This window comes from Toxotes jaculatrix, chromosome 4, assembly GCF_017976425.1.
Source record: "Toxotes jaculatrix isolate fToxJac2 chromosome 4, fToxJac2.pri, whole genome shotgun sequence".
NCBI classification, from domain to species: Eukaryota; Metazoa; Chordata; class Actinopteri; family Toxotidae; genus Toxotes; species Toxotes jaculatrix.
Window position 1 is genome coordinate 15591544 of NC_054397.1, and position 141325 is coordinate 15732868.

Below are 141325 nucleotides of genomic sequence, written 5' to 3' on the forward strand. Positions count from 1 at the left end.
AAATTAGCTTCACTAAGCTACCAAGAGAGCTGTTTAAAGGAGAGGTAGATCATTGGAAACTACTGCTATAAGAGTCCGGACGTGTTGTGTATTTGTCTGTGTACAGTTGTGCACTGTCCCAGAGGAGACGTAACAAGAGAACACTCAAGGATGAAACACTGTTTTAATATCATTTCAACAGCATCAAAGTTTGTCTTCTCAAAATGTCAAATAAATGTGGAATTCTTGCTTGAACATCGGTCTGGTATCAAATACAGCAAAAGCCATTGAACCCACTTTCCATTTTTGTATACAAGTTGTAAATTACAGCTATAAAATACTTCTGTTTATGGCCAATCACAGAAGAACATTTCTTAGAACTCCGGAAGAATCGCTAAAGAAGAATCGACCTCAAACTTCAAAAACGTGCAATACTCTGATCAGAGACAGCACCAGGACCAAGAGGAACACCTGCTCCAAAATATGTGCTGGTTCTTCAACTGACAAACTCCTACAGAGGTGTGAAACATTGCTTGTTGTTATCTGAACTTAAAGGCCTCTATCTTGACTACCTGCACCTTACATATCTACTCCTAGGTGTCCAGTCTGAAGTAAAGTGTATTTGGAAGTGAATCTCTCCACACTCTCCCCCTCCAGAAACTTCATGGCTCTCCAGTGGATCTTGCCGCAGTTCTGTGGCTGTCCGTGGGGTCCCAGCTCCTCCTGGATGTACCGCAGCCACAGATCTTGGGAAAGAAAAAAAAAAAAGGCTAAATTAAAATGCGTAGGTGCACAAAGATGTTCAAGAATGTACTTTCACTCATCTTCTAAATACATCTGAGCTTTTATCTGCTCGAATAACGACTCAAGTATTTGACATTGATGAGTGTTTTTGTCTTTGAATCTGTTGTTCAGTTTTTGGGTTTTTTTTTTGGTGGAAACTTGGAATTTTATTTTCATACTTGAATAACAACATATTGTGATTAATGTTTTGTTGACTAACACTACTTCTCCTTTTGCCTCTTTTTCCTTTTAAGGCATTTAAACTCTACTCGCCTTCATCTGCTGTGCCGAACTCTTGCAGGACCCTCTCGTAGCAGTCTCTCAGATTGTTCATCTTTGGAGTCTCCTAGAATAACAAACAATGTTGTTGGCTTATCACATCAATTTTTTTTTTGTGGTAGAGTTAAAAGCCTGGTGAAACAGCTGTAACAATGTCAATCAAATTATCAGTGAAATCCTTACAAACAGATCCATGTAGTCAATGACAGATCAAACAGAGTTGAATCATGAGTATCGTAAAGCGTTCCAACTGTTGTGAGTCCGTTCTCTACTTAAGTTTTCAGACTGAGGTGTTGTTTACGTAAGCATTTCCACGTGTGACATACGGTATTTGGTGTATGTACCTGTTCCTTCTCGATCTGAATCATTCTGGTGAAAAAGCCTTTGGACAAGGGACGGTTATCCTGTAAACTACAGAAGAAGGAAAACATTTTCCTCAGCTTAAGAGGTACAGCTTCATCACAAGACATTTTATTTTATTTTATTTTATTCTATTTTTTGTATTTGCACCACAGTGTTTCTGTTTTCCAGACCAATTAAAATGTGTATTTCTTTTGAGCATTTTAATTGAGGACAACGTGAGCAGGCAAAGTGATTTGTTTTTACCTTGTAAAGGTCTTCCTAGCTTTCTTGTAGCCTCCAGTAGAGTAGGACCAATCAAGGTAGCTCTCTTTTATCTCCATAGCAACAGCCGCTACTGCAGACAGCAGACCTCTCTGGGAACAGACAAGAAAACAAACTCTGCATGGCATGGCCAAAACACTGATCAGACATAAAGGACTATTGATCTCTCCTGCTTCATCTCGTAAGTATTTAAGTATAATCAAGAACAGAACTCGCTTTTGCCTGATTTCAGTTTGTCTGTGTGCAGTACTTTACAGTTTTCCCACTTTAATGGATGGATTTAGGTGGGCTACCTTGAAGACGGCCTCTGTTTCCTCAGGACTCTGGTTGGCTGCGCTCCACTGGATCTGCAGCCGCCACAGAGGTAGGCTCTCCTGTCAGAACGAGACAGAGAAGATTGAGGTATTTGAATATTTTTAGCCAGTATCTCGCTCAGCGGGGCGTACGTTTGCTTCCTGCAGCGCTGAATGTTGATTTGAATGTTTGGGTCATCAGCGTCATACAATACCTCCATCACCTTTTCATCTTAAAAGATAACAGACCCATGTTTGCAGATGTTGCATTTTATGCAAAAAAAAAAAAAAAAGTGATGAGTCATTATCCTAGTGCAGCATGTGAGTAACAGATCACCTTAGTCTGCTCCCAGCCAGCAGTTTTCCAAGACGTCTACCTTTTTATAGAAAGTGCATGAGTACACAATATTAAACTGGATTAAGAGAGTACATACATTTGCTTCATTCATTTATCTGCATTTCTGTGCTGCGCAATATTGCAACATTGTATTGTTCGACATACCAGACGCAGACCCCTGGGGGTTTATACTAATTCCCAACACTTAAAGAGAGTGTTTATCTTGAGAGAAAAGACTTGCATAATGAGCAGCGTGTAGTAATCCTCCTCACGCAGCTACTTCTCAGTGCCGTAGTCTTGTGAAACCCCCACCACAACAATAACCACCTATTCTGCTCACAACTATAGAGGCCCGTGGCTGAGTCAAGGCATCTGTATTCACAGTCATACCTCATTACACTGTGATGTGCAACAATGACAGAGGTAAAATGTTAGGGCACCACAAAATTTAGAAAAAGAAACATCTGTTTGGTATTTATTTAATAGCAGCTGTATCTCCACCAAGTTAAATTTGTGATAACATGATTAAATCAATCATCAGTAAGGATTAGTTCACTAGTTCACATTTGCTTATGAGGTTAAATTAAGTCAACATGTGAGTCTGACTTAAAATAATTACACAAATGATTTATCTCAGGGTTTATGTGTTAGACCCAAAGGCTGCTTAAGTGCCTGAAGGTTTTCAGCTTCTCTCACATATAGAAGGGGGTGGAGGAAGCCATTTGAGGAAGTTAATACGATGGAATAGAGACTAATTGGGCCAAGGAGATGGCCCACTTATACAGCAGTGCTGCTGTGTGTGTGTCCATTCTCCAAGGACTATACTGGAGCACAATAAGAGCACAACTAATGTGGTGTATGTGCAGAGTGTAATCAAAGAAAATTACAAAAATTGATGTGACTGTAAACAAATTATGTGAAGTCAAACTGAGTGTGTATCTGTGTGTGTGTTTGTGTGTGTGTGTGTGTGTGTACCTTGGGATTAACGTGTGTGAGAGCATCCTGGAATAGCCTGCCCATGTCTCCGCTCCCCAGCTGCATTAGCGTCTGCAGACTCAGGCTCCACACTGACACCGACTGGCTGTAGCGCTGTGTGGCTGCCATGGCAACGCTGGTCAGTCCCTCGGCATCTCCAGATGAGAGCAGAATCTGCAGCTGGTCACATTTGAGAACATCATGTTGCTTGCTTCCATACATTAGTGCGCTGGACCTTTGCAACTCTGTTCCCTTTTTTAAGATGACTTTATTTTAAAAAAAAATCAAAGACAGTTAAATTAAGAAAGCGGCCTGATTTTCTCCTGTTTAAAACTTCTTTTCTTTATTATTTTAGTCCCACCTTTACATCTCTAAATTTGACTTGCTGAGGTTCACACTGCTAAGTTTAAAGTGAAATCGAGATTCAGTCACAGGGTCTCAAAAATAACTTGTTTACTTAACAGTGTCGGAGGTTTTTGGTGCCCAGGCATCCTCACAAGAGTTTCTGGCAGCAAGAGGGTGTAAAAAATGTGCTCTGTGCAAAATTCTTTTATAGACTTTTTGTCTTTAATTAAAAGGGCAACAGTGGAGGGTAACAGGCAATATGTGGTGGGGGTGGCATGCTCAAAAGGTCCTTGGCTTTGCCAAGACACCCACTTGTCTGCGTACTTCTTTCTAATTAACTGTCTCTAATCTTGCACATCACTGGAGACAACAGTTTGACATCATTTTACTAGCCGTGGCTTTAGTAACTACTGTCTGTCCGTAGTTACTGTTATCATTGTTGCCCTCGTTCTAATCACACCTTCTGTTTAAGTGCAGTAAAGTTACTTTCTCATTCCACTGTGTGAATCTGGAAGCATCACAAAGCCGAAGAAGCAAAAACTAATGTAATAAAACATGGTTTGTCATCATTCAAATGGGGGAACGACTGAAACATACAAGCTTAAGGGCCCCTATGATTCCAGTTACTCATTTAATGAAGACATTATCTTACCCAGTTCTTATAATAATCCTCCTTTAGCAGGGAGGAGTCGTGGGCGCGCTGCAGCACACCCAGCAGCCTCTCCTGCCTCTGTGAAACAAACACGTTAACACATGTCAGGATTTACCCTTTACACATCCACCTCCAAAAGCCACTGACATTTTCTTCTGTACATGTGCAAATTCTATCTTCAGGGGCAAATAAACTGTCACAGTGAGAACAAAGTAGATTTGTTTCAAGCTGAAAGATTATTCTTTACCTTTTCCTTTAGCTCTTGGACGTTGGTTTTTCTTTTCACCCTTTCCAAGCAAAAGGCCACATAGCAAGTCCACATGGGCTCTAGAGTGCACAGCACACAAGCAAAGCAACGGTCTGTTATACTGGCACATCATGTTGTCAGCAAATATGCCAGCAGTAAATTAATAACAGACACACACAGGCTTCAGGAAACCACATTTGAGATGTTTTAGAACTTTTTAGGCTACTTAGATGTGAGTTTTTGTCAAAAAGAGGAAAAAAAACCCAAAATGAAGTGGGTCTGGCAATACCAGACCCACTTCAAATTCAACCATGGAAATGACAGTGACAGTGTGTGCAAAATAAACGAAGGGAAGGGAATCAATAAGGAAAATGAAGTTACATCTTGTCTGGTAATATGGATACCACTACACTGTGAGGAAAATTATGTTTTTTGTATTTTAAAACTAATTCTATTCTTCTAATTCTGAAGCACAAGCAGCGGGAAGAAACCACAACTGTAAGTAAGAATTTTTATATGTTTTAGATTGTTTTCATACGTTACAAGAATCTGCAAAATGTCAAACAGCAAAGTTTTGAGTCTCACCAAGTAATTTTGCCTTTTGGAAAAACAGCCCAAATTACCACGTGCATGTGCTCTCTGTGTGTGTGTATGAGTTCCTACCAGTGTTGAGGCTCTTGACTCCCTCCTCATAGACCTGGCAGCAGCGCTGCTCTCTTCGGTTGATATCTGAGGCCCGGCCTTTGGCACTGTGCAGCTCCTCCCCTGCCCCAGGAGCCTCCAGCTCCCTCTTGGCCATGAAGTCCCACGTCAAGCTGTCCTCTGTGTAGTTAGTCTGTAAGCTGGAAACAAGGGGAGGGAAGAGGGTACATGCATGCTTAATGGTGAGACTCCATTTGAGTTCAAGAATGCAGTGTGTGTCAGACAGAGAGAAAAAGCAGCTGTGTTGTAAATAAATAAGAGCCTTACTCTTGCAGGATGGAGTCCTGGAGTTCTTTGGTGAAGTCAAAGATTACAGCGATGTTTAGAAGTGAGATGACAAACTCTGCCTCTGTGAGGGGAAAAAAAACATCAGCAACACAAAGGTAAAGTAACCAGATCTAGGAAATATCAAATAACAAGTAATCAAGATGAAAATCTGTCCCAAGCATGACTGGTGCCATCTTTGGTACTTTGGTTTTCAGTACTGTTTCAATTCATTTTAAAAAGACAGAGTTGGACACTAATTTTAAAGAGCCTACCTTTGATTTTCCCTGTCGCATCTCTGTACACAACCTCAGCCAGTTTACCGCTCAGGATCTCTGGAGAGAACTCGTATTCACCCTGGAAGATGTGAAGAGCAGGTATTCAGGCACTGGATACAAAGTGAGAGCTTGTGTGTGTGTGTGTGTGTGTGAGTGTGTGTGTGTATTGCCCTGTTTGCATTTCCCACTGTTTGTGTTTATGACATACTCACCAGATCAATCTCAGCCTTTTCCAGCTCTTGCTTCTGCTTCCTCAGTTTCTCACAATGCAGCAGCTCCATACGGAAGTACTAGCAAAAACCAGTTGGAAAAAATTAAAAGAATGTATTTGACGAACAGATCATCACACTTTTAACAGCAGCTACCACTGATTTTTCCGGGGTTTTTTTTGTTTGTTTTTTTTTTACCTCTACGCTCTTCATTTCACAGGAAAAACACTGAACCAAGTTTTTTTTACAGGTTTCATCATTTGAAAAAAAAATATGTATAGATATTGCTTCTTTTACCTCCTGGTAGACCTTCTTGTTGTTTGGGTGGAAGCGCAGAGCCCTCAGAAACAGGTGCCTGGCACTTTCAGAGGAATTTCTATCTTCCAGCTCACTCTTGGCAGCCAGAATCCACAGGGCTAAAGAGGCAAAAATATGTTTGCCTCTTTAGCAAAAACATTACTAATGTATATTTGTATAAGACATTGTCATCTGATCTGAGCATGCTTTTTTAAAATTGATGTCCAAGATTACACTTCCCCCACATGTGCAGTTATGTGTATTTAAAAATAATAAATTACAGTGCAGGTATAAACGAGAATTAAAACAGTTCAAAAAGCACAATCTTCTGTACCTGGTTTGTCGGGGTGGATAGAAAGCATGGCTGAGAACACCTTGCTGATCTGGCCTTTGGTGGCCTGATGAGTGAAACCCAGAAGAAATCATAATCAGAAGGAGAGGACACCATGTTTGACCTGGCTCTGTTGTTATTACAGCAAATGATGAGATGTTTACATACCCATTTCTTACAGAACGCAACATGTGAGAGCCAAAGCTGCACATCATCCTGTGGGAAACAAAACATGTGACTCTTTACTTTTTTTTCATTGCTTCATTCGTTAATGTGCTCAGTTTAGAGTAATTCTAAACCTTTACACAGAGTCATGTGCTATGAATCTGCCTTTTCACAGGGAAGCCAAAATACGGCCATATGTTCGGCAGCATTAAAATTTACAGGATCCCTTTCTTTACTGACCATATTTGTTTGTATAAAGCATAATCTGTCACATTACTTCCTGGTAATGATCCTCAGATGCATTTCGAAACATTAAAACATTATTTTTGAGGACAAACAGAGCTGAACCATCATTTATAAAACTGTAGTTTTATAAATGCTGTGTATACAGTACCTTCCACTTATTTGTTGCTCTTCTGAAGATACTATTTATTCTGTGGATGATGGGGAACTCAATCTCTTCCCTTTTGAACTGGTAGTGTATGTGCTGCAAATGAAAGATAAAGCACAGTTAAATATAATGCAACATTATAAGCACCAGTGAGAAGGCTGCCAGTGTCTGCTCAAGCTGATGGACTGTTACATACATGTTAGTAAGTACAGTTTACAAAAACATAATAATTATTTGTACGTTATGCACATTAAATTCATCCTAACTATGAATTTGAGATTAAGTGATACAATGAGTCCTTGTACAGTTTTACCAAAGGCCACTTACCGCTCTTCTCTTCTTGATCAGCTCTAAAACGTTGATTTCATACTGCAATTAAACAAGATTTTGGAATGAGGGTTTGGAAAATCATTCCGCGACTTAATTTGTTTAAAATCCAGGATGGACAGCTACCTGAATGTATGCAATGAAGTCCTCTTTGTTTATGATCAACCTGTGGAGCTTGTATTCAAGGGCCGTTGCTCTCTTGATCATGGATCTAAGATATTGAAAAGACACATAACTGACTTTGCAGCACATACTTTGGCACACACTGAAGTATGTGGGAGCAGAGCTTGCTAACTAACTTGGCCATTAGTTCTCAAGATTGTGTTTTAGAAAGAATGAAGAATTGGCCTTCACCCTAAAACAGAACGAACATTGTTGGTATTCTGTTAAAATTAAAATTGGATTTAAGTATCTATGAAAACAGACAAAGATGGAGACCAGTGATTTAAGACTTGAGTCAGCCTATTGACCCTGAATTACTGACTCTATAAAGTTTTCATGTACTTTTACATGAATAAAACGGAGCTGTGCAGTTCCATGAAAACGTTACACAGTGTATCTATAGCAGCGAGGTCATTGAGAGAATAACAAAATGGACAAAATGGATTTTTTTGGGTCGTTTCTTTCTGTCATCTCCCTGTTACTGCCCCACTTCTCTGATGACCAGCAACACAACATTATTGTCAGGTGGAAGGCCCTCCCTGTGACAACGTCCTATCAAATGGGGGGGTTTGTTGTCCACCGCTTTGATGTTCCGTTGAGGGACAGTGTGTGGACACCCTTGGATGTTGTCTTACTTGACTTCTTTCTTGGTGAACAGTCCCACTCTCTCCAGCTGCTCCAGCTCAGGGATCCTCTCCTCAATCCGGTGCTGAACGATTTCCGCCATCGTGTCCACGCAGCGGTAACTGGTTCAGGTTTGCCTTGATATTTAGTAACGTTAATGTTATTAACGTCTGCTTCACTTAAGGCGACGAGGCTGATTCTCGCCTCCACACATGTGTGGAAGTTGTGATTTGCGGCTCTTCCGGTTCCGTCTGCAAATAGTTCCGTCGGGCAACACGGTCCAAGTGTGAGTCCGTGTGTCCCAGGGAGGGGGTAAACTGTTCCTCCTGGCTTGCCCACTTATTTTCGAGTAACATAATCTGTGGTTTGGTTTGTCAATACACTATTATCTCCACTGTTTTTAAAAGGCATTAAATAATGGATGCCTTAGTTAAATACCTATATAAATACCTATAATACCTATATATTTAATAGCGATTAGAGGGCACGCTTTTCAGCAGTGAAAACAACCTGCTTAATGCTTCATACAATAAAGGTTATCCATGTCCAAACTAAGTGGCAACCCACCGTGACGTTCCGCTTTGGTTTGTGAGCTGCCAACTGTCCACAGATTCAGGCTGTCAATGCCAAATTTTGACCCAAACATTTTCTGAACTGCTGCTCACTGGGTGGTTTTTGTTTTTGACTCCACAGACTGTTGTGTGTGGAAATCCCAGGAGATCTGCAGTTTCATAAACACTCAAACCAACAATCAGTACACAGTCATTTCTTTTAAACTTTTTTTTTATTCTGATGTTTTTTTTTTTTTTTTGTTTTTTTTTTTTTTGGTGTGAACATTAACTGAAGATACCACATTATTAGCTGGTTGAATAACAGATGAAGAAGCAAGTGTAGGGGTGTTCCTAATAAAAAGCTTGGTAAGTGTATTTTATGTGCATGTTAGTGCACACTTATTTACAGTACATGTACTTATGCCAAAATATTTTTTCAAACTCTAGAGTCATTTCCTTCCACGTTCTGTGAAGTGTGCTTGTTTGCTGTCAAACAGACGATTTAGTTTTAATCATGTATGACCACAGCACAGATGGGTCAGATCTCTGACAATGCAATGCATTTACAAGGAAATTCAAAGTGAAATTCAGTTCACAAGCAGCACTGGCAGACAGACAGGAGGCTAAAGCTTGTATGCCCTTTCTAGTTGACTCAAGTATTGCGGTTCAATCACACAATGATTGAACCAAAAAAGAGTTAGAAGTGTGTTCTTATGTATGATAGACAATTTATATAATGCAGTAGTAGGATGCATTTCAGGCGGTGATGAGAGTGAGTACAGGACTGTGGTGGTCAACTGTGTCACATGGAGCAGAAGATCTTTTTACTTAAAGGGCCAGAGCTGTCTCTACTTTCTGAGAGGGCTAAGATGCCAGACAATGCTGCAGATGTTCTATGAGTCTGTGGTGGCCAGTGCCATCCTGTAGGCTGTTGTCTGCTAGAGCAGCAGTCTGAAGGTGAAGGACACTAACAGACTCAATAAGATCATCAAGAAGGCCAGCCATGTAAAATTTTATTTTACATTTTATTTTACATTAAATTTTATTTATAATTTTTTTTTATTAAATATTTATAAAAGGGGTGAGGTAAATAAATATAAATATAGGAATATGGTCCCTGAAAGAAAGTATTGCACATGTATGGATTAGCTGTACAGATAAGTATTACAAAATAAAAAAATGTAAAAAGGATTCCCAAGTGCTTCCCATTGCATTTAAGGCAGGGTTTTCTTAGGTTGCAGCGTACTGCCATATGAGATTGTCCACATCTCCAGTAACTTACTTGTTCTTTAAGCCATTTTGTCACCTCTTCTGTACTCAGGTCCTTCAGTTTTTGCAAAATGTCATGGAATGATCAGGGGACTGACAGTAGGAACATTTAAATTCAGGTGTGGAACCTATCTGAAGTCAACTGTGGGGGCTGGAGTATAATGCACAAGGGGTAAGGATGCTTGGCTCTGGAGTGCACAGGTTGGAGGCAGTGTGCTTGGGTACACATGGGATTGTGGCACTTGAATTTTCTGCTGTTGGGCTACAGACACCTGAGTAGAATATGGCAGGCTTAATAATGCTTGGGAAGAGGCTGAAAAACTGGGGGAGCGTGTGTCTGGGGCACTTGCCTGGAATATTTGCTGCCTGAGGTCCACTGGCTGGCCGTTGTGTAAGCTGAGGGCATCACACTGGCAGGTAAAGGAAGTTCAGGTAATGTAACCTGAGGTTCTTGACTAGCAGATCTGTAGTATGAACCCTAGGTATCAAATTGAGCTTCTGGCGTCATTAAACTAAGCCAGAATTCTGGCGTCATTAAACTAATGACGCCAGAATTCTGGCGTTCCTCGAGTGACGTCTTAATGACGTATTGTCAGAACCGCCGCCTGGGGATCCAATCATAGATCGTTTTTGGAGAAAGCCCCTAAAAATCTCCGGCTCCATAGACACCAATTGAAAAATCATATTAGACCTGTAAGAACGGTATATTTCGGTTAGCCGTTGTACTTTAATTCAAAAGGTTTCCACTCTGAAAACTGAACAACTAGTGCCAACAGAATGAAGACCTCATGTATGGAGCAGAGAATTTGGTGCCATTCATCTGACTGTGGAGAAGGGAGACTGCATGGATGGATGCCAGGACACCCACATCCAGTTCAGCTTCTTCTGATGAAAGGATGGGCCAGTTTTTCAGAAGTTTATTGTTCCCCGTCCTGTATTCACATTTTCAGTTTTATGCCTTGAACACCACTTCTGCTATTGTTGGAGGCAATAGTAGTAAACAAGATTGAAAAAATGTTAAACTGGAATTAAATGTTGAATCAGCTAGTAATGTGCCTTATTAATTTGTGATCACAGTTTTCTGTTTATACTGAATATTGAATTTCAAATAAACCTACTATTTAACCTACCTATTTTAATCATGTATGACCACAGCACAAATGGGTCACACTTCTTCCCTGTCTCTGTTATAAGCCAGGACAAAGATATTCCACGGCAAGACAAGGCAAACTTATTTATATAGCACATTTCAATTCAAAGTGCTTTACACAGTGCAAAAGAATATAAGAACAAGAACAGACAGAAACAATAAGTATTTCAAATATATAAATCAGATTTTTAAAACATTAAAAAGCATGACAAAGGCAGTTTACAGTGCCATGTGTAAATGATGAAGTGCAGCTCTACAGTTTCATTAAAAACCATTACAAACATTTTTTGGTTCACACATGTGAACAGCATATAAGCTAAAAGCATCTTAACCATTTTTAGTGGAGGAACCACTGGCTGTTCAGGGGAACCACCTGAGTATTTGAGGTTTTATCTTAGACCTCACCCCTTCATTGGACTTCATTGCACTTCACCAGCTCTTTCCCTCAGCTTGTCTGATACCTGGCCCCACCGGACTGGTAACCACTGTTAACCCAGGTTAATCAGTGTTAACTCATGCCTTAATGTAACAGACATTAACACATGAGTTAAACTGTTTGTTTTAGTTTATTGTGTTACTGTATAATGTGTTGCATCAATGTACATCAATAAAATTGTACAGGATTAAACAGGATTTCAAAAATATTAAACTGGCTGTGAAACCTTCACATGCAGTAGTATTTCCCAATTTGATATCTAGAACAACAATATGAGAAGTGGAATTGTATCTGAAGAATCCCTCAAGGACAATTTGCTTTCCGCTTGTGTTCAGAAACATTTCCATAATGTAAGTATTGTTTTCATCACCAGTGACGTTGCACAGTACAATATCCTTAATTCAGAGGTAAAAAGTACATTTATTCAGTAACTGTATTTAAGTGCACTTTTGGGGAACTTTACTTGAGTATTTCTATTTTATAACACTGCTATTAAACTACATTTCAGAGGGTAATACTGACTCTTTTTACTGCACTACTTTTCACTTTAATATTTTGAATAATCGTTTATAAATACGATACAGTATTAGAGACAGTATATAAAGTTGCTAATTATTGGTTGTATTTCGACAACATTAAAAATGATACGTTATTGTATCAATAATAATCCACGTCCAATAATACATATGATGAATAAAATACTACATAGTGATATGCATAGTGAGTATTTTTGATACTTATATTTTACAAATACAATGCAGTAAATACCACGCATTATGATGTTTAAAAACCAATTAATCCTATCAGATTATTTTTTTTAATTTATGGATAGCCAGCGACAATCGTTTGCGTTTTTGCTCTTGTTTTTTTCCATCAAATAAATTCCGATGACATCGTGAAATCAGATGGAGTATATTCACAACATTCATGTCGTTAAAGTGCTGTATGAATGAACAAGTTATATCTGTGATGTCCTGTTGATGTGAACGCTGATAAACTCGATTTCCCGCAAAATCGCAGAAAGCGAGAGCGGGTTGTATGTCATCTCCGGAGGGCAGCAGCCAATCACAGCGCCGGATTTTCTCACCGCGTCTCCCATTGGCCGACAACTGACTACTGCTCTGTTGTTCAGTACAAATTGAAGGAAACCACTCCGACAATAAATTACATCTAGATAATCAGCAATTTGATCAAAAACACCCAAGCGATCTCTGACATCAGACGATATCTGTGACAGTTGAATGCGGGGGGACCGCAGGCTTACGGAGGTTTGTTTTCTAGTAAACCATGCTAGCTCGGCTAGCTAACTAGCCAGCGTCTCGTCGCCTCCTCTTCATCTTCATGGGTTTCTGCTGTTGAGTCTGCCAGGCTTGTGCTGGGGGCAGCGAGGCAAACAAATTAATGCCATCAGCCAGGGTGGGTCGCCTTTATTTATATCCAGAATTTACTACATTTCTATTTTATGGTTTTCTTAAACACTGGTTAGAATTAACGAATGGATACTATTCTGAAATACCAGTCTAGCTAACATGGTAGCATTGTGCTTTTAGCTGAGCTAGCTAGCTCGACTGCTACCGCGAGTATTTGCTAAGCTAACTTGTTGTACTGCCACCGGTTGGTGTGTAATAATTCATGTGTTAACGTGTGTTGCTGTCTCCCTCGCAGAGCTCAGGTCATATTATGAGTGGGTCGAGTTGCAAAGCTAACGGCGCTGTGTACCCTGCCTCATCAGCAATGATGAACTCTGTGAAGAAGCCGAAGATGGAGCAGATTCAGGCCGACCGTGAGCTGTTCCTACAGGCCTTTGAAAGTGAGCGTTCACTCCTCGTCACTTTGTAATGTAGCTTTTCTGTGTTGGTAACATGAGAAGAACTTTTACATACTCGCACGGAACATTTAGTCAACCGCTTAACTTTACTGTTACTTATTTTGTGGTCAGTATTTGGTTTTGGCAGACAGGCCCTCGTAGTTTCACTCCCTCTCCAAAGGCAGCCCCAGATATTGTTTGTTAATAATAAAGCGTCTGTCATTGGCAGCTGTATTTAGGTAGCAATTATCAAACTGACTCGATAAAGACGCACGTATTGCTAATTATCTGCTTAGATTTTCTTTAGTTTGTGGGTTTTTGCCAGATCAGCTACCACCTGTTAACACCCCATATATTGGCATGTGTTTGTCATCAATTTTGCTTAGTTTCTCTGATCCTGACACAGAGAAATTGAATGAGAACAGACTGATGGAGGGTTGTGTCATTGTGTTTAAATCAAATATCAAAAAAGATGCCTTTTTTTGATTTCCAGAACCCACTCAGATATACAGATTTCTCCGCACAAGGAACTTGATTGCAGTAAGTGAAATGAACAACATATCTTTTCTTTGAGTCATTGTATTGATTAGCCTGCCCACTTCAAATGAGTGACTGAATAATACAAATGTCCCCCCCGCCTTTCTAGCCCATATTTTTGCACAGGACGCTCACCTTCATGTCTCACAGAAATGGCCGAACAAATGCCAGGAGGTAGGAAATATGGTGACATGTTTTCAGTTATGATTTGTGTACAGTGCTCTTTGTGTTACATATGAAGATGCCCCAACTGAGTTTTAAAAGATGATTCGTACCTGATATGTTTATAATTTGTCACATTATTAATGAATTCATTTGGAACCTGTGTGCCTGTTGACTCCTTCCTCCCAGGAAAACATTCAAAGTGGATGATATGTTGCAGACAGTGGAGAAGATGAAGGGAGAGCAGGATTCTCCAAGGTAACATAGCCTTACAAGAGCTGATGTGATGCCCCTTTATTGTGGTATAGTTTTCTTGATCAAAATACTATAGAAATCATACCAATACAATTAATGTCTCTTAGCTGCTTAAGTGATTATATTAATAGATGCTGTTCAGATTCAACCATTCGTATTAACAGCTGGAGCATTTGATATGACCCAGTGACACCTGTTCATTTTCTTTTGGCTCTTTAGCTTGTCTTCACATCTACAGTTAACCTTCACTGGGTTCTTCCATAAGGATGGTAAGCAGGCTTTATTCTTCACCAAGTGCTTGTGTTAAGTATAGCTGTGTAAAGAGAAATGCCCACAAATGTGTAGAAAACTGACTGAGCAAAGGACTTTTTTTACTCATAGTCATGCTCTGGCTATCATCGGGTCATTCGCGCAATAACAGGTTCAAAGTCCAAAGATACTCTTATACAGTCAGAAAAGTATTGGACACACTTTCCTCAGCACCGATGTGGATGCTGAACTTTTTTGTTTTGTTTTGTTATTTGTTCCAATACAGAAAAGCCATCTCAGATTTCAGAAAATGAACAAAATTCAGTGTCCTTAGAGGTGCTACTCGTCAAAGTCTGCCATAAAAAACGCAAGGTAAAGTAAAACATTACTGAGACAATCTCTCATTTGAGCAGTCATCTGCTGTTAGCCATCAGTCACCTGCTGTGTTTGTTAAATTTTGTTATATGTCTTTCAGGATGTCAGCTGCCCGATAAAGCAAGTGCCTACAGGTAAAAAGCAGGTGCCTTTGAATCCTGACAGTAACCAAACCAAGCCTGGCTCCTACCCTTCCTTACTGGTGTCCAGCAACGAGTTTGAGCCCAGCAACAGCCACATGGTGAAGTCCTATTCGCTCCTGTTCAGGGTGTCGCGCACAGGGAGGAGGGATACTAATGGTCTAGTCAACGGAGAAGCTAACGAAAACATTGGTAGGAAGTCCACTTCAAAGCCTTTTCTTTTTGTTTTTTGACAAAATACAGTTTGTACTGTGCACAGTGCATTTTGGGAGGAGCATATGGGATGCCACTGTAATCTGCTAGTTTGCTAGGAGCCAGTCTTTCTGTGAGCTCATTACCTAAAATAACATGTTCAATATAACTTTTTTTTTTGCTCTGTTTTCACTCTTGTTTTGTATTCTTATTTTTTGTGCACAGATGTAACAGATACTCCTACTAGAAAGAAGAGAAGTTCTTCCCATAGAGAGGAGGGAGAGACCACAGAGACATATGTTGCACAGATGACTGTCTTTGATAAGAATAGGTAAGATTTTGTGATTATAAGTTGTGGAATCTGTCCTTTTTTTGTGGTTCCTTTGACTCAGTCATGGGCTCTGATTTATTCTCTGAAGGAGATTGCAGCTGCTGGATGGGGAGTACGAGGTGTCGATGCAAGGAATGGAGGACAGCCCTGTGAGCAAGAAGCAAGCCACATGGGAAACCATTCTTGATGGGAAGGTAGGATGGGTTTGTACTTGTGCAGTGCATGACCTCCTTTGTCACATCTGACTTATGAGAACCTGTGATCTAAATACCAGATTTCTTATTTTACTTTTACTTGACCTTGTCGTCCTTTTCATACTGCCACGTCACTGACCACTGCACTGTATGACTGTCCCACAGAGACTGCCACCATTTGAGACATTTTCTCAGGGACCCACATTGCAGTTCACACTGCGTTGGACAGGTGATGCCAGCGGAAAGTCCACTGCCCCCGTCGCAAAACCCCTTGCCACCCGCAACTCAGACAGCTCCAGCCCCATGGAGACAAGGACCAGCAACCACCGAGCTGCCCTCATGAGTAAGTAAAGAGCACACCACAGGGTAGCTTGAACTTTGTTTTTAAGACCTGGCAGATTGAGAAATTCACCGTTACTTGGAGGATTTCTATCAGTATTCTTGAGTGGAACCATCAGTTTTTACAAAATCTTATTGTTACATCTCTGTTTACTTTTAATCCTATATTACATTTAAGAGCAGGAGGCAGAAAACATGAAAGATGGGAGGGGACATAAACAGTTTACCATTCCACCTTCTGCTTTGTTGAAAAGTACTGTAAAACTGTTCAGTGTGAACACCGGAAAAAGCTGCCAAATTCTCTGAGCAAAGCTGAATGGGTCATGGTTTTGGATTATTCACCCACTGTGATATTTGTGTGGGATGGTCTATTTGTAACTGAATCTGGCTAAATGCACTATGTGAGTCATTACTGTTGAGTCCCTTTCAGACATCTACTTCACTCTGTAAATGTATGAGTTTGAACAAGGCCCTGCATCATTTTTCTGTAGAAGTCACGATGGCAATATTACTAGAAAGTTCTGGTTTTTTTTTTTTGGTAATTTGAATTGGTATGTATGCTTATCCAGAAAAATGCCTCTCACTCTGTTCAGGGTGTATGAAATGGGCAGCTGAATTCTGTTATATCTAATAAATTATTAACTTTACAAGTGAGAAGTGGGGTCGAACTTACCTAAATGAGTTTGAAAATCCATCTCTGCTGCAATGTGTGAGAGCTGGAAACACTCTTCGTCCTTCTTATCATTACATTGCAACTTATCATAGTTCTAGTAGTTGTGGTGATGGGAAGGAAATGAGGTTTTTATGCTTCTCCTACCAAATGCTAAAGATTACTTGAGCATTACAGCTCCATCTATAATGGTCATGTTTGAGCAGAGCCTTCGCATAAAGTATGTTTTAAAGCCAAAATGCCATCGTTTTCACAGGTAGATGGAGCCAGGAGTTTTACAGACTCCATGTCTGAAAGGGACTTCGGAATTTCAAATTTTGATGTCATTGAAAAACAAATGCAGTTTCTACAATTTTTTTTTTTTCAAATACATGTTGAATTTATCAAATCCACAGAATTTGTTATTTGGTGATTCTCCAAGAATTAACTTCTCCATCTGTTCCCGTCAGCAGTGAAAGAGTCAGTCAGCACAGACATTCAGACGAGGAAAGAGCAGGTCCCGTGTGAGCCTCGGCAGAAGCTACGTATATTTTATCAGGTACACTACACCATAGTAAGGTATACATCTGGGCCTGGGACACTGATTTACAACAATCCTCTGGTGAGGTGACTGAATTACAAAATGTCTCTGCCTTTTTTTTTTTTTTTTTTTTGCAGCCATTTTTAAAAATAATTTGAATTACTGTCACATTTGAGACCTTAGAAAAATTGTACACTATAATACGGTAAAATAATCAAAGCTTACACAATGAGCTCCTCTGATCCTGATAGTTTGGTTATCAAATGTGACAGTAACTCTGAAAGTATGCAACACTGTGAGAGTCACCCATTTACATTTGCTGTGGGTTAATCTTCTCTGTTTTGCCTTGTAGTTACTAATGTGATCTATTCTTGCTCAGTTCTTGTACAACAATAACACGCGGCAGCAGACAGAGGCAAGAGATGATCTCCACTGTCCCTGGTGTACTCTCAACTGCAGCAAACTCTACAGCCTGCTCAAACACCTCAAACTCTCCCACTCCCGCTTCATCTTCAGCTATGTGGTAAGAGATGGTGTGTATATGTGTCTGTTAGTTTGTGTGGTTGAGCTTCTCATGCGCGGACGTCACCTGGCTTCAAGCAATTTTTAAGTCTGCGAATGTATCGTAACCAAAGATCCTGTACAGCAGCTCTCATCTGCAATGCTTGTGTGCCACAGCTCGGTAACAAACGTAAACAACTTGGTGGATTCAGGGTAAAAGAAATTAGGGGTCCTCAGAGCAGCCGCTGTTTAAGTCTTAAGTGTATTATTGTAAGTATTTTGTGAGGTTGTGAGTTATGTTGAAGACAGTTTGAGGGGGACAGTCATGGCCGAGTAGTGGCTCACTGTACAGACCATCTACAATGCAAATCTGTGGGTAAAGTTCCTCAGTCAAGAACCTGCTAACTTTATACTTGCACATGCAAGAAAAATTGGAGAGCTGGAAGAGTCAGCTAACTATTCACTGTGAGGGCCTTTCCACACAGATGTGTTGCTCAGAAACAGCTTTGAGCTCATATTTCAAAGGAAAGAAAGCAGCTTGTAGCTTTCAGGCCTGTTGGGGAGCAGCGTGGCCATGTTTTGTCACGCAGTGCAAAGAGAAAATGTTAAATAGTTCAGCTTTTTAGGCGATGAGGTTGAAATCATCTGTCAAACCACAAAGGGCAAGTCATGTTTAACAAGGGGTCTTAGAAAGCTTGTCTGTTCCCTCTTACTTTTTAATTGCGCAGCCAGTTTCTACTCGTTCTCTATTTGTCTCCGTCCCTCCCTACCCCTCTGACACTGCTTTTAGCTTCCTTTGAGCACCTTGCACTTGTCTGTCTGAACACTTTTATTCAAAGCATGTTATGGCTCACCCTTTTGAGAAGTCACGCTTTCAACCTTGACAGTTAGTGCCAGGTTGAGCAGACCCAGGCCCTCTGTGTTTTTGCTGAACACAATTTCCTGTAGAATTTCACTAATCCTTTTTTTTCCTCCTGCAGCCTGACCCCAAAGGAGCAAGGATAGACGTGTCCATCAATGAGTGCTACGACGGCTCATACGTTGGCAACCCTCAGGACATCCACAGCCAGCCGGGCTTTGCTTTCAGCCGCAACGGCCCGGTCAAGAGGACCGCTGTCACTCACATACTGGTTTGCAGGTAAACGTGTGACCTTTGCTTAACAGCAGCGTTCACGCTCAAAGTCAACGCATGTCAGAAAATCTAATTCACTTGTTTTAAATGAACATTTTAATTGGCTTTTCATTCACTCTAGCCAAGTCATAAATTAGTAATCAGTTGAATTAACTTTAATGAGCTTTTGATGAGCGATGAGGTGGGTTAAAATAAATGAGAACTGTTTGAGACATTTGGAAAGAAAGTGACCCTGAATAGTCTCAGCTTATTTTAGTCAGCAGGTTACTCATACTGGTGTGGTAATTAAAAATAAGTGTGGTAAGTAAATGCATGAAAACTCAAGCTGTGGTGTAATAAAGGTGTAATGGTATTTTTCTGTGCGACTTGAGTGAGTGATCTTTGAGGACAGTTTGTTGATGGTGCAGTGTCGGTTGCATTTTACAACAGCTTGTGACGTTACTCAGAATAGTTTTTAACTAAAAGTCATTGTATGCAGCGTATTCAGTTTATTTTCACTGAAAATAAATGTGAAGCATTTGAGAGTATATTAAAAAAATGAAAAGGCTGGTACGGAGGTAATTATGTACTAAAAAAAAAACCATGAGAATATGAAGATTTGAAATTCCAGTGTACATAGTTTATATGCTGGATTTCTTTCTCTCCCCCCTCCACCAGGCCCAAGAGGACCAAACCGAGTCTGTCAGAGTTCCTGGAGTCTGAGGACGGAGAGTTGGAGCAGCAGAGGACCTACGTCAGCGGACACAACCGCCTCTACTTCCACAGTGACAGCTGCATGCCCCTGCGGCCCCAGGAGATGGATGTGGACAGCGAGGATGAGAGAGATCCAGAGTGGCTCAGAGAGAAGACTGCCACAGTGAGTTGACATTACTTCACTCACTTTGGCTGGTTTCACTGTGGAATAAAAATGATGCCCCATTTATGGAGACAACCTTAAAGGTCCAGAAAGTTGCCAAAGAGGAAACTTCTCATGTTATTCCCACCTACTGAAGCAGCAGCTATTGATGGAAGTAACAAAGACCCCAGTAACTATGGCTATCTATTTGACTGTGTCTAGGAAACGTACACAACCAGACAGAATGAAAAATAGTTGTGTTTCTGAGGAGCTTTGATAAAATTTTAAGAGGAGGGGGAAAACATAAAAATAAAGCTTTGGAATACTGATTTTTGGTGTCGGATCACCATAGCAACAAAGAGTCAAAGCATTTGGGTCGTGCCTGTTCCCCATAAATAACTTAAAGGTGCTCCGAGCAAAAAGTGTTGCCAACACTGTACGCTTCTTCAGCTGGCTCCTACACCCATACACAGCATTTATACCTCTTCACTATTGATTTCCTGAACCTGCTAACATGACTTGCTGTAGGATAAGTCTCTGCCACTATTAGTGTCACTATTAAGACTAAGAGAAAATGTTTAAAATGAAATGATTACTAGCAAAATTGTTCTGGTTTTTTTAATATATATATACACACACACACAGTATGATGTTTGTTGTGTAGCTTATCATATAAATCCATCTTCTCTTTAGTGTGGTGTTGTCGCACCGGCTGAGACTTCATGTGTTCAAATTGCATCAAACAAATATCGTACTTGTACATTTTTGATTTTGATTTTTTTTTTCTTGTTTGTTTATTTATTTATATGTTTTTACTTCTTACAGCAACTGGATGAGTTCACAGATGTCAACGAGGGAGAGAAGGAGGTGATGAAGCTGTGGAACCTGCACGTCATGAAGCATGGGTATGTTTTGAATACTGAGAAGGGGGTAGACATTAGTGGTAGTTTTACTTTTAAGCAGTGTAATGATTGTGTAATGTGTATATTCAGGTTGTTTTAGTGTATCTTTATCTTAACTGTGTTATACTATGGGAAACCGTTGTCAGTTATTTATTTAAACAGTGTTCAAACGGGAAGTTTGAACAATTAGCTCATAATCAATTTAGTCAAATATAACTAGTATATATAGTCACACTCAAATCTAAGCTCCTCTGTCTTCTATTTTCCCGGCAGTTTCATAGCAGACAACCAGATGAATCAGGCCATCATGCTTTTCGTGGAGAACCGTGGTGCTCACATCATCCGCCGTAACCTCTGCCGCAACTTCCTCCTGCATCTAGTCAGCATGCACGATTTCAACCTGGTGAGCACAGCCACCATCGACCGTGCCATGGCCCGTCTGCGGCAGATCCAAGAAGAGCTGCCGGACACCGAGGAGGAGCAGCAGGACCAGACTCTGATATCAGCAGGAGCCTGCAACGGCAACGCCGTCACCTCCAGTGGGGGAAAGCAGGGCAAGAGGACAAAAAGCGCGCTAACGGACTGATGCAGGCTGGATGGAACAATGATTGTCATGGGTTTTTTTTTTTTTGCTTTGATTTGTTTCTTTTTGATTTTTTTGTTCTTCTTCGGTGAACATTACCAACCCTTTGGTGCTTAGATAGGTGGGAGAACTGGTCAGTGGAGGATCTGACCTAAAGCAGACCAGTATACAAGGTAAACAAGTTTTTGAAACTTGAGAACTGAACCAAATATGAACAATATAAAAGTGAATCACCCACAGCTACACAAACCAGGAATCTGAGGACTGGATGATGCAAGTTGAACCTACTTAATATGCATTTTGTAGGAGCCACTGAAGTATCTGTGTTTGGGTGAGAGCGTGAACAAACTGAATCTGCTGATGTGGCACGACTGCCTTTTGGTATGTCCTTGTTATAGACAACTGTATCAAGACTACAGTTAAAACTGTAATGGTAACATTGTCTCTCTTGATTATTTGTACACATATACAATAACCTTGTTGAAAACTTATCCTTTTAGCTGATTATTTTAGCACTTGGTGTTTGTATTTAGAAAGCTTACATTAAAATTGTCTTTTTTTTCCCTTTTTTTTTTTTTTTTAAACCATGCTGCGCCAAATGTTGAATGCAGCTTTTCCACTGTCATCAGTGGAGAAACGTCAGTGCGTTTGACTTCACTCTTGTGAATGACAGTTAATTTGAAGGGTTATACAGTTAAGAGAACATCACAGTAAAAATCTACACTTGGCATCGATGCCTAGAGTATATAAAGCTTGTGTTCGGACCCCCAGATGGATTGTGGGTTTTGCTGGTAGGTTGCCACGACAGTAGTGTTATACTGTAAGCTTGGATCCTGGACAAGAGAATAAATTCAGATTTTGGGTCCAGGCTAAACTCCTACTTCATCACTCCATCATGCCTTTTGGCCTGTATTGATAATAGCTCAAGGAAAGCCAGGGAAATTAACTTTTCTGAATATTTTCTTTTTCCTAAAAGACTTACTGAAACAACCAGCAGCACATCACCCCATGTATGGTGTAGAGTGCATAGCACCGAAGATATAAAAGTCAACAGTTTTCTGATGATACGGGCACCTGTAGTTTGTTTTCACATTGAGGTCTGAACATGCTGTGTTTTTTTTTAACATGCGTTCTATGAGTATCAGTAGCTGATTGACAGAAATGTGTGTACATGTATCACATCAAACGTTCAGCTGAGCCCTGTACTGAATCCAATAATTAACAGATTGCAGTTCTTCTCTCAAAGCAATATGCTGTTTATTGGATGGTTTGGTTTTCAGGTCCAGTCAGCTGTCTGTTCTGTTAGGTGCAGTTTATGCCAAAGGGGAATGTTTTCATCAGTCTATTAGTTCCGTGTATTTTTACATTTTTTTTTCTTTTGTTCATTCCATAACCAGTTTAAAAAAAAAAAAAAAAAACGGTAGTTGTGTTTTGTAGTGTGCACAGAAATAGGTGATCATCACCAGTCATTATTTCATCCGACTTCCCTTTGGGACAACCAAATTAACAATTTATTTTTTTCTTCCCTCCACCGTTCATAGAGGGTTTCTGTATTCATCTGGAAAAAGGGAGACACTCACCATTATTGTCAAAACACCCTGTTAAAAATTGTGAACTGTACACTCTGGCTAAGGGGATTTTTATATTTAAAGAAATAAAAATACATTTGACCTTATTTATGGTCGATTTTGGATATCAGCCATCATTACACTCTCTCTGTCGTGGTTCCTGCCTCATGATTCCAGCTGCATAATAACCCAGTCTGAATAATGCCATTCCCTCCAGGCTAAAAACTCGGGTTGTAAATTATATATCAGCAATTCATGCAACCAAAAGTTATCTATATTTTACATGCAGGATGAAACATTGTATTTTTCAGAGGATGAATAAAGAAAAGTTTGTTTGCTGCCTGTCAACAAAACAATCACAATTTGCGTATTAAGCCGTATAGAAAATGGAGCTGGATCTCGAATGTGCCCCCAGTGTCATGCAGGTCAGGTAGGTCATCCCTTAACAGGTAGTGATCCCTGGTTGAGGGGTAGGAGTACCTGGCTGGAAGAATAGTCAAAAAGAACCTGTTCACTATTCTGGAGTGAGAACAGGTAAAACAAATAGCGTTTGATACTCCGAGATTTTCTGAATTTATGGCCTCAACACAGTGTAATGTGTGTGTCATATCCAATTCACAAATCCAGCTTTTGCTCTGCTTGAAAAAAAAATGACCTAAACAATTATAATCTTCAAAATTGTTGCCAGTGTATTTTCTAATCAATTAATCAACTAATCATGTCAGTTTTAGAGTACTGACTGGTTTCCGGGTGCCTGGAGAAATCAGTTCGGTTCACTTGCTAAACCGTAGGAGAAAGCATCTTTGTAGTTTGGCTTTATATAAACGATCTTTGGCTGCACCAAAAGTTCCCGGCGCACGTTTTTGACGTCGTTCTACGACAGTTTTGATCTGTTAAGGAGATTTTTGTTTTTATTTGTAACGTTTACCTTTTTACTTTAATTAATTTGGCAAAAACTATACAATTAGCTAATTTTGTCCGCGTAAAACAAAATTAAAGATGTAGTTTAGCTCGGTTTAGCTTAGCTTACCTCAACTTAACGTCGCACAAATTGACGTTACGACGCTACATGCATGGCAGCCAATCGTCAAAGTCAAGATGCCTGCGGACAGTGTTTGAATTTGGATTTCTTTACGATGCGAAACAAACTCAGACGGAGCAAAAACTGTAAGAATGCATCGCGCCAAAGCGAAAACCGAGCACAAACTACCGAGGTGATAACGTTAGTGTTTTCAGAGTCGAGCTGCTCCAATGATAAAACATCACCAGGGAGAGATTCAGCCTCTCTGGCTGCGAAAGACCAATATGGCTCCTATGCTGCCGAGAGAAAAGTTCAACCACTGCAGGAGCAGAGGAAAACGTGCTGCGCTAAAGACATAAAAATTGCTCCCATTTTCTTACGAACACCAAGGCAGAGCCAGAGTAAAGGGAGCAGCGGTGGTAAGTTGGATCCGCCTGTGGAGAAGCTGCAGAAACCAGTGGCTCCTCATCAGCGTGATGATTTGCGAGGGGTGGAAAGTCAGCATCGGTTGTCAGCATCCACAGTATCTCACCTGACACAGAAAGGAGGGGTTATTCCGTCTACCAGGAGAGGACAGCTGTCACCCTCATCTCTGCACAGATGTCTGGAAGAAATCCAAACATCCAATCCAGCATTTCCTGTTCAAGCAGTGTTCAGCACTTTGCAGAAGAAAGCAAGTGAAAGCCTGCAGGACTGTGGATCCGCAGGTGAGACTGATCAACAGTCTGTTAACAGACTGACTGTCCACCACTTAAGATGCTCCTCTCTCCTGTCCAAAGCAGACAGCTCTCTGCACCCACGCTCCCTACAGAACCATTTAGAAGTGAAGAGGAAACGAGGAGATGAAAACTCTGACAGGGTGTCCAAGCGTCTGAGGTGTGGCCTCACTGCAGAAGGTGCCGTTGGTTTGGGTCAATGTCACCTCCAGGGTTTCCAGGAAAGTATTGTCCTCCCTGCGAAGAAGCAGCCCAGGAGCAGTAAGCTGAGCCGCACTCACAGACTGAGGTATCAGAGTGGAAGCTTAGCGGGTCTGGTGAACGACTGTGAGCTGAACTCTGAATGGACAAATGACACCAAATCTGACGGCCAGTTACCTTTAACCCATGATATTCTCCTTAGAGGTACACCTTCTCATACACTGATGCCTTCGTATTCCTAAGGCATATTTTTTGTGTCCTTTTAATAACATAAAATAAACTTTTTTTTTCCTTTTTTGTCTAGAAAAATCCAGTTTTGAGGATGTTCTCTGGACAGACAAGTACAGTCCTCAGCATTCAAGTGAAGTCATTGGTAACTCTGTCTCAGTGAACAAACTGCACAGGTGAGTTTTGTTTGTTAGCTCTCTAATACTTTTACTGATATATTGGACTTGAGATCAGTGTAAGCACAACTTTTTCTTTTGATTTCTGTCTGGAATTCAGTTGGCTGAAGAAATGGAAAGTAAGAGCTGACTGCGAAGAGAGGAGAAAAGAGGAGGAAAGGAAAGATGACGATAACACCAATGGTATGCCCTGGCATTTGTCACGCGTTGATATCTCCGCTCACGGGGCAGATTTTAAATGCAAGTTCTAATGAGCCATGACCAAACATTTGTCACAAGCCTGCTTATTTTCCCCATATCCACATGACCAGAGTTTTGTTTTAATGACCGGGGATTTCCATTGGTGGGATTTTTTTGGTTGGGGAAAAATGAACGACTGTCCTTCTGTGCAGACTCGTGGGACTGTGGAGACTTCCAAGGTGAGGCTGGGCCAGAAGACGACAGAGAGGATCCGCTGTGTAACACAATGCTGATAACGGGACCTCCAGGCGTGGGAAAGACTGCCTCAGTGTATGCCTGCGCTCAGGAGCTTGGCTTCAAGGTTGGATTTTTTAATGAACAGCTTCAACATCTTTCATTACATGTTGATAAAGGCTGATAATTGCATCCATATTTATATCTTTAAATATAACTATGCCAAGGAAATCATCATTTCCACCAAACATTTTTTCTTGGTTGGGTGAAAAGTCTCACCACTGAGAATAAGAACATTAGCATGTTTCAGTACCTTGAGATAAAACCATGGATTTGTGAGATGATCCTTTCTTCATAATATTGTGGCCTTTGAGGACGTTTTCTGTTCTATACATAAATATGTTACTCAAAGATGAGTAGCTTACTTTCATTTCCATCCGTGCTCATGCTTTTGTAGCTCATTGAAATTACGACTCCTTTCACTTTTCTTTTGCTTCAGAGAAGATCAAGAGTCTGAGATTACTCTCAAAAATTATGACACTGCGTATCCTAAATGAAATCCAGTCAAAAGGGCACATTTAAAATGAATTACTTGGCTAATAATGATATTTCGTGGCCCTTAAAACGACCAAATCACATGATTTTTCACCAGGTCCTGGTCCGCTTTCTTGACAAGTAATCATTTGGATGTCGTACATAAGCAAAAGCAATCATCATTTCATTTTTCTTTTCCTTTTCAATCAAAGGTGTTTGAGGTGAACTGCTCCTCACAGCGCAGTGGCCGCCACGTTCTGTCCCAGCTAAAGGAGGCTACCCAGTCCCACCTAGTGGAGACGTCGGGCAAGGACCCACTGAAACCAGCTTACTTCAACAACTACAACAGCAGCAGCTGCACTCCTAAACCCGAGACTATACCTGGTAGGAGATGACTTATAAAGATGGGGTCATTCATTCATTCATTAAAATGTCCCTCCTTCAACAATGATTGTGCTTTTGAAAAACTTACAAAGTCTCAAGTTTATGGAAATATATCTGGAGACAGTGGTGGAGCCCTCAATATTATATTACTTATTTTACAGGCATTTGTATCCTTCTTTTTTTTTTTTTAACAGGAAAACCAGTGCCTCCCAAAAATGTCATCTCTACCTCAAAAAAGAGGGCAATGCTGAATATTGGCCGCTCAAGTCGCAAAGGAAAAGCTAATCCAGCCACAGTCACTTTGGCCAACTACTTTAAGATGAAGGCCAAAGCAGATCACTTACACTTTCGTGGCCTGTCGCCATCTGAGAAACCAGACAGCAAGAAATCGGGTAACCCATCACCAGGCTGTGATCAAATAGTGACGCAGCGCAAAAAGACAGCCACGTCACTCATTCTGTTTGAAGAGGTAAACTGTTTGGCAACCCATCACTGTAAGACCTATAATTTAATGGACACGAGAGCGCGCATAAGTATGTTTGGTCTGGGCTGATCCGTTTGCAACTGTCTGCTCCCACAGGTTGATGTCATATTTGACGACGATGTTGGTTTCCTCGCAGCCATCAAGGCTTTCATGACAACCACTAAAAGACCAGTCATTCTGACCACCAATGGTAATCGCACACACTGTGTAATTTTGAACAGAATAACATCTGAAGGCAAGTTGTGATGGAAAGTAAATGTCGTCTTTAGATCCCATGTTCAGAGAGAGATTCAACTGCAGCTTGGAGGAAATCATTTTCAAAACCCCATCAGCGGTAAGTCGAACTTTTATCTCTGCATTCTTGTACAGCTTCAGTGTGTAATGCATGTAAGGAGTTCCACACTTTCCTTGTATGCTTGCGTGAAAAAAAAAAACCCTCCATCTGTTCAAAGGTGAACGTCTGTAGCTACCTGCGGCTGGTGTGTTTGGTTGAGAATGTGCGACTGGAGTTGGATGACGTTCGCAGCCTCCTCAGACTCACCTGTGGTGACGTCAGACGCTGCCTGCTGCAGCTGCAGCTCTGGGTGCACAGTGGTGGAGGACGGGCATCTCAGATTGGAGGCTTGTCTGAAGAGCCCACTCACTTACAGTGTAAGTTCCTCTAAATAAATCACAATCAGTCCCCCTTATAGATGTGGATTTTGTGACTATATACTTTTAAGGCCAGATTTACAAGAATTTTCTCCATTTCCTAATCTAGGCTCATATGCTGCTGACGGAGGAGACAATTTAGACTCCAGTCTCCCTCCATACGACACAGGCTGCACTGCCAGCATGTTAGGTCTCCACCCTGTGACCCAAAACCAACTGCTGAACCTTTTAAAGGCAAGTATTCATATCTCTACACAAACCTCACAAGCTTGTCTCCAAAGAAAAATGAACTATGTCATTAATTTATATTTGATTCTTCAGTGTCAGCATTGGTCTGAGACAGACATGCACAAGCTCCTGAGGCTCTTAGCTGAGGGCTGGAGAGGAGGTGTGCCTCTTCTCTACACCAACCTGGAGCTCCTTCTACCCACCGGCGCGAAGGGATCTTCAGTCCAGTACCTGGACAAGGTGACTCGTTCTGGGCTGCAGAGCGAGCTGGCATCCTCTGACACCGATCCCAGCTTCCAGCAGATCAAACGAAATGTCAGTCCAAAGCCATCAGCGACCAACAGCAAATCTGTTCGGAAAATCTCCAGGCTTAGTAGAAGGAAATATATCGCACCACTGTTTGACACCACATCATCTTCCACTTTGACACACGAACCTCAAATTACCTCATTACCATTAAGAGGGGCTCGTTCAAGACTCCCTAGTTTAAGTGACAAAACTGAACAAATATCTGCCAAAGTGGCAAACGGCTGTTTAGATGCCCTGACTGACTTCTTTGACCTCATGTCGTACCTTGACGTCACACTGCCAGCTTCAGCCATGCTTGTTTCAGGCTCGTGCAGACCTGAGGACAGGTTTGTCTGGACAGGAGCGGAGATAAAGGACGGCTTGTTGGATGAGATGAGCGAGGGGGAGGACCGGAGCTGGAGCCAGGAAAGGCTGGTGGATATTCAGGCCGCTGCTGAAGGCTTGGGGTGTCACATATGTTGGTGGCGAGTGTCTGAGGCGTGGACCAAAGCCCAAAAATACAGGCAGGAACTGGATGACAAAAAGTGGGAGAGGCTGGTGGAGAAACTGACGTTCCCTGCTTCCTCCAAACAACAGAGCCTCCGATTTAGTTTTCAACCTCTGCGTGCACCAAGGTGAGGGTGTTCTCCATCTCAACTCCTGATCTCAAATACTGATTCAGACTGATTTTCAGGAGATGAGATACACAGATGCATTGAAATGTTTTAAAAAAAAATGTGACTGAGTATTTTCCATCTATGCATTTATTTTCAAAAACAATTGTTTACCTTATTTTTCTAGAGGAGCCAAAACAGAAATGTCTTGTTTTTTCACCATGTTACACTTGTGCCTCTCCCTCCAGTGTGACCCAAAGGAGGTACGAGCTGAGCAGGAAGGTGCTCAGCAGTAAATCTTTCAGCCTGCTGGGGAACAGACAAGCTGTCAGTGTCGACTACATGCCGGTCCTCCGCTCCATCTGTCGCCTTCAGAGAGCACAGCGACAGAAAGAGGAGCCAGTCAGGTGAGCCAGACACAACACGCGTTTAAATTCACGTTCACTCAGAGAGGTCTACCGTTCAAATACTGAAGATTTCACACTTAATGGGCTACTATTAAGTATTAATAAGTTATTAAGTAAAATCCAATTTGATTTCCATTATAATGAAGCCAGTAACATCAGGTGTGACAGTGGAAGGCAGATGATGGTAGCTGTATTTTTGTCCCACTGCTTCATTATGCAATTACCATTAGTTTCTTGCTGGATTAAATAATGTTAGTTAAAAGTGTTATACCTCAATTTGACTAGTTAATGTGCAGTCAATAAAAGTTATTATTTGCAGCCAAAATTCAAATGATTTATCCCTGCAATAGGTGTCTGAACCACCTCAGCAGTGTGCCCCTGGGCCTGACAAAGTCAACTATTCAACTCCTGGCAGAAGATTTCTCTTAGGGAAAAATCTGTAAAGACTGCCTCACCTTACCCCTGTCTATTTATTTTACTGAGCATTCATTTTACTGAATACTGTTAACCACATGAATTTTACACAAGTGAGATGTGAAATCATGTTTTATTTACATGTAAGTGCAACCATGACGAGTAAAATAAAAATGTATATTTTTTTATAAATTAGCTTGATCTTGTAATTCTTTTAGGCGTCTCCAAATCTGCTTGACATCAGCCAGTTTGACTGTTCACATATAGACATGGGTTGCTGATGAGAATCGTGTGTGTGTGTGTGTGTGTATCTGTGTGTGTTTATATATATATATATATATATGTGTGTGTGTGTGTGTGTGTGTGTGTGTGTGTATGTATATGTTGTTTTGTTTTTTTTAAATTGTAAAAAGTTATTGCATTAAGTCTAACACGCACCAACTTGAATGAAAGTCCTCAGACAACAGAGGACGGTGTACAGTAATTAGTTTGTACAAGTGTCCAAACAAGATCAACAGCAGAAGTAACAAAACACCATAGCAACCATCATGCTTAGCATCCCGAAAAAAAAAAACCAAACAGTACTGAGTGTTTTATGTAACCATAACAATATTCAGTACTTTAAATATGCCATCAACCACCACCATATCTGTTCAGGGGTACAAAAGGGCTCAGAATGCCACTTAGGAGGTTTGTCTTAGAGGATGTAGTGCATGGTCGGGGCATGAGATCAGTCCAGGTGGCGGCTAACTGGAGGATTCACTGAGCAGCTCGTAAAAAGCTACAGCCTGGAGAAGAGCATCACAGAGTTCCTCTCCTCCTCTTCTGCTCCCCATTTGGAAGGAGTTTCTATACTTGACCAGCAGCTCTTGTGGAAAGTTTATCCTGGGAAACTTCTGTGTCACAGACTCAGTCATCAGCTGCCGGACTGTCTGTGCCCCGCTCGTCCGACACTCGCCCACTATTAGTCCAAAATGGCGTCCCACAGCAATTCGCATCATGTTCAAAACTCTGCAAAGGAAGAAAGAAATTAAGGAGGGGATTTTTGTGTCAAGACATTGCATGTACACTCACTAAGTGTTCAAGCTTAAAACTGCACACTTCACCAGACAGAAGCCACAAAAAAAGTGACAACGCTGAAGCTTTTTCCCCACCTGGGAGGAAGGTTAGACTCTGGTGCTGAGTTTCTGGGCTCCAGCATAGCAAACAGCATGGCCTCCACTGCCCTCATGTGTGCCATGATGGGGAACAGAGCAGTGTTCTGGACTGAGATGGAGGATTTCTCTATAATGTAGAAGTCAGCAGAAGGAAGGAGCGACACGACTGCAGAAACCTGTTGCCAGTAGAAAAAAAAATTACAAGTGGGTTTAGATTTTCTGTTGTGAGTTCCACCCAAATGTTAGTTACACAGGGAAAAACACAACATCGTTGAACTAGTAGTTTATAATTTCAATAGCAGCATGTACTCTGGTATTCATACTCACATCATTCAAGTAAGCAGAAGCCATGTATGTGCCTCTCAAGAAATTAGGACATTCCATCTGTTTCCAATCCAGTAAGGCCATCCCGCGGTCCACATGTGCCCAGGCGATTTTATTAGTCCCACATACTATCGACACTATGGAATTGGCATCCTAAGTAAACAAATACAGAATCATGATAAGTGCTCACAGTGAATTTTCCTGCTTTCTCTCTTTACATGTAACATTTTGTTTGAGACGGCAGGAAAACACACTTTCTTGCTTTGTGGTACACTCAGGCCTGCATTTCAGGCACAGGTGTAGCGGAGCTATCTAGAGATGGGTGAAGAATATAAGGAAAAACCAACATCACGATTTGTTTCACTATGAGCCTGCAGAACATCTTCCCTGATCCCTATGGATTCTACAAGTCTCTGGGACTGTTTTTCTTCGTACATATACCCTCATTTAGTGTTTTGATTAGAGTAGATATTATTTTGTGGCCCATGGGCATTCCACTGGGTTGAGATCTGGTGACTAGTAAGGACCAATGAATGGAAGTATCTGCTATGTTAGGCTGGGTTTTTGGTGGCTGGCAGGAAGCTGGAAAAACACTTGGATCGGAACCCAAGACAATCTCAATAGCCTGCCCAGCCAACACATTTTAATCTGTGTTGTAACCCTTGGCTGAAAATGATTAGATTCGCCTATACGGGAGCAGAACCTCACCTCCAACCAGGACCTGTCAACCTCTGGTCTGATAAACTTGGCCAGCTGTATCCTTACTTTCTTCTCCTTCTTAACCGGGTTGAGGATGGAGTTGAAGACTATGACGGCACTTTTGTGTTTCAGCAGCGGTACGTTCACCACACTTTCCAGACTTTTAAAGGGTCCGTTTTTAGTCCTGTAATCCACAATGTTGAGCGACTTGCGGCCTCTGAGGAGCTTGACGGTGGCCAGCTCTGACGGTGAGGCGGTGTTGAGCAGCTGGAGGATGGCGTGTCGTTGCTCGGAGGTGTAGCAGTCGTCCAGAGGTTTGCTGGTGTCGTGCTTGCAGGGCTCAGAGGAAGAGGAGGAGAGGGTGGCGTTCAGGGTCTCAAAGCCGGCCACGGGAACCCGGCTTCTCCAGCAGCATGTGCACTGCAGGTAGCGCAGCTCCAGCTCAGGGAGGGAGCCGTGCTTAGGGCGACAGAATAAACCAGGCTGTCCTGCACACTGACCTATGGAAGGAATGCAGCGGAGGGAGCTCACTGGTCAAATCAACTTGTTGGGACAGAGTAAAACCATGAAAAGCGGAGACTCTCCACAACACATGAGCACGGAGCCTTAAAGTAAATTACTATGAACCTGTTCAATAAAAGTGTCCGATCCGAAGGAGAGTAAAACTGAAACAGATACAACCGTGGAAATATTAATATATCCTCTAAACGCTTGAATTGGCATTTACAACTAGCAAAGTTAAATTAGCTCAACGCTGCCGGTCTGTAGATTGAAATTTGTGCAAACGGCGACTAAGACACAAAACATTTCACCATGAAAACTTACCTCTCTGAACGACCGATGACAGAAATCGCCTGGCCACCCACATTGTCGTCAATTAAAATTAAGAATCGATAGATTTATCTACAGTATCACGCATGTTGAACAAATTTGTCCTTTGGTTGTTGTCCGACGCTTTAGAATCGACCGGCGTAGCACAACAACGCCACTTACATTGGTTCCGGAGGGCTTCTCCGTCTACTGTGTTTACCGGGGAACCGACGTTAAAGACGAATGCTGCCATATACCGTTTGGGAGTGTGAAGAGTTAATGCACTAATTCACATAGTGCTGATTGCTGAAATACTGAGGTGCATTAATACATATTTTTTATGTTAACGTTGCCTTTTTCTATCATTGAGGGTAGAATAAATGTTAGAAACACGTCTTACTACTGTTCAACAGCAACACAGACGCAGTGATTTAATGTAACTCAGTATATTTACTCAGGAACTGTACATAACTATACGTTTGAGTTACTATTTTATGATATTTTAATATTTTACATTTATTCCACCCTTAGGAACAACACTCCTCATCACAAACCCGTTCAACAGCACCACAAACTGAATTTGACTGCACTAGTTTCAGCTGGGTGTACCTAATAAACTGGCAACTTGGTATGTCAAGCATATATGTATTTGTCAGCTTGTTTTGCAGTTCTCCTGCCCCCTAATGGCCAAAATATATTAATGCAGCTTGAGATGTCGGTGTGGATGCTTTGACATAAATTTATAGATGTGTCTTTCTGTATCATAACTTCATGAAACTTTAATCAAGACTGTTTATATTTACCTTACAATCTATGCTTTTTAGCATGAAAACACCTCACCCGCTGCCTTCAAACTAACAGTTTTCTATGAACTACATACAAGCCTATCAGGCTGACACAATAAGTCAATCACCCTGCTACGTAGTGACGTCTGTTGCACTTCCTTTCTCTGTTATTTCTGGACCTCTGTATTTGTGTGCAGAACAATAAACTGCACGATGCTGTGCTTCTAAGAGGAAATGCTGGGCCACTGGTCAGTGAGAAGAAATAGTGTTTTTTACCTGCTACAGAGCAGAGTAGCTCTGCACCATAAACTGTGTAGAATCAACATGGAGTTAATGCTTGGTAGATTTTTTCTTGGGACTCAACTCTAACAGGAGCAAACTACCTTCACCTATGGCCAGTCTGGAAAGAAATAACAAAATTCTGCTCGATTTGGTGCGGCAGCCCGGTAACAACTTGTGTGCTGACTGTGGAGCTCCTGGTGAGTACACTGTCAAAGAATCATTACAATAATCTTTATATTTTATTCAGGTTTATTGTTTCCTTAACTTGTCAACAATACATTTTTTCCCCATATACCTGATTTCTGTGATGTGAATTAACACAGTTTCTTTATTTAAGTGTGAAGAATGGTAAACAGTCGCTTGTTCCACAAATCCACGTGATGTTGTTTGTTAAACTAGCCAAAATAATATTTTATTGCCAAGTCACATTTTCATAAACTTTAACATGGGGAAGTTAAGCTGCTGTCTATTCTGTGGTATGACCTCATTGTTCCTCCTATAACAAAAATCACTTTGTCTGTGTGAAAGGAAAAGCGAGAAACTACATTCGAAGACCAACCAAGAAATTGCACTTTGGTTTATTTCAGTGTTTAATTTACCTACATATTTGTTGTCTACATTTACCCAGAAAAGAAACACTTGTTTGCAGTTAACATTTTTCTATTGTGGACTTTAATTATGGCTCACATAACAAGAGTTATTGGACTGTATTTGATTCTTTCTTATAAAGTAAACATTCATTTTTGCTTACAGAACCTGACTGGGCCTCCTACACTCTTGGTATCTTTGTGTGCCTGAACTGCTCGGGGATGCATCGTAATTTGCCAGCTGTCAGCAAAGTGAAATCCATACGCCTGGATCACTGGGAAGATTCACTAGTAGAGGTATAGGTTTGTAGTCTGAATTCATCTTATAATGACTAATCACAAACCAGAACATGTATTTATTGTTTGCTACATTTACATTTTTCTAGACTGACATTTGCATTTTATATGTATACTTCACATGTTTATAATTATTTTTTATCTGAGAGCATGTAACAAATAAAAGCTTTGAATTTTGAATCACAAAAGCTAATCCATCCACTGTGTTAATGCTCTAAATGTGTGTAGCTACATAAGTAATTGCTGAAGAACATGCTTTTTTCTCTTTTTTATATTGTTCATAATCTCATGAGGTTTGTCTCGCAAAGCAAATCAGAATTTTCAAATTAGCTGCAAAATGTTAATTGTCTTGTGACGACCTTTTAAATATCTGGTTTCAGTTTATGAGGGAGAGGGGAAATTCTGCAGCTAAAGCCATTTTTGAGAAATGTGTCCCTGCCTTCTTCTACCGGCCGCAGCAAAATGACTGCATGTGAGTGACCGTACGTACCACCCATTCACCTCATTAGCTCAGCAGAAGTGAAAAGTGAAGACTCAACAAATACTTTATTTAGTGAATGGGAGTCAAGTTCTCCTGTTGCACGTATATTGATAGAGGAACAAACAATGAGGGCTGAGTACTGAGGAAGAGCTTCTGCTACAGACAGTATGAATTGTATTTATTAATCATCACAGGTCTACATGTTTTCAGTGACTTTTATTCACTTAAACATGTGTTTCATCCCCAAGGAAATGTTAATGGCTGTTTTGCACTGCTTTCAGTGTTCTCAAAGATCAATGGATCCGGGCAAAGTATGAAAGAAGAGAATTCACAGGAGAAAATAACCACTTTAACCAAGTTTATAACTCAGGTAATAACCCAGCCATTATAACAACAAGAAAGTATTCTTCCCTTCGGCAAATACTCTGAATCTGCATTTGTTTTTTATGTGTCTCATCCAGATCAGTTTGAGTCAACACTGTGGAAGAAGGGCAAAGACAATAAGCACTTTCTTAAGAGGATCTTTCTGCTGTCCCAGAAAGACTTCACCCTCAGATACTCCATTAAAGAGGATGTGAGTAGTTCCGTTTTCTAAATCATCTTCTACAGCGCCTTATGAGCACACTTGGTTGACACTCAAAAACAATTTTTTTCTCTCGTTTAAAAAAAAAAAAGTCCAAGGTTCCCAAAGCTGTCATCAGCATGAAGGATCTGAATGCAGTTTTCCAGCCAGAGAAGGTCGGTCATGCTCACGGGCTGCAGATATCCTACCTGCAGGACGAACGTACGAGGAATCTGTTTGTTTATCACGAGAATGGACAGGTGAGCTCAGCTGCTGTAGTGCTATTTTGTTTCTGATTGTAACAGATGAATTACTTACCTCACCTTTGAATCTCACAATCGTTTTTAGAGAGAGAGAGAGAGAGAGAGAGAGAGAGAGAGAGAGAGAGAGAAACCAATGTAATCCAAGTTCAGCAGACCTTCTTAAAATTAACCCAAATGCCAAATACCTAAAATGTATGAAACTGTCGACATACCTGAGTGGATGCTGTTTATGTACAGTATTGGTGTTCCTGATGTACTGTCCTTTATCTGATGCCTTACACTGCAGGTAATTGTCTCCTTATTCAATGCTATTCGGGCGACACGTTTGGCATACCTCCAGAAGAAAAATCCCACTCTTCAAGAAAAAGATGTGAGAAAATTTTTCATAAAGATTAACATAGATAAACTGTTAAATTGCAACTTCTGTTCGGTTAACAGGATTATTTGTGTTTCTTTACACAGTTAATACCTCAGTTAACAAGATGCTGTCTGAAGGAGGGATATATGGAGAAAACTGGCCCAACGGTTCGTCAGCTATCTTTAATATAGAAATTGACTTGATTTGTTTAACTTTGTTATATTTGATAAACGAATGTGTCATTGCTTTTACTTTCTACCTTTCTCTTTCTCTCTGTTCCCCTTTTTCTCTGTGTGTTATTGTGTATGTGTCTTTTCAGCAACGGGAGCCATTCAAGAAGAGGTGGTTCACATTATGCTCAATGGACAGAAAGCTTCTGTATTTTAAAACTCCATTGGTAAAGAACAGACAATATTCCATCGTATCTACACTGTGTGAAAATATTGAATATTACAGTAAATGATTGTGACAGTCAACTTTAAAAAGTACAATGATTCTGGCACTTAAACAAAATGCATTATTTTGGAGGTAGACAGAAACATATGACGGTTTTGATCATGTGCAGATCTTAGCCTGATATGAAACTTATTGTTTGCACCTGATTACACCCAGCACATCTTTGTGCTGTTTGTCATTGGTAGGACGCTACAGAGCTGGGTGCTGTCTTCATTGGCTCAGAGAGCCACAGCTACTCTGTTTCAGAGAGCAGCGGCAAGAACACGAGGGGAGGTCGGTGGCACTGTGGCATCACCCTGCAGACTCCAGGCAGGCAGTTTGTGTTTATGTGTGAGCAGGAGCAGGACCAGAGGGAGTGGCTGGAGGCACTAAGAAACGTCATCGCTCAACCCATGACCCCAGAGGACTACGCAAGTAAGATACTGATTTTACACCTGATAAACATCTGATGCAGCCAATGTCTTCTTGTGTTGAGCAGATAAATGTAAATTAATGGTGCATGACATTCTGCCACTGAGTCCTAACTCTTTCTTTCTTTCTTTCTATGTTTGATACAGATGAAGCCAACTTGAGAAGAGGGAAATGACTGGAACAGTTTAACCTGCTGGTGTGTGAAAGTTCAGGATACAATAAAGAGAGAATATCCTTTAGGGACATTACAGACTCATAGCCTCACTTCCAAAAGAGTCTCTTAGACCTGTCAGTGGGAGGAAAAAAAAATGGAGACAAAGTCTTACTCTCTTACTGGCTAGACCGTTCAAAACCACTGACACTCAACCTTAACACTTTTCACAGACTGCAGCGTCTGTGATTACAGTGTTACACTTTGGAGAAGCTGCTGTCACAGCTGAGACGTTGCTGCATTGTATTATCTAAGCTCATCAGAAGCAGTATCTCTTACATTTAGTGCACTGGCCTTGCCAAAATGACAACTAATTAAAGCATTCTCTGGCAATACAGTATGAAAACATTGGAACAAAATATTATATTTATTAAAAACAAGGACTATTGATTTTATATGATTTACTATGTTTTGTAGTAATTTTGTATTTTGTGTGTAACTAAATTGGCACACAATTAGATGAGCTGTTCTCACACTGCTGGAGTTTAGCTGTGTATATAACTGAAACTGAAATCTCTTTAGAAGTTGAATAAATTTGATGCACAACAGATTCCTGCTTTTCATATTTCACCATTTTAGAGGTATAAATGTGTATATTCCTTTTCAGTAATGCAGATACGATATACTGATGTATCAGAGGACCACATCAGGCATTTTAGAGGTTGTGCTCTAGATCATGGGGAGGTTATTTGTGAGAGATAAGAGTGGATTAACCACCAGGCCAATTAGACAACTGCCACAGGAGACCTGGCCGTTAATTTGTGGTCATTTAATTATTAGCTAATTTGTTAATGTTGTAGTGTTAACTAACAAGTTAGATAATAATTAAATGACAGCAATGCCAGCACATTATAAACTGAAAAGACGAAGGCCTTAAGAGTTTTGTTTCAACTGTTTAGAAGTATGGTGCAACAATAACAGAAAGCCTACAGTAGCTGTCCATATCTGCAGGACACCTGCAGGTCTTAAACTTCGAGTTGCTGCTGGTTTTTTTTCTTACCTATAGGTGGTGCATGTTAGAAAGGCGCTGCAGAACAGGGAAAAGTACAAGACATCTCACTCTTCGCCATTTTCCCGGTACCAGAAATATCATCCAGCGAAGCACACCAAGAAGTCAACCATGTATTAAGATCCCTGTCTTTATCCTAAGTCACAGTTAGTCGTTATAGTTCTTGCTGTTAAGGGACTTCCAACGATCATGCTAGAAGGGCAAGAGGGTGGGTGACTGCTAAGCTTATGAGTGAGTGTTCCTTTGTAATATACGATCTTTGCTCGCCCTCACACAGTCAGCTGAATCGAAGAGGCGTGGTGGAGCACACGCTTGCTAGCGCCCGCTAATGCTTCTGTAACAGTCAAGTTCGTGTGTAGGGTTAGCTGGCTCAACGCAGCAGCAGCAACACAGGCAGTACTGTTTACTGACCGGCTGCTCCTCGTAGCAGGTAGCATATAGTGAAAAAACAAAAACGTGTCGTTATATCTAACGGTTTGTACAAAGCTGTCACGGCGCACCGTCTGTTCTGAACCAGAGTAAACCGGAGCTGAAATGCGAACGTAGCCGTTAGCAAGCGAGCCAGGCCGAGGAGAACTGGCCGGGCTGTCTCATTCATCCGGACAGGAGCATAAATGTTTCACACAGACCGGTTCACCGAGTTGGTTGTCGACGCTGGAGAGGATGCGCAAGGACGTGAGGATATTATTAGTGGGAGAGCGTAAGTAAAGCTGCGGTTTACGTGGTGCTGGTCAGGTGAGACTTGTCTGCAGGTTCAGCCTCTGGTGTTCACTTTATGTTGACAACCAGACCAGTGTCTCATGACGAGGATGATGGTTTGTGTTCATTTTAGTTTACTCGCCCTAACACCTTACATAACCGCTGGTAATTAAAATAATAGGTAAATTTATTTTCACTGAAGTGCACACTGACATCTCTGTTCAGATAAGCTACAGCAAAGCCCATATAGTTTATATTTTTCCATAATCGCTACTCGTATTTCTTAATTTTGTGCCTCTCTTACTGTATTTTACTTCATTGGCACTTCTTCACAGGAAGCCCAGCTGTTGTGAGAACTAATTGTTTCCCCAGGTTTTCCTAAACTTCAAATTGTTAACAGATCAGTTGGGAATGAAAAGGTTTGGTGTTTTTTTTAGGTCATGGCAAGTCTTGAGTTTATCAGTGCAAATTCATGTAGTAATATTAAAATCAGAGCCAGGGCCGGAGCTGCAGTATCCAGATCACACCCAGTGATTAAATATTTCCCTGTGGTTTTGTGATGTCCATAATGTGAAACCTGTGTTCCAGTCTCTGAGCCTGAATAGCTTGTGAAACTCAATGATAACCACGTCCATGTTAAATAAATAAATCATGTTCCTATGGCTAACATTTTCACATTAATTATAATGAGTTTTTGAGCAAAAAGGGCTCAGGGTATGCTAAACTCCTCTTTTCTCTCCCTCCCTCCACAGCCAAGGTGGGGAAGACATCTCTCATCATGTCGCTGGTCAGCGAGGAGTTCCCAGATGTGGTACGGAGAAATGTGTTATATCAGATATTGGTAACCTTGATGATGCCTCTCCACTTCACGCTTAATACCTGCCTTTGTGGCAGATGTTGATTTGACTGGGTTATTGATGCCAGCTGTAAACATGCCTCTGAAAGCCATAGCATAGAGTATCACTTGTATCCGTCCTAGGTGCCCTACCGAGCTGAGGAAATCACCATACCTGCAGATGTGACACCGGAGAGAGTTCCCACACACATTGTGGACTATTCAGGTACTTCAAGGCCGTGACTTTTTCAATGTGTGTGCACTTTTTGGGATTTAACTGGAGTACATTTGTCTTCCCCCAACAGAGGCAGAGCAGACAGACGAGCAGCTCTTTCAGGAGATCTCTAAGGTTAGTCAGTGCATTTTACATTTCTGTTGCACTCTGCGAGAAGTGCTGAGTTCAGGCTGAAGCCTAATGGGCATCTGTGTTGGTCTCTCTCATAGGCAAATGTGATTTGCATTGTCTACTCTGTCAACAACAAGAAGTCCATAGAAAAGGTGAGTTAGCTCTGCTGCTAGCATTTCCATAATTTGTTTGTATTGCAGTTAACTTTACATGTGGGACTGTCAATGTTACTGCGTGACTCATAAATTAGGAGTTGTCTTTCAAAATAACTTATTTTTATGTTATTATCTTTTCTGCCTTTATTTTCATCTGGGTAGGTGACCAGCCACTGGATCCCCCTTATTACTGAGAACACGGACAAGGACAGCAGGTTTGAACTTGTATAAAGTTTTTGTATAAATAGTCCAGAGTTTTCTTTTTTCACCTCATTTTTGAGCTAATGAAATACGGGGTGGCAGCGAGGTGCCTGTTTCTCCACTTGTCTATGAGCATGTCACAGCATAGCCAGCTCCTAATGCGCAATCAGCCCAATGGAAAGTCTGCAAAAGACCGTTTTCTGTAGCAAGAGGGCAACCATCGAAACTTTCTGCTAGTGCTTGAAGTGATGACCTTTTGTCACATGGTGGAAAATGTCTCACAATTGCTTCACTGTGAGCAGGGAGCAGCAGTGTGGAAGTGCAGCATTTCACATGAGCAGATTCAGCCTCTAGATTTGTGGTTTTCTCACTGTGAGATGAGTCACTGCCGTTAGGAGAGGGAAAATAAATACGTACGAAGAAAAGTGCTCTTTTGAATTATTTGCAGGCTCCAACTGTTCAAATTGAAATTTGATGTAATTTATCAGCGTTAATGCAATGCTGTGGTGATGTGTCCAGGGTACCTCTGATCCTGGTGGGGAACAAGTCGGACCTGGTGGAACACAGCAGCATGGAGACCATACTGCCCATAATGAACCAGTACAGTGAGATAGAGACATGTGTTGAGGTGAGAGACTGACCACTCTGTTTCACTCTTGCTCAGTAGTAATACAATAAAGTTAAGGTTGTGAATGTAGAGCAAAGCATTATCATTTTGATTTGCCTGATAAATACAACAAGTTTCGTACAGTAGCAAAGCTGTTGATTCAGACAACAGACAAACTCAGTTCAAAGGAGGAAAAAGTGACAGAAACATACAATGGAAATTAATATGTTTTTCTGTTGCTTACTCATAAACAAAGCATAAAGAGGGGAAGAAAAATGACAGTTCAACAACTGTTGGGTGAAAACTGAACTTTGTTGGAGCTAAGAGGAACAGGCTTGTTTCTAGGTTACCCTCATTACGTTTCTGGTTTATCTTTAGTACTCTTAGGGGTTTTATGAATCTGCTGAAGACTCATTAGTTAAAGCAGAAACATTAAATCTCAATAAACAGAATTAAATGTTTTTCTTTTTTTTTTTACGAGGGCAGTATAGAAATAGAATAACTACAGATTAAACCCAATTTTAATAATATTTTCTGTTTCTCTTTTCTTGTGATATTTAATTGACAGTGACATATGTAGTAACCCAGTGTTATAAGTAAAGCCCTTTACAGCCTTTGCTATTATTGTATGTGTCTATGCCTATGGTCTTCACTGTCAAGCAAACAGAACATGTGTTTCTCATGTACACTGTGTCACTTTGTCTGTTGTCAGCGATGCGATTTTGAACTCTGAACTGCCAAATTTGGGAAGTCTGCAGCCTACAGATAATGTTGTCAGTGTTTAGTTTGTATACATTAACCCAGCTGACTGTTTTGTCAATACCATTGCTTGTTTATACTTCCTGACAACCGCTGTCTTCTCCTTTGTGGATGCAACTTTATACACGTGCACTACATATTGTATTTGCAAAGAGGAAACTCAGCAGTCATACCTCAAACAAGTTACCTCAAACCCACATCATGAGAAATGCTGCATGTGAGGTGTCTGTGCACGATGAACCAGCTCCTAATATGTGAGAATTCTTGCCGTTCTGATTGTGCTTGTGCAGAGTTCACCGTCTGGTGACCTAACCCTGTGTCACTCTTTAACACTGCTAACAGGGAGTCACCTGTGTTTTTTTTTTTCAGACTGGTTAATTAGACCAGGCGTGTCGCTCAGACAGATCCTGTGTGCTAATACCCTGTCTGGCCCTGACTTAGCTCTCACATACACACTTGTACAGTATATACAAACATATACACACACGCACAGACAGGTAAGTAAACAGCAATGGCCTTGTTTTGCCAGGACACATTGCAGTGTCGCTGCTGATACTTGTACATGTGCAGGTTGTTTAGAAGTGCACTGCAGCATTGAAAGTCCATATTCATGTATGTATAACCAAATTCTATTCTTCCTTTTCGTGTTATTTATAGTGTTCAGCAAAGAACCTGAAGAACATATCAGAATTGTTCTACTACGCCCAAAAAGCAGTTCTGCACCCCACTGGTCCCCTCTACTGTCCAGAGAAAAAAGACGTAAGAGCAAAAATAAACTATGCAAATTCAGCACTACTGTTTGTGTGATCGAAGGGTTGTCAGCTTGTTTTGCATCAAGGCCTACATTTAAAAATCTCTATAAATTTACATTTGAGTAATTATATAGCACAATATTTGAATGTCTCACTCATTTTAAGCCCACAGTTCTGTCTAAAAATTAAATATATTGCTTTTGGATGTGAACTGAACTTCAGCAAAATGTGAAATATTTTTGTTGAAGTAACTTTTGATTTGCCTCTCTTTGATTTCCAGATGAAGCCGCTTTGTGTAAAAGCTCTCACTCGAATCTTCAAAGTGTCTGACCTGGACAATGACGGGATTCTCAATGATAATGAGCTCAACTTCTTTCAGGTAAATCACCTGTTGAATGTTGTAGCTGACAAAGTTAATCATGGTTTTAAAAAGAATTTTCAGCTTAGTCTTACACTACTGTTTCTTAATGTTTGGGGTGAAATCCGTTCCCTTGCTTGTGGGCAGTGATCTTTTTGCTGGTTTTGACTGGCGTTGATGTTTTTGTCTGTCTTCTCATAGCGGACATGCTTCAACACCCCACTAGAGCCTCAGGCTTTAGAGGATGTAAAAAACGTGGTGAGGAAGAATTTGAACGATGGAGTGTGTGATAATGGACTCACTTTGAAAGGTAGGGAAAAATGGACTGACCTCATTTTCACTTTTTAAAAAAAAACATGAACAAAACTGCAGTCACATTATCTCTGACTGTGTTGTTTTGTGTTTCTTTCCGTTCCAGGTTTCCTGTTCCTCCACACCCTGTTCATTCAACGAGGTCGTCACGAAACAACCTGGACTGTGCTGAGGAGGTTCGGATACGACGATGACCTGGAGTTAAATCAGGATTACCTCTTCCCACCGTGAGTCTCCGTTTTTTCAGACAACCACCAGGCACCTTTTTCTCCCTTGTTTCACGATCAAATGTTTTCCCTCTGTGTGAATGAGGGTCACACTATTACTCACACTATTCTTGTTTCTTAGGGTAATGCTGTATTTTTCTCAAATATAATATTCCCCTTTTTGGTTAAGTTTAAACAAACATGAAAGTGTATCAATGTCTTTATTTCCAAGGAGATGATAACTTATGGTGCTTTTGTCAGTGTTATTAATTAGATACTACATTCACTTATTCAGCCAGTTAGTTTTTAGCATGGTAGAATGAATGCACATTTTCACCTGCTGATATGTCCACCGAGGAGCCCCGATCAAACCCCACTACCACCTTTGTTTGTGAACTTTAACTTTTTAAAAATCTTTGTAATAGTGTTTGTTTATCTCATGTTTTTAAAGATGGCTGTGCGTTGTGATATCTAACTCTTTCCAGACTGAAAATTCCTCCAGACTGCACCACAGAGCTCAACCACAATGCCTACCTCTTCCTCCAGAGCGTCTTTGACAAACATGACAAGGTACAATCCTGTACGCCTGGTTCTTTATTTACATTAGCCTCTGCCCCGGAGAGGCACTTAGAAGAAGCCGCTCAGTGTCCAGCACCGTGCAAAACCAAAATACCCTCCCACAGCCAACGCTGACCACCTGCTGAGGCGTGATTTAACTTCTTGCCACTGAGGCAGGATTGACAGGAGCATTAGCTGCGAGGTTCGAATGAAAGTCAAAGAGTGAAAGCTGCAGCTTGTGCCAAGATCTGCTTTCTGTCACAGTGATTGTGTGCTTCGCTCTATCATGTTTGTTTTCTCAGGTAGAGATTGACAAGCAGCAAATAGAGTTAATTACTTTCCTGAAATCTACTGAACAAGTGCAGTTCAATTAAGTTTACAATCCCCCTTAAAATCCCACCTGAAATATTTCCTGTCCTCGAGCATCATTTTTTTATATTTTGGCCTAGATTACCTTCCTGAACAACCATCTTTGTGTCTGTTAGGACCGTGACTGTGCCTTGTCGCCAGAGGAGCTGAGGGACCTGTTTGATGTTTTTCCCTACATGCCCTGGGGTCCAGATGTCAATAACACAGTTTGCACTAATGACAATGGCTGGATCACCTACCAGGGGTACCTCTCCCAGTGGACGTAAGTTGGTATTTAATTAATTTAAAGCCACTATGTGTAGAATTTAAAAACTTCAGACTTTGGCATCGTCTCGCGGTAGTATCAAAAAAGATGCTGTTGGTTAGATGGCAGCTTACAATATGTAATGGATCTCCCATATAGCTGACTTTCTCTTGTTCAGACTAACAACATATCTCGACGTCCAGCGATGCCTGGAGTATTTGGGTTACCTTGGTTACTCAATAATTGCTGAACAGGAGTCTCAAGCATCAGGAATTACAGGTATTGTATAACACCTTCTTTTCCATATTAGTTAATATTTAGCTACATGATGAGCTGCAGATCTATGTAGTCTTGATTGTAATATCACAAAACTGCCTATGTAAAGAAAATTCTGATGTAGTTATTATAAATGTAAGTTGCTTTACAAGCCCTTTAACTATTTTACTCAACAGTCATGTGTGCAGTAATCACATTCAGTAACATTCACTTTCAGTAATCCCATTAGTTAGTCAACTCTGTCATAAGATCAGCCGTAGAAGAAGCAGTTTAAACTGCACGCTGTTGCTGACTGACTGCAGGCGTGTGCTGCGTACAGCACACTAAACTGAACTGAACTGATCCTCTGATGGCTGTGTGCGGTTTGCCCCCTGCAGTGACCAGAGATAAGAAGATTGACCTGCAGAAGAAGCAGACCCAGCGCAACGTCTTCCGCTGTAATGTCTTTGGAGATATTGGTAGCGGCAAGAGTGGTTTCCTCCAAGCTTTCCTGGGTAGAAACCTCATGGTAAAACCAACATAAACACCAGTAATGAAAACACACATTTGTTTATTTATAAAATATTATTCTATTGAAATATTTCAGGTCAGATATCCGTATATTTCCTCTGTCACATCTCACAGTTACATACTATGGAAACTCACTTGTTCTTCTTGCAATATGAGGGATTGTATGAGTATAGACTTGCATACCTTTTTCCAATTGTTGCGTTAGACCACAGTTTACCTCACGTTGTAATCTGATCTTTATTCCTCTCAGGTCCAAAAAATGATTAGAGAGGAACACCGATCCTACTACGCCATCAGCACAACATATGTTTACGGCCAGGAGAAATACCTTCTTGTGAGTATCAGATACCTCAAATATTAATGGAGTTACTAGCAAGTTTTGCAGTTGTGAGTTGTGTCTGAATGAATCTCTTCCAGTGCTAAAAACAATAATTATAATAATACTAATTTATAAAATATACTAATACTGTACTTACAGTACATTTCATTGTGCTACAATAATAAAAACTACAATATGTATTTATATGTACCAGTGTGCATTGTGTGTGAGGTTGTCAACCATCAAGGTCAGCCCAGCCTGAGGTTGGCTGTACTTATCTGGCTGTATATATAAGCTACTTATCATGCTCATCTAGTGCTTTTGTCAAGCAAGCATTTCGACTTGCTTGACAAAAGCCTTAGCATTGCACTACTCACTCGCAAAAGTGCAAACACAGTAGTGTTTGCATGTGTTATTACAATACCCAGCAACTGAAATATGGCTGTTTTTGTGCAGCTGTGGAGATTTAGGCAAAATGTTGAACGTTTTCACACTGCAGAATGACTACTTGTCGCTAGACAAACTTAGCTGTTAAACCACAATGGCTGAAATAGCGTTACATTGCTAGCCACATCGAGATGTAGCATTCATCTGTTCTCTTTTTCTGTTGTCACTGTTTTTTTATCTTTGAAGAAAGTTTCACCCACGGGACTGCTTGTGTGGGAAACTTTCTTCTATGCTGGGAAACACTATGCAGCATTAGTTACTCTCATAAACAACTGGAGCATAAATGCTGTGGTGTTTCTGCATCAGTAAAACATCCTCAAAATAAGATACTTTGCGTTTTATTTGCAACAACAAACAAATAAAGCTTGCAGTAATCCATATTCATTGTGTATTCATGATAAGAGGTCCGTTTGTTCAAACAACATGCACTTGCAATTGCGATTGCCGACCGAGCTACTGGGATGAAAAAAAAGCCGGACAAACTCTCCCTGCAGGTCTTCCACCATCCATTAATGCTATCCATTAATATGTCACTTAATGGCTGTAGTAAACTAGGCCACTACTGCTGGCGTAAGTGATAGAAAGAGCGTTGGCAACTATCAAACCGAGGGCTAATCATTCCCTAAATCAGCAGTGTTTTTCTAACTCTCAGCTCATCGTCGTGGATTTGACGTTAGAGGGGCTTTTCTCAATTTATGTTAAGCTTTTAAAGAAGCCCTTCCTCTCCTCTTCTCACCTCTGCAGCTTCATGAAGTGTTCCCTGACTTTGACTACCTGTCTGATGCTGATATGGCCTGTGATATTGTCTGCCTGGTCTATGATGTCAGCAACCCTTACTCCTTTGAATACTGCGCCAAAGTCTTCAAGGTAAAGCTGTGTGCACACTGGCTCGCGTTACAGCAAAAGACAAGCGTTCACTCACTTAATATCTTAAACACAACCATTCATCAGCCTCCCTCTTCCTCCCTCAGCAATACTTCATGGACAGCAAGATACCGTGCATGATGATAGCAGCGAAGTCAGACCTGCCAGAGATCAAACAGATGTATGGCTGCAGTCCTCTGGAGTTCTGTAGGAGGCACAAGATGCCACCTCCACAGTCCTTCACCTGTAACACAGCAGCAGCGCCGAGCAGAGACATCTACACCAAACTTACCACGATGGCCATGTACCCGTATGTACATACTTGACATAGAGTTAAACTTGCGCTAGGTGTTTCTGCACATTAGGTATCACAGTTAACTGATTTAAGAACTTTATTTCCAAAAAGTCATTTAAAGTGATGCATTTTAATTGACCGGATTACAATGTCATTCAAATGATAGGACTCATATTTTGTGGTTAGGATTCATCTCAACACAGTTTACAGTTTAAATACAAAGCTTTACTCTGTGTAATTCCTCACTCAGAACAGACGTATTCCCTGTGGGGATGTTCTTACGTCTCAGTATCTGACATCGTGTTCTTCAGTCTACCTGCATTAATACACTTCACTGCCCTCTGGACGTGTTGCTTTCAGTCTGATGCCACAGTGTTTTGCTCTGTAGTTAAACAGGTCTCCCTGCAGAGCACTAATGTCGATCTCTCCCTGGGGCTCACACTCTCGCAGTCAAGTTGTCAGCACGGATAACCTCTCTGTACATCACACAGTCAAACAGTCACATTATTAAATCATGGGGGACTTTAATCTAGAGCCCAGTTATCTACATTGCAAACATTTAATATGAAAGTATTTAGTTTTTTTTTCCACATACCTTTTCAATAATGTTATGTAGCAGAAGGAATTTTTGCTTCCAGCATTTTGTCAGGGGAAGTGTTGGTAAATTAAAATTAGTTTATGGAATTTACTGCTGCCATAATGATGCAGCAATGTCATCCTCTGTTTTTTGGGCAGTCCTTAAACGGCTGGTTTAACAATATTACAAAAAACATTTTTTCTAATTTACTTTCCCTTCATTTTTCTCCGCTTGTGGTGTCAAGTAGAAATAACATCCTAGTGATTAGTGTACTGAATTCCCCCCATTCTCCTGAACATATCTCACAGCAGAGACATTTCAGGCTCTCATGGGATGAGACACATTGGACTCATGTAATGGTGGAGGCATCTTTCAACTCTTTAACTTTTTCCCCCCCTCTCTTCCCCTTGTTTGTCTTGTGTGTGTCCCATTTGCTGCTGTGTGCTGTTTAAACCCACCGTGTGTTGGTTTTGTTTGTGTGTGTTGTTTTTTTTTTTGTGGGTGTGTCTTACCCGGATCTCTCCTCAGCCACGCCCGGCTGCGCTGCATGTGCACTTGTAACCGGTGCACCTTCTGCTTGTGTCAGAACTTCCTCAACTCTGAGCTGCTGCAGACGGTTAGGGCCAAACTCTACGCTGTCATACTCAGAAGGTCCTCTTTACCTCTTACGAACTTCTCTTTACCTCTGTGACATGTTACCATCAACACCCTGTCAATCATTTCCTCTTTTTCAGTCTGCCGTTTTTTTTAAGTTGTTTGATTTTGAGCCATTCAACCAATACGTTAGCACAGCAGGCTGTTGCCAGTTCCACCCAATAGAAGTGACTCTTGCCAGCAAATGTTTTGTGATATTAATGTTTGCAGAGGGTGGGAAAACTTCAAACATCACTGCAAACACAGATACTGTTTACTGTAATATACAATGGTACAGTGAAATATCATATTATATGACCGATTAGTTTAATATTGGTGACTTTAAATTAAAAGTCAGACATTTAAATCTTTAAGTCTTCTGTGAATATTGTCTCTATTTTCATTCAGGACAACAGTAACACGGGTTTTCAGTGTAGCTGCAGATTTTGTGACTAAATGTTTGCAGGCTGCCTTAACCTCTGATTTCTTGTTAGTTTTGCTTAGATACCATCTTCCCACAGCTTTTCTCTGTTTTTTTTTTTCATTCTGTGATTCACTGTTGAAGCATGTCTTTTATACTTTTTTTTTTATCTCTAGGACATCATTTCCCTGGCATCTTTCTCCTTTTTTGTTTATTTCATGTTCTCAGAGTGCTTTTTTTAAATTTTTGTTCATTTTTTTCCAACAATCCTTTTTGGCATCTACATTTTCTTCTGGCTTTCTCTTTTTCTTTCTTGTTCTTAATCTCGATATTGCTCACAAACTCTCTGTGTAAGGATTGGAAGGAGGTTTTTCCGTGTTTGATTTCTGTCCCATTGTCGCTCGGTTGGTGTCAGCTTCCCTGTAGTTGTCTTCTTTGCTCATGTCACCGTTGCTCAGCCGTCTCATCTAACAGAGATGTCATAACTCATTTTTAGTCTTGTTGTCTCATGTCATAACTATAATCCTGCATGTCCCTCATCTGTTTGATTGGCTTTTTCTTCAGCATCTTCATATTTAGAGGTTCCATCGTTGTTCTGTTCGGTTCTTTCTTATTTTCTTCATGCAAATTTTATTTTTGCAATGCCATTTGTAGGCACACCTCTCTACTGAGATTTTCATTCATCGCTTTAGTTTCAAACTTGAGAGTTATTAGTTAAGAGAAATAGTTGTTTAATTTTGTGAATTTGGTTTAGATGATGCAGTTGATTGTGCAAAGGGGCTGATGTGTGATCAGTCAGCTCTGACCCACTTATATTAATCTGTGAAGTAGCAAATCTGTCTTACTCTATCTGGGTTCTTTCATCCTTGTCTTTGTCATCTCTTATTTTCATCTTTATTTCTTTATTGTCCTTCCTTTCACTCTGTCCCTGTATTTATCTTTCTCGATCCTCTCTGTTTAACAGACACGTGAGCCAAGCAGACCTGAAGAGCTCGACCTTCTGGCTCAGAGCAAGTGTCGGGGCCACAGTGTTTGCAGTGCTGGGCTTCACCATGTACAGGGTGCTGCTCAAACCACGGTGATCCTCGAGCACTTGGGTCCATCCTACTTTTCCCATGGTACATATAAAGCTATTTTGACCGGTCACAACATTAGGTTTTCCTGTTTGCTTTAAGTAAATGAAAAACTTATGGAAAATCTGTCACAGTTTTGTAGTTTAAATGTATTTGTTTGTTTTTTGCGGGAAGAAAATGTGTGGAAACTTACCTTAGCAGACTTTCTTTTTGCGTTTTCCTTCCACTGTAATTTTCTCTTCTTGGGGGATAAGTGAAAAATATTTAATTTTCTACCAAAACTGCTAATTTGCTTTATCTGTTTGTCTGCAAGTATTTGGAAAGTAAAGCAAAAATATTTAGATTTATATATAAAAAAAAATGAGACTAAGCTGCTGATGAGCTGTAGTGAGATGCATATGAGTGAGTTACAAATAGAGCTATTTTTTTGGTTGCTTGCTGTTTGAATTGATGAACAACTCGGTGTCTCTTGCAACTGGGGATTGCGATATGTGAAGTATGCGATAGAACTGATGCTTTTACTCGACTGAACAATATGTAAATGATGTACATAACATAGTAGACTCTACATTTCTTTGTCCAAAAGGGTCGTGTCTGACTCACACTAATAGCCAGGTCACGAACTTGCACAAACATTAGTATCGATTTCTCACACTGACAGAATAACGGTTTGTCTTTCATGGCCAAACACTTGGACGCACATTTTTTTTTTTTTCAAATTTGTACCTCTGAGCATGTCAGTGTCTCATTGGCAGATGTGAATGTGTGGAATGAAGGCTCTCTTTCAACTCTCTCTCTCGTCTTCAAATGTTGATCACTTTATTTGCCGGGTCGTCTGTGTATGTGTGTTTATAAGCTAAGGTATCAAAAATTTACACTGTACAGCCATCCTCTATGTTTTGTCTTTGCATGCTTCCGAATTTCCGACCACATTCCAGTATTTTCAGGTTTCCTTTACAAAAAAATGGCTGTGCCAACGTCTCTACATTGTTCGCTATAACCGAGGGTTGCAGTTATGTTTTTAGGAGTGCTGAACAGAGGATAGTTGTGTCTTGAGTCATAGTGACGTTTGACGGTCGTTTGATCCTCGTTGTGATTCCTGGTCAGTTCTCCTAATGGCAGAAGATGCAAAAATGTGGCCCCAGATGTTAATTTCCATATAAACCGTAACAGCTTGCCACAAGGTTCGGTTTGGTGTATCCTCTCAGCCCTGCCTTTCCAAAAGTTTACAATAAACAAATATGTCTGTTACATCTGGTCTGATGGAATTTATTCCTGCCATCTAGAGATTTGAAGATGTGGACGTTACTTGTTTTCCAGTCATCAAATTAAGGAAATTTGATCATTTTTTTGTGTTTCTGCACAACAGTAATCTACGGACATCTGTTGTGATGAAGGATCATGTATGTATGTAATGAACATAATTCAAGAGAGTGTATTTCAATTAATGAAAAGGAACTTTCCCAATTATTTGACACAAACGCCTTCTTTCCTAGGCTTTTGTATCTGACACAAGAGGGCAGCATTGTTTAAAAAAATCTTGTAACTAGTGGATAACAAAATCAGTTGCCCTGCAATGTATGTTTTAAAATATAGTGTCGAACTGACTCAGGCTTGTTTATGTATTTAGATAAGGACACCAGTTTTCATAATGAGCCTGTCTGAGGTGGGAGTATGGATCCGGGTGAGATCACGTTGACGTAGTCAGTGACATTTGTACATTGTGAGGCTTGTATATAGGAAGAGATGCATTAGGAATCACTTTAAAGAATATCAGATATGTATGGATTAAGTTATAATTATATATTATTTAATTGTTCTTCCAGCATCGCACAAAGATATGATCAAGATATTGCAGCAGATATGTGGCAAAGAGGATCATCTGGTTTCTTTCAAATTTTATTTTCTTTATCTTCCAGACCTTATTTCATACCTTTCACACACTAACCAGCAAAGCAGAACCCAAAATTGTGTTAGATCAGAGCAGTACCCTGGGACCTTTGAAGAGGGTCTAAGAGGCCCACAAGCTAGTTCTAACATACACTGCTTTTGGACTGGATCTGAAACTGAATAGTCTGGTGCAGCTGCTTTCTCAGGACATTTTAAGCACCACTGGTTCTTTCACTAATGAGTATCTGTATGTGAGACAGTCAGACACTGTGCTGCATGAGAGCTCCCATTTAACCATGAAAATGAAGTCCCTGCTAGCACAGCCTGTTGATACCAGTAATGTAGTCTAAAGGTGTGTATGCATTAGACACAGCCCTCAGAGCAGTGATTCCCAGCCACAGGTTTTTTGGTTTTTACAGTGTACGTGATACATGATACATGGAGGTAGCTCAGTTTAAGAGAATTATGATTTGATATCACAAAAATGTATATCGACATATTGAGCTATCTGTAACACATATAAGACCACCTGTTGCACTTGAGGATGCCCTGAAAGTTAGCAAGCCAGCATAGATTTTAGCTAAATGTTGATAAAAGTGATGGATATACAGTTGAAATGGTTAGATAAAAGTGATGCTTTAAATAGTTAGCAAGCCAAAAGTAGAGGATAAATGGTTCAAACATAAAGTATCTGCTGCTCAAAGTGTAACCTGCGAACTTAAACCCTGAAGGTTCACTTGTGAGGAAAAAACAATATTCACTTTAACAAAATTAATTCTGTGAAATGTCCAATTTTAAAGGTACTGGAGTTCAGCAATGTGTGTCAAGAGGGCTAAGTCACACAGGAAACGCTGGGAACCACTGAAAACTGTTAGTGCTTGCAAACAGCTTCAAGAGAGACTCCTGTTAAAAGAAAGCAATACTCCCCAGCTGTTAATTTATACATGAGCCAAGTTCTCTCACATAGCAGGTGTTTTTCTTGCTGTATATCTTGTCTGCCTCTCTCCTTTTATTCACACTCCCTTCCCTCATTACCGAGTCCACCTCTGTCATCTCTCCCTGCCTCTCATGTTGCAGCTCTTCAGCTGGTGTTAGCACATGACTTGCGAAAGCAAGCCACGTCAAAGCTTATTTCGTCCAATTAGCAGCTTTTAATGGAAATTCCCTTGGTGTCTGTAGCTAATGAGAATATAATTCCTCTCACTCCTTGGTAATATGAAAGATCTGTCCTAGGAAGACTGTGACAAGGTTTATTCATTAATTGATTTAATTACTTCATAGTTCAGTTTTTTTCACTGTTACCCAAATAAGAAATTTTGATCAGTTTTAATTTTATTAGTCATTCTCACCATACAAAGTAGTTTAGTGCAGTTCCGTCCTGTTTGTTTATGGATTTCCTGGACCAGTTAAAAAAAATTAGTTGTTTTAATTATGAAGATACTAGATTTCAGCTGCGTTTATGCACATAAGACACACGCTGCATAGGCAAATTGAACATCCCTTTAAGTCTTTATGTTCTTATAATGAATGTGCAACAGAACAGCAATTCAGTCCCTCAACTCTCACCCATGTACTAACATTGTCTGCACTGTAGCAGTGAAGTTTTTTTATGTTTTAATGATGATCAGTATGAGCAAAAAGTGAATTATTTCGTGGCTGTTAATTGTACAGCTCTGATTTTTAGGTGATGCCACAAAAAATTAACAAAATTCCATAAAACTTTTATTCCCTACAATGAAAGACCACATGAAAATACAGACTCCAAACATTTGGCCGTACTTTGTTGACCTCTGATCACTGACAGGGAATTGCTCCTGGGTCTTTTTTTGAAAACACAACACACTCCAACTTTAACCTAACACAGCCATGTAGGAGTCAGGAAAAGACCCCCAGGGTTAAAAATATCAACTGGCCGTATTGTTTCCATGGCAATGCTATCACATAGTGTACCGGGGGGAGTTTCACTAGAAGGATCCTGATCAACCTACACACTGCGGACCACACCGCCATCACATAATTTCTCCTCATACATGGCTTCCACCCAACTATTAGGCTTGTTTGATGTCTCTAGAGGTAATAGGTAGGTGTTTGTCTGAAATGGGGCCCCGTCATTTGGGTGATTGTAGCAGTAGACCTGGAGGGGACAGTTATATTCCCTAAAACAACCTGGAATTTACAAGCCTGGGCACTCCCTTCTTTCTGAGCTTTTAAAGCAAGCAATTTCAGAATTCATGAAGGCTGTTTTTGTGGGAGATGATTAATTAGTATTTCTAACATGAGATGAGATCACATTAAATGTGAATGAACCCGAAAGAGAAATTGGGCCATTGCAGCAGGAACTATGAACGGGAATAATTATCAGGACACATAAAATCAAAGTATTTAAACGAGTGCACAATTTAAACAAATAAGCAAAGCATTTTGATTACAATAAGTAAAATTTTGTATCCAAAGAGTGTGAACAGCAAGACATGAATTTCACCTAAAGAATTACTGAAAACTGTGTGGCGATACAGCAAAGCATCAAATCTGTGCTGTAAACAAGATGAATAGATTAAAACGTGACATTAATTATATCCAAGAATTACTGTGACCTCTAGCTACAAATGAATTTAACAGTCTGTAGGATGTAGGTGTTAATCATATTTGCACTGCGTTTGGAAAGTATTGATCGATAATTGGACAAAATGCACAGACTAGAAGATGGTGCAATGATTGATTGGAGGCGCTCATCTCCAACAGAGTTGTTCCTGTTTTAATTCACACCTGAATAGCAAAGACTCACTAGAATAACACACAGGGATATTATACTGATTTGCCATTTATACAGGAGATACACAAGACCAACAGATGAACCTAGCAGTTGTATAATCCTCAAAAAAAAAAAAAAAAAAAAAAATCCAACTAAACGTCTATTTGCTCAGTCTCTATAGACTCTAACTGTGGTGTTACAGTGGCTTCAGAAAGTATTCTGACCCTTTCACTTTTCACACATTTTACTGTTGTAGATTTGATTTTTTAAAAATGTTTAAATTGCCATTTTTGCCCATCAGTCTGAATGAATACTGAATACTTTTGAATCCACTGTAACATAACCCCAAAATGTATAATCTGGGCACAAGTTTTTTTTATCCTAAAAACGAACCCTGACACACTTTATATTGACTGTTTTCCACCTCATTAACTGACACCTTATGCTCATTTGATTGTAAGTAAGAATTTGAGTTGGACTATCCAAATAAAATGCAAATATATAAAAAGACTATTCCAGTGAATCATGAGATCATTTAGCGTCTGGGAAAGGTTTGTAGAGTAATAGGACCAAAGTCTGTTCATTTTGGCAACTTATTAATATTTACAACTGCAGATGGATGAATTATTGTACAAAACATGTAGTAGATATTAACATTTATAACTACATTAGTCCCAAACAGAAATGATAACCCAGCCAAATAGATTTTTTTTCTCACCACCTGCCAACCCAAAGTTGTTCTAATTAAAGGTTTCTAGCTGATCTATAAAGCATTTTTATTATATTATGTTACATGTGCTGTCCGTTTTGACTGGTGTAGTATTTTTCCATATCATTGTACAACTGCTGCGCTTCCTCATCGGGCGCAAATGACCTAACGACCTACAACCTCTGAGCCTGTGAGACAGTGACAGCCAGCTGTTCACCCGGGGACCCAGAGTTCCTCGAAGCCCCTGAGCCGGAGCGGGAGTGGCTGGTGATCCCTCCTCACCGCGGGCCAAATATCTCCCAACCTCCCCTCTCTCCCTCCATCTCTCCGCCCCCACCTCCCTCTCTCCCTTTCTCTCTCTCTCTCTCTCTCTCTCTCTCTCTCTCTCTCTCTCTCTCTCTCTCTCTTTCCGTGCCAGTAAGGACGCATGCGGCTGGAGCAGAGTCCCCCGGCGTCTCCTGGAGCTGAACCAGCCGTCCCAGCGGAGGCGGTCGGCGTGTTCCTCCCCCCCACCACCACACACACTTTGAGGCTCCCTGCCGGCACGCGACGGAGAAGACAGACAGTTGTCCCCGCTCTGCGCCGCCGACCGGCAGAAAACAGCGTGCCAGGTATCATGACGCACCAAAAATTTGGGCACTTGCCGGGACTTTTTTTTTGACTGTGCCATGTGACTCTGCCCACGCTGTTTAAGTCGACTTTCACCGGCTCCCCCCTGGATGGAGACGCCATCTGAGACATGTGCGTCATCCAGTCCGGTTTGTTATCTCTGTGATATGTCTGATGATGTCATTTTTTCTTTCAGATGGATATGCGCTCCTCTACTACTACCACCACCGCCGCCGCCGCTGCTGCTGCTGCTGCGTTGCATCTCTCAAAGTGAAAAGACTCGCTCTGCAAATGTGCGTCCCCTGCTTCACAAACTTGGACCGCTGCCTGTGTTCAGGCAGCCCTGCAAACCTCTGCCACTGCTGACTAACGATGTGGTGGACAATGGTGTGACACCGCAGACGGACCTTATACCTCAGAACTAATTCCAAACTATTACCACATCAACTTTTCCTCTGCGGATGAAGATTTGTTTGTCCGGTTTATGTGGAAGTGCCCTGAGTTCCCACACCTTTCTTTTTTTTTATTTAGCGGTAATTACATTCCCACCTGGACTTATTTGACTGTCCAAAATCCAAGAAAGATCTGACTTGAAGGGATGCGTAAACGGGAATGATGCTCTGCTTTTTTACCTTCTGTCGTTGCTGACGCATGTTGGGAGCGAGATGGGACTGTGAACTACAGTATGTGGAGTCATTCCTGAGGACTGAGTCGCTGCTCCCCGCGGGTGCATGGAGAAGAGCAGCCCGAGGATGACGGGCGGAACCCGGGAGGCGCCGCTGAACTCCTCGCCGGCGGTGGCGGCCAACGCGGAGGGCGAGGAGATCGAGGTTTTGGAAAGTACCGACGTCCTTCCCGTGGCTCCAGAGGACGTAAGTACACACACACACACACACACACTAGCGACCTGGAGTGCACAAGTGACCACTGTTACCATTTCACATTTTTTATAAACTGCGTAGCAGGACCTTCACTTTATTTTACACAGAAGCAAAGTCACACAGTGTATTTATATTTTATGAGGAAGGATGTTATATGAACATTAGCCAAACATTTTTTAATAAGGTTATTTAGTCTGTCTATATTTCGTGGCGTAACTCATCATAACAAGAGTTTTGCATTGATACCAGAGGGGATTCAAAATACAGAAAAGTATTTCCGGACAATGACAGTAGCTGCCACAGACACACCACACATCCTTTCTTGGAACATTGTGGGTTTTTTATATTTTCAAAGGGAGACAACACTCACACATGCACACACCTGCCAGTCTCCCTGTCTCAGACTTACATGTAATGTACTATAAGAGAGCCCTCACACATAATGATCAACACTTTGGTACCTTATTATCCTTTGTTGCGGCTCATTGACCACAATGATTGGATAAAAACAGGATGTCAATGCAAGACTGCAATTAAGGCAAATGCACACAGAGAGGAACGTCCTTTTGGCCAAGTTCATCATTTCCAAACAGGTGCTTCTCTCCACTTTGGCACCTGTTTCTGAGTTTTCTTTCTTTTTTTCCACCTCCTGCTCTCACTCACTTCTTTGCTTGCTGTTCTTTTCTCTCTTTCCTTGTCTCAGCAATGGAAGTCTCTGTTTGACAAGGTATGTACTGCAAGCTAAAGTGGCTTGAATCTCTTTCCGTTTGCATGTGTCACTCATTATGGAGCAGTGTTTTCTTCAAAGGTGCTCATCTGTGTGTGAACCATACGTGACCTTTGACTTAATCTCTGTTTTCAGCTTGGAGCCACACAGATGTGTTTACACCGCAGTGTCCTGCATAAAGGTCATGAAACATGGGGAAGATTTTGGAAGACCTCAGATGCAATATAGCACCATAAGCATCTGCTGCAACAGAAAAGCAGTATAAAGTTTTACATTTTTTTAATGTGAAAAATATCAACATTTAGTGCTGTACCGATAAATTACAATTGTGTGATTTCTTTTTTTTTTTTTTTTTAAACAAATTTTCCCATGTATCATGACCTTGACATTGTAATTGTGCCGTAACACTGGCTTTATCACTAATGGAAGTGACTTAAACCTGCACTAGGAAACTTTTGCACACTGGTACAAAGTGTCAGAAACATTTTACCTTCAGTGTCCAGAAGTTATTTACCATGATGGTGCCTGGCTTCACAAAGCTCGATCATGTTTGTCAGACCTGCTGATCTGTGATCTGTGATCTGTGCTGCTTAAAGCATCCTGAAAAATCTTACTTAACAGTGGTGAAGACATCTATTTTTCAAGTGTTCACTCACGTCTGTTCATAGTTTTTATATCACTGATCTATTTTTGATCTGTTGCTTTCTTTGGGTGAATATATTTGGCACCAGAATTTTATTTGGCTAAATGAGGTAAATCTGTTGGGTCTCAGCTGGTGGAGATGGCACTGGCTTCTCTCCTTCAGCCCCAGTTTGTGATTTAGGCTGATTAGACAAATGTATTTTTAGATCAAAATCTTGCCTAGTGCAGCTTTAAAATCCTTTGCCGGCTGAGCAGTGTTCACGTCGTAACATCAAACCAGACTCATGTAGAGGCGAGTGCATCAGAGGAGTGGGAACACACTGGAGGCTGTGGGTGTGTCGTCCGCTGACATTGACCCCAATAATGCTATTAGGGTGATACACAATCCTGGATGCATTGATCTGTTAGACCGTTCTTGTAAGAAACACACGCACACACACACTTATGCAGCACACAGATACGGCCAAGAAACCCCAGGAGAAGAAAAACACAGACCGGCTGATCATGCAAGCGGCAGGCTGGACTGACAGACGGCAAACGGGCCCCCCACTATCACACACACACACACATTTATACATGCACAGCCACTCTGTGGGGCTGCTGCAGCACCTGCCCGCCCTGGGGCCCCCTACTTTCTCCTGGGAGGGAATCGTATGCTTGTGTGTGTGTGTGCAGGGGTTAGCGGGGATGTGTAGGGTTGAGTCAGAGGCTCGTGTCAGGCTCACTCTTTCAGAGGGAGACTGAGGTCCCAAGGGATTATGGGAAAGGATAGCCAGGGTGTGGTGCATGTGTCTCTGTGTGTGTATTAGTAATGGAGCGTATTCTATGGACAGGCATTAAGTGGGCCTCTCAATCCGCTGTCTTTATGTGTGCCGCGCAGCTTTGAGTTTCCTCAAGTGGACGTTGGTCTAAAAAAAAATGTGGGTTTGTCCAAATGTTGAGGTCACTGCCCAGTCCGTCAGCAACAAATGTCCTTTCACTCTTTTATTCTCCTTTTCTCCTTCCTCCTCACAATGAGTTGCTCCATTTGTCAAGGGGCTGACCTTGGAGACCCCCAGCTTCTGTGAAGCGGCTAAGGAAGAGAAATGATGGGCCACTGAAGACCAGGAAAATAAATAGTTTAAACCAGGCTGGAAACATATGCCACTACATGATGGAGAAGAGACTGTACTTGAAAACAAAGAGCAAGATCTAGACTTTTGTTTACATAATGCAAAGATACACACTACTACTGCAAGTCCATTGTAATGTACAGTTTAGTTTATTTGCCAGTGTTATGAAGGGGCAGACATAAAATAACACATCAACAAAATAATGTGAAGAATGACACAGTACTGACTGCATGGACTGCTTTTATGTTGCACTTTTTTCCAAACCGCTTTACAAATTTTATTCATCCATTCACACACACAGGCGCACACTGATGGCTGGCTTAGGTGCTGTTCTAACCTTTAGAAGCAATTGGATTTCAGTGTATTGCTCAAGGACGCTTTGACGTGTGGACAGGAGGAGGCTGGGGGTTGAACTGCCAACCCTTCGATCAATGGACGACATCTGCCAAGACATTTGGGGGGCATTATCTCCTTTTGTACAATTAATTGCGTCTCACTCCTTTCCACGATGGCAGGCTTTTCATGCAGCCATTGAGCGCAGCCATTCTGAATAACTATAAACGTTCTTGTTGTTAGATGTGGTCGGACTGTGCTTTGTACGAACTTGTGCCTTTCGGGCATGCTCTCTACCCTTTCAGTGTTCTCCAAAACCACAATTTGACCTTCTATAGCTAGTGGCTGCAACTTATTCATTTGAACAAAATGTTCCAGTGATTGTAATACACTGGCAGAACAAGATGTCCAGAGATGAAGACAATGATGCATCTCTTTTGTTAATCAGTTCTGGCATCCCTGCCTTGTCACATGCAGAGCAGATTCTATTCTGTCCATCCCATCAGGGATGTTTACACAGCAGAGGAAAGACAGGATCATCTTCTCTCATTCATCTTTCTTGACTATGGCTTCCCTCCAGCTTCTTTAAAGCAATTTGGGCTGTGTACAAAACCTTCCCCATCATATCATTTTTACAGGCTCCCATGTGAGCTCGGCACGTACAGCTATCAGTTTCTAGGCTTCAGACCATCGGAATCAAAGTGCTGCGTCGCTCTGTTCGCCTTCCCCTTCACTCCTCTCTCCCGTCCCCGGAGAGGATTTTGTTGCTGTATAAGTGCTTTCCTCCTCAGCGTGCAGGAAGTAAGAGAGCAAACCTCAGAATGCTTTGATTCATGTTCCTCATCGCCTGAAACAAACATGAGGACTGAACACAGACAGAGACGACGTCTAATGAAGCAGAGGAGATGCTGTCAGGAAGATAGCAGCTGCATTGGCCTCTCTCTCTCCCTCATAATCAAAGTGTCCCAGCCTCCATTTGTCCTTTAGACACACTCACACACATACCAATCTGGAAAGACTGTAACCATTGCAGCCTGATTACAGACAGTATGTGTATGATCCAAAAGAAGAAACAGAGTCTGCTGTTGAGTGTCCATGCTTGTGACGACTGATCCACACACTTGCTAAAGTCCCTTCATGTTTTGTTTTGGTTTTTTTTTGAGGATTTCTGGGGATTTGAGGATGGACCACACTCTATGTTCAGGATTTATCTGATAAACCGTATTAAGCATGTTTACATCGCACCCCAAAATGAACCAAACACAGCTGTTTTGTACTCCCCGGGAAAGCACGTCAGATGGATTTCCTTGTAATACTGCGAGTGGAGGAGCTAAATCAGAAACGTTTTACAAGAACTCTTTGTCTTTTACCTTCATCATTTTCTCATCTTCTCATAACTAAAAAGTGAAATCTAGAAGGCTTCTTTGTCTTTAAATTCCCTTGGTCTGGAGAGTGATTTTGTACAAGGTGGATTATAAAGGGCTGCACCTACAGCACAGACACACAAAGTCATGATCCAAGAGGACTGGGAATGTCCCAGTGCTTATAAAGCCTCACAATGGAAGTCCCCAGCTTTACAGATCTGGCTCAACTCAAAGTAGATGAAGTACTTGTAGAGACAGCATGTACACAAACCATAGACTGCGTATCTGTGGTGGAAAAGCTTTTCAGTCCTGTAGAAATATGCGTTGCTTTTTTTTTTTTTTTTTTTACTCAGATGGCTTTTCACTGCAGCCTTGCAACAGGAATTTTTTGTTTATTGTTGTGTTAGAAGAGTAAAAGCACTACAAAGATCAGTGAACAGTAACATTTCTTTGACTCTGAGCTATGTGTGTGTAATCCATACATGCGTCCACATTTGTCTTTGTGTTGACAGCCTGCTTCCAATGGCATGCTGAAATGCTCTGCGCACGCACCCGCAGGAGCTTAGTGATTAAACACTTTCACATGGCTGCATACTTTCCATGAAAATCTTTCCCCTTTCATTTCTTGCTTGGTAACATGGAAAAGCCTGAGAATGTGAGCTGTGATCCCCAAATTCCTCTCCAGAACCACACAAATAAAAGTCTTTCAGGCCTTTTAGAAATGCCGTCAATCATCCTCCCATCACCTCTTACCTAAATTAATGACAGTGAGGTCTGGCGTAAAAATAGCCCAGCTAACGTCATTAATTAAAACAAACAGAAATTCAGTGGTGGGGAAGCCACCTGTTCCCGGTGGGACTCATGTTTCCCAGAGTTCCTGTCGTGCATTTCAATGAGCTTGTTAGTTAAACATTCAGTGGCCATGGCTGAGAGAAAAGGAAGGTCATTATTTAAAGTCATCTTGTCTGGCAGCACCGTCTCGCCTCAACATCCCGTGCACAGCACAGCTGGCATCACCCTCGTGTACTTCGAGTGAATGGTCCACCGCCCAGGTAACTGGTACTTAATAGATAAGCCAACTGGGAACCCTCAGCTGTGTTAACTGTTGCATGCAGGAATAGCATGTCTCGCCCTGGTCTCGCCACACCCTGTCAGTTTTACCCACATTAAAAGAAAAAGGCGGTTTAGACAACGAGGTTGTGACAGTGGTCACTGCAATTACTGACGGCAACAGGAGCAGAGACGATATGCAGCAAATAAATTTGGCTTTTTGGAGTAGGAGCAGGTGAGGACGCTGCTTTTCTTAGATCCAGAAAGAAAGTTTCAGGTTCACCAGTCCAAACACTCAGGTGAGGAAAAGACTGAAAGGAACCTGGACATTATAAACGTTAGAATTTTCTGAAATCTGAGAAGAGGTCACCTAGTAGAAAAGGATATTTTACTTACAACTGATGATAATCTTGTACCCAAATATTTCATGCTTGTACTCTTTTTCTTTTTTGCACTTTTTTTGTCACTCTAGTAAGATAAATTTTTCCATTAGCTGCTCTCTTCTTTGGTTTCTTTCGATCGTACTTTGTAGATTCTTTGGTCTTTTCCTCTTTTATCCATATTATCTATGCTATACTGATGTGCTTATCAGCCTAATTGCCATTGACGCATACACAGATGGTGGGGTCACAGTCTGCTGACCTGCTCATCCAACACTACACCAGTGATTGACACTAGCTGAGTCATGGCGATAACCCACTGTGGTCTAATTGAACTGTGTTGTCTTGGATTTTGTGAAAGCAGTTACAGGCAGCAAAAAACACCCAACCCATTCTGTTAAAAAGCACACAGGCTGTGTAATGATGAAATAACAGACAGAGCCTCAAACATTTTCATTGAAAGATTTAATCAGAGCTCATCTTTCCCCGCTCCCCTGCCTCTCCCCTACTCAGCTCTAAATAGATTTCCTTAATGAAAGGCACAGTTCCAGTTGGCGGTGTGTGAAAACAGTCTCCGCTTTTATGCAGCGGTAAAAATAGCTGCTGTGCCTGTCGATCTGTAAATGGGAGAAAGAGGATGTGCCAGTTTATCCGTAATTGGCTACAGTGTGCAAACTCATAACAGCGGTGGCAGAAATCGAAGTGTCTCTTTTGATAGTTGAATGGCTCAGTGATATTGGAACCTTCACATGCTTTCTGTGTGTTTCTGTGTGCATACAGTGTGTTTGTACCTACCAGGCCTAAAAATGTAAATCCATTATTCGAGGTCAAGGGAGGGCAGTTGAAGTGACAGCGCACAATAAACGCTGAATAAGCGTTGTGTGCTGGAAATCAGGTATGCCAGCTGCCTTTTAGGACCAGTGGCAGTGTGACTTTTGATGGGGCTCCTGCACAAATTAGTTCTGATTTGTCTGCTCTCTGTCTTCTCTTTCATGCCCCACTCACATATTACCTCCATTTCTCTGTCTCTCTGTCTCTCATCTTTTTGTTCTGAAGTCTGATTCCCCATCAGAGTTAAGTGGATGACACTGCAGATATGAAGAGGCTTCAGTCTCGGGCTGCTCATTGACGCTTTCATCTCATCTCTTTTCATTAGCTCTGTTTACAGTTCATGGCTTTCACCGCACAATAGTTCATCAGCTTTATAACAATGCCACAAAAACTGGAGGGCTCCATTGGGAAAACATCAAATTAGGGTTTGATCAAGGAGATTAGCATGTTTTTTTTCCCTTTTTGTGATTGTTGTTACATGTCTGTGTCACGTCTGGCTGTAACCTAGTTTAGTTTAGAAGCAAATCATGTTTCTGTCATTGCAGTTTACCAACCTGAGTGATGCCTTGTGTTGTGATATGTGAGAAAAAAAAAATCTCTGTCCACTCTGAAATGCAGACACCGTAAGAAAATGTGTGAATCTTCTCATCACTACTCATTTATTTTTCAAGCAGCAAATTTGTGTCTGTTATGAACAGACTTGGGCTCAGGTTATATTGCTGAGTCTCATCTGGCTACACCTCCATCTTGTCCTCTTCTGCACTTAGTCTTATTAATGTGTTTTTTCTTACTGTATTAGTAATAGTGTCAGTGATTTGATTGCAGTTTATAAACGCTACCTGTTAATCAGGTGAGCATGAATTCCTGTGCTGATGCAGTCATATCACTTTTTATGATAATAGAGTCATCTGTGTTCTAGAGAAGGGCAGCTTTTCTGCCACACAACCCAAGACAGTGCTTCAGGCAGTAATCCTTTAGATAAGGGGACTAACTGTATATGTCCCACTTTCACAAAAAGTCTTACTCTCAGGCCTCCACACGTCTGGCCAATCACTGTATGAAGTGGCTGCGATTGCTGGATTATTGATTTTGGAAATTCCTGCCAGTTCCAGTGTCAAAAATGTGTAGGGGGACCAGGTTTCAGACACTGCTCAACCATTTGACAAGCACCTCTGCTGAAGCACTCTGACAGATTTAGTGTGTATGTGCCAGAAAGGATCATTACTTTGTTTGTTTTGGGTATACACGTGGTAGCAAGACTCCTTTTGTTCAGTGTAAGTCGAGGAAGGTCTTCCTTACCCTCAACTTACCAGTCAAGCAGCACTGTTAGACAGCCTCCAGCTTCGTATTTCAGTCTGTCACTCTGATCCTCCAGGGATCAAAGACACAGTTCAGGTCCATTCATTCCTTATGTTTGAAACTGTAATACCTTCCCACAGGTTATAGTTACAGAGTTGTTGACAGAGTGGTGCATCATAGTAACACCAGGAGCTTGCGTGTATGTGTGTGTATATAAGTGTGTGACAGAGTTGTCGGCCTGTTGCTGCTCGGTTCTTTAGTGACAGCTCAGAGGGTTTAGGTACCTATGGAATGGAAAATGTCAGTGTTTTATCACAGAGCTTATAGACACCATGGGAATATTCAGAGTAAGATCCTTGGAAACACACACACACATAAATGTCTTGGACACATTCCTGTGCCATAGGCTGTACAGGTCAGCGGCGAAGCCTGGCAGGTGCACTGTTGACACAGGTACAATAACCCTGTGTTTGCTGTGTTCACCTGTTTGTGTGTGTGTGTGTGTGTGTATGTGTGAGTGTGAGTTCTTGTGTTAACTGATTTCTGCCGCTTCATTCAAGCGCTGCACATTAGGGAATGTTCCACACCGAGAGTACAATTCAGACAAGTCTTTCATTCCCCTCTGCTCTCCCTTTAGAAAAACAGTGTGGTCTTTATTGAGACAGATGGCATGTGGACGACCACCGCAAACGAAAGCTGACAACTAACAGCGCAGATGTTTATGCCCGTGTGCTAGATTTACAATGCCAGCTACAGTTTCTGGGTTTGAACTCTAAATTGTTTGCTGGCTTTCAGATCACTTTTCAGGTCACATATCACTTGTCTTACTATGTGCTCTGCTGCCCGCGAAGCACTGTTCTAACCATGCGCCTCACCAGCGTCTCCTTGATTATTCCTCCTTCTCCTTCTCTCCCGGGAGAATTTGCGTCATGGCAGACTGCGGCGTAGACGAGATAATGCAAGACATGCATTAATTCAAAGGTAATGGCATTTTTTGCTGTTCTTTACACACCCACACTGAACCTTTAGGTAAAATGTTTAGTTTGCAGTTTCTGCGTTTGCTGGATTTGCTTCTCAGATTTTTCTAAAAACTTTGTTCAGAAGTGTATTTTGTCATAAAAATCTGGACAATATTGCCTTTTGAAGACATCAGGTATAACCCACTGGTTATTCTCTCATTTGTCTTTCCGGCATTAACATGAGCCTCAGGTAATCTGATCACAAGTGGGCAGCTCAAAGTCCAAGTGTGAAGGCACCCAAGATGCACCGAGGACACATTTGAAATCACTCATACCACATTTGGAGGTGGTCTGGAACTCGAATGGCCGCATTCTTTTAGCAGTGTGAACTCAAATGTGTCCTGGGCCACAGTGAAGGACTGTCTACTCAACTGATGTGTGAACCTTTTGAAAAGCCCATGTGTGCATCAACATCTTGGGCAATTTGGTTTGCCTGGAACATGCCAAGCAATACACTCAGTCTGTGCTGTAAATTCCATCTTCTTCTTTTTACTTTCTCGGGGATTAGGCACAGGAAGTGCACTACTGCCTCTTGTTGGTTAATAACACCAACGCATTTGGTCTTTGCAAACAGAAATGATGAACATGTTTATTTGCATATAGAGCAGGGAAGTGAGACTGGATCTCAAGTGGTCACTTGAGATGAATGTGAAGACGCACTTCAATGCCAGGTGTGAACAGGGCCTGTGATAATCACAGTGACCTCTCCCATAACAAGCGGCCCTGATTCATCTGACTGACAAGCACTGCGAAATTACTTAAATATACTGAGCACACAGGTAGCTTCCCTCTGACTCCATAGTTGTCCTACTTTCAAGATCAGAAAGGCAGTGAGAACAATACTGTTTAAATTCTCACCATAGTCAAGTAACACCTGAAACTGATAGCTCATTCACAGTTTGAAGTAACATGATTTTTTTTCTAGTAATCAAGGTTACGTACGTGATGTGATATACACCTGGTAAACATCAATTTATTGTCATTATTATTAATGAGTTCTGATGAACTTTGAGCCTGTTAAATAAAAGTGTTTTTCTGGGATGCCCTGGTTGTTCCACTGTTGTCATGACAACTTGGCATGGCCCAGCACAGCAGGCTCAGCACATGCCCAAGGTGAGCGACAGTGCTTAGCTTTCACCCAGATCTCCGTTCTCGTCCTGTCCCCTCCGTGTCGTCTTACAGGGCATTGCTGCCAAAGGCTGCCAGCAGGGCCAAAGTGCTGAAGTGGCTAACTGTGATGAGGGGAAACCACACAGACCATTTGAAAATCCTGCCGTTTTAGATGCTTTGCTACCTGGTGTGATGTTTACCAATCATCCACTGTTGCTCAGCAGAGGGGACTGCAATAACAGAATACTGTCTGTCTGTAAATAAGATTGAAAACTATTGACATGCGTCTTTTGTACAGAGATTAGTCAAGTGCAGAGATAATAAATCATTGTGCAGTATATTGTCATAGGCCTTGGGGCTTTAGCCCAAATATCTTGTGACACTTGCTCATTTCATGGTTGAGCTGGTGGAAATTGGTGGAAATTAGATGGTTGGGTCTTGAATGCCAATACTGAAGGCCAGAAACCTCACCTTTGAAGTAGGGATGCACTGATCCAACTTTTTCTCCTATTACTGATTCCAATACCTCAACTCAGAGTATCTGCAAATACCAAGTACTGATGCAGCACCAGTTCAGCAGTGTGAGTGTGTTCCCAGGTTTTAAATCTGTTATCACTCACTGCAGGAACCTCATTTTAATCACTGAGGCCAGGGACCAGTGGTCCACCATTGCTAAATAACTGTAAGTGTTATAATGACTTTGTCAAATAAACAGCGGGAAGTATCCAGTCAGCTTAAAGAAAAAACAAAACACCATGCTTGTATCCTTGAGGGCTAACAAATATCTTGCATGCATTTCTTTTCTTATCTTTTTGTGACGTTTTTATTAGACGCCATTATTTGACAGTCACAATGTAGAGGAAGACAGGACACATGGGGAGAGAGTGGGATATGACACAAGTTTATAAATTTATAAATTTAGTTCTGTTCTTCAAAGTTGCACAGAAACAAAAAGAGAACTATTGAGATGATCTCGGCAGTATTAACGTCACTGCACTTTGAGCACATAACTCTACCCATCCCTTTGGAAATGTGTTATCATTTTGTGCTGTGGGGCGGTAAAAGCTTTATTTATTGCATCAATTTGGAGGTTTTTGAAGAACACATGATTGAATTCTCACCTGTTATACATTTGCTGTTGCTGAACAGCAACCATTAGGATGACATGTAGGATGGGACAAGTATTAAGAGTTGTAGATTAGGAAGTTAAGCTATCACCACTTTTTTCAGTGTGGGATTTCATCAGTCACACATGAATTTCCGGCCGTCCACTTGGAATCGGATTGCCCAGACAAGCATATTAGTGCAAAGTGTGAAAACAGGGCCAAGGAGAGCCTTCGGGGCTGTCCTGTCCAGTGACAACACTATCGTCCTGACAGCTTCACTGCATCTAATAGAAATCCTCTCTTCTCAGTTTCGGGGGTAGACAGGGGGGAATTCTTATCTTCGTCGTTGGGTTTACCGCAGCTATAGTTGCAGATACAGCAGCTCATCAGGGTGCCTGTCAGGGTCTGGCACTGAGAGTGTCATTATGATAAGAATTATCTCCTTCAGGGGAACAGCTGCCAAGGCTCTGATAACTTACAGTTCTATTACAGGTGGAATAAGGATCCATTTTTATTCTTCACTTTTATAGGAGAGACTTTCCAAAACAAACTTTTTAAATGGGGTACAGTGTCTGTGTGGGTAACATTACATGTGTACGTATATTTTGGCACTGAAATGATGGTTTTAAAAGAAGTTGTTTCACAGAAGATGTGTTCTGTCTATTGTTATGGTATTTTATGTCCAAACAATGAAGTCAGGATCCAAAGCTGATTTCATTATCTGCCACCACAGATCTCATTATTTCTCGAACACTTGAGTCATAAAGACATTGGCTATGAGACTCTGCTCTGATGAATCACTCAGCGAGGGAGGGAAGAAGTGGCAAACAGTCTCACTTCCTCCTCTTAGATTTCACTTGTTGAATCTGTGCAAAAAGTGACACCAAGTTATGGTTTTACAAGGGGCTACGTGCTGGTCTAAATCTTGGTGGGGCCCAGAGACTTCATGGAGTCTTGTCACTGTGAGGTTGCAAGTGCAGTGTTTTTACACTCCCTTTTTCTCTTACCTTACAAGGAAATGGAAGTTGCTCATGGAGAGAGGGGGACTGTTTCTCGCTCACTGACCTCTGGGGATTATGGGAATAGGATTATATAGTAGAGGGTATCCTAGCAGGGATTTCCACCAGAACTAAGGATCAGGAGACAGCAGACTTGCTGACCTTCTGATCGTAGCCAATTAATAAAAGATCCTGCTTGCAAAATTGCCCCAAAACAGCCCAGGAAGTGAAATGTCAGTGGTGACAGAGGGCATTTATCCCTTGTACTGTTATAGTATGTCCTTTTACCTTCAGCAGCCTGAGCCTTTAGGCAGGGGAGGGGTTCTTGTGGAAGACTGACAGACAGCTTGAAGGGTCCCACCCAACCCAGATGGCAACCTTGAAAATGTTTCCGACAACGCCACTTGCTCCCCCATCCTCAACCCCATGCCTTTTTCAGCTCCCCCTTTTTTCTGGCCTTTTCTTCTTGAGATTTGAAGAAAATAAGTCTGGGGCCTCCCCTTGGGGGCAGCCCCGGCCTCGGGTCCATTTGCCAGCTATTAGAGATCATAAATCTCTATGGTGAATGGAAGCGCTGCCATCACTGGTGCAGGGTTTTTGATGGTGTTGGTGGGGGGAGTTGACCTCAGGGCAGGCCTGCAGCAGAGGAAGGGACTGAATGGAAGAGAAAGACAGCCCGGGCACGGCTCGTTAAACAAATGTTTCTCCCTCTTTTTGTTCCCCTTTTTATTCTGTCAGGAGCTGCTGAATGTGTGCAGCAGTGAAGGAGTGTTTGATAGCGGGTCTGGCCTGGCGGTAATGAGGGGTTCTCACCTCGATGTAAATGGGAGGTTTGGGGGGAAAAGGTCACCAATCTCTGTCTTTGTCCCTGTCTGACCTGCCTGTGCCCTATGCGTGAGTGACACTGATATTCCATCTCAGCTTTGTGTGTGTATGTGAGTGTTTGCCAAGGATTTTGACTTTTGTATGTCTCTTGGCAAATGGGCTCACCCTTGCGTCTCAGTGAGAATGACATTTATAGCTGCAGTGGTTTAAGCTTTTCCTTCTTGGTGGGCGTTTGTGTGTCTTGGATATGAGTCTTGTTCGTGTCCCGTTGTGTGTGTGTGTTTGTGGGTTTCATTGTGTCTTCATACGTGTTTCTCTCCAGTGTGAAGGCTTTCACAAGCAGCGACAGGGGGTAAAGTGTTTATTTGAACACATTCTAGAGAGCCTGCTGAGGGCCGTTCGGCTGTCTGCTGCAATCCCCTCTGCTTCTGCAAACACCCTGGGGGCAGTACAGCTCTCTCTCTCAATTAGTATGTCTCTCCCCCTTCTTTTAAACTATCTACCAGTCTGTCTTGCTCCATCTTGCCTTCTGTCACACAACATCAAACTATGTCCACCCTAATGCAGATATTTTTGAAAACAACTTTGTTTCTCTTCGCCCTTCTATCCACTCTTAGATGTCTAGCTCTAAAGGTGGACTTTTTCTGAATTTTTTCTAAGATTCGAGTTGTAGTGTCTAAGGACAAAGGTGAATGTCTTTGCATTGTTTTTTATATTATAGTTGTGCAGCAGAAATATGCAGAAGCAGACATCAAGAATTTCTGAAGAAACCTGGTACTGAACCCCAAAATAAATGACTACAGAGAGTCAGAGGCAACAGGCAACACAGCTTTACCAAACGGAGTTTAAGGATGTATTAAACACTGGCTTAGGCATCCAAACATGAGATAAAATGCATAACTTAATATGTGGAACAGGACCTTACTTCTAAAACAGGGACCCACTCCATAAGAAAGCCTTTGAGATTATTCAGGCAGTCAATTAGAGTCTGCTGCAGCGCTCAAGGACCAATTATAAAACATGTGGACGTGTGTGCAGTGGACATCTCTATTACACTAGGTGTTTGCGTAGGTGCACACACATGTTTGTAAGATTTGAGTATATTTGTCCAGCTTGCAGACAGTTTGTTGGACACGTGCAAATGTGCAGGTGACGAAATTTACATCTCCTGGATCCTTGTGGCTGTACAGACACGAACATATTACGTGTGCCTCGTCTTGCATACTTTCCTCACTGCAACATCAAATCCAACACAACCTTTTGATGATGGCAGTGCTCACTCTTTGTTGCCATACCTGTTGCAGCACTGCTCACCTGAAGGCTATGCTTCTCTTCATTCTTTTATTTAATAAACTCCACCTCCACCCCAGCATCCACCTTTAGACTGTGACTCTACATTCCAGACAAGATTAGAGACGTGACGCGAAACATCAGTACAAAACAGTAATAGTACACTAATTTTCTGGTCATGGTCGAATAACGTATTATTCGTAACACAGTGAGAGAAAATACAAGTCATTTCAACAGCTGGCTTTAGCTTCCATGGAGCAAGCTTTAGCCGACAACAGGACTTTGAGGTAAAACCATCCAGAGGCACTGTGATGAACAATCTTCCCATGCGTGATATTGCAATATCTGTCAGGGAAAAGCCCTGTTGATATAATGGCTGCACGTTGTCTCCTAGAGACTTAAGTGCCTCTCTGTCTTGGATCACATTAAACCTGCAGGGCACTATGGTTTTAAACTTAAGGGACCAAGTTTGTAGAAGGGAAATAAGCTTTGCAATGAAGGCTTGCAATGAAGCGTGTGTGTGTGTGTTTGTGTGTGTGTATGTGTGTGTGTGAGTGTGTATGTGTGTGTTAATGAATGCTCATGGTTGAGGCAGAGACAGAGAACAGGGACAGTGAGTGGGTGTGCAGTCCTCTCGTGTGGTGCTGGGTAATAGATCTCAGTGGCTGTCTGCAGAGCAAGCTGCTGTGATATGGTGGGAATTAGCAGAGATGTCGATGGGACAGAGACAGATCATGCTGCTGCTTGATCACGCCTATTGATACTGCGTTGCCTAGAAACATTTAATTTGGATTAAGCTTGCTGTAAGGTGCTGTCAATCCTCAGGTCTTTATGGTTACATGGAAATGAGTTTTCTCAATGCTTTCTCTAGAGGAGAGTTTGCTTGAGGCAGAGTGTCTATGAGGTTTTTTTTTTTTTTTTTTAATCCAACCTTAATTACTCAAGCAAGATGAAGAGGATGGCAGTATTATTCACAACAGCGGGTTGGCTGGTTGCAGGGAAAAGAAAGGTTACACATTTCACACGTTCAGCAGAAACTAATGTTACATCAGGTTTGCTAAGCTCTACTGAACACAAGTTACACAGCATGTCAGCTCATGCAGACACTGATCAAACCTTAAGTTTCCATGATGAAGAAAAAAGGAGTGCACTTAAAATAAAGTAGAGCTCACAGTCAAATGGGCAATTTAATATCAGCTAAATCTAATGAGAGAATGAGGCACTGATCATTATCTCAGTCAGACTGCCTTCCATGCACAGATGTACTAAAATGATGACTCTGAGAACTGCTTTTCTGAAGTATGGCCATTCCGAGGTTTCATTTTTCTGTGATCTGAAGTGGATTTTTGTAAAAATGCCATTGTACTTTGAAGAATTAACCTTGCTATAAGCACCCTGTTCAGTTAGGGGTTTCCTCCTTCAGTCTCAAGAACATGAAGAATCCTTAACGATCAAGGTCACAGAGAGAAATGTACTTGGAGACAGACAGCAGTGGTTACTGAAGGTGACACAGCTCTTGTGGTTTGTGTGTAATTTGCCTGTTGAGTCAAAGTTTGCAGATAAAATACTAAAGCTGCTTTGGTCTCAGTATGTAGAATGTGTGTGTCCTTCTGCATGCACATATGCTGTGATCTGTGTGTTTCAGTCCGACACAGTGAGGAGATCAGATGTCAAGGGATTTAAAGTAATACCTTAGTGTCTGACACCTATCCACATATCAAGCCCAATCTTTCTGTGTGTGTGTGTGTGTACATGCGCATGTACCCACTGAAGACATCTTCACACCGACCAACGTTGCCTGGTTACAGGCCAGTTGGCAAGGAAACGGTGACGGCCCGTGCTAATTTGTGATGGCCTCAGACAACTGTGTGTGTGTGTGTGTGCGTGCGTGCGTGCTGGGTGTGTGTGTGTGCGGGGCTGCGTGTGTGTTTGTGTGGCTGTGCATGTATGTGTGAGATGAATGAGGGCTTCTAATCTGCCAAGCAAGACAGGTGACCCAGCGCTCTGTTGATTAGCCCAGACAGACATCACATCAGTCATCCCTGCAGCCACCATGAAACACACTTCTGTGTGATAGAAAACCAATTCAGGACCGTCTGAAATCCATGTCAGTTATATTGACTGAATGAGCAATTTCGGTGATTTACCTAGAGAATTTTACTTTTAAGCCAAAGTGTTGCAAAAGCTGAGAATTGGCAGGAGCCAATCTGTAAGTCTAAAAGCAATTATTTTAATATTTTTGTATTTCTGTTGCACAGTTTTTGAAATCTGAGAGTATGTTTTGATGTTTTCGGTCAGCACTGCGGTATTAGTAGGACCTGCCTGTCCTTGCTGTTGTGTGTTTTGAAGCATTACAGGACTGAAGTTAAAAAGACGACAACAGTTTTGCATACAGAAAAGCAGTGCAACAGATGCATGATCTTGAGGTTCATTGTAGTCCTTGAATATGTGCTGTGTGTACTCAGTTATCTGTTTTTTTGTTGAGGAAGACGGAGAGAATGAGAGAAGGAGAACAGAGAGAGTACATTAGACTGCATGCGAGAGAAAGCAATTACCTGTGGCAGACGATGTGCATCTCCCATCACAGGAGAGCAGCGGAGAGAGGAGAGAATGGGAAATGAAAGAAGACAGAAGAGGAGAGAAAGGGAAGATGAGGAAAAGAAAGTAGAAAGGAAGAAGAGGGAGGAGATGCTGTGGCCAGTCAGTTCTGCCTGTGCCTGCTGATAAGGCTAATCTGAGGGAGTATAGTTCTGCAAGTAATGCCATGTGCTTGAAATTTAAAATTTTTTTTTTTTTCAAGCCCGATACTGGGACTTTGACTTGGTATCACTTGGAGGAAGAGGTGATGTGTCCAGGCAGGAACAGCTGCTCCTCTGAGAGAATTTTAGCCTCGCTGCAAAAAGGAGGTGGATTTGTTTCTTATTCCTCCCAGTGAGAGTTGTTTTTCATGTATTCATGTAGTTTCCGTCTCACCTTTCATAAACATGAAAGTCAGGTGAACTGATGGCTTTAAATTACCTGTCAGTGTCAACTGAGAAATGGATCCCTGGAAGACTTAACTGACTTGACTGACTAACCCTTTAACACTACCATCTCTTTTGGTTGCTGGTCCAGTGTTTCACTTTCCTCTCAGGTTGACTGATGGCTGTGCGATTCGTTACATTTTGGGAATGTCAGGCTGCTTTGAAAAAAGTGAGACAGCATATTTTAAGATATCAGTTGTGTACTTTGACCTGTATTGTGCCTGGAATAGAGTATTCCTTTTGAAAATGAGCAAAATGACTGTAAAGATTAGAGTCTAATCTACTGAAACTTATATCAAATTGTGTAGCTCATGCGCTCTGAACTGTAGGGATGTGTGCTCAACTGCATAAGACGTTTTGATTTTAGGCAGTGAACAAGCATAAAAACTTGCAAAGAGGCAGGAGCACATTTGACAGTTATGCAGCGCAGACTTTATTCTATAAGCTGATGTTTCGGCACAAGCCTCCCCTCTTCAGAGCTTGAAGGCTAAAACAAATCACATCCTACGTAAAGTTTCCACGGGCACCCGGATGTACAAAGCAGTTCACTTAAAAAGGACAAATACGCTGTATAAAATCTTACAGAACTCTGTAGACAGATTGTAGCAAGCACAGTTCATATATCTCTGAACCCTACTTATATAGTGAACAGTATAATTAAGGTTAGATTTCTTACAAGGAAACCAACACAGACTGGCTTGCATGTCTGGGTACCCTGTACCAGCAGCGGTTGGTATGATGTCAGTGCAGATCTTCAATTTAAAAAAATGTATTTGGTAAATTCTGTGGTCATTTCTGTGGCTGTAGTTTGCGGTGCTGTTGCACTGCATTGTTATCTTATAAAGAAACAGCTAGTATTTTGCCACGTCCACTCTTTTCCTTCCCAACCTCTCTATTCCAAACTTCACAGCTGTCACCTGTTAGTGATTAGTCCTCATCTTTTGTCTCTCCTCTTCTTCCTGTCTCTCTTCTACTTCAAAGCAGAGTGGATTGGGTCTGCTCTCTGTCCAACAATAATCATCTCCTAGCACAATAAGCCAGAGAAATAACAAGTTCGAGTGCGCGGTCTGTGCAACGCTTGCCCCCTCGGTCTTTCGCTGGAGTTTCCCGGGGGAAAATGCTGCTCGTATTCAAACATGAGTAACGAGGGAAAGAAGGGGGAGCGGGTGAGAAATTGTGAAGGAGCTGCTGTTTAATGAAAGTGGGTTATAATAGAGTGCTGTGCTGGGACAAGCAGGGTCCTCTCTCAGCTTGTTGATCTTGCTGATGTATGCTATGTCAGATTGTTGCTTAATTGACTCAGTTTGTGCCCAGCTGAAGGTTATCCTATCAAAGGCAGTAATTTTACCTGCCACCTGTCAGCAATACATGCCAGCTCTGTGCACACTGCACCACGCTGAGGTGTAGCTATGTATCACCTTATCTATTTATAAGTCCTCCTCTTTTTAATAATAATGATTTTCAGTCCTTTATCCCTGCCTTTTTTCTGTAACACTATTCACTCCTTGTTTCCTGCCAAGTCCACTACTGCTCTTCCTCTGTCCTCCCTCCAGTCCTTCCTCTCTGTCTTTATTCGTTTGCGGCCTTGGCCTTAGCCTCTGAGTCTAGGTGTTGTTTATGGCCACATTAACAGGCACTGCTGTGGCATTTTGGGGGCTATTAGGAGTCTTGTTGAGGCATTAGTCATGTCTCTGAAGTGTGACGTGGGCAGAGCGCTGGCTGGGGGCCGTGACATGCATGGCGAGCTGGTCTTTATGCGAGCCAGACGGCTGACCTTTTCCTGCAGAATCCTCTGCGACGGGAGAGGTGATGTCTGAGTAATTAATGGTGTGAAACTGTGGCGGCTCATCACGTCCCTCCCTTCCGCATCCCACCCCACTCTGGTGTGGCTGTGTCACTCAACTGTCAAGTGACACCAGCAGGGGATCTGACTGGGAGGAGCAGGGAGATATTGGATCTGCCCATCTGTGTTCATCCCAGGTGGAAATTTGTTCCCAGCTGAATGCAGGCACGGTTCAATTTGAACGCTTTGATGATAATGAAATTGAAAAGAGGAATGAGGATCTGAGTGACAGTCGGACCGAAGGGGGTCGTCTAGCTTCAGTGTCTAGTTTCAGTTTCAACTTGTTGTTTTTCATCAGTGCAGAGAAAAGGTGTCTTCCTCTGAGGTTTAAAAGAAGACACAGGCGTACACAGGGAACAATTAGAACAACAATTTCCCTCTTTCAGTTTCTATCGTTACAGTCTGCAACATTCCTACATCTTCTCCTTCTCTGTTTCTCTGAACAGTGCTGCTTTTGTCTGTGTAACTCTGAATTCTCTCTCTGTCAGAGACCAATGAAACAACCCACTGGCTACTGACTGGAACCCCGTCAGCATCAGTGCCTGGCCGAGCTGGGAGCTGTCAGGTCAGACAGAAACTGTGGTAGAGATTAGACCTGCTCATGTCAGATCGGCCTCTGTGAGCGTGGCACTTTATTCTTACCAACCGCACTGACGGCCGTGTCGGCTCATGTGTGCATTTGTGTTAGTGTGTGTGTGTGTGTGCGTGTGCAAGGCTTCACATCTCTTGAAGTTTAGTTGCTATTAATGAAAAAAATGATCTTCTATCGTATTTAAACAAGACGTCTATCCACCCATCATCCAGAGCGCTAAGAGTGGGCAAATAAATCTGAAAATGGTGCTTACATCTGAAAATGACTTGCATCCACACCAGGATTTTTTAGGTTGTTTGTCAAAGAACTTTCATGTTGAAATGACAAAACAATCAAAAAGGTTCTTAATTTTGTTTGCTTAAACCTTTGTGACTTGTGTTTGAAAATAGCTGAATACACAATGAAATTGTTCTCGTCGACAATTTTCTTCTTCTATTTCTTTCTGAATGAATATAAAACGGTTTGATTACACCCTTTAAACCAGGGCCAACAGTACACCGCAGCAGTTGTCAGATTTATCCACTGGAGAGCATTTGGAAAAACTATTTTTGGGAGTAAACAAGGCTAAGAGTCCACAGCCAGACGAGCGGCTTTGTGACGCAGTGCTTTGGCACAGTGGTGCTTTGGCACAGTGGTGCTTTGACCTAAATGCTAAACAGCCTGATGACAGTACTAACATGCTGATGCCAAGCAGGTATAATGTTTACCATATTTATAATTGTGGTTTAGTGTGTTAGCATTTGCTAATTAGCACTAAACACACGGTACAGCAGAGGCTGGTGGGAAAGTCATTATGGTTTTGCAGGTGTTCGGTTGTAAGTGTTGACCACAGTTATTACCAGTCATCCTGAGGGGGCATGAATGTCTGAACCAAACTTCATGTCAGTCCATCCAATAGCTATCGAGACATTTCACTGAAAACCACAAATGTCAGTTTCACAGTGGCAATAAAACAAATGCCATAGAATTACTAAAGTCATTATGAGACATCACCAGGGAACCACGAAAGACTGAATTTTGTGCCAATCTTAGATGCACTAGATGTAGTTTACCGAATAAAAACTTTGACCTACTGGTGGCGTGAGATGAGTCATTTGGATTCACCCCTGTGGATATCTGGACCAAGTTTCGTGGTAATCCATGTAATAATTGCTGAGATATTTCAGTCTGGACCAGATTAGTAATTTAGTGTGGACAGAAGGAAGCTAAAACAACAGGAAACAGTGCATTTTCAGATCTCTCTCCCCTTCTTTCTTTCACAGACACACACCACACATAATACCACCGCACTCACTGACATCAGGATTTCCTTCCACGTCTGTGCTGTTTGATTGCCCCGCAGTGTTGACTGCGGTCTTCTGGGTGATGTCAGCTGTCAGTCTGAGTGTTTGACTTTTCACCTCTCCATCACCGCCCTGCCCCTCCCATTCAGAGCCGCAGCCCGCTGACAAGCTGTCAGCTCCACTCAACCTGAACTAGTCTTCTAAATGAGACCGAGTCTGGGGCCCTGCCAGTGGGGCCGATGATAAGCCCCAAAACCACAGAGTGTCTTCCAGCTTACGGTGGCCAATAGCACTGATAATGTACTCTCTCAGTTGTGTCAGATAATGTGACAAAAGAGTGTGTGTGTGTGTGTGGTGAGAGAGCGAGAGAGAGAGATAGCGACAAGAAAGATATCACGCAGGAAAAACCCCTCGGTGTCAAGGGCACGGTCTGAAAAGCCTGATTAACATGAGAAGGTGAGTGTGTGTCAGTGTGTTTCCTTTGTACCTGCTATGTTGGAGTGTGTGTACGTGTGTGTGTGAGTGATGGCCAGTGAATGAGATGCCCCTGGTCTCATGTGTCCTCCCTGGTGCTTCAGTGTAATTAGCGGAGAGACTAATGAGCTTCTCCCACTCTAACGAGGCTGGCTTTTTATTAGAACAGCTAATTGCTCCATATGAAGGGAATACTCAGGCTTTGTGTTCAGGAAGCACCAGAAAGCCAAGTAACTGTGTATGGGTTCTCTTGTGTGTGAATGTACTGTATGTGCATGCATAAATGTCCACAGTCAATGCTACTTCTCTGTTCGTCCACAAACACATATTGACAGAACTGGATAAGTGATTGCTTTTAAAAACTTTATTTATATAGGAATATATCAGGATCTGTTATATGTCTCTATGTGTTTTTGCCTTTACGTGTGTGTGTGTGTGTGTGTGTGTGTGTGTGTGTGTGTGTGTGTGTGTGTGTGTGTGTGAGTGTGAGTGTGAGTGTGTTTGGATTTGTAGTCGCCTATTACCCATCATGGTGTCAGATTGAAATTTGTCTCCTATTCATTTCTGTGTGGAACAAGATGAGACACATTTGCCTCTGGTCCCTTCACTTCAAAGTTTCCAGGCTCTCCAGTCTTCTGCCAGTTTGAGACAGGGCGTGATTGCTAATTCAGGAAACATTGTTTGTTTTTAATCTGATTTTATAACTGCAGGGCAAATCATACAAGCCGCAAAGAAGAAGGGATGCTGCTTAGTTGCAGTGAAAGCAAGGACAGTGACAGAGATTAATGACAGTGCAGCCACCTACTGGCTCATAAGAAAACATTCTTTTCTTTTATTAAAATGCTGCGCTGTCTAATGTACAACGTACATTTTGAAGATATGATACAGTATAATAGAAGTCTAATTTGCTATAGTCAGAAGTAGATGAGATGTGAATGCGTCCTCCTAAACAGAGTAGCCTTAATAACTCATAATTTAATCAGCGTTGGTTTATTAATTGGTTAACATGCCCCTAACTGCCCGTCAGCATTTTACTGCAACTCCCTAACCAAGGCACCAAAGCCCCAAAAGTTTTTCATGTGCTAATAAGTGATTGTGATCCCATCTGGAGCGCATGTGTGATTTTCATTAATCACAGTATTAATTAGTTGCTCTAGTTATTCTTCCACACCTGTTGGTCCTGCCAAAATTTAGCCTTATGGGCACACACTTTGCATTCTTAAAGGGCATCTTTCAGTTTTGAATGCCCAACAGCCTGCAGTCCAGTCCGGGAACCCTTATGACTAAGAGGAAAAAGAAAAGCCATTAGGAGAGTAAGAGCCTGCCAGCTCATTAAATGGGCTGTTATAATGTCAGCTACAGGTAATTAGTCTGTCTTGGCTAGTCCGCTTTTATAGCACATTTTATGTGTAGTGGAACAGCTCATACAGCGGTATGCTTTAAGTTAGATACTTGCACTTTTATATACAAAAGAGACTGAATATGTTCAAACCTTGACCATCTTTACAGTAAAAGGAATTTTTCTTTTCTCTACAAGGTTTTTGTTGAACACTATAGTTCAGTGTAGCCTCACTGTTGGAAGTTTTAATACGATGTTTAATGCACTGTAGAATATATACCAGTGTTTGATAGCTTGTTTGTCTGTGGGTCAGCAGATCGAGCAGGTACAGGCTGTTTTTTTCTTTTTTTACTACACTCTCCTTATATTAGCAACAACTCAGTGGTGCACACCGTCTGACTCTGTAGGGGGACTGTAAGTAATTATACTGCAGGACAGGATGTGTGCTCACTGGATTTTGCCATACCAGTCATTTAACTAGAAGAGAGCAATAATAACAGACAGAGATTCAATAATATAGTAATCTTTTTTTTTTTTTTTTGCTTAATACCCAAAACAACAGTATATACCATAAATTGATATTTGAGATGAGCACAGCTTTGCAGAATAATACCTTTATGTTGACTGTGTTTTTTCAGATGTGTAGTTTGGTAACAACAACAATATAGTGAACCATGCAGCATAGTATAAGTATACACTGCATAATATACACAGTAGTACAGAAAATGTAAGCATTCGTGGTCAGATAGAGTGAGTTTGGATTCTTCTCTGATCCTTGTTAATATCAAACAGTGCTGCCAAAAGTAAGTCTCCTGCATCATAAAGACAGTGTTTATTTTTGGCACTCCCTCCTCACAACCACCTACAATATTTGCTTGTACACACACATACATACACACACGCGCACACGCACAATCATATACACAAACTTCTATCCTCACTCCTTTGTCCTTGTCCTGCTATCATCACATCCACGCAGTTACTCAAGAGATATTGCAGCTCCTGTTGCTGAGGTTACTCGTGATATTGCACCCTCTGTCAGTCCCCGTCACGCGTGTTGCCATGCTGATTAACAGTGGTCATGCCTGCTCTGCCGCCTCAGCTTGGTGGATGTTATTATTAAAAAGTGTGACATTCGAAATCTTCAGTGACGCCTCAGGCCACAGCCATTTGTTGTATTTATGCAGTGTGTTTATCGCTTCATGTCCTTGTCCACCAACATGGCTTTGCTGTCACTTCAGCTAACCTGCGGTGCCTGACAACTTTACAGACTCTTTTCACAGTACTTTTACCTGATGAAGAAGCATAACAGACAGCAGAGAGAGATATTCTGTGGGTCATCGCATCCCCATGAGACAGGTCACACATGTTATGGTGCTGAATGACTGCTTCATGCCTGTTACTACGTGAACCTGTATAACTGTATAATTTCGCAGTGTGAAATTAGATGACTTTATGGGGGATAAGACTCCGTTTTCTAAGACTCAATTTCCTGCCCTGTCAGTTTGTGCCGCAGCATTTCTCCTTTATTACACAGAGGACAGCAGAGAGTGAAAGAATGACTGGAGAGTGACTGACAGAATGACTTGCAGCAAAGATCTTCATACCAAGTCAAAGCCAACATTACATGATTTTAAGCTTGTTGTCAGCTATGTAGCTACTGATCTTACTGACTTAAGTTCTTAAGTTCTGTGGCTTTGAAAAAAGACTTTTCTGTGGAATACACACTTCAAACTTGCTCAAAAACAATATAATTATCACATGTCAGCATTCACTACATCAGTTCTTTAGCACATGACAGGTTATTCAGTGACGTAGGTGTAAGAGGATTTGAGTCTGGCCACCGGTTTGCTGTTAGCAGACCAGGATAGGATAGAGTTGCTCACTGTCTTTCTTAATTACCTTAGGTCTCTTTTCAGTCACAGCCCGCGCTTACTTTTTCCTTTTAGCCTGTGCTTACTGTTCCAGACAGCAGCTCATCAGCAGTTCAAAGCTTCTGGACATTCACATTAGTCTGGGTCAAATGTCACTGAAAGTGCCAGAGGGTCAGCCAGGGCTGAGAGTCAGTTGTGAGGAAGTTACTGGCTTGTGGTAAATATCCTGTAATTAACCCCTGAAGTACAGCAGATGACGTTTCTCTTTTTTGCTTCTTTTCAGTCACTTGATATGACTGAATGGAGCTGGCTGAGATCATTGAAAGGTACAACAGTGTTGTGAGTAGGTGAGAGAAGCTTTCCCAGATTTCTTTTTTTGCAGTATATAGAGGACGGACAAGTAGTTTTAATGGTGAGAAAATATGACATCCACCTACTTTTTTTAAAAGGTTTTGTGAAGGGTCAGTCTGTCGGCCTGCGGGCTAGGTTACATCAAAATTTTGTTTTGAGTGTATTTTTCACTGTAGCCTTTTTTATATTTTATGTTTTCCTAGGCTACTTCATTTCTCCAGGCTCTTATTCAAACTTGAAAAATCCCTGACCCTTGCAAACTGCATACCCTCTGGTTCCTTAATATGCAGCTTTATGAAAATGAGGCTGAAGACAAAAAGCCTTGCATTGTGTCCATTCTGCAGCCCCCCCCCCCCAGCCACTACCCCAACCCACCGCTCGCCTTTACTCCGTGCCCCTCTCCCTCCCTCTGCTGTTTTTCTCCTCCACACTGACACCAGGGTGCTCAGATGCCCTCAATATCAGAGCTGTTGGTTGTGAATGTTTTGTGGTATTATGTTTGTAGCAGGATTTGTGTGTGTGTGTGTGCGTGTGCTTATTTTAATCTGGGGGATTTGCATCACGCTCCCTTTGCTGTTTGCAAAACAAGCCATATAGAGCACAGACAATAACATAGTTACTGAAAACGAAAATGTGCTGGGATAAAAGTTCAGTCAAATCTGGTGAATATTCTTACATGCACAAGCTGAGTATTTACTAATATGTAAATACTGTGTTACCTCAGATCCTCTCTTCATTCATATGTATGTGTAGTATTAGAAAAGTTTAACCAAAATGTGAATAAATAAATCAAATATACATAAATAAGAGTAACACAGTCAGTACAGCTGAATAGAGCTGAAATGATCAGCCAGTTTACTTTTTCTTGTTTGAGTATAAACTGAATATATTTTCTGAATACCTGAATATCATCACTGATTTTTCACTGTTTTCTGTGAGGTTAAAGATGAATCGCGAAGATATTACAATTGTAATTTTTTTTTTGTGGTAAAGCCTGAGGAGTCTTGGATGAAGAGTTGTTCTTCTATCATATAATGTCCTTGTCGGCATGGACCTCCGGGTACATCAAAAAGGAAATGATCACTAATTGGAGTGAAGGGATTGGGTAAACCTTGCATGAAATTGCCATCGGAGGCCTCATTGTTGAGTGCGTGTCTCTCTGCAGCTCCACCCCAGCAGCCAGCCTGTTGACTTCAGAGAGTGCTCACTCAACTATGAAGCCTGTGGTGTCGCAAAGTGGAGCAAGGCGGTGTTTGTGAGGAAAATAATGTATGGCTGCCTGCGTCTGGGAGTGACATTCGAAGAGATAACGGGCAAATTTATTGAAGTGTTTATTTTTCTTCTGAGGGAGTTTGCATGTTTGCTTTAGAGAGAGAAAGTGAAGGAGAGGTGGATGAATCTAGGGTAAAGAGGGGGTGTTCTTTGTGGGGTGGAGCGAGGAGGGTGAGAGGAGGCTGACTGGGGTTTTAGGGGTGTGTGTGTGTGTGTGTGTGTGTGTGTGTGTGTAGTGAAGAGAGAAAGATGGGGGAGGTGTGTATTGAGGGTCTTGGATTGGACTCTAATCCTTTAGTCCTGGTTGGAAATAGCCCTGCACAGTCTGGGACAAACAATATGATGGACACACACACACACATACACACACACACACACACACAACATATTGTTTTGCTCACACACTATGTGGCGAGACTGGCTTTGGCTGACGTTACTTCATCATGACAAAATGTCCTCGGCAGAAACTGGCTGATTTACTGCAAGAGAAGGTTGGTCCTTTCTGTAAAGTAGAGCTTACTTTTTATGCATCAAGTGTGTGTAGGAGAGAGAGATGTTTTTGTGTGATGTGCATATGCCAGGGATAGGGGAATGGTGTGTGTCTGCTGGATTCAGCAGTGCAAGTTTAATCATGTTGAGGTGTTAGTTCTTGCTACAGTATTATTGTGAAAATGCAGTGTCATTGTAAGGATATTCTCTAGTTTAACAGGAGTATACAAATTATTTCAGCGACACCTCCTTCCTCCTCCTCTTCTTCTGTTAGATGTCATGTAGCAGATGGCACACGTTCCGACCAGTAATCATAAATGAATAGCAACAGAATGCATAAAATGCTTGATCTGGTTGCACGAACATATAATGTTTCTCACGATGCTGTCACACCTCCCACACCAGCTACGTATATCTAAGTAAGCCGTCACACGCTCTTGAACACAATCCAGGTGCAATGTAGCTTAAACAGCAATATGACAGTGTAAAGTAGTGAAAAAGTACTGCAAAGATTTAGAGTTAAAAGAAATGAAATCCTCATGCTGTCCACTGTGCATGTGTGTGACTACAAGCTGTGGGAATGCTGTGCTTAGTTTGCTCAACCTGAACCTGAACCTGAAATTGAACCAATCACAGATTCCAGGACAGTGCTCCGCTCTGTCCCCTCCTTTATACAACACCTGCCAAAATGGGTACATGGTGAGTTACTCCCTATTAATAGACACTCAGGTAGGGGTGTAACTGATTATTTTCACTACCAGTTAATACACCAATTCTTTTTTTTTCTCAATTAACCGTTTAGCCTATCAAATATTAAAAAATAGTGAAAAACGTGCCTTGAAATTTCCCACAGCCAGAAATGATCACTTTGTCCAGCTAACTGTCCAAAAGCCAAAGATATTTCATGACGGCAGAATCTTTTTCTTGCATTTTGTTGCTTGAAAAATTACTGAGATGATTACTAAAATAATTGCAAATTTTGATTGACTAATTGTTGGATTGACTAATAGTTGCAGTTATATGCTCAGTAGTTGACTTTAAAGTGAGCAATAAATTTAGATTTTGTGCATTTGACATATCACCATTTTGTGTCATCACAAAAGGTGTGATAATGTGAACATTTTTGAGGGCACTATACATAACATAAATTTCACCCTCTGAGAGATGGCAGGCAATAAATATAGTCCATTATATAGTAAATAGAGGAGGATGTTAGAAGCAGCCTTTGATTTTACTTTGCACTTGGGACAAAATTTTACTTCTCTCCTTATTTCTCTTCTACCTCTTGCATCCTTCCCTCCTGCTTGCTCCTGTAACATGAGTGATGGAGGTGTTGGTTAAGGCAGGTGTTCATCTACAACAAAACCCTGCATGTATTGTAAACTAATCCTCCCACATCTGAGCAGTCTCTCTCTCTATCATATCTCATCTAAATTCTTAACATACCTAATATAGCATTAGCCTGCTTGCCAGACATCGTGATCTACCAAAGACGCTAATGATTTTGGAGATAATCCTCTCATCACACATTGGAGAAGAAGTGATTATTACAGCCGTATCTCGGAGATGGCACTGAGTGGAAAGTGCGCTGACAACTGTAGCCTTAACAGGGAATAAAAACTGCCTTATCACTGTTAGGTAACATGGAGAACAACAACACGAGGCAGAGCCAAAACCTCTTCTCTCTGTTGTCGTTTGGTGGAGCACAGAGCACCTGCTGCCAGTCTGGCTTTACTCAGCGTCTGCCAACACCGGCATATGGCAAACACACACTCACATACACATGCACGCATGCACGTACACGGTCACTATTTATGGTTCAGGGGTGTTCGAATCTGGCAGGCGGCTCATATTGTCTGAATGTCACATCTTTATGCATGAATGCACTGTATTTACACACACACACATCGACATGGTTACACTTACACAAATACACTGGCAAATATACAAAGACACACGGATCCATATGCACACACACACACACACACATACCACACACAGGCACACAGATACAGAGAGGTAGCAGCTGTCTTCTGCCTGCATCCACAAACAACCTGGCATTCAAATGAAACATTCAAGTTCTGGATTGTCATATATTCCAGGTCGGTGTGTCCTCAGTTGAACAAACAAATACTGACACACAGCTGCAGCAGCCTTTTTCAGTTTTATCCTTGTTTTAGGGGATCAAGGGCAGCTTGATTTTCCAGGCAGAATTACCCGCAGTCTATTCCATTAAAAACCGAGCAGGCTATAATAAGTGTCATTGCTCACTCACTCTCAGCAATCAGCAATCTTCTTTTATGGCTTCTGGCTCTCTTCGATATAGTTCACAGCATCAAACGCAAAACATAATGTATGTATATATTTTTTATATTTGTATATTTTTAAATGGCAGTTTCACTCCAAATTGCCACTTAAGATTTGAAGTCCCAATCTGTCAAGTGCAGAGGCAAGAAAAGAGTGTGTGGGACCACAATGTCAGGGGTAACAAAGCTGGAGAAAAGTGCAGAGCTCTTTTCACATTCAAGTGCTTAAGTAATCACTGTTTTGAAGGTCTTTTGAGTTTCCATCTTTTTAAAATATCTTTGGTTTTGTCAGAATAGCTGGTGTTTTTCAGATACATTTGAATGCCTCCTCAGTTCTGGCTGTGAATAAGCCAAAAAAGCCTGTGGTTAAACGTGGCACTCAATGTCATTTCAGAATGAAATCCAGAGCTGTTAAAAGTTACTGCTGCGTCTCAACAGTTGGGCCTTTTAGGAGCAATTATGGCTTTTTTTACAAGACGCCCAAACTATGACTAAACCACTCCACTGCTGATGGTTTTTCGAGCTTTTGATGTTTTGCCGCACAGAAAATTATGCGGTGGGGGAGACTGACCCTCTGTGAACTTCTAACATGTTTATTCGTATCTGGTGCTGATTGAGACACTGCAATTGTGTTGTGCCTGTAAAACAATACAGACCATTTTAATATTCTTCCAGTTATTTTGGCTATTGGTTTTTTGGGGGTTTTTTTTGCTTTTGTTTTTCCATATTCTTTCAGTAGGACAGATCACAGAATTATTAAGGTTAGACTACATTAAGATTTTATATTTAGATGTAAAGTCTTTTCTTGCTTTGTTTGTGTGTGTTCATTTGCAGTATGACCCAGAGAATTCAGGCTTCATCAGTACAGAGCGGTTCAGGGACCTGCTGGCGACTCACGGCTCTGAGCTTGACCCCCACAAGCTGGAAGTGCTGCTGGCCCTCGCCGATGGCAACGCTGATGGAAAAATCTGCTACCAGGACTTTGTGAACCTGGTGAGATGTTTTAACTTTTCAAAAGCTCAGTGACATCAGTGTTAAGCTGAAATCGATTGTTTGTTGGGACCTCTGCTGCCGCAGAAATCTATATTTAGATTTTCATTTCAGTATTAATATATACTGTATATTCAATATGTTCTTGGAACCTGTATTGAAATTCATGTTGGAAAACCCAGGCGTGTGGTGAGATGAGTCTTGAGCCATGAATCTGAAAAGATAACTCACTTGTGGCTTCACTTGGACTTTATACTTTAGACCTTTTGATTTGTAATCACAAGCCCCAATATTAAACATTATGTTTAAAAAAAAAAAAGTGTTCTTGACTCTGGGCATCAGAGTCAAAAACTCACTTTTAATTTGCAAAAACCCACATCATGTGTCCCACGTCTTGAAAGTCTGCACTGTTTACATTATCTACACTTTGCTTTTTTTGTCACACTTCAGACTTTTCTTCATTTTTACATCCATCCCCAAAAGCCATATTCCAAGATCACCTCAGCTTCAAAGCTGAGAGTCTTCCTAATAAGAAATGGCTCTCAGTCTGGTGATGAATTCCCCTCTTAACGCTCACCTTGCCCCACTTTCAGTTTCACCTTCATACTGCTGCCTGCTGCTGATTGTCCAAGGTCTCACTCAAGCATCTCCAGCTGTGCTCACTGCCTCATAACCTTCTCATTTTCTGTTTTCCGCTGTCTCGCTGCTGTTCCTCATGGAAAGCTGAACTGCTGACCCGGGACTGAGTGGAGTGGTCTTAGAGTGGGAGTAGTTGTGTGGTAAACAGTGACTACTGGGTGGTTGAAGGGATGGGTGGGTGGGTGGGTTGGGACTGCAGGGAATTCATTGTTGTCTGAGAGCATGAGTATGTCCATCTCTCCCTTTCTTTCTTGTTCTTCAGGGCTGTTTATTGTCTGATACAGTGGGTGAGGAATGAGGCCTGTAGGAAGCTTGGAAAAATGTCAAAGGCTTTTTCAGTGTTGGTTTTCTATTGGTGCATTCATGTCATGTGACAGGCTGTGGTTCATGGTGTGCCACTGGAAGTGGGACAGAGAGGAATGGGCTGCATGCATTTGAATGTACGTTGACTTTTTTTAAATTTTTTTTTTTTATCCTAGTCGCTATTGTGTCCGCCCCTTCAATGGTTTTTAGATTCACAGAGGCAGTCACAACAGAACCTAAACAGAGAGTAGTACAGGGAGAGTGGGAGGGAATAAAGGGAGAAAGAAGAGACATTCTTGATTATGGAAATATGCTGTGCAGTGAATGTATAAGAAACAATTGGTTTAGAATAGATTAATCAATTAATCGTTTATCAAGCACAAAGAGAAACATAAAGTGACCTGTACAGTGGATATAAAAAGCCTGTACACAGGTTTTTGAAATATAAAGACAGAAATAACAACAACATAAATGCCAGACTTTTTCCATCTTCAGTGTGACCTCCTAATAAATATAAATGCAGGGTAAAAAAGAAGATGTAATTATAGGGGGAAAAAACTAAACTCCAACACCCTGATTGAAGTCTCCACACCCATTGATAATGGGAGCTGTTGCTGTGTTCAGAGTTAACCAGTCACCTTCAACAATCATGCCTGTAAGGTCAATAGCAAACACCTGCCATCCATGAAAATTATTCTGATTAAACCCAAATTAAAGTCCACAAAGAGTTGCCAAAGAAGCAGCGAAATCTAATTGTTGAAAAGAATATCGCAGACATAGGATACATCACTGAGCACTGTCAAAACTGTCATCAGTGAGTGGAAAAAATGTGCACTTGTCAAGACAGATAAGATAACAAATGAGTCCAAATATCAAGATCTTTTGATCCAAAACCATGTTCTCTATAAGGATTTCTGCATGTGTACACACACTTCTGTGAAAAAGCTTGTAAATAATATGTGAATACCTAAAGGAATGTAAGGCATGTAAACACAACATAATAGACTTTCTAAGGGGAGGCATTAATGGTCTGTAAGATAAAGATCAAAGGGTCAAAGCCAATATGGGAACTTGGGAAAGAGTTGTAATTCTTCTGCCTGTGTAATTGGCAGTGCCTGGTTTCTGTTGGTACATTTTTATCTCTCCAGCCGTTCTGCTTCCAGAGAAGGAAGGAAAGAAGGAGAAGGAGAGAAGGAGGGCCAGCACAGACAGAGACGAACTGTGAGGGGTTTATTTGTCGCGCCATCTCTCCTTTGCACCACAGCTCCTCCATCAATGTGATTGCCAGTAATTGCCAGCCCACTGCTCCGTCACAGTCAGCGTTCAAATCACCGCTCGCTCTTGTCTTTACCTCTTCTTTCCTCCGTCCCCTCTCTCACTCCATACCTTTACCTCTATCTCTCTTCCTCTGCATAAGCTCTCACCACTTCTTCTTCCTTATCTGTGCCTCTCGCCCTCTTCTTTCTGTCCATTCATCTCCTTCTGTTTAACTCTCTTTCATACATCACACTGTGACTGTCCTGGGCAGAAACTGGCTCAGTAATAGGTTTACAGTTCCCGAAATATCTACAGACGGGTTCAACTGCTCTGTTTTTTTCCCCCAGGATGGATTTGTGTCTGTGCTCAAAACCCTCATATATGTCCTGTTCTGGGTTGTTAAAGCCTGATACAGTTTTCATTTATTTATTTATTTTCTTCTTTGCATGGCTTCATTCGTGGAAGGCTCTTTCCTGTTTCAACATGACAGTTTCCCCATGCTCAAAACCAAGTCTGTAAAGAAAGGGTTTTCTGAGTTTTGTGTTGAATAACCTGACCTCAACCCCATCTGACCCCTTTGGAATGATTTGGAGTGTGACAAGCCAGCCTGACATCAGTGACCAAACTCACTATGTGAGCGCTGAGACAAGACATCAGGCTCATTCATTCACTGGAATGTGACCACTCCTGTGGGTGCCAAAGCATAAAGGCTCACAACAACATCTTTGCTGCAACACAATGCAACATCATCCAGTCGGACTTTCTGGATTGTACTTTGCTGTCCTCAACTTACCTGAAAAAACTCTCTCCCCCCACCAAGGCATCGCCCTGCATTTTAATCTGAACATTAAATGGGAGCAAATGCCTGCAGCCAGGTTCTAAAATCTTGCAGAATATCTGAAACCACGAGAGTGGAGACTGTTATAGTACATAGTTAGAGCAGCATGTTAATTCCACTCCTTCCATTGTTTTGGAGTGCGATTTTCAACAATGACATGTTGGTATAATGCTCAGTTTTCCACACATTTTTGGCCATGGAATGTATTTCTGAGATAAATATAGTTCACCCTTGTTCATCTTCCTCTACTTCCGTCTTCCATTTGTCTCCTTCTCTTTCTCTCTGTTTATACCTTTGTCTTTTTCTTACTTACGTCCTTCTCATCTCACTGTGTTTTCCATCTATCAAACAGTGCAATAGTCTCTTGATGGGCGAGCAGCCATTTGTTCCCTTCACCTCTCTGCTTCCCCTCTCTCCCTTCTCCTCTTGCCAGTGGGTAAACAGACAGATCTTCATTCTTTCTTTTGTGTCGCACAAAGAGGAAAGGAATTGCAGTCACTTCACACGAAGAATGTACTGTCTTTATGGAGCATGGCTGCCTGGGGGAGGTCTATGTGTGTGTGTCTGTGCGTGTGTGTGTGTACGTGTATTTGCTGTAGTATGCGGTCTGGAAGTGGCCATGGTAACCCGTAATCATTTTCCCACAGTTCTCTGTGCCTGACATAAAGGCTGAAATAATTGGCTTTTTCTGAAGTTTATGTCCAAACAGTGATCCCTGCAGAGGCACTAAAAGTCTCATTAAACAGTGCCAGCAGAACCATCAGCCAACTGTTCATACAGAGATTGTATTGATGTTCTGATTTTACATCTGTCCTCTTATTAGTAATTTCTTTGTTCTGTGTTTTTTCTCTTGTACATATCTTTTCAAACTGAATCAAACTGAAATCAGCTGACATATGCACCTTTGTTTTCAAATTGTTCACAGATACGTTTGTCACCTTTAAACCAGGATGTTCCTTATTGCTCTGATAAGTCTGTGCACATACTTACATAAACATCAAACCAAGCTTCATTACACATTTAACATTTTGAGGCAATTTAACACTGTAACTTTTAGAAGTTGCAATAGCTACATCCACCCACCTTTTTATTATACTTTTATTGCCAACTCTGCCACATTACATTTATCTGTTTCACCAGTCTCTGCCCTTGCTGAAAACAATATCACTTATCTGTATGTCCTTAAAATAACATCTACTAACTGACACATCTGGGCTTCCTGGAGTCCTAGAGACGCAGACACAATAGTAGAATTGAGTTATGGAGAGTGACATAGAGCAGAGTAAGAAAGAGATTTGGGAAGGAGAGTGAGTAAGAGGGAGACAGACAGACAGACAGACAGACAGACAGACAGACAGACAGACAGACAGAGACAGAGAGAAGACTGTGGGAGAGAAGTGGGACAGGAGACATTGTATCGTCATGGAGAGTCTTATAAAACACACAGCAAGTGCAATAAAAGGCACAAAGCTTGGAGACAGCAGTGATTTAGGCAGAAAGCTGAGACTGCCACAGCAACGAAAAAACAGAACCCGTTTCCTATCTATGCAAAGAAATGGCAAAAGTTTCCCGCCTGTCTCAGCTGCTCTTACATGTGACAACATTTTTTAACATTTTGACTTGACGTTTCAGTTGGTACAAACATCCTTTCCTGTCCATAGGATACCATTCTTGAGTAAAGGGATTATTTTCTATGGTATTCACTTATACACTGTGCGTGAGAGTAAAATTTAAAGATTGATTTAAAATGCAAATCCCATGCTGGTAATGCTGAGTTAGCTGTTAAATTTCTGATCATAAAAAATAAGCTGCTTCTCAAGAAACATCTGTTTACTGTTCTCACCTTTCTCACCTGCTGACTTGTTTGAAAAAAAGCTTAAAAATAGCCACAATTGAATGTGATAATCCATGTGATTTCATGGTTGTTGATTTTGTGCTGTTATGGTGCATTCAGATGAGGTTTACTGTAATTTCACTGTACCATGAGTACATTTTTGAGGAATTATTAAGTTTCACAGATTCTCGATCTGAATTATTGACCTCATTCTCTTGGTCTATGGGTGGTCCATGAAAATTTTCAAAATGAAACTTGGCAAGGAAAAACATTTCTGTCTTTGGATGTGACATGTTTTCTGTGTGAGAAAATTCCTGTGAAGGCCAAGGTAACTTCATTAAATGGCTTGTTTTGTCCAAGTAACAGGTCAGAACTGAAACGTGTTTAATTTACTGTGGTGCAGGTAAATATTCAGTGTACTCTAATGTAAGCCATTTCTCTCATTTCAGAGGTTGGAACCATCAAATGTTAAAGATGATATGAAATGAAAATGTGACACGTGTGTTAGACATGTGATTGCAATAAATCAGAAAAGGTGACAGTGCCTTGGAATAGAAAACTCATTTCATCAGGTTGAAAAAGAAAATATCTCGTGTAACTGAAAGCCTGAATGATGAACTACTTGTGAGCTCCCCACCCATCGAAAAAGGACAAATAGATGTTTGCAAATGAACTCTTCACTGATGGAAAGGGATGAAGAGAAGGGTTTGGTTGTTGCTAGGTGATGTTACAGGCATTCTGTTGCCACGGCGAGGTGGGAGGGGGCCTGTCAGTGTGTTGGACCGAGGAGGATTGGTGCGTGTGTGTGTGGCCTGTGCACAGAGTGTTGAGGCTCTAGTTGTACATCGAGTAGTTCATGAATATACATTACCAAGTAAAGTATCTTGAAGTGTTCACGTGTTTAATAAAATCACGAATCTGCGGATAAATTGCATGATTCACGTAAAAAAAACTGCTGAACTACTGATAGTAAAAATGATAAAATGAATAATAGATAAAAAAAATCCCTGACCTGTCTCTCACCCTGCTTCTCCTCCTGCCTCCCTCCTCTCTCTGCCTCCCTCTCTCACCTCTTCCGCTGCCTCCCCTTTCATCCCCTTCATCCCTTTCCTTCCTCTTCCTTCCTCCTTCCTGCAGATGAGTAACAAGCGTTCCAACAGTTTCCGGAGGGCCATTCTGCAGGGGAGCAGGCAGCTTAAAGGCTGCAGTCTCAGAGATGAGGTCGGCCTGGGGCTCTCTCAGCGGCTGGTCCGGCATGTCGCCTATGAGACGCTTCCCCGCGAGGTCGACCGCAAGTGGTACTTTGACAGCTACACCTACTGTCCCCCGCCCTTGCTCATCCTGGCCATCACCATTGCTGAGGTAAATTATGTGTATGATCAGTATGAGCATGCCAGTGACTGATTAAACTTTCCTTCCAACTGCAGAAGGCATTAATGCAAATGTGCAGTGCGTGCAAGTCATACAACACAAAAGAGAAGATGAACTTTCTAGGGTGATAATAAATTAAACTGGCATTTACCTCAAGGATTGCGAATTTAAATACGGACGTTCATCCCTCTGTGCTCTCCCAGGTAGCCGTGTTCATATACTACGGGTTCCAGCTGGACCGTGTGGTCCTACAGGTGTCCAGCCCGTCGTTCCTGAAGAGCCCCTTACCTTACCATCCCCAGTTGCGAGCCCAGGCCTGGAGGTACCTCAGCTACAGTTTCATGCACACTGGGTGAGTTCACATCTCGCTTTTGGATTTCTAATTTTGAGCATTACACCCTGCTGCATTTCTTAGGGGCACAACTGAATGCTTCTCTAACCCTGTCAGCATCTAAAATTTGGATGTCAATGATACATTTTACATGATATGAACTGACCCACTAAAATTTCATCACGTCAGTCTTAGAGTGTGTAGCGCCACTGGGATGAAATTACATATTGATAAACACAAATTAGATGTACTGCATATCTGTGAAGCCTTGGCCTTGGGTTTATGGCATTTAAAAGACTGAAGCTAGCTAGAGATTGTTCCATAGTAATTTTATCAACAGAAATACACTGTGCACATAACACACAACGTACAATTATTTTTTCAGTGAAACACACTGAGCAAATAGAAATGAATGAAAGGGGAATGAAGGTAAGAAACAATAAATGGGATTGTAAAATGCATTTTGCTAAGGAGTTATTACTGGGTTTTAGGATACAGTACGTAAATTCAGTGTATGTGAAGTCACATGGCAAATGAATATGTGACAAATAATCTTGTGGGATATCTAAAGTACCACAGTAACAAACAAGCTATTATTATTGGATTATTAGTGCAATGTGTATACACAGCAATGCTGCTGTGATATCTGAGTATGGGAAACATTTATCTTCACGATCACACCCGTGTTTAACCGCTAAAGGATTCAAGTGACAGATAATGTAATAAAACTTCAGCCTACATCTCCTCCTCTCCTCTCCTCTCCTCTCTCCTCTCCTCTCTATAGACTATTTTATTATCAGTTCAGGCCAGGTCATCCAGGTTTAATTACCCTTCTGGGTAAATGTAGTCTCAGGCAATAGTGAGTACTAATAAAATCGTAATTTAATTAGGAAGTTCTTGGTAGAGACAGTAGCAGGGATGACAGTGTGTGTTGAGAAGATAAACTAGAAATGATGAATGGAAGGAGAAAGGCGGGGAGGTGGGATGCTTAACATGCATTGATGATACAGGAACATACTGAAATGATTTAGGTCCTCAGGGGAAGTGGCTGTTAAAAAAAAGAAAAAGAACGGTGGGAATGAATCCAATCTGTCAGAGAGGTGTACAGTATGTTATGTATGGTACATCCACACAAATTCAAACACATACAGAGAGTGGACAACCATATATGGACGACCATTGTTTGTGGCAATCTTTTCGTTTTTGTCTACCGTCAGATGTTACATGGAAATTATTTGTTACTGACATGGAAACATGAGCAACATCTTTCTAAAAACATTAGCATGGTTCTGTAATCTTATCATGTCTCTATATGCTGAGTTGGTCTCACTCATGCACTATATTTGAACATGCCTCATCAACTCTGATGGACTGCCATTGAAATAGAGCACGGCTTAAATCAAATCAAATCTCAGTCTCTGTGGTTCTGCTGCGGGTTTGGGCTGCTTAACATTCACCAGTTGGTACACGGGTCCAGAGAAGGTGGGGCAGATGCAGTAAATGATAGCAAGTTCAACAAATGAAGAGCTTTTTGAAATAATAGATTCACGTCATTTAGGAGCTTGTATGCTGAGCAACCTTTGAAAAGAGAGGGTTTCCTTGCCACTGTCAACAAGTGCTCGCTCATGGGGGGATGTCAGTCTCTGTAAATGATATTATAAAGAGTACGGGCTAGACCTGTACTATATGAAAAGTGCCATGAGATAGCTTCTCTTAAGATTTGGTGCTATATAAATAAAACTGACTTGTCTTGATCTATCACCATCCCTAACAAGCTTCTAAATAGCACATTGCACAGCTTTTGAATTAATTTCGTGGTGTTTATATTTTTCTGAATGTCTTAATCATTTCTATCACTCCACAGCAGAATTTTTAGATTTTTGTGCCAAAAAGATGTTTCTTTATGTTTAATGCACACAGACTGACAATCAGTACTCTTGTTTATTCAGACAGTATAAACCTTTGATCACTGGTTCACATTACAGTTGAAGTAACCTGCTGACTTTGTTTAGTAGGCACACGTAGACACATGCAGTCACATTTTCGGCTTCTCTGCATTCCAAGTAATATAAGGGGGCGGAGGACATGTTAATAAGTCCCTGTGGGGTAAGAGTGATGCAAAGGGGGCTTCACAAGCACCACCAAATGTGGTGTGACAGCTCATGTGCATTGTGCAATCGGTATAATTAAAGCTACCCTTCTTGTAATGATCCTTTACTTACTGTCTAAATAAATTCATATTACTGTGGTTTTTTAGGTGAAGTAACCCAAAGTCCGAAAGCTTGATTGATGTATAATTCATGTATAATTACAAATAATTCTTTAGTCTAAGTGATTATTCATTTAGCTTTGATTCTCTAAACAGTGACACAAAACATTGGTGCCACAATGAAATGACGTTTATCAAAAGTCAAGCACAGGGATAAAACCTGCAACTCTGTCTGCTCCCTGATCCACTTATCCACCGGTAATCACAGTACTTTGGATGTACCACTCAGTACTCACTGCTCACATTATTAAAAGTGACAGTCAAAGCATTTGAAACCGACTGATACCACTGTTTCCATGTTTCGCTTTTACACACTCTGTCATTCTCACTCTCTCTCTCACACACACACACACGCACTCACACACATCTACAAACCATGTAATCCTGTCAACAGCTCAGCAGCACTGATCCTTCCCAATTCTCAACACTAAAACACAGTGTAAATATTGGCCCCAAAACATCCTTCAGTAGAGCATTATGCATGCAGAATCTCTTTCTCTCTCTCTCCGTTTCCTCTCCCTCACTCTCTGTCACACACACACACACAAACTGTGTGTCTGTAGCAGTTGTGAAAACCTCGGGAAGATTAACTTTGTGTAAGATTAAACCATGACTCTAAACAGCAAAAAGCCGCAGCAAAGGATTTCATTGCAATTGTCCTTATCATGAAAGGTTTGTCCTACAATAACAAAACGATAATGTTGACATTGACCGCCTAATGTAGGTTTTATAATAATTGAATTTTTAGTATGCTTCCTTAATAATGCTTCTTTTGTGAAAGGTGGTCCAAAGAAATTTCATTGAACTCAGTGCTTGAATTGTGCAGCAAACTGAACCAGCGGTAAAGTTCAGCTATAGTAAAAAAAAAAAAACAGAAAAAAACAGGAAAATATTAAACAATGCTTTTGTTGAGTGCCTTGAAAGACCATGGTCATCTGGACACAATAGGACCTCTTGTGGGTATCCACAGATCGGCCTGACAGTGGAGACCATCCCTCACAGTCTCATTAGTAGTATAGAAATAGATGGCCACTGTTATCTGGAGTGGAGTTGTCCTTGTGCATTTGGACAGGCCTCTCCCAGCCAATCAATACGCCCCATTGTCTGTCTGATCACTGGAACGATCCTCGGTGTTGGCATTGTAGTTGAGGTGACTGAGTTGTCTCAAACTAAATAGATTACTGGCCTTGTCTCGTTTTTTCCTGTCCTTTGTTGGGAGTATCATGTGGGATTATGTGTGCATATTTGTTTTGGGAGCATTTGTATTTACTTGTACAAAGATGCAGAAACTGTTTGTCGCTGTTTTGTTCAAAATGCACCATCAGGACACACTGCATCCGCCAATTCAGTCCGTCAAACTGTCGAAGGGAGGAAAAAGGAGACTCCTGAAAGAGTCACCCCTCTCTCTCTCTCTCTTTCTGTCTGTCACATCTCTTTCAGCAAAACACAAATGACAGTATAATTCAGACAGAGACAGAAGATAGAGGAAAGTGACTGAAGTGAGTGAGAGACGATGAAAGAGAAAGTGATGGAGAGAAAGAGACAGAGAGGCCGGATTATGCTGGCTGCTGTTCCTTTGGATTCTGCTGTGGCAACCAAATGTGTCTGAGCTGCTGACAGAGGTTTAGCTGGAGGGACTTTCTAGCCATGAAGGGCACAGGGAGTGTGTGTGTGTGTCCACGCAGTATGTGTGTGTGTGTTCATGCAGTATGTGTGTGTTTGTGTGAACAAGCTATCCCTTGCTTCAAGTCATCACAGTGAAACACAAGCCGTGAGCGGATTTGGGTAAATTTGCAGGCGACACGCATGGCTTTTATCTTTTTATTGTGCTGTGTGCATGTCTCTGCGACTGTGTTAGTGCATTTCTGTGTGTGCGTGGTGTGATTTTGTGTGCACACTGTGCCTCTGTCTGTGTTCATATGTAATGTTTGAGTACTCTGGAGTGTGTTGATGATTATCTGTTAATGGCCTCGAATGTGGTTTGATGAAGGAGCAGATGTTCTGTGTGTGTGTGTGTGTGTGTGTGTGTGCATAAGCAAGCATAATAATGTGGTCTTAGAAGGAACAGAGAGGTGATAATGTGTTAAAATAACTGATCTGAGCACTTTAATATAAACATTTTGGTGCAGAACATTTTCTGTTCACTTGTGCACAATATGGAAAACAACTTCCTTTGCAGTAAACATAAACCCAGAATTTAGTTTTGTCACAGTTTCTGTTTTGTCTTTGTATGGTGCCAGAGTTGAGTGTGTTTCCTTTCAGTCATGTAACAGCCCCAGGAAGCATGTTGCCTGCACAGGGTATATTATAACATTATAGTGTGTATTCATATTTGTGGGATCTTATTGGCGGACAAATAAGTTGTTTTCAACTTGCTTTTGACTGCTTTTGGCTGTTTGCACAGAAATAAATAAATGCAGCATGTATTGAAAAAAAAATGCAGTAAATCACTGTTAAACAGCTGAGGAGTACAACATACTGTATTTCATAGGATCTAATTAGTGTTAAATCAGAATATTCTCTTAGTAATTTAACAGTATGAGCGATTTACTTTTTAATTTTCTGTCACATTATGCTCAATAGTTACACACACATACACAATCCTTGTAATCCTGTCAACAGCTCAGCAACACTTGATGCTTGCCAACTGCCAAAACAAAAACAGAGCACAAATATTGGCCAAAAAAACAAGCCTCAGTAGAGAAGTATGCAGACTAGCCCACTCTGCAGCACCATCTCTCTCTCTTTTCCTGTCTCACTTTCAGTCAGGTTTCAGAACATACCCTTTCACTTCTAATAGTGTCTAACCACACAAGTGGTTTTGGTTTTATTTGCCCAGGTTTTCAGGTATCTCACTCTGACATTTCTGTTACCACCCGAATATGCTGTGAAAGGATTTTTGTTGGCAGTGCTCACAGCATTAAAAAAAAAAAATTACATTCAAACAATTCAATAACATTATGCCTTTCCAAAGTCAACATCCTGGCTACTTTGAATAACCCACAGAACATGCTGTCAAGAGTTTTCATAGAGAGTATTTGTTGAATGAATGAAAAAAAAGTTTGCTGCACGCTCTGTGGATTAACTGGAGTAACTGGGACACTGTCTCTGCAAGGATACTTTGCTGATTCATTTCTTGAATGTAAGTTTTTAATACTTGAGATGATACTTTACAGGTACGTTTAACTCTGCTGAGTTTCATGTTTGTGTATGTGTATGTGTATGTGTGTGTGTCTGTGTGTGTGTGTGTTACAGCATTGAACACCTAAGCCTGAACATGGCCATGCAGCTGCTGGTGGGAGTTCCTCTAGAAATGGTCCACGGAGCCCTGAGGATTGGACTGGTCTACGTGTGTGGTGTGCTGGCAGGTGAGTGTGTGGACTCGCACAAACACACACGCACGCACTTTCAGTTACAAAGTTCTTATCCAATCACTGCATACATTTCCCTCTTATCTACACACCCACACTCTATCCCAGAGACAACAAAAACACACACATATTGGTCAATGAGACAACTGAGCATGTGTGTCTGGTGTTCGGGACAGATGGCCTTGTGTTTCCTACCAGACGTGGTGGGATGTAGGGGGTTGTCAATGCCCCATCAAAGCACCCACATCCCCCTGTGGCCATGCTCAATAGCACAGAGCAAAGAGAGTCATCTCAAATGGAGTTCAATCAGAGAAACGCGTGCACGTGCGCGCACACACACACGCACACACACACACACAGTGATAATGAAATAGGAAAGGGGATTGTGTGAGGCAGGGATGAAGAGAAAGAAGAGACGAAGGAGGGGAGATGAATTCATAAGTGTTAATAAGCCTGAGAGGGTTTGGAGAGGGGAACCAGGATATGAGAAACATAGAGATGGGTGAGGAGAGGAGAGGAGAGGAGAGGAAGTGGGTGAGATTTAGGAGAAACCAAGCGAGCAACTGCAAATGAGAAAGAGAAAGCAGACACACAGCTTATAACAAAATGTCACTGCTGTCTTCTGACTTTCCTATCAACCTCAGGCACTTGTGCAATATCAGCCCTGTTCAGCTGAAGCAGTAAGCCTGCATTTCTCTATTTGTGTGTGTGTGTGTGTGTGTGTGTGTGTGTGTGTGTGTGTGTGTGTGATCATGAGCTCTGTTTTTCAGTACACACTAACAAAGTCGTCCACCCCACTGCTGGTTTCCATCCCTAAACCAAACATTTTAGATGTTTTTTTTTTTTTCCTCTTTTGGCACCCTGGGGTGACACTTCTAGCTACAAGATAACTGGAGTGGAAATATTGGGCTACTTTTTGAGCAGAGAGTTCGAGCGTTTTGTTTTTGTTTTTTTTGCGGATACAAACGTGATGCCTTGTGGCAGGGAAAGTGTGGTGTGTGTGTGTGTTTGTTACTGACTGAAAAAGCAAAGAGGATTGTGGGATATGAATTGCAGCCAGTATGATTTTGATTAATATTCATGAAAACTATGTCTGTTACTCTCTATTCATTTCTGAGTCTGCATCTGTGTGCGTGTGAGCGGCAGGGGTCAGTGACAAACACCCTGGGGATACCAGACATGGTGGCCTGTAGCATTAACCTGGCAGTGAAATGAGGAGGAAACGCGCCATAAATCACACACACTTATGTATGCACACAGACCAGCTCACTTACTCACACACACACACACACACACACACACACACACACACACACACACACACACACACACACACACACACACACACACACACACACACACACACACACACAAGTCTGCTGTTTTAATTAGATATCGACCACCAGAGGAAGAGAGGAGACACGCTTAGGCTTTTTGGCTGTAATGTGTGTTGTGTTTTTGTGTCTGATGGGGATTTTTTTGTTTGTGTTTTTTGTTTGTTGAGTTTGGCAGCAGAAGGACAGTATCCAAAGTCAAAGTTCTCAGAATATTTTCATATTTACTATCATCATCAGCACATTGATCAATGGGGAATACAAATACATGTTCTTTTTGATTTAATGCCATTTCAGCTGTTCGTCTTAATCCTTTAGCATTTTCGACAAGTGGTAGGCAACATAAACAATTGCAAGTTTTTACAGCACAAACAGAGCCTTTACATTTGCCACATCATGACACTGCCAGATTGCGTGAAGAAACACAACAAGCAATAGTGAACATAGAGGGGCTCAGCTGGCACATACAGGGGTCAAGGTAGAGTTCAGGGGTCGAGTAATGACTCAAAGGGAGGTGAGTGGCTCTCTTAGGTCAGCACACACACTCCGACACCTTAATGGAAACAATGGACTTGCATGTAAACACACATGTACTCTCTTCTGGACAGCAGACAAGCACACAGACACAATAAAACTGGGCTCTGCTTGTAAAAAGAGCACAAAACAGATGTTGCAGCAGACAAGAACAAGTGCACAACAGCAAGAGGCTCACACATCACTAGTGAAAGACTATCTGTGACACTCAGAGATGACACACTCTTTCCAAGACACTACTTTAATGACTTTGTAGATTCAGTCAGCTTAACATGCAGTGAAACTGTTGATTTTTTTCCATGATGAGCGTTAATGTGCATTACAATTTCCCTTCATGTTCTTTCTCTGCAGCTTGGAAGAGCAGCCAAGATAAATGAGATGTCACTTTTGACTCGAAAAACTTCAGGCCTCCTGGGGCCTGCTGAGGGACTATGACAGACTGTGTCCTTGTCTGTATCTGTTTGTGTGCACATGCAACCACAGTGCTAAAATAATGTTATTAAACCAACTTGATTACAGGGATGGCGGTCACCCTGCCAAGACACACTTCCTAAACATAGGAACTACAGAGGTGGAGGTGCCTTAAATCAGGTGTTTGTATGTCTGTGTGTGCCTTCAAAGGTAGTGGAAATCTTTGCGCATGTTACAGCTCAGTTTTATCATTGAGGCTCACAATTAAAATTTATTCTAAGTTAATTGCTACCAGTTTTTCCATAGTTGTCATTGTTGATGTAACTGACTGTTGATTCAGAAGAGAAAAGAACCTTGACTCTGGCATGAATCAATTTTTTTTCCCCCAGTGCTTGTGTGTTACAGAGAAGGAAACAGTGTGTGTGCCTGTGTGAGCGTGGGTGGTTGTGTGTTTGTGTGTTTGCGTGCGTAATCACCTAACTGCTTAGATGACTCTACAGTGTTTAATGACCCGGTGAGTCAGATGCTGTTATTACACCACCTCGCTGTGCTGTTATTATGGTTCACACACCTGAGGAAAAGAAGAAACTCCTATTTGGTGCTAAATGTCAGTTTCAGCTTTTACAATGTTCTTTCATTTCACTTCCAATCACACACTTCTTTGAAAGTGCAGTGATCTGAAACGCAGTTGGGGTTATCCATGAGAATTTTGAATAATTCCAGGGCAGTCTGAAGGCTTATCAAACATATAGCAAACATATATGGATTTTTATAACTCTGAAGCAGTTTCTGTTCTGTCTCAATGCTATAAGATGGTCCGCCTGATGTGGTTGACAGAGTATATTATTGTTCACATGCAGTAGCCCGTACTTTAACCCTTACTATTATGAATCTTCTTTCTTTTTGTTACCATATTTTCTTTCTCTTTTTTTTTATGAATTAAAAATGAGGTCACTGTGAGGACATGGACAACAAGGGAATTCGGTTGCAGTCATTCTTGTATCATGAATACATGGTGTATGTGTATATAGTATGCCACATGTTTTTGTCATTGTTTTCACATTTTCATGCTGTCTGTCTCCTTTATTTGTGGCTAATATTCATGTTTTCTCATTCTTGTGTTCTTGTCTGTGTTTTCATTCAGCCTCATTTTTTGCCCACTCCCACAAATAGCACCATGATTGAGATGCTATGGTTTATCCCATCATCCTTCCTTATGGTGATTTGATATCTATGAACTCCGGAGCCCTTTCTGTCTGCTGTAATTATATACAGTATGCCTGCAGTGTAATATACCCTAATGTTTGTGTAGTTGTTTGAGAGAGAGAGAGAGAGAGAGAGAGAGAGAGAGAGAGAGAGAGAGAGAGAGAGAGAGAGAGAGAGAGAGACAGATAGCTAGAGGGAGAGAAAAGAAAGAGAAAGACTAAACATAGCTGGGTGGAACTGAGCTAAATGTGAACTGAGCATCATCCAAACCACACAACAGCATTAATGTGCAACTTTATGAGGTTAAATGTGGCTTAAGCTTAGTCTGTTGATTTTGCAGCTATTTGAGGGCTGAGCTTAGCAAGCTGCAATTTTACCAGAAATCACCCAGGCATAAATATCTAGATGGGGTCTTTCTGCTCAGTTCGCCCATTTATTTTGTTTATGTTTATTTTTGTTTATCTACCACGCAGTGCCTGCTTCTGAATTACTGTTAGAAAACATCTTTGGAGTTCAAAAAAGCAGCACAAAATGAAACAAATATTTTAACATATATTGTTCCTCTGCAAAGAGACATGACAGAGGTGAAATTCAGGAGCCACTTGTACCAATATGACCCAGATTCTTAACCATACAATACTGATATGGATCTCCATGCATAAAACTCGAATAAATGCACATTAGGATTAAACTGTTTTATGGTGACTATGAGAAAGGGAAATAAAACGTACAGTAGTTTGACAAAGCAACTTCAGATCAAAGTCCACTCACTAGGTTTTTCCACTTTCTGGAGCTTTCAGTTGTATCACAAGGTTGAAAGTTGAAGGTCAAGTGATACTGACGCTGGAAGAAGCAGAAGTGGGCCTTGAGTCAAGCCAAGCAATTACTTCCAAGGTCCAGACTAAATGTTAATGTATACCTTTACAATGTTATCAAACCCATACATTTGTGTGTAATGTAATAGCATATTTGTATTTGAGAGAGAGAAAGAGAAGGAGAGAGGGAAAGTAGAAGACCATTCATCAGCAGCTCAATGTGCTCTCCTATGCAGTGTGGGCAGTTGTGTCTCACATACTTTGCATCAATAATGTACACAGGTCAGTGCCATGGAGTGAAAGGGATATATTGAGAAATGTAGAGTGGATGGAGCGTGTGGAGAGAGAGAGAGAGAGAGAGAGAGAGAGAGAGAGAGAGAGAGAGAGAGTGGGTGAGTCAAAGAAATTGAAAGAAAATGAGCAAGAGAGAGAGAGAGAGGGACAGAGTTTGTGTTTGGGTTATTTAATAGTCCAACTAAGGATTTCTCTATCTCCTTTTTCTTTTTTGTCTCTTGTACAAAGGCTGCAGTGAGAACAAATTTCTTCTGGGGATTCTCTGTCTCTGATTGTTCCCATATTGAAACTTTTCAGTACTTGATTGGATCTTTTGTGCATGCGATGAATTGGTACCAAGGTGCTGAAGACAGCAATTCCCTGTTTGCGGTAGCTGGGTTTATATGAATGCATTTGTTTTACAGAAAATCACAGTGTGTGCTGGTACAGTATGAGCAAGCCTCTATTCAGGAAGACCTATTTATAATACACCCACATTAAATAGCGAGTAGTAAAGCTGCCTTTATACCATACAAAATAGATGTTTTCAGGACACAAATGGTCACAGCTTGTACAAAAAGACTTTAAATTAGCCATTTAGTCACAGTGTCTGCCAGTATGACCCTCTGAGGGAAACAATATTCAAATTTCCTCCTGAATAGTGAAAGCTCAGACTCACGATTGTGACATATTTTCAAGCAAACAAATAAAACACTGTGTCACTTAACATTGTAGAAAATTTGCACTAATCATGTCTATTTATCCCATAAATGGCCCTTTGCCAGGCTCAGCTAATCTAATCTAGTTGAGAAAACATTCTTACCACAAGGTCTATGAACTATTGTTCAGTTTTATTGTATTGAGCTTTAGATCATATCACATGATCTTCATCAGCAGATGGAGATTGCCCAGTTAACATGGATGATAGATGTCCAAATTTAACCCACAGAAAAATTAACACCTGACCCTGTACTTCTACTGCTCTGTTGATCTTTACAGCATCTTTCACCTCATCGGTTTGGTTTTACGGCCTTCATCGTAGCCGCTCACTATCACCAATCTCAAAGTTGTCATTTTCATCTGCAACTCGAAAACATAGTGGAGCATTTTGTAGGAGTCGGTAGAGACCAAAAAGTTATGTTAGTTGAAGAATTAAAAGTAGGTTGAATTGCGGCCAGGAATGATACATGAATGTCCCCATTTTTTTAATAAATAAATACCAAAAGCCACTTAACTGACCTGTGACCTTTCTCATCACTACAGGGTCTCTGGCAGTGTCTGTCACTGATATGACGGCTCCAGTGGTTGGGTCATCTGGGGGAGTGTATGCCCTGGTCTCAGCACACTTGGCTAATGTTGTGATGGTAAGTCTTTGTGCATGTGTGTGTGCGTGCGTGTGTGTGCGTGTGTGCGTGCGTGTGTGTGTGCACTCGGATGGTTATCACATCACTCACTTGTCCTGTCACTACAGAGCATTGCCACATCATCAAAGCAGCCTGTTTTGGGGCCCAGCAGGTGCTTCTCTATCTACAGATGCCATACATTCCTCACCAATCACCATCAGTTTTTTTCTTTTTCCCCCAAAGATCAGAAATGCGTGTGAGCATGTGCACATGTTTATGTGACAGCATGGGAGGAAATCCCATCCCACTGCTATCTGCTGCCCTTTGACATCAGTGCCTGCTCTGTCTCGTCTGCTCTCCCTCTGTGGGGTCATCACACACATATTTGGCAAAGAGCACTCAAGGTGAACCTCTATTATGTGTAACACGGTGCACATTGTGTACTCAGCGAGATCCTCCATAACATTCTAGGGGTCAGGATGGAGGAGTTTGTCTTCCTCCTTTCAGCCGAAATCATATTATCTAACAGCGAGAGCAGATTGGGGGTCAGAATGTCTCTGGGGCTTTCAGAATTGATGTGGATTGAAACAGAGGGTGAGATCTCATGTCATGTCATGTCAGCATGTGTGTGTGTGCGTCTGAGGAGGACTTGACCTTCTAGCACAGTTTGTTCTGTTTTTACCATCAGAACATGAAAATGTCCTCATGTATTCTCCGTCCTCTCTCTCTCTGTCTCTTTTTGTAGAACTGGTCGGGAATGAAGTGTCAGTTCAAGTTATTCCGGATGGCCATGGCTCTGGTCTGCAGTAAGTCTGGATAAATAGACCACGGTTCCCTTTCACCTCATCTTAAAGGATATGTCTGGTGATATATATATATATTTTTTGTTATCATCACCAAATCCCCTGAAAGCCCAAGGGCAACAAGGAGTTAGTCAGCCTCACAAAACTTTCAGACATCCCTACACCGTGGCTCTCAGCCCCGAGCCAATTTCATTCTTCTGAAGATGAAAATTTTGGGGTCACTTATACACACTCATAATTTCCTGAGAAATGAATTATATAATTTCCACTTTGGTTTTTAGCAACTGTTATTTGCAAACTTGACCATAATGAGCGACTGAAAACAGGATCATAATGTCTAGTGGGAACCTTCCCAGCTTGTTTTATTTTAGATCATTGAGGAAAAAGGCTAGCTTGTGGGTCAATTTTCTTGTGTATCTCAACCACAAGACCTGTTGCTCTTGACCCACATTGCTGAGAGGAGATGTGGAGGTGAGCCAGGAGTTCCAGATCTTCATAAGAAACTTGAGCATCTTTTTTTTTTCTTTTTATCAACACAAAACTGTTACTAGGTGTAAATATTCTAAATCCTGTCCAAGAGAGGTTTCATGGAAGTTCATTCAGGTCAAAAAGTGACATAATTTGTTGTCATGGGTTTCAAGATAGTTTTTGGAAACAAGATAAAAGCAGCTCTTTTTCTTCCTCTGGGACTATTTCTTTCCATTTTGATATGTGAGGTGGTATGCTACATACAATGTACACTCACAGCTTGCTAATATGTTTTTCTCCCTCCTCTCTGTTCACAGTGAGTGTAGAGTTTGGTCGGGCGGTGTGGTTGCGGTTCTACCCTCCAGCCTTTCCGCCGTGTCCCAACCCCAGTTTTGTCGCTCACCTTGGAGGGGTGATGGTCGGTCTGACACTGGGTGTGGTGGTCTTGCAGAACTATGAGCAGCGACTCCAGGAGCAGTCCCTGTTTTGGATCTTTTTCTGCGTCTACACCTTGTTTGTGCTTTGCGCCGTCTTCTGGAACATTTTCGCCTACAGCTTGCTTGATGTGCGACTGCCCCCGCCACCATGATTTGCCTATTAGAGGCAGACAAGACACTGTATCCCTTTTATTCCTCCATCAGTAAATCCCTGACTGCCTGGCTGGATGAGTCACCTCAGCACCTCACATTATGAGCTTCATTGTGGCGTGATTAGAGTCGTCTATCAGCCCCCTTCCTCCTCCATCCAGTGCTGTGATGCAGGTATACCTGACTTTCAGCAGCCCTCTTTGTCCATCTTGTTGTACATTTTTCAACCCACCTGCTACCTTTTTGGGTTAAGCCTTACCTTTGTTCCCACTAACCATACAAGTTAACCGCCACCTGCTTTTGTCTTCATCTTTGTTGGACGCTCGTCTCAAGAGTATCAGCCAGTGGGACCTGTGTTGACAACACTGTGCTGATAAATGAGAAGCCTTGGATCTAACACAACAGGAACAAGCAGGAACAGTCCTGTCCACATGGCTTAACCTTCTCTGCCTCTTCCTCTTCAATCCAGCGGTGCCTACTCATGGAGACTTCAACCTGATGAAAGTATTTCTGCACAGTTGCCTCTTGTGTAGGGTGACAGCAGTAAAAGCCCTGCAGTATAAACTGTTTTCAGACTAAATAAATTACTGAAAATCCTGTTATCTCCTTGTGCCCTCTTCATTAGTAAATGAAGAATAAGGTCATATGAGAATTTAGGCTTAGTTGGTGTTTTGTCACCATTACAAGCAGCTCAGGAGCGGTACACGTGAGAAGTACACGTAAAACTGATAAGCAGGATAGCTAAACCTCTCCTCGTTTCAGTACAGAGAGAGCATGGACTATATAGGCTACATCAACGTTCAAAGGTTATGAATTTACCTTTGAAGGAAAGTGTGGGTTGGTATTCAGTGTTGCCTTCAGCGTTTGGCACTTCCCCAGAGGAGGATTAATTTGTGTTCAGTGCTATTTGAACCTCAGACTTTTGTCTTTGACATTTTTTTGTGTGTGTGTGCAAGGAGTGTGACTATTGTACCGTTATGTGTACAGATAAAAAAAAAAGAAGCAGAAGTGCCATTCAGACTTTAAGCTTTCGAAAATGATGCCAAAATATTGCTACAAGCACCAGGGGAGGAGCACAGCCCCAGACAAGTATCGCTTTTGCATTAGCAAAATTAATCTAATTTTGTCTGTAAGGAGTCGGTCGAATGTAACAGAAATTTTTCATGATCTCTAAAGAATTTCTCACTGACCCCTCTAGGCATTTGCAGTGTTTTTTGTGGTGGATGAAAACTGAGAAAGGACCGACAGAAGTTTATTTATTGATTGGTGACTTGGTGAGTGAAGGAAAGTGGGATTAAACTAATGAAAGCATTGACCACTGGGGGCAGCTGGGGCCGCTATGAATAAATCACGTCTTTTTCACATTACCAAACGTAGAAGAGCACACATGCCTGACCTCAACTGCATCCGGGACGGGGTCGTTTCACTCTCAGTTCAGGAGGCAGTGGGGGAAAGAAGCAAATCAATGCTCTCTCATTAGGTTCTGTCACAACTTAAATTGTTAATTGATTGAACTGGGATAGAAAGCGACCCCAGCCCTAAGCTGTAAGTCTCAAAACTGTACTGTACTTTAACCTCATGTTACATTGGTAACTGCTTCGCACAAACACTATTATAATGTAATTAAATACAGATTAATATTTTAACATGCATTTGCTGTTGATTTTATTTTTACTTGGTGATATTGGTATGTTGTGTAAATTGTTTGGTCGGTCTGCATTGTGATATGTTAGCTATATCCTGTATGTATCCTATTTAAAAAAAAATGGTTATAAAGATGGTCTTGGATTGTATATAATAAGGGCTATGACACAAAACTGAGTGAGGGGTAAATCACTGACAATATTTTAACATTGTGCATATTTTGTAGATTTGATATGTACATACTGGAGTGCATTAAACAGTTTTATACAGAAACAAAATATGATTTATTTGGATTTTTGCCCCCACTTATATTAGTGTCTTCACCAGTGCTTTAGTGAATCCGACTGTTTTATAGATGTACAGATAATACTATCTTTCAAATGATTTAGCTGTTTAGCAATTGGAAAATAGAGAAACAGAAACATGCCAAGTGTGCTTGTCATATTTCTTGTGAGTGCATATGGACACACATGTATGTTTCTGTGTATGCATGAATGAAGGTTTTTAATCATTTAAGCCCAGTCATCCTGCCAACAAATCTCATTGTGACCTTACCTCAGGTCACACATGCTCACACAAACTCAAAAGCCAGTTTTATTCAATATCCAGGGACAGGAATTACCCCCATTGTACAAAGAAATGTGCTCAAAGTCTGCAAGTCTGCAATCTTGAAACCAGATTAGCTTCAAAAACTCTAAACCCAGTGTTTAGAGTGAGCTCAGGGCCCCACAGTAGAGATCTGGGTTTAAGAGCCTCTGTGAAAAAAGCACACGTCAAAGTGATCAATGAAATGTGTGAGCATACAAGAATCAGCCATAATTCATTCAGAGAAGGGACCCCCTTAAGCTGCCACCAAACGTCTTCTCTGTCTAGTCGTTGAAACCATATGGAGAGTAGCGGTTTTAAAAGCACACAATGAAAAATTCATTAGGCAGTCAAGGAAAGCCTAAGTTGTGTTTCCCCTTCATAAATCTCCAATTTCAGAGGTAATCATTCACCTTGGTGAGAAAGAGAAGACACAGAGGGACAATCAGCCTGAATGCATTTGTAGTGTCTCTGTATTTATGCTGCCTGCTGAGAGCAGCACTTGTAACAACTTGGTCTGGTTTCTATATGCATGGTAAGTGGAGAAACTAAGACTGGCAGTTTATACTGTCTGATGACTTATTATTACCAATGTTTGTAACTAGCATATACTTACTGCCTTGGTATCTAACGTTTTTAACACAGTGATGATGAGCAGTGGTGAAAGAAGCACGGCTTAAAATAGAAATACTCAAGTAAAGTACAGGTAACAGAACTTTACTTACTAACATTTCCTTAGTTACTTTCCACTGATGATGATGATAATGAATGTATGACAGCAGAACTGTTGGTGTCGTATTTATATATTTTGCTATCCTCTTTATCGTCCTCTACAATTCCCACCCTGCTGGTTTATTTCAGTAACAACACATGTATTTTAGGCTTTTAAAAGACCTGTGCCTCTGCTAATGTATGTGTCTCTTGTGTTAACATGGCACAAGAAATTATTACGCTATGTGGTCAAACAAAGCAAACTATGTAGACATGAGAACATTTCACCCATCGGTGGTATTTGAACAACTTATTCTTCAACCAAACGTATAGTACAGCCTACATTCTGCTGGGAAAGTTTTCCACAGGATTTTAGAACCCGGTTGTGAAGATTTGCTCTCATTCAGTCACAGTACTGACACTGAGGTCGTCCACTGATGTAGGGTGATACGGCTTGGCTCAGTGCTGGCATGCCAAGTCCTCCCACAGGTGTTGAATGAGGTTGAGGTCAGGGCTCTGTGAAGGCCAGTCAAGTTCTTCCACAGCGAACTTTGAAAAACCATTTCTTTTTTTAGCTCACTTTGTTCAAACATTGTTTCACTGAAACAGGGAAGAGCGATCCCCAAACTGTCACCTATTCCAAATGTACAAAAAAAAAAAATTGTATACAGGAGTGTCTATATGTTTTTCTCATATGCAGTGTTGTACAGAATACACTACAAAACAAAATCTCAGATTGGATACCAATGAATGATGGCACGGCAGGGGGTTTCTATTTCTGCAACGTTGTCTCCATCATGCGGACACTAAGTGTATGACAAGGTGTGCGAGTGAGAAGTTGTCCACCACTGCCTCTGGACTCATTGCCCACAATGTCTAGATTAACATCTAGATCTTAAGATAGATACCTGGAAAGAAACTAACACGGCGTTCATCCTGCTTTATGGTATTATTCTCTCCATATATAATATTCTGTATACAAAGGAACGGACTGGGTTTCTTCAGTTCTACATAGGCAACTGAATGTGGACCTCCAGTGAAACGTGGCCCCACATAACAGGGGGGTACAGGTGACTATCAATAAATCCTGACAATTTATTTCATGTATCTTGTATATGAACAAAAAGCACAATTTACATTGGAGCTGCGACGATAGTTTTTGTTTTGAGTATTTAACTAAGAAAATATGGATATTTTACGGTTTCTGTAGTTCTTTATGACAGAAAACTCAATATATCGTTTCTGTAAATAATGCTTGGATGAAAACTCTGAAGTCGTTGACCAGTGGTATGAAATGATCATATTTTGATAATTGATAAGCTCCCAAACCAGAGGCGTCCGTCACGTTTTCTGTCAACGCGAGATTACAGCGTCCGCTTCAAACTTCCTCCAGCAAAGCGCCATTTTCGGCGTTGTCACGGGACTACAGCATGCTGTTGTCAAACAGATAATAAGACTAGTGGTTAGCGTTGTAAGGCCTCTTTCTCAGTATTCCTCAAACATGGGACGGAAAAAGAAGAAGCAGATGAAGCCATGGTGCTGGTATCCTTTTCCCTGGATGACAAAATACCGACGCAGAAACGCCAGAAGCTACACGTTAGCTTGACAAAAGGAAGGCCTGTGCTAGCCTGTCCTGGGGCTATCGGTTTGTAAGCTAACGTTAGCATAACTATTTGGTGTTTGGATGCTAAAGATCTCTTTAATGAGTGATTTTATCCAACCTGTACTCTATGTCTGTAAACTATTTGGTGCCGGGTGTATTTACATGACAGTGGATGGCGTTGAATTGACGATTATGCTAAGGAAACTAACGTTAGCTCTGATGTTAGCTAATCTAATAATACTACGAGGAAACTAAGACTACCTGCGATGTTAGCTAATCTGTTAGCCATGCGTGGACCAATCAGGACAGTATTTTATTATTAAAGTTTTAGGGCTAGTTTAAGCTGGTCATTAGCTAGGGCTGCAACTAATGATTGTTTTCGTGATTGATTAACCCGTCAGCCATCTTCAAGTGTTTATCCTTTTGCCTATAAAACTACAGGAAATTGTGAAAAACGCATGCCAAAAGATCCCACTCTGACAAACAGACCAACCCCCATAGGCAATCACTTTATTTTATTTTTTGGAGAAGCATCAATTGTCGGCAGATCCATTTTCTCTTGGTAATTGATTATGTAATAGACTAATCATTCCGGCTCAGTCTGAAACATTATATCAAACTGTTGTGTAATCTCATAACTCACGCTGCCCAGTCATTTCTCGTAAGTAATGATTATGTCTCATATCGTTTTTTTTTTTTGTCAAAGCAAGACTAATGATGTTTTGGAGGCTTGTGATTTGATTGTCTCCCCTGATAAACTTGGACGTTGCATGGCGCTCATGTTTCCAGTTTTCGAACACAATCCCTAACTCCTGCTTCAAGGTACTGTAATCGAGACTTTGATGATGAAAAGATCCTCATTCAGCATCAGAAGGCAAAGCATTTTAAATGCCACATCTGCCACAAGAAGTTGTACACTGGCCCAGGCTTGGCCATTCACTGCATGCAGGTTGGTGCCTTTCCTTCATCATTCATCCTTGTTAAGTTTCTTTTGTTCAGTGTTTACTTGAACATTTTAGTCTAAAAGGGCTGTTTGTTAGTGGGTAGGTAAGCAGGTAATGAATATACTGTGCTTGCTATTGTATTATCCTCTGGCTCACATTACATATGTTTCAGGTACACAAAGAAACGATTGATAGTGTACCAAATGCAATTCCTGGGAGAACAGACATTGAGCTGGAAATCTATGGCATGGAGGGGATTCCAGAGAAAGACATGCAGGAAAGAAGACGGACATTAGAACAGAAATCACAAGGTTTGTACACCTGTACAATTTTTTATCTTTATGGACCAAAGCTGAGATGACTGAATTAAATGGTTTCTTAGTTTTTTATAGTGGTACTGTGTAAATGGGATCATACAAGGTTAAGGAAGATTCTTGATAATGGTTAGCATTATCATGTGGTAAGAGCCTTGAGAGGAAGTGGTGCATAGTGCTTAAAGTGCATGGTAAATCCTGGGGCTTCATTCCTCAGCTAATTGTATATCCAGTAGCTACTTCGTCATTGAAGGCTGTGTACTTAGGTTAGAACTAACCCTATTCTTTGTATAAGTTTAAGTTATTTGATTTTTGATACAAGGAAAAGCATCTAACAGCTTTACTGTTCTGTTTTCAGAGAGCCAAAAGAAGAAATCAAACAATCAAGACGATTCTGATGAAGACGATGATGACGATGAAGCAGGACCATCAGTTCAGCAGGTTGCTGCTGTCCAGCCCCAGACAGGCTATGCTGCTCCAATGGCTCAGCCTGGCATGCCTCCCGTGGCTGGCGCACCTGGGATGCCTCCGGGAGGATATCAAGGCAAGGGCCTCTCAGTAAACAGCAGAAGCTGGGAATCTACGCAGACTCTACTTGACAAAATAAAAAAAATGCTCATAACTTTGAGTTCAATCACTGATCCATGTCCTCACATGGATCTTGAGACTTCAACGACCTGAGACTCTTTTGAAGCTCAAAGAATCTTTGCTGGCTCTAACTTCGTAGTCCTGCAGAATTTTAAAATCATAACTATGACAGCATTTCTTTCTAGCATCCCGACCATATCTCTAAGAAATTAGGTGTAGAGCTGGAGGATAGAGGGTTACGAGTTGCTTTTATTTGCCATATTACAGGAAGTGAACTGTTTCGTTTGTTTTACCAACTGATATGTTGGTGAAAGTACTGAACAAAACACTCATATGTGATCCCCTGTGACTTATTTCAAATTTAAGAGGGAAAGTTTAGGACTTGAGCCTTGCAAAACCATGTCATAGTCTCACAAATGATAATGAGATAGTTGAGTTATTGAGCATAAGTTATAAGTTTTTCTTTTGGAATTAAATTTTATCTTTATTTATTTATAACAACAGCAAATGTAAATCTCTCCTGTTAGTCTTTACTTTATTTGTACTATCATCATCACATCTCTGCGTTTAAATAATCTTTAAATGGTTTAGCTGTTCAGTCCTGATCTTCCCCAGCAGATTCAGACTTGCAGTCTAATAAAAATGCAGCAGAAGTGACTGCAAGGAGCTGATACAGCAAGGAGAAAGTGAAGAGGTTGTGGGATTATTGCATATGCATTTTTCTTGTTGTGTGTTCAGTTGCTTAGGCCTGTAGCTGCTTGTGTGGAGTGATGCAGTGTTGAGTTGTTGGTAAACAGAAAATGTCCTCTTGATTCATGTCTACAGGAATGCCTCCTATGATGCCAGGCGTTCCTCCCATGATGCATGGCATGCCTCCTGCTATGCATGGAATGCCACCAGGGTAAGAGCTCACGTGTCAAATCTGGGATTAATCAGAGCTTTTCAGATCAAGTGCTGTTTTCTCATTCTTCATTAATCCATTGTTTTTATTGCTCATGCTCATATCACAGGTTCTGGGTTTTGGGATCTAATGGATTTTATACTGTTAGTAGTCATATCAGTCATTATCTGGTCTAATTGGCTTTTGTAGGATGATGCCAATGGGAGGGATGATGCCTCCCATGATGCCAGGGATGCCCGGTATTCCTCCAGGTGAGTGTTACCTTCTCATAAGAACACTGATGCCTAGTGAATGTAATTTAAGCCTATTTTTTAACTTGATCATGACTCAAAGTGGAACTCACATTGCTTACATCCATACACTGTAAGGCACAGCAGATGACTAAATGTAGTGACGTGTAATGTGTGTGTAAAATGGTAAAATCATGAGCCATAACAGTTTAACAGTAGTTGAGTTAAATGAAGGATTTCAGACATATTATTTAGAAATGAGAGCCAGTCTTACCTCCTCCTGCACTCAATTTTTGTTTATTTTAGCTTTGTCTATAGAAGCTGTAATTTGTAATGATGGACAAGTGGTAATTGTTTGTTTAATTCTTCAGGAATGCCACCTCACATGGCTCCAAGGCCAGGGATGCCCCAGATGGCCCCAGCCCCTGCAGCAGGGGCGATACCCAGTCGACCGGCAGCACCAGCAGCCCAGCCCGCAGTCACCAAACCTCTCTTCCCCAGTGCAGCACAGGTGGGTACCATGCAATCCCAACAACAACACACACACACACACACACAGGCTTTTCAGGACTATTCAAAATATTAAGAGATAGTTTACAGGTCTCTGTAAATCTTTTCTAATTCCGGGTAGAAAGTTATTGATTAAACCTTCTGTTATCTTCTTTTGGCTTTGCTATTCGTTATCCCCTTCGAGCCTCCACCTTGGCACACTTTTGCTGCCCCCTGATACGTGGTAAGTGCAAAGGTTTGTTTCAGGGTGTCAAGGTGGAGCCTTGAAGGGGCTAATCAATAGTGATGCCTGTCAGAGGGCTACACACACACACATTCATAGATCTGGAGTTACATCCATTTACAACTGTTTCTATATGGTTTTATTTAAACACGCCGTTTAGGAATATTATGCACAGATTTTATTTTCCAGCAGATTTTATTGTCTCGTCTCCTCTCTGACTTCCTTATTCCCACCTCATTTTTTAAAAAATCAGTGTCACTGTGATATAGTATATTTTGTTCTCATGGTTGAGTTTTGAGAGATTCTTTGGACATGTTACATGCCAATGCTGTGATCTCCTTTCCACCATGCTGCAGATGGGCTCTGGTGTTCACAGCAGCACAGCAACTGTATCCTCTGCACCTGCAGACCTTCAGTCTGCCTCTTCCCAGCCTCCCTTTCCTAACACGCCACAAGTACGCTCACAGACAGGATTTTGACTTGGACTGTGGCAGCTGCATGTTGCTCATTTATTAACTCTGCCTGTAAATTGTAAAATGTAAACAAGGCTTATTACTAACAGCATTTGCCTCTAAAACTTCTTGTGCATCAAAACAAGCACGCTGGCCATAATGTTGGTGTCAGAGGAAAATGATCCCTGACAAGAACTGGCACATTTTTTGTCTGGCAGCTTTATTACTGTGCATGTGCTTTATTTAATTAACACAGAATGAAGCATAACCAGGGATTTACATGGATTTCAGTTTGCATCATCCGCCCCACCTAATCTCTGGTGCACGAATTCTGCAAAATCTACTCATCATGCTTTGAAATGACTTTGTATGATGTTTATGAGGATTTTTTTTCCCCTTCTTATTTGCTCATTGATTCAAAGGATTTAACTAATTTCATGCAAAATTTACTCTATTTAAAGGTAAACATGCAATATATTTTCTTTGAGATTCAGAGTGACAAAATTATGAATAAAAAAGGCAAATCTTTTAAAACTAAATATTTTCTAAGTCATTTGTTTCATAATGACTGTCACAAAGGTATAATGTGTTGACTATTTAGTGTCTTTAAAGTTTTTTTTTTTTTGTTTTTTGTTTTTTTTACACCCAGTCAGTTACCTGTATTGTGTCTTCTACACAGGCCCAGCAGAGCGTTTCAGGAGCTGCAGCTTCAAACTCCCACAGTACAGCCGCCTCCTCCGACCCTCCCAAAGCAACATTCCCTGCCTACACCCAGCCCTCTGTCTCCTCTTCTTCTTCTACTTCCTCTTCTAACCCCTCTAGCAGTACTGTGGCTAAACCCCCTGCCACAGTGACCAGTAAGCCTGCCACCCTCACCACCACGAGTGCAACTAGTAAGTTGATCCACCCTGATGAGGATATCTCACTGGTAAGTTGCTTGAGCTTTCTATTTTGCCCTTTTCACAGTAAGTAATGACTGATACATATAATAGTACATTTAGTGATAGAGGATAATGAGTTATGATATTTTTTCATCATGAAATTTTAGTTTATGGAACATCTACCAGATATCAAATGAGGCATTTAGACTGTATATCTTTTTATCTTTACTCTTACTTAGTAGTTTCTGTTTTGTGATTATATTGAAGGATGATTCTGAACTTGAATATCCTCAGTCTGAAATCAGGGCACGCCAGCATTGGTACCCAATTCCTCATCATTTTTGTGAGCATTTATCTTTGTACTGTAAGGGGCATAACCGCGTTTCTTTAGTCTGAAGGTCTGCTTTGTGTGTTGTCCCTGCCAACAGGAGGAGATGAAGGCCCAGTTGCCCCGTTACCAGCGTCTTATACCCAGGCCGGGTCAAGCCCATGCGGCTGCTCCCCCAGTGGCGGCTGTGGGCAGCATAATGCCGCCACAGCAAGGTTTGCCACCACAGCAGCCTGGCATGAGGCATCCCATGCATGGTAAGGAAATACTTGTTAGGAAAGTGGTCTGTGGAAAAAATACCCTTTATATGTTCTTTAAAGCAATAGTTTATGTACCTGCGGACAGCTAGCCTGTTAAAATCTGCAGACCGCCACCTCTAAAGCTTGCTGATTGAGGCATGAGTAAAGGTTTCCCTGTTTCTATTTTTTATCTTTTTATGCTAAGCCAAGCTAACCATACCAGCGAGAGTGGTATCGATCGTCTAAATCTGTGCCTGAACCACAAAATGTCAAGCTGTTCCGTAAAGCTAACTTAACATTAAGCTTCCTTTTTTGACCAAGAATATCAAGATGTACTGCTAATTGTTATTAATTTGTGTTCTTAGTCTGTAGTTGAAGTTTTGTTTATTTTTCCATAGTAAATTCTGTAATTTATCCCTTTAGATAAATGACGTAATAAAATAAAATAAAATAATGTTATATATATATGTGTGTGTGGGTGTGTGTGTGTGTATATATATATCTTTTTTGACATGACCACACATCTGTGTGTGTGTGTGTGTGTAAAATATACATATAATGTGTTATATATGTAAAAAGAAAAAATGTACATTATATTTTACATATACATATTCTGCTCTCCCTGTATTCCCTCTGCAGGTCAGTATGGTGCTCCTCCTCAGGGCATGCCAGGCTACATGCCAGGAGGGATGCCTCCATATGGGCAGGGTCCTCCCATGGTTCCCCCTTACCAGGGGGGGCCACCCATGGGCATGAGGCCGCCCGTCATGTCTCCGGCTGGACGCTACTGAAGCAGCAAAGCAGCCACCACATTAGGTTTGAGGTTTAACACCTTTCTCTCATCCTTCTGCTTTTTCAAACCTAGCTGCAAGCAAAGAGCAGTAAGACCAGTGGTGGTGAAGACAAACATTATTTGTTAGAACACATGGACATTTAATGTAACATCTATATTGGAAAACAGCCAAACACCACATAAGTTCCTAACAGTTATTTTGTGGTTATTTGATTACATGTGAGGATATATATATTTTTTCCCCATAGGTTTCACTCAGGTTTATAGAAGTGAAGTGTGGTAAAATGATTCATATTTCTTTTGAAGCTGCTGGAGTTACATGAACGTACCAACCCCTTACAAAGGCAAGTTTTTCTTGTAAACATTTGATTAATTTTGTTGTGTTTATTTCTTTGGTAGAGTGATTGAGGCCCTCACAGCATGCTTAGGTGCTGTTGGACTTGCGTCCCCAACCTTGGTTGGTGAGGGTCTCAGTAATGAAAATGATTCCAACTGAGTAGGGTTACAAATCCATGACTCATCAGTCTCTAGCTTTATTCTTATTTCAGGTTTGTTTTTAATATTTCCTGGTTAAAAGGGTACCTGTATGCATCCTTTGTAATGTTTTATGAATCTGTTGTAATAAAATCCATCTTGAAATCCAATGCTGGTTTGTCCTGACGTACGTGGAGGTGAGTCATGAAGGTTTGTACTGGTGTTGCATTTGTAGACTTCTTGCGGCTCTGTTAAACTGTCAGGTACTCTGTTAAACCATCAGGTGTTCATAGAAAATCAGGTATTTAAACACCAAGTTTGCCACCATCTATTTTTGTGGAGCTCACCTTTCATTGTTTTAATAAATAACTGGATATTATAAGTACAAAGTAAATTGCCTTGCATCATTTCAGAAATAGAGTGAAATAAAAATCTTGTGTACCACCAGCTACAAAACTAAGATGTTGGCCAACTTCTGGTTCCAAATACTGCATGTTACCCATGATATGATGGAAATAACTGCAATCATGATACTTGCAGATGTAGTACACTTGCACATTGGTAAAAAAAGAAACAAAATTTCATTCCTGATTTTTTTTTTTTTTTTTTTGGTCTGTACATACATGCCAGTACTCCAAACATGCATGAATGATTTAATGTTAGTGTTTGCCATATTGTCATAATCATACCCCCATGAACTACAGGTCAAACAATTAACCCAACAATACAGTAGCACTGTGTTAAAGTCCAATTATGTGAAGCTCAGTTGTTCATGTTTTGAGTTGTGAAGCTGATTAACGTAACTCTTAGCTGACGCACAAAGTTGGAGATTTGTTTGTTTTTTGACTTTCCCCTTTTCTCATGGTGTTTTGCAGAATGTGTGTCAGCAATTCAGTGGTTATGTGCATTGCATCAAGAATGTTGCTTGCTCTTGTGTAAATTGCTTAACTGTTGGAAAATGTCTGATGGTGGTTCTCAGATGCTCACGCAGTCTGGTAAATGGCAGATGGTTTAGTTTCAGTCTGTATTTTTGAGTTACAGTAGCACTTCCTTCTCTTGCTAGTGTGAAGTCTCAAAATGTAATGACCAAAGTACCCCCCCCCCCCCCCCCCCCCCCCCCACCACCATCACTGACAGATACCTGACAATATAATGCTTCACAGTGCTTCAAATTGGTGTTTGCTGCAGTGCTGGTTTTGTATTGCTGGGTGTTTTGTTTTGTTTTATTTATTTGATCAATCTTTTCTACTCTAAATGTTTTACATGAACATCTGCAATGATCCTGTGTTAGAGAGTGCTGTACAGAAAGCAGTCTTAGAGAATAAACTCTACTGCAGGTGCACACATTTACAGTATCTTCTGTATTTCGCACATGGATTGGAAAAAAAATGTGGTGCAAGAAGTACTCATAGGCATTTAGTGTGGCATTAAGTTTTTTCCTCTGCCCATATCACTTACTGCTCTGTATTTGTTTTTGTTGTCTGTAGCCCATCCATATCAGCTTTTCAGCCTTAAAACCCACTCAGCTGCCATGACAGGTCAGTTAAACCCAGTAAGTACCTGATATTTATTACAGTGTGGGTCTGTCCTGTTTCAACTGGATGCTAGGCCTTGTATTATCTAATGTATTGTGTTCCAGTATGGTTTTCCACATTTATAAGAAAACTGAAAACTGACTTGTATGTGCCGTCGGTGTTGTGTTAATGAGATGGGAGGGTATGCCCTATGTAACATGTTCATGCCATTTTAATTATCAGAAGGTACAAGGACTTGGTCAGTGTCATGTAAATGTTGAATCTGTAAGGTCTTGTCCTGTCTGGTATGAAATGGACTAACATGGTAAGTAGTCAGCTATGGGCTTAAAGGCTGTGTGTGATTGGGGGTGGGGGTCCTTTATGTTACAGGGTCAGCTCACCCTAATTAGACAGGAAATCATCACTTCTCTCTAGTGGTATCTTGCACAGCGACTAGCTTTTTTTTTTTTTGGTTTGTGAGCCCTGTATTCCTCCGCTGAGTAGGATTCCTTATTCTACGAGCAACTGGTTTTAATGTGTTAAATCTGAGAGTTGAGATGGATTTTTTTTTTTTTTTTTTTTTTTTGGAGCTTACCAAAAAAATGAAACAGAAACTACTTTTAAGAAATTAAACTGCCAAATTATTTTCTGGAAAACTGGAACTTTTCTGGAAAATCCACAGAAAACACAGTTAAGAGTTTTCTTCCAATGAAAAGGGACATTGATTCTCCAATTGGATTTTAATTTTTTAATGAAATGTTCCCATGTCATCAGCACCACAAAGAAATATGCATTAAATATCAATCATATGGAGGAATAAACAGATACCAGTACCTGTATAAATAAAACCAAAATGATCAGCAGAAGTGAAATATTCATCAGATCATGCAGATCAGCTGTTCAGCATTAGAATTAAGTTTTTGTGTGTGTGTTTTGTTTTTTGGGGGGTTTTTTTTGTTTGTTTTTTTGTTTTTGTTTTTTTTTTGACATGACCAGATCTGGTCTTCACAAACTTCTGACCATTGACTGTATTACTGCAAATAGTTTAACATTTAAATAAAACTTTCAGTCACATTTTGTTATTTTTTTGTTTAATAAAAATAATTTACATTATTTTTCTGCCAGTGGTCTTTTCTTCTGTTGTGAAGGTGAAGTCCACCTTTCAGAAGCCCCAACACATTTAGGTACTCTGTGTGTGTACGCACTGATGGGTGGGCATTCAGAAACCGGTGCACCGCCTAGTGGCAAATAATGAATAATAACAGACCCGTAGGCATTCATAATGTGTGGTGTTCAACTTCAGTCTGATAGATTTGTTTTTATCTGCAGCATATACTTCATTTTGATGGAGAGGATACCTTTAAGATAGAGTATGAAGCCTGTTTGAAGCAGGGATAGTTCAGACAACTTGGAATCAAATAATGGAAAAATACATTTTTGGTCATTTGTGGGACACAGAGTTTTGTAATTTTTATTAAAAATTACTGTAATAAAATATGTTATCCTTTAAATAATAATATATTTCCTAATTATACTGAAGTCAATTTTTTAATAATTACATTTATCTGTAGTTATGAATGTGAATATTTCAATGTCAGTTCAGTAATGTTTTATTTAATATTGGCCATTTAGCAAAACATCATAAGCCCTATATATGTTTTTTATACTGAAATACAACATTACTTGGAACAATGGTCATTAGATGCATGTACTGATATATAAACCAAATGGAAACGTTTATAATTTTAGGACTTCATCACATTTGCATAATTTAGTTTCCTCTTTCATGTCCTTGAATATTTGCATACATTTCCAGGAATAAGTCATGCATTTTGCAAACCTGAATTTGTGGTCAGAGGTGTCAGCAGACATGCTCTACTAATTTGTTATCAGACCACATATTTGGCTTCGGAGAATTTAAGCCCACCAAGAAATGCTCACGTATCATTCACAAAGCTACGTGAGCACTTCTTGGTGGGCTCACATAACTTTTTGAATGCTTTCACCGAGAGCCACTTGGCAAACAAAGGTTTTAGCCAATCAGATTGATTAAATGGATCTCAAAGAGAATATCCCTCTAGCTGCAGCATCTTCAACTGTAACCTTCAATAAATAGTCTTAATAAACAGACTTAAAAAGCCTGAGTTAAAAACTGAACTGTGGTTTCCTGTTGGATTAGTGGAACAGTGCAAGAGTAGTTGTCAAGTGCTGCATGTGTGTCACAGCTCAGCTTGAGACTGATCTTTTACACCGATATGAAGCTGCTGAGCCACAGAACAAACCGTCTTGTTGAGATAAACATTGTCCAGTACACATACTTTTACAATCTAACTAAAAATTATCAGCTGGTGTGTGTTTAAAGATGAAGAATGGAGGTACACTGTTCATACTTGTGTAGTTTTGCAGAAACCCCTGAGTCAAACTTACGAAAAGTTTAAAGGATAAAAAACAGAATAACCAGGCAAGAAATGAATAATACAAAAGAAAAGCAAGTTAATACACTTAAATACTGAGGGTGTGCTAATATAGGCATGTATTTATACACCATATAGATATATAGAATAAGCTCAAGTGCCTAATATAGGCACACAGTCACTTTCAGTATGTGATATTTCACATGGTGATCATAAAAAGATATTGCACATGGTGATAACAGAGCTATATTTCACAGGTGGTATTGCACATTATTTTAAACAGGGTTTGTTGCACATTGACTGTTCCTGTTTTTTAAAGAGGTGCGTTGCATTGTTCATTTATGTTATGATCTGTAGTAGCTCCTTCCCTCCTTAATGTCCTCTGCCACTGTTCTGACAGTGGCTGGGAAGAAGCTGTTGTGGAGGTGGGCTCTGTGGGCACTGATGCTCACCGGCCTGTGATGCCTCAGGTTGTAGCCTGAGTCCACCCACTGAAACACACAAGCGTCCAGTGACCATCTCTGCAGCTTTTATGACTCATTGAAGCGACTTCCTCTCAGCCAGGGTGGTGTTGCCGTACCACACCGGGATGGCACTGGTCCTCTGTAGGCTTGGATGAGTGGCTGGCATCTAAGTCTGGCCTTCCTCAGCACTCTGATGAAGCGCAGTCTCTGCTGGGCTTTTTTCACTACCAGTGTAGTATTTTTGGCCCAGCTGAGATTCTCAGAGATGTGCACGCCGAGGAACTTGTGACTGTCAGTCCGCTCCACCACAGTCCCTTTAATGGTGAGTGGCTGGAGAGGGGGGAACCGTCTCCTAAAGTCCAAAATGAGTTCTTTTGTTTTTACTGATGTACACATGTACAATGAGAAAGTTATTTGTTTCTCAAATCATTCCTCTGTAAAGTTTAATAGTTTTTTTTTTAAATAGCCGAGACCATGTTTCTTTCCATGAAAAGGCCCAAACTCCAAATATTGAAGCTATGATATTATACAAGACCCACCTGTCATTGCCATGGGGCCTTTCAGTCAGCAGACCTTATTTGGAGTTAGCTGCTGCCCACTGATGCAAATGATCAGCAGACACGTCCTGTTCAGAGACTGACAGAGAGAATCATTTCCTCTGGAATATGCAAAAAAAAAAAAAAAAAAGATTTTCTCAAGCATGTAAAAAACAATACAAATTAAAAAAAAAAAAACCTTTGTGAATGAATGTGCACTGAGCTGGGATCAGACTGCCACTTACAGCCAAATTAGAACCAAGAGCCTGAATTTTCAAGGAACTACATGACCAAATTCGCTCTTGCTGTGTTACTTGATGCTCAATAGATGATTCTTAGTCTATTCCTAAGCTTCCTGCCTCTGTTGTATTGTTCCATTTTTAATTCATGATCATGAGGCCTTAGAAGTAGCTGATCCACCATACGCGGTGTTGGTTAGCGCCTGCTTCCTCTTGTGTGCGCCTTGAGGTTTGAAGGTGGAGCTTCATGGAGTTCCTCTTGGTTTCATTTACAGTTAACCAAACTTTTGACATCCAGTTTTGAGTGCTTGCGTCTGTGGTGTCATGGTTTACATCACTGACTTCCCTCAGGATTTTAATTAGCGTCTCCTGGTGGGGTTAAAGATGACTGGGATGCAGTTCCTGGCCTGTCTGTGGACTCTGTTCATCGTGCAAACTGGGTCTGGTAAGTTCTGTTCTGTTGTTCAGGGTTGTGGTCTGACCATTTGCTTTCAATGCTGAGTGTGATTTGGGCTGAAGACTAAATGCAGTCAGTTCTTGGGGAAGTCATTGGGAACCAGTAACTTCTGCATATTATTGGGACATTAAATCATTTTAAATTATCATTGTTTTTGGGCTATGGTTTTTGGTGGTACTAGGGTGGATTCTACTCTGCAATTTTGTCTTGTCTATATTGAACAGCTGGTCAGAAAATTACTAAATCTGATTTTAAAGAGTGGACGGGTGCACACTTCCCAGCTTTTTTTCCCTTCTCTTTTTCAGTGCAGTGCATTTGAAATTTTTTCAAACTTTTTTCAAACGAATTTTAATCTCTACATACTGAATTTATGTTTTTTTTTTAATCACTGTAATTAGCTGATAAAATGTTTTTCAAACAGCAAGAATAAGTGCAGCTTTTCTTTTGAAACCTGTGCACTTTTTTAAAATAAATATATAATCTCTTTTTTCCACAGGGCTAAAAATTGATGCTCTGTATTCTAACACCTAGCAGTGCTGTACGTAACATATTTCTTTTTGTTTCTTTCAAGTGCGCAGTAACGTAAAGTTCTTGGAGAGGCATGAGGGGGAATCTGTGGTTCTTCCCTGTGTGTACGATCAGAGCTACCCCTTGCCCTACGGTGTCCACCTGAAGCGCAGCTGGCAGAAGCCGCCTAACGTGCTGTTCAAGGACGACGACTTCGACTTGACTGTGGCGAACGACGATGACAAAAACCGCATCAGTGTCAGTGGAAACCTGAACAGCCGCTCTCTGAATGTGACCATCTCTCAGCTGAGGGTCAGTGACACTGACCGCTACTACTGTGAGTTTGTCGTGAACGTCCCTTCCGCTGAAGACCAACGGATACCTGGACAGACTGAATTCTTCCTCCTTGTTTCTGCCGGTGAGTGGTTTTTTTTTTTCTTTTTTTTTTTCCCTCACACATTTGTCACCTGCTTGCCGCCCACAGGAAGTTAATCTTTCCAAAACTACTGAACACTACCACAAAACAGGAGGGCGTAAACAGCTGCACACTTTATGCACGGGGTGCTGACATTTGAAGAGCGTGGTGCTGTTTCTTCCTCAGCAATGGTGCTCCCACTGATAACTGATGAGTGTAAGGGATTGTCAGTGCAGTTGTTAGTACTGGAGGTTTGGTTTAAATGCCTTGCAGCCAGATGGAAAGCGGTTGATGAGCTGATGAACCGAAGAGATAGCATGAGGAAGTTATACACCAACACAAGGTTTTTCACATCCCAGCAACGCAAAAGTTTCCCTTGTTAATAATGTGTTACTGATATACGGTTGATAAATGATTCATTAACATTTTTAAGGCCTACACCCTGTATAAATTAAGCCTTTATTTTTCTTTGGGTGTGTGCCTGTATTTCAAAATAAGAATTAAACAGCTGAAATTCTCAGCGTAAACAAAACACAAAACTCTGATCATCTGATCTTGAAATCTAAGCCGCTTGTTTTTCCTCATTTTACACACATCATTTTCTCAGTATGACTCACTCTGGTATGTTACCACCATCACCAAAAACAATACAAAAAAATACAAATCACCTGACCTGACTGAAGCCTAAATGTGCTTTCAAGGGTAGACTATGATATATTTCATTTTTGCCTGATATGAATTTATGTCTTAAGATAAACTATTGCTCATATCTAAAAAAAAGTGTTTAATGACTGCACATGTATTTATTTATTTATTCATTGCTTTAAAAGGTTGCATTCAGTTACTCATAACTGGGTACATTTAATGCCACGACTTTAAGTACTGTGCATAATTTGACAACTCCCCTTAAAAACTCTATGATTCGTATTTTGATTATCAAAACAACATAAGCACTGGAGATTGTCTGGAATTAAAAATGTTCTCAGATTTTAATTTTTATTTTTTTTTAAAAGCTCTGGGTGCACTCTGATGATGCCTCCTGTATATACTCCACATCATCTGAATGTTTACACTTAGAATCTAGCGGTGCCCCTATCCATTACATCAATTTTATTTCACCCCTTTCCTTTCTGGAGATGCCCACGGGTCGGTGGACATAGGGCTGGTAGAGACATGTGCCGGGGGCTCAGCCGTGCTCCCCTGTCATCCCCCAAACGGGGAAGGCTTGGCTGTGGAGGGGGTGAGCTTGAAGCGGCAGAAGAGTCTGGCTCCTGTGGAGATTTTGTACCACTCGAAGCGTCAATATGGCAGCAGCCCTCCTTCCTCCTCCTCCCCCTCCTCTCAGTTCACATCTGAGAGGGTTCAGCTGTCCTCAGCTCCCGGACCCGGCGGCATCACCTACAACCTCACCCTGCGGCAGCTGCAGCCAGAAGACAGTGCCCTGTACAGCTGCCAGCTGCTCGTGTCTGGCAGAGCCGAGACCATCGCCAGTCTAGGGAGACGAGTGTTCTTTGTTTCTGTGCAAGGTGGGTCACGTCTCAGCAGGACTTGATCACCAGGTTACTTAAACTAAAACTTTGTTTTTTCAGACTTTTGAAAATGGTAATGTCAAATAATGTCCAAAATAATGGTAACAGTGAGTTAAATAAATATTCTCCTGATGTTGATTCAGGCATTGTGCAATGCTTACATATTTCTAAACTCAGGCAAAGGTTTCATAATAGCAGTGTTCCCTTTATATTGCTGGTACGCCAGCAATATGTCAGTGTGTGCACAACTGATAACATCAGATAATAATGTAATGTACACCAACAATCTATGAAATTTTCATCCATTTTCATTAAAAGTGTGCAATCAGTCAGTATATTTATTTATATTTATTTGTTTATGTATGCTGCCCATTGTGGCCAAGTGGCACACTGTGTGGTGTGATGTGGGCATGTTGATGCTGAATCCATATGAAAATATATTCAGAGGCTTTAAACTGGTTCACTACACTAGAAAATTGTTTTGTAATCATAATTATGGTAATATTTTACATTTTCCTTATTGTCAGTAAATCTAATGAATACACCAAAACCAATAATGAACTGATCCAATTCACAAGTATTGTCAAGTGTTTTTGCTGATTAAACCCAACACACAAAAATAACAGATGAAAATAGACAAATGCACAATTTAGTCCTGTTTGAGTGACCAGCCAGCTTTATAAAACTATTTCTCTTTGTATTTTTTATGTGCTCTAGATTTGTTGACAATGTGGATCACAGTTGTTCGCTACCCAACAGTGACATATGTAATTATGGAGGTCGATTATTTAAAAATAGATTATCAAAAACCCCGTTGAGCTCATCTCCCACTTTCACCAAGCACACTGCTATCACCTCCTGATAATATCAGACCTAACAGAAATCCTGTTTGATGCTAAATGCCCTTTATGCCCTCTATACGTGAGGCATTTTGGGTGCTCGGCTGTTTTGAATTCCATATTGACAGATTAAATATTTGAATATTTGAGCAGCTGCTGTTTGAAGCTGGATGGCATCACTTTGGTTCCTGAGAGGACATCGTGGCCCTGAGTGTTTGTGTCGTGTTGCGGCGGTGAGGCTGCCCCGTCTTATGTTCAACATTTCTCTCCCTCTCTGCTTCTCCACAGGCCGTCACTGTAGCTGCTTCGACTACTCCACTCTGCTGTACACTGTGTCCGCAGCTGTCGCCGTCCTTCTCGTCTTCGCTCTCATTGGATTAGTGAAGTTTTATAAAGTGAGTGCGCTCGTAGTTTCTACCGTGCTGCTGTGACACTACAAAATAACAAGGGGAAAAACTTAACTGGTGTCTTAGCACCTGCCTGTTGAGAGCGTGTCAGAGTTCCTCTGAAGCTCACCACAAAAACCGCACCAGTTTCATAATTTGTCGCTGTCAGTTGTCAGCATGTTTTTCTTGAAGTTCAATGAGGAAGGTAGTGAGACCCCTGCTCTACTTCTTTGTTTAGTTTTAATAAATGTTTAGTATTTCTGAACCACGGTGCTTCTCGGGAAACTCTAAGACATGTCATAGTGAGAATTAGACTCTATTGCAAACTTCCTGTAAAGGATGCTGCCTGGAGAGACAATGACAAACTCTGATTTTAACACAGGAAATCAAGAGTGTGAATCGACTGTTTGTTCACTGATTTGTTTCCCTCCTGTTTCGATGACTGTCAGGGCAAAAAAAAGAGTGTCAAGTCACAAGGTCACGCTCCCATCTACGAGGAGATGTCCGGGCTGCAGCCTCCCAGACGAAAACTGGCCCCTTGCCATCTGGAGGAAATGGAGTCTTCCGAGTACAGAAACTGCCCTGTGAAGAAATCCTGCACTGAAAACCATTATGAAAGCCCAAGTGGGGCCCTCAGTCCCCGGAACTTAGGCTCCTCAGCATCATGAACTAGACCGACTTACCAACACGGCTTCCTGTGACACACTGGACTCCAATTGGCTCTCTGAGGTTTCTTAAAACACATTTTAACAGCTAAGATTCAAATTGTTGTTTTTGCCTTATGCATATTAGATTGTTGCTAGTTCAAAAGAGTGTTTGTGTTTTGGCATTTGTTTAAGAACCTTTTGTAAATATTTGCTGGCAGTGGGGTGGACAGTGTGGTTAAGATACAGTATGTCATCACAAAAATTTATGCCATAATGTCAATAAATCTATAACAAAATGCCAAGTTATGTTTATATTCACAGTTTCTCACAAAAAATGCCTTGTGTGTCCTTTAGGTCCAGCAAACAAACCAACAAACAAGTAGTGAAAACATTTCGTTTTCTGTGTTTATTTTCTTGTTTTCAATTCAGCGGTTTTCTTCTTCACTTCCTTTTTTGATGTGTTACTGCCACTAACTGCCCATTAGTGGGCAAGCAAAAGGGTCGGATTACACTTGAAAAGAAGTAATTCTTTACAATCTTTTGTCCAACCACATCGGAAAGCAGATGTTTTTATGGGTGCAGTGAAAAACTGGTGGTCTTACCACCACGAAGCAAGACAGCAACGTGCAATGTTTGCTAAGCTGTTGTACTGAGGGGCGGAAGCTCCGTCCCGACCTACAAGTGATAGTAAGTAGCGATTAGCTCGATGGTAACATAATATGGAGAATACCATTAAAGGGCTAGCACATTAGCATTGGTCGCGCTGTTAACCTTTACACATAATTAACTTAATTAATTAAATTGTCCCCTGACGAAAATTCTTGTTTTTGATTCAGCGTAAAATATGATAGGCGGAAACGACAAGCATAAGAGTGGGGGGTGTACTTTAACGTGATAGAGTCGCTCATTGGCTATTTCTGGCTGTGGGTGGGGGCATAGATCTTCCTGGATGGTCAAATGAGGTGTCAATCAAAAGCAGAGGGCAGGGACTACAAACCAAGCTCCATGGGATCAACTTTCAAAACAAAACAGAGGCGACAAAACGTAGAAACGAAGGAGTAATAGTGCGCTGTATTTTCCAGTCGGAACAATTCAATTGCAACTTTTGACCATTTATGCACCTAAAGACATGTTTTTGACGGCATTTTTCCACTCGACGTGATTCTTTAGACTTTTCCCGACAAAACAAGACCATTTTTGTTGTTGTTGTGCTGTGTGTTGAACCGCAGGGCGACTAGTAAAAAAATAAAAACAATGAGCGACAATAGTTTTAACTTTGATGTTTTTTAGAAGATGGCTTAGTTCTACCTAAAGTCGTTGTTTTATCTTGTAAAGGTTTATATCACTGAAAAGATAAGACTTTCAGCTTTCAAATGTGCTGCATGTGCAGCACCTTAAATGTAGTAGTTATGTAGGTACAAAAAAACACAGACATGTCCAAGAAATAGCAAATGCTATTTCTCTTCTTCTTTTTGGCCTATTTTGATGCTTTTCGGCCATATGACATTTTGAGGTCCAAAAAAATTGTGACTTTTTTGGCCGATTTTGATGCCTTACTATAGTATGTCGCTTTTTATGACATTTTGAGGTAAAAAAAAAAATGTTGACTTTTTTTGGCCGATTTTGATACCTTACTATACTATGACGTTTTTTATGACATTTTGAGGTCCAAAAAAATTGTGACTTTTTTTGGCCTAAAAAAAATCGCCTTACTATACTATGACGTTTTTTATGACATTTTGAGGTCCAAAAAAATTTTGACTTTTTTTTGCATTTTTTGACGCCTTACTATACTATGACGTTTTTTATGACATTTTGAGGTCCAAAAAAATTGTGACTTTTTTTGGCCGATTTTGACGCCTTATTATACTATGTCGTTTTTTATGACATTTTGAGGTCCAAAAAAATTGTGACTTTTTTTGGCCGATTTTGACGCCTTACTATACTATGACGTTTTTTATGACATTTTGAGGTCCAAAAAAATTTTGACTTTTTTTGGCCGATTTTGACGCCTTACTATACTATGACGTTTTTTATGACATTTTGAGGTCCAAAAAAATTTTGACTTTTTTTGGCCGAAAAAAACGCCTTACTATACTATGACGTTTTTTATGACATTTTGAGGTCCAAAAAAATTTTGACTTTTTTTGGCTGATTTTGACACCTTACTATACTATGACGTTTTTTATGACATTTTGAGGTCCAAAAAAATTTTGACTTTTTTTGGCATTTTTTGACGCCTTACTATACTATGACGTTTTTTATGACATTTTGAGGTCCAAAAAATTTTTGACTTTTTTTGGCCGAAAAAATCGCCTTACTATACTATGATGTTTTTTATGACATTTTGAGGTCCAAAAAAATTTTGACTTTTTTTGGCCGAAAAAAACGCCTTACTATACTATGACGTTTTTTATGACATTTTGAGGTCCAAAAAAATTTTGACTTTTTTTGGCCGATTTTGACGCCTTACTATACTATGACGTTTTTTATGACATTTTGAGCTCCAAAAAATGTTTGACTTTTTTTGGCCGAAAAAAACGCCTTACTATACTATGACGTTTTTTATGACATTTTGAGGTCCAAAAAAATGTAGACTTTTTTTGGCCGATTTTGACGCCTTACTATACTATGTCGTTTTTTATGACATTTTGAGGTCCAAAAAAATGTTGACTTTTTTTGGCCGAAAAAATCGCCTTACTATACTATGACGTTTTTTATGACATTTTGAGGTCCAAAAAAATTTTGACTTTTTTTGGCCGATTTTGACGCCTTACTATACTATGACGTTTTTTATGACATTTTGAGGCCCAAAAAAATTTTGACTTTTTTTGGCCGAAAAAATCGCCTTACTATACTATGACGTTTTTTATGACATTTTGAGGTCCAAAAAAATTTTGACTTTTTTTGGCCGATTTTGACGCCTTACTATACTATGACGTTTTTTATGACATTTTGAGGTCCAAAAAAATTTTGACTTTTTTTGGCCGATTTTGACGCCTTACTATACTATGACGTTTTTTATGACATTTTGAGGTCCAAAAAAATTTTGACTTTTTTTGGCCGAAAAAATCGCCTTACTATACTATGACGTTTTTTATGACATTTTGAGGTCCAAAAAAATTTTGACTTTTTTTGGCATTTTTTGACGCCTTACTATACTATGATGTTTTTTATGACATTTTGAGGTCCAGAAAAATTTTGACTTTTTTTGGCCGATTTTAACGCCTTACCATACTATGACGTTTTTTATGACATTTTGAGGTCCAAAAAAATTTTGACTTTTTTTGGCCGATTTTGACGCCTTACTATACTATGTCGTTTTTTATGACATTTTGAGGTCCAAAAAAATTTTGACTTTTTTTGGCCGAAAAAATCGCCTTACTATACTATGACGTTTTTTATGACATTTTGAGGTCCAAAAAAATTTTGACTTTTCTTGGCATTTTTTGACGCCTTACTATACTATGACGTTTTTTATGACATTTTTAGGTCCAAAAAAATTTTGACTTTTTTTGGCCGATTTTGACGCCTTACTATACTATGACGTTTTTTATGACATTTTGAGGTCCAAAAAAATTTTGACTTTTTTTGGCATTTTTTGACGCCTTACTATACTATGACGTTTTTTATGACATTTTGAGGTCCAAAAAAATTTTGACTTTTTTTGGCCGATTTTGACGCCTTACTATACTATGACGTTTTTTATGACATTTTGAGGTCCAAAAAAATTTTGACTTTTTTTGGCCGATTTTGACGCCTTACTATACTATGTCGTTTTTTATGACATTTTGAGGTCCAAAAAAATTTTGACTTTTTTTGGCCGAAAAAATCGCCTTACTATACTATGACGTTTTTTATGACATTTTGAGGTCCAAAAAAATTTTGACTTTTTTTGGCCGATTTTGACGCCTTACTATACTATGACGTTTTTTATGACATTTTGAGGTCCAAAAAAATTTTGACTTTTTTTGGCCGAAAAAATCGCCTTACTATACTATGACGTTTTTTATGACATTTTGAGGTCCAAAAAAATTTTGACTTTTTTTGGCATTTTTTGACGCCTTACTATACTATGATGTTTTTTATGACATTTTGAGGTCCAAAAAAATTTTGACTTTTTTTGGCCGATTTTAACGCCTTACTATACTATGTCGTTTTTTATGACATTTTGAGGTCCAAAAAAATTTTGACTTTTTTTGGCAGAAAAAATCGCCTTACTATACTATGACTTTTTTATGACATTTTGAGGTCCAAAAAAATTTTGACTTTTTTTGGCCGATTTTGACGCCTTACTATACTATGACGTTTTTTATGACATTTTGAGGTCCAAAAAAATTTTGACTTTTTTTGGCCGATTTTGACGCCTTACTATACTATGACGTTTTTTATGACATTTTGAGGTCCAAAAAATTTTTGACTTTTTTTGGCCGATTTTGACGCCTTACTATACTATGACGTTTTTTATGACATTTTGAGGTCCAAAAAAATTTTGACTTTTTTTGGCCGAAAAAATCGCCTTACTATACTATGACGTTTTTTATGACATTTTGAGGTCCAAAAAACTTTTGACTTTTTTTGGCCGAAAAAAACGCCTTACTATACTATGACGTTTTTTATGACATTTTGAGGTCCAGAAAAATTTTCAGTTTTTTTGGCATTTTTTGACACCTTACCATACTATGACGTTTTTTATGACATTTTGAGGTCCAAAAAAATTTTGACTTTTCTTGGCATTTTTTGACGCCTTACTATACTATGACGTTTTTTATGACATTTTTAGGTCCAAAAAAATGTAGACTTTTTTTGGCCGATTTTGACGCCTTACTATACTATGACGTTTTTTATGACATTTTGAGGTCCAAAAAAATTTTGACTTTTTTTGGCATTTTTTGACGCCTTACTATACTATGACGTTTTTTATGACATTTTGAGGTCCAAAAAAATGTAGACTTTTTTTGGCCGATTTTGACGCCTTACTATACTATGACGTTTTTTATGACATTTTGAGGTCCAAAAAAATTTTGACTTTTTTTGGCCGAAAAAATCGCCTTACTATACTATGACGTTTTTTATGACATTTTGAGGTCAAAAAATTTTTTGACTTTTTTTGGCCGAAAAAAACGCCTTACTATACTATGACGTCTTTTATGACATTTTGAGGTCCAAAAAAATTTTGACTTTTTTTGGCCGAAAAAAACGCCTTACTATACTATGACGTTTTTTATGACATTTTGAGGTCCAAAAAAATTTTGACTTTTTTTGGCATTTTTTGACGCCTTACCATACTATGACGTTTTTTATGACATTTTGAGGTCCAAAAAAATTTTGAGTTTTTTTGGCCGATTTTGACGCCTTACTATACTATGACGTTTTTTATGACATTTTGAGGTCCAAAAAATTTTTGACTTTTTTTGGCCGAAAAAAACGCCTTACTATACTATGACGTTTTTTATGACATTTTGAGGCCCAAAAAATTTTTGACTTTTTTTGGCCGAAAAAATCGCCTTACTATACTATGACGTTTTTTATGACATTTTGAGGTCCAAAAAAATTTTGACTTTTTTTGGCATTTTTTGACGCCTTACTATACTATGACGTTTTTTATGACATTTTGAGGTCCAAAAAAATTTTGACTTTTTTTGGCCGATTTTGACGCCTTACTATACTATGACGTTTTTTATGACATTTTGAGGTCCAAAAAAATTTTGACTTTTTTTGGCCGATTTTGACGCCTTACTATACTATGTCGTTTTTTATGACATTTTGAGGTCCAAAAAAATTTTGACTTTTTTTGGCCGAAAAAATCGCCTTACTATACTATGACGTTTTTTATGACATTTTGAGGTCCAAAAAAATTTTGACTTTTTTTGGCCGATTTTGACGCCTTACTATACTATGACGTTTTTTATAACATTTTGAGGTCCAAAAAAATGTAGACTTTTTTTGGCCGAAAAAATCGCCTTACTATACTATGACGTTTTTTATGACATTTTGAGGTCCAAAAAAATTTTGACTTTTTTTGGCATTTTTTGACGCCTTACCATACTATGATGTTTTTTATGACATTTTGAGGTCCAGAAAAATTTTGACTTTTTTTGGCCGATTTTAACGCCTTACCATACTATGACGTTTTTTATGACATTTTGAGGTCCAAAAAAATGTAGACTTTTTTTGGCCGATTTTGACGCCTTACTATACTATGTCGTTTTTTATGACATTTTGAGGTCCAAAAAAATTTTGACTTTTTTTGGCCGAAAAAATCGCCTTACTATACTATGACTTTTTTATGACATTTTGAGGTCCAAAAAAATTTTGACTTTTTTTGGCCGAAAAAAACGCCTTACTATACTATGACATTTTTTATGACATTTTGAGGTCCAAAAAATTTTTGACTTTTTTTGGCCGATTTTGACGCCTTACTATACTATGACGTTTTTTATGACATTTTGAGGTCCAAAAAAATTTTTGACTTTTTTTGGCCGAAAAAATCGCCTTACTATACTATGACGTTTTTTATGACATTTTGAGGTCCAAAAAAATTTTGACTTTTTTTGGCCGAAAAAAACGCCTTACTATACTATGACGTTTTTTATGACATTTTGAGGTCCAGAAAAATTTTCAGTTTTTTTGGCATTTTTTGACACCTTACCATACTATGACGTTTTTTATGACATTTTGAGGTCCAAAAAAATTTTGACTTTTCTTGGCATTTTTTGACGCCTTACTATACTATGACGTTTTTTATGACATTTTTAGGTCCAAAAAAATTTTGACTTTTTTTGGCCGATTTTGACGCCTTACTATACTATGACGTTTTTTATGACATTTTGAGGTCCAAAAAAATTTTGAGTTTTTTTGGCATTTTTTGACGCCTTACTATACTATGACGTTTTTTATGACATTTTGAGGTCCAAAAAAATGTAGACTTTTTTTGGCCGATTTTGACGCCTTACTATACTATGACGTTTTTTATGACATTTTAAGGTCCAAAAAAATTTTGACTTTTTTTGGCCGAAAAAATCGCCTTACTATACTATGACGTTTTTTATGACATTTTGAGGTCAAAAAATTTTTTGACTTTTTTTGGCCGAAAAAAACGCCTTACTATACTATGACGTTTTTTATGACATTTTGAGGTCCAAAAAAATTTTGACTTTTTTTGGCCGAAAAAAACGCCTTACTATACTATGACGTTTTTTATGACATTTTGAGGTCCAAAAAAATTTTGACTTTTTTTGGCATTTTTTGACGCCTTACCATACTATGACGTTTTTTATGACATTTTGAGGTCCAAAAAAATTTTGAGTTTTTTTGGCCGATTTTGACGCCTTACTATACTATGACGTTTTTTATGACATTTTGAGGTCCAAAAAATTTTTGACTTTTTTTGGCCAAAAAAAACGCCTTACTATACTATGACGTTTTTTATGACATTTTGAGGCCCAAAAATTTTTTGACTTTTTTTGGCCGAAAAAATCGCCTTACTATACTATGACGTTTTTTATGACATTTTGAGGTCCAAAAAAATTTTGACTTTTTTTGGCCGAAAAAATCGCCTTACTATACTATGACGTTTTTTATGACATTTTAAGGTCCAAAAAAATTTTGACTTTTTTTGGCCGATTTTGACGCCTTACTATACTATGACGTTTTTTATGACATTTTGAGGTCCAAAAAAATGTAGACTTTTTTTGGCCGAAAAAATCGCCTTACTATACTATGACGTTTTTTATGACATTTTGAGGTCCAAAAAAATTTTGACTTTTTTTGGCATTTTTTGACGCCTTACTATACTATGAAGTTTTTTATGACATTTTGAGGTCCAGAAAAATTTTGACTTTTTTTGGCCGATTTTAACGCCTTACCATACTATGACGTTTTTTATGACATTTTGAGGTCCAAAAAAATGTAGACTTTTTTTGGCCGATTTTGACGCCTTACTATACTATGACGTTTTTTATGACATTTTGAGGTCCAAAAAAATTTTGACTTTTTTTGGCCGATTTTGACGCCTTACTATACTATGACGTTTTTTATGACATTTTGAGGTCCAAAAAAATTTTGACTTTTTTTGGCCGAAAAAATCGCCTTACTATACTATGACGTTTTTTATGACATTTTGAGGTCCAAAAAAATTTTGACTTTTTTTGGCATTTTTTGACGCCTTACTATACTATGACGTTTTTTATGACATTTTGAGGTCCAAAAAAATTTTGACTTTTTTTGGCCGATTTTGACGCCTTACTATACTATGACGTTTTTTATGACATTTTGAGGTCCAAAAAAATGTAGACTTTTTTTGGCCGAAAAAATCGCCTTACTATACTATGACGTTTTTTATGACATTTTGAGGTCCAAAAAAATTTTGACTTTTTTTGGCATTTTTTGACGCCTTACTATACTATGACGTTTTTTATGACATTTTTAGGTCCAAAAAAATTTTGACTTTTTTTGGCCGATTTTGACGCCTTACTATACTATGACGTTTTTTATGACATTTTGAGGTCCAAAAAAATGTAGACTTTTTTTGGCCGAAAAAATCGCCTTACTATACTATGACGTTTTTTATGACATTTTGAGGTCCAAAAAAATTTTGACTTTTTTTGGCATTTTTTGACGCCTTACTATACTATGAAGTTTTTTATGACATTTTGAGGTCCAGAAAAATTTTGACTTTTTTTGGCCGATTTTAACGCCTTACCATACTATGACGTTTTTTATGACATTTTGAGGTCCAAAAAAATGTAGACTTTTTTTGGCCGATTTTGACGCCTTACTATACTATGACGTTTTTTATGACATTTTGAGGTCCAAAAAAATTTTGACTTTTTTTGGCCGAAAAAATCGCCTTACTATACTATGACTTTTTTATGACATTTTGAGGTCCAGAAAAATTTTTTGACTTTTTTTGGCCGATTTTAACGCCTTACCATACTATGACGTTTTTTATGACATTTTGAGGTCCAAAAAAATTTTGACTTTTTTTGGCCGAAAAAATCGCCTTACTATACTATGACTTTTTTATGACATTTTGAGGTCCAAAAAAATTTTGACTTTTTTTGGCCGATTTTGACGCCTTACTATACTATGACGTTTTTTATGACATTTTGAGGTCCAAAGAAATTTAGACTTTTTTTGGCCGATTTTGACGCCTTACCATACTATGACGTTTTTTATGACATTTTGAGGTCCAAAAAAATTTTTGACTTTTTTTGGCATTTTTTGACGCCTTACCATACTATGACGTTTTTTATGACATTTTGAGGTCCAAAAAAATTTTGAGTTTTTTTGGCCGATTTTGACGCCTTACTATACTATGACGTTTTTTATGACATTTTGAGGTCCAAAAAATTTTTGACTTTTTTTGGCCGAAAAAAACGCCTTACTATACTATGACGTTTTTTATGACATTTTGAGGCCCAAAAAATTTTTGACTTTTTTTGGCCGAAAAAATCGCCTTACTATACTATGACGTTTTTTATGACATTTTGAGGTCCAAAAAAATTTTGACTTTTTTTGGCATTTTTTGACGCCTTACTATACTATGACGTTTTTTATGACATTTTGAGGTCCAAAAAAATTTTGAGTTTTTTTGGCATTTTTTGACGCCTTACTATACTATGACGTTTTTTATGACATTTTGAGGTCCAAAAAAATGTAGACTTTTTTTGGCCGATTTTGACGCCTTACTATACTATGACGTTTTTTATGACATTTTAAGGTCCAAAAAAATTTTGACTTTTTTTGGCCGAAAAAATCGCCTTACTATACTATGACGTTTTTTATGACATTTTGAGGTCAAAAAATTTTTTGACTTTTTTTGGCCGAAAAAAACGCCTTACTATACTATGACGTTTTTTATGACATTTTGAGGTCCAAAAAAATTTTGACTTTTTTTGGCCGAAAAAAACGCCTTACTATACTATGACGTTTTTTATGACATTTTGAGGTCCAAAAAAATTTTGACTTTTTTTGGCATTTTTTGACGCCTTACCATACTATGACGTTTTTTATGACATTTTGAGGTCCAAAAAAATTTTGAGTTTTTTTGGCCGATTTTGACGCCTTACTATACTATGACGTTTTTTATGACATTTTGAGGTCCAAAAAATTTTTGACTTTTTTTGGCCGAAAAAAACGCCTTACTATACTATGACGTTTTTTATGACATTTTGAGGCCCAAAAATTTTTTGACTTTTTTTGGCCGAAAAAATCGCCTTACTATACTATGACGTTTTTTATGACATTTTGAGGTCCAAAAAAATTTTGACTTTTTTTGGCCGAAAAAATCGCCTTACTATACTATGACGTTTTTTATGACATTTTGAGGTCCAAAAAAATTTTGACTTTTTTTGGCCGATTTTGACGCCTTACTATACTATGACGTTTTTTATGACATTTTGAGGTCCAAAAAAATTTTGACTTTTTTTGGCCGATTTTGACGCCTTACTATACTATGAAGTTTTTTATGACATTTTGAGGTCCAAAAAAATTTTGACTTTTTTTGGCCGAAAAAATCGCCTTACTATACTATGACGTTTTTTATGACATTTTGAGGTCCAAAAAAATTTTGACTTTTTTTGGCATTTTTTGACGCCTTACTATACTATGAAGTTTTTTATGACATTTTGAGGTCCAGAAAAATTTTGACTTTTTTTGGCCGATTTTAACGCCTTACCATACTATGACGTTTTTTATGACATTTTGAGGTCCAAAAAAATGTAGACTTTTTTTGGCCGATTTTGACGCCTTACTATACTATGACGTTTTTTATGACATTTTGAGGTCCAAAAAAATGTAGACTTTTTTTGGCCGAAAAAATCGCCTTACTATACTATGACGTTTTTTATGACATTTTGAGGTCCAAAAAAATTTTGACTTTTTTTGGCATTTTTTGACGCCTTACTATACTATGATGTTTTTTATGACATTTTGAGGTCCAGAAAAATTTTGACTTTTTTTGGCCGATTTTAACGCCTTACCATACTATGACGTTTTTTATGACATTTTGAGGTCCAAAAAAATTTTGACTTTTTTTGGCCGAAAAAATCGCCTTACTATACTATGACTTTTTTATGACATTTTGAGGTCCAAAAAAATTTTGACTTTTTTTGGCCGATTTTGACGCCTTACTATACTATGACGTTTTTTATGACATTTTGAGGTCAAAAAATTTTTTGACTTTTTTTGGCCGAAAAAAACGCCTTACTATACTATGACGTTTTTTATGACATTTTGAGGTCCAAAAAATTTTTGACTTTTTTTGGCCGATTTTGACGCCTTACTATACTATGACGTTTTTTATGACATTTTGAGGTCCAAAAAAATTTTGACTTTTTTTGGCCGATTTTGACGCCTTACTATACTATGACGTTTTTTATGACATTTTGAGGTCCAAAAAAATTTTGACTTTTTTTGGCCGATTTTGACGCCTTACTATACTATGTCGTTTTTTATGACATTTTGAGGTCCAAAAAAATTTTGACTTTTTTTGGCCGAAAAAATCGCCTTACTATACTATGACGTTTTTTATGACATTTTGAGGTCCAAAAAAATTTTGACTTTTTTTGGCCGATTTTGACGCCTTACTATACTATGACGTTTTTTATAACATTTTGAGGTCCAAAAAAATGTAGACTTTTTTTGGCCGAAAAAATCGCCTTACTATACTATGACGTTTTTTATGACATTTTGAGGTCCAAAAAAATTTTGACTTTTTTTGGCATTTTTTGACGCCTTACCATACTATGATGTTTTTTATGACATTTTGAGGTCCAGAAAAATTTTGACTTTTTTTGGCCGATTTTAACGCCTTACCATACTATGACGTTTTTTATGACATTTTGAGGTCCAAAAAAATGTAGACTTTTTTTGGCCGATTTTGACGCCTTACTATACTATGTCGTTTTTTATGACATTTTGAGGTCCAAAAAAATTTTGACTTTTTTTGGCCGAAAAAATCGCCTTACTATACTATGACTTTTTTATGACATTTTGAGGTCCAAAAAAATTTTGACTTTTTTTGGCCGAAAAAAACGCCTTACTATACTATGACGTTTTTTATGACATTTTGAGGTCCAAAAAATTTTTGACTTTTTTTGGCCGATTTTGACGCCTTACTATACTATGACGTTTTTTATGACATTTTGAGGTCCAAAAAAATTTTGACTTTTTTTGGCCGAAAAAATCGCCTTACTATACTATGACGTTTTTTATGACATTTTGAGGTCCAAAAAAATTTTGACTTTTTTTGGCCGAAAAAAACGCCTTTTTTTATGACATTTTGAGGTCCAGAAAAATTTTCAGTTTTTTTGGCATTTTTTGACACCTTACCATACTATGACGTTTTTTATGACATTTTGAGGTCCAAAAAAATTTTGACTTTTCTTGGCATTTTTTGACGCCTTACTATACTATGACGTTTTTTATGACATTTTTAGGTCCAAAAAAATTTTGACTTTTTTTGGCCGATTTTGACGCCTTACTATACTATGACGTTTTTTATGACATTTTGAGGTCCAAAAAAATTTTGAGTTTTTTTGGCATTTTTTGACGCCTTACTATACTATGACGTTTTTTATGACATTTTGAGGTCCAAAAAAATGTAGACTTTTTTTGGCCGATTTTGACGCCTTACTATACTATGACGTTTTTTATGACATTTTAAGGTCCAAAAAAATTTTGACTTTTTTTGGCCGAAAAAATCGCCTTACTATACTATGACGTTTTTTATGACATTTTGAGGTCAAAAAATTTTTTGACTTTTTTTGGCCGAAAAAAACGCCTTACTATACTATGACGTTTTTTATGACATTTTGAGGTCCAAAAAAATTTTGACTTTTTTTGGCCGAAAAAAACGCCTTACTATACTATGACGTTTTTTATGACATTTTGAGGTCCAAAAAAATTTTGACTTTTTTTGGCATTTTTTGACGCCTTACCATACTATGACGTTTTTTATGACATTTTGAGGTC

At 40.3% G+C, this 141325-nt stretch overlaps 9 protein-coding genes across 14 annotated transcripts; 7 read left to right on the plus strand and 2 right to left on the minus strand.

Annotated features, from left to right (window-relative positions):
- Positions 1 to 290: 290 nt before the first annotated feature.
- utp6 (UTP6 small subunit processome component) lies at positions 291 to 8502 on the minus strand. Its single transcript, XM_041037099.1, has 19 exons — positions 8276 to 8502; positions 7605 to 7689; positions 7479 to 7520; positions 7155 to 7247; positions 6764 to 6811; positions 6599 to 6662; positions 6265 to 6383; positions 5971 to 6048; positions 5756 to 5837; positions 5484 to 5565; positions 5178 to 5356; positions 4515 to 4594; positions 4268 to 4345; positions 3271 to 3450; positions 1959 to 2039; positions 1648 to 1757; positions 1386 to 1452; positions 1036 to 1108; positions 291 to 725 (listed from the first exon to the last, which is right to left on the minus strand). Exons 1-19 carry the CDS (start codon positions 8365 to 8367, stop codon positions 559 to 561), a joined length of 1800 nt encoding a protein of 599 aa, XP_040893033.1. The 5' UTR covers positions 8368 to 8502; the 3' UTR covers positions 291 to 558.
- Positions 8503 to 12778: 4276 nt separating this feature from the next.
- Positions 12779 to 23087, plus strand: suz12b (SUZ12 polycomb repressive complex 2 subunit b). Of its 2 annotated transcripts, none has more exons than XM_041036946.1 (17): positions 12779 to 13086; positions 13336 to 13480; positions 13971 to 14017; positions 14124 to 14188; positions 14366 to 14434; positions 14651 to 14700; positions 14967 to 15052; positions 15156 to 15387; positions 15613 to 15718; positions 15807 to 15912; positions 16078 to 16255; positions 17371 to 17459; positions 17821 to 17964; positions 18923 to 19080; positions 19732 to 19930; positions 20735 to 20814; positions 21085 to 23087. In XM_041036946.1, exons 1-17 carry the CDS (start codon positions 13072 to 13074, stop codon positions 21395 to 21397), a joined length of 2082 nt encoding a protein of 693 aa, XP_040892880.1. In that variant the 5' UTR covers positions 12779 to 13071; the 3' UTR covers positions 21398 to 23087. The 2 variants fall into 2 exon arrangements, with proteins under 2 accessions (XP_040892880.1, XP_040892881.1); XM_041036947.1 differs by having other exon boundaries at positions 17374 to 17459.
- A 961-nt stretch (positions 23088 to 24048) lies between these two features.
- atad5b (ATPase family AAA domain containing 5b) lies at positions 24049 to 29908 on the plus strand. The gene is made up of 13 exons (XM_041035187.1): positions 24049 to 25104; positions 25205 to 25304; positions 25405 to 25487; positions 25697 to 25845; positions 26465 to 26636; positions 26831 to 27105; positions 27217 to 27310; positions 27390 to 27454; positions 27573 to 27771; positions 27881 to 28005; positions 28093 to 28922; positions 29150 to 29308; positions 29659 to 29908. The coding sequence occupies exons 1-13, from the start codon at positions 24099 to 24101 to the stop codon at positions 29735 to 29737; spliced, it is 3336 nt and encodes a 1111-aa protein (XP_040891121.1). The 5' UTR covers positions 24049 to 24098; the 3' UTR covers positions 29738 to 29908.
- tefm (transcription elongation factor, mitochondrial) lies at positions 29843 to 32852 on the minus strand. The gene is made up of 5 exons (XM_041035188.1): positions 32728 to 32852; positions 31912 to 32402; positions 31207 to 31356; positions 30877 to 31055; positions 29843 to 30733 (listed from the first exon to the last, which is right to left on the minus strand). The coding sequence occupies exons 1-5, from the start codon at positions 32768 to 32770 to the stop codon at positions 30469 to 30471; spliced, it is 1128 nt and encodes a 375-aa protein (XP_040891122.1). The 5' UTR covers positions 32771 to 32852; the 3' UTR covers positions 29843 to 30468.
- An 847-nt stretch (positions 32853 to 33699) lies between these two features.
- On the plus strand, positions 33700 to 37955 carry LOC121181386 (arf-GAP with dual PH domain-containing protein 2-like). The gene is made up of 11 exons (XM_041037329.1): positions 33700 to 33976; positions 34533 to 34663; positions 35044 to 35135; positions 35426 to 35514; positions 35606 to 35718; positions 35820 to 35966; positions 36256 to 36339; positions 36432 to 36494; positions 36647 to 36724; positions 36969 to 37197; positions 37341 to 37955. Exons 1-11 carry the CDS (start codon positions 33889 to 33891, stop codon positions 37367 to 37369), a joined length of 1143 nt encoding a protein of 380 aa, XP_040893263.1. The 5' UTR covers positions 33700 to 33888; the 3' UTR covers positions 37370 to 37955.
- An 807-nt stretch (positions 37956 to 38762) lies between these two features.
- On the plus strand, positions 38763 to 51481 carry rhot1b (ras homolog family member T1). Of its 2 annotated transcripts, XM_041036826.1 has the most exons (20): positions 38763 to 39114; positions 39866 to 39924; positions 40093 to 40174; positions 40254 to 40297; positions 40393 to 40446; positions 40612 to 40664; positions 41170 to 41278; positions 42674 to 42775; positions 43049 to 43147; positions 43328 to 43436; positions 43545 to 43665; positions 44130 to 44214; positions 44688 to 44833; positions 44994 to 45094; positions 45469 to 45599; positions 45852 to 45935; positions 47112 to 47234; positions 47339 to 47541; positions 48632 to 48754; positions 50122 to 51481. In XM_041036826.1, exons 1-20 carry the CDS (start codon positions 39078 to 39080, stop codon positions 50237 to 50239), a joined length of 1983 nt encoding a protein of 660 aa, XP_040892760.1. In that variant the 5' UTR covers positions 38763 to 39077; the 3' UTR covers positions 50240 to 51481. The 2 variants fall into 2 exon arrangements, with proteins under 2 accessions (XP_040892760.1, XP_040892761.1); XM_041036827.1 differs by lacking the exon at positions 48632 to 48754.
- Positions 51482 to 56060: 4579 nt separating this feature from the next.
- On the plus strand, positions 56061 to 108819 carry rhbdl3 (rhomboid, veinlet-like 3 (Drosophila)). Of its 3 annotated transcripts, none has more exons than XM_041035232.1 (9): positions 56061 to 56192; positions 56387 to 57062; positions 86838 to 86996; positions 93002 to 93226; positions 93439 to 93587; positions 99091 to 99203; positions 105043 to 105143; positions 105868 to 105928; positions 106711 to 108819. In XM_041035232.1, the coding sequence occupies exons 2-9, from the start codon at positions 56922 to 56924 to the stop codon at positions 106980 to 106982; spliced, it is 1221 nt and encodes a 406-aa protein (XP_040891166.1). In that variant the 5' UTR covers positions 56061 to 56192; positions 56387 to 56921; the 3' UTR covers positions 106983 to 108819. The 3 variants fall into 3 exon arrangements, with proteins under 3 accessions (XP_040891166.1, XP_040891167.1, XP_040891168.1); XM_041035233.1 differs by lacking the exon at positions 56061 to 56192 and adding an exon at positions 56224 to 56322; XM_041035234.1 differs by lacking the exons at positions 56061 to 56192; positions 56387 to 57062 and adding an exon at positions 76567 to 76588.
- Positions 108820 to 111314: 2495 nt separating this feature from the next.
- Positions 111315 to 119521, plus strand: znf207b (zinc finger protein 207, b). Of its 2 annotated transcripts, XM_041036290.1 has the most exons (11): positions 111315 to 111462; positions 112346 to 112472; positions 112640 to 112778; positions 113140 to 113325; positions 114195 to 114270; positions 114460 to 114521; positions 114872 to 115011; positions 115590 to 115688; positions 116365 to 116613; positions 116995 to 117151; positions 117773 to 119521. In XM_041036290.1, exons 1-11 carry the CDS (start codon positions 111422 to 111424, stop codon positions 117922 to 117924), a joined length of 1428 nt encoding a protein of 475 aa, XP_040892224.1. In that variant the 5' UTR covers positions 111315 to 111421; the 3' UTR covers positions 117925 to 119521. The 2 variants fall into 2 exon arrangements, with proteins under 2 accessions (XP_040892224.1, XP_040892225.1); XM_041036291.1 differs by lacking the exon at positions 115590 to 115688.
- A 4317-nt stretch (positions 119522 to 123838) lies between these two features.
- Positions 123839 to 128729, plus strand: cd7al (cd7 antigen-like). The gene is made up of 5 exons (XM_041037364.1): positions 123839 to 124012; positions 124596 to 124949; positions 126083 to 126472; positions 127603 to 127709; positions 128150 to 128729. The coding sequence occupies exons 1-5, from the start codon at positions 123952 to 123954 to the stop codon at positions 128366 to 128368; spliced, it is 1131 nt and encodes a 376-aa protein (XP_040893298.1). The 5' UTR covers positions 123839 to 123951; the 3' UTR covers positions 128369 to 128729.
- Positions 128730 to 141325: the final 12596 nt, after the last annotated feature.

Bases quoted from the DNA above. Each gene is read 5' to 3' on its own strand.
- utp6 (XM_041037099.1), bottom strand. From the start codon at position 8,367: ATGGCGGAAATCGTTCAGCACCGGATTGAGGAGAGGATCCCTGAGCTG. The intron at 7,690-8,275 runs GTAAGACAACAT...TCAATATCTTAG, and splicing joins TTCACCAAGAAAGAAGTCAA to ATCCATGATCAAGAGAGCAA. The intron at 1,109-1,385 runs GTACATACACCA...TTGTTATTCTAG, and splicing joins TTCAGATCGAGAAGGAACAG to GAGACTCCAAAGATGAACAA.
- suz12b (XM_041036946.1), top strand. The intron at 15,053-15,155 runs GTAAAGTAAAAC...TATGTCTTTCAG, and splicing joins TCTGCCATAAAAAACGCAAG to GATGTCAGCTGCCCGATAAA. The intron at 17,460-17,820 runs GTACACTACACC...ATTCTTGCTCAG, and splicing joins AGCTACGTATATTTTATCAG to TTCTTGTACAACAATAACAC.
- atad5b (XM_041035187.1), top strand. From the start codon at position 24,099: ATGCGAAACAAACTCAGACGGAGCAAAAACTGTAAGAATGCATCGCGC. The intron at 25,105-25,204 runs GTACACCTTCTC...TTTTTTGTCTAG, and splicing joins CCATGATATTCTCCTTAGAG to AAAAATCCAGTTTTGAGGAT. The intron at 29,309-29,658 runs GTGAGCCAGACA...TCCCTGCAATAG, and splicing joins CAGAAAGAGGAGCCAGTCAG to GTGTCTGAACCACCTCAGCA.
- tefm (XM_041035188.1), bottom strand. From the start codon at position 32,770: ATGTGGGTGGCCAGGCGATTTCTGTCATCGGTCGTTCAGAGAG. The intron at 31,056-31,206 runs GTGAGTATGAAT...TACTGGCAACAG, and splicing joins CTTCTGCTTACTTGAATGAT to GTTTCTGCAGTCGTGTCGCT. The intron at 30,734-30,876 runs GTGGGGAAAAAG...CTTCCTTTGCAG, and splicing joins GAGTCTAACCTTCCTCCCAG to AGTTTTGAACATGATGCGAA.
- LOC121181386 (XM_041037329.1), top strand. From the start codon at position 33,889: ATGGCCAGTCTGGAAAGAAATAACAAAATTCTGCTCGATTTGGTGCGG. The intron at 34,664-35,043 runs GTATAGGTTTGT...ATCTGGTTTCAG, and splicing joins GGGAAGATTCACTAGTAGAG to TTTATGAGGGAGAGGGGAAA. The intron at 36,340-36,431 runs GTGAGAAAATTT...TTCTTTACACAG, and splicing joins CCACTCTTCAAGAAAAAGAT to TTAATACCTCAGTTAACAAG.
- rhot1b (XM_041036826.1), top strand. From the start codon at position 39,078: ATGCGCAAGGACGTGAGGATATTATTAGTGGGAGAGC. The intron at 47,235-47,338 runs GTAAAGCTGTGT...TTCCTCCCTCAG, and splicing joins ACTGCGCCAAAGTCTTCAAG to CAATACTTCATGGACAGCAA. The intron at 47,542-48,631 runs GTATGTACATAC...ATCTCTCCTCAG, and splicing joins ACCACGATGGCCATGTACCC to CCACGCCCGGCTGCGCTGCA.
- rhbdl3 (XM_041035232.1), top strand. From the start codon at position 56,922: ATGGAGAAGAGCAGCCCGAGGATGACGGGCGGAACCCGGGAGGCGCCG. The intron at 57,063-86,837 runs GTAAGTACACAC...GTTCATTTGCAG, and splicing joins TTCCCGTGGCTCCAGAGGAC to TATGACCCAGAGAATTCAGG. The intron at 86,997-93,001 runs GTGAGATGTTTT...TCCTTCCTGCAG, and splicing joins ACCAGGACTTTGTGAACCTG to ATGAGTAACAAGCGTTCCAA.
- znf207b (XM_041036290.1), top strand. From the start codon at position 111,422: ATGGGACGGAAAAAGAAGAAGCAGATGAAGCCATGGTGCTG. The intron at 115,012-115,589 runs GTGGGTACCATG...ACCATGCTGCAG, and splicing joins TCTTCCCCAGTGCAGCACAG to ATGGGCTCTGGTGTTCACAG. The intron at 116,614-116,994 runs GTAAGTTGCTTG...CCCTGCCAACAG, and splicing joins CTGATGAGGATATCTCACTG to GAGGAGATGAAGGCCCAGTT.
- cd7al (XM_041037364.1), top strand. From the start codon at position 123,952: ATGACTGGGATGCAGTTCCTGGCCTGTCTGTGGACTCTGTTCATCGTG. The intron at 124,013-124,595 runs GTAAGTTCTGTT...GTTTCTTTCAAG, and splicing joins CATCGTGCAAACTGGGTCTG to TGCGCAGTAACGTAAAGTTC. The intron at 124,950-126,082 runs GTGAGTGGTTTT...TCCTTTCTGGAG, and splicing joins CTTCCTCCTTGTTTCTGCCG to ATGCCCACGGGTCGGTGGAC.